At 37.4% G+C, this 144,179-nt stretch overlaps 6 protein-coding genes and 1 long non-coding RNA gene across 13 annotated transcripts; 6 read left to right on the forward strand and 1 right to left on the reverse strand.

Moving 5' to 3' along the window:
* Nucleotides 1–791: 791 nt before the first annotated feature.
* On the reverse strand, nt 792–5,359 carry LOC115626394 (plasminogen activator inhibitor 1 RNA-binding protein). 2 transcript variants are annotated; one of them, XM_030521755.1, is made up of 4 exons: nt 5,218–5,359; nt 4,121–4,835; nt 2,232–2,495; nt 792–1,665 (listed from the first exon to the last, which is right to left on the reverse strand). In XM_030521755.1, exons 2-4 carry the CDS (start codon nt 4,737–4,739, stop codon nt 1,193–1,195), a joined length of 1,356 nt encoding a protein of 451 aa, XP_030377615.1. In that variant the 5' UTR covers nt 4,740–4,835; nt 5,218–5,359; the 3' UTR covers nt 792–1,192. The 2 variants fall into 2 exon arrangements, with proteins under 2 accessions (XP_030377615.1, XP_030377617.1); XM_030521757.1 differs by lacking the exon at nt 5,218–5,359 and adding an exon at nt 5,031–5,165 and having other exon boundaries at nt 4,121–4,910.
* LOC115626393 (ATP-dependent RNA helicase vasa) lies at nt 2,597–13,908 on the forward strand. Of its 2 annotated transcripts, none has more exons than XM_030521754.1 (8): nt 2,597–2,643; nt 5,633–5,686; nt 5,761–6,127; nt 10,687–10,964; nt 11,495–12,238; nt 12,940–13,153; nt 13,226–13,494; nt 13,577–13,908. In XM_030521754.1, the coding sequence occupies exons 2-8, from the start codon at nt 5,666–5,668 to the stop codon at nt 13,619–13,621; spliced, it is 1,938 nt and encodes a 645-aa protein (XP_030377614.1). In that variant the 5' UTR covers nt 2,597–2,643; nt 5,633–5,665; the 3' UTR covers nt 13,622–13,908. The 2 variants fall into 2 exon arrangements, with proteins under 2 accessions (XP_030377614.1, XP_030377613.1); XM_030521753.1 differs by lacking the exon at nt 2,597–2,643 and adding an exon at nt 5,373–5,502.
* Nucleotides 13,909–17,133: 3,225 nt separating this feature from the next.
* LOC115626307 (anoctamin-8) lies at nt 17,134–69,763 on the forward strand. 4 transcript variants are annotated; one of them, XM_030521637.1, is made up of 17 exons: nt 17,134–17,509; nt 46,935–47,187; nt 48,834–49,204; nt 49,832–50,124; nt 50,286–50,441; nt 59,607–59,742; nt 59,801–59,931; nt 59,993–60,289; nt 60,355–60,684; nt 62,046–62,420; nt 63,581–63,672; nt 63,917–64,051; nt 64,468–64,738; nt 65,906–66,004; nt 66,571–67,009; nt 67,070–67,215; nt 68,541–69,763. In XM_030521637.1, exons 1-17 carry the CDS (start codon nt 17,272–17,274, stop codon nt 68,799–68,801), a joined length of 4,023 nt encoding a protein of 1,340 aa, XP_030377497.1. In that variant the 5' UTR covers nt 17,134–17,271; the 3' UTR covers nt 68,802–69,763. The 4 variants fall into 4 exon arrangements, with proteins under 4 accessions (XP_030377497.1, XP_030377499.1, XP_030377500.1 ...); XM_030521639.1 differs by lacking the exon at nt 65,906–66,004; XM_030521640.1 differs by lacking the exon at nt 63,917–64,051.
* LOC115626308 lies at nt 43,676–44,195 on the forward strand. The gene is made up of 2 exons (XR_003995585.1): nt 43,676–43,721; nt 43,779–44,195. It is a non-coding gene; the product is annotated as an uncharacterized LOC115626308 (long non-coding RNA).
* A 26,489-nt stretch (nt 69,764–96,252) lies between the features above and the next one.
* On the forward strand, nt 96,253–99,414 carry LOC115626576 (zinc finger protein 250). The gene is made up of 3 exons (XM_030521955.1): nt 96,253–96,484; nt 96,566–97,215; nt 98,509–99,414. Exons 1-3 carry the CDS (start codon nt 96,253–96,255, stop codon nt 99,346–99,348), a joined length of 1,722 nt encoding a protein of 573 aa, XP_030377815.1. The 3' UTR covers nt 99,349–99,414.
* A 545-nt stretch (nt 99,415–99,959) lies between these two features.
* LOC115626364 (V-type proton ATPase 16 kDa proteolipid subunit-like) lies at nt 99,960–100,508 on the forward strand. The gene has a single exon (XM_030521715.1). The coding sequence runs from the start codon at nt 99,970–99,972 to the stop codon at nt 100,456–100,458; it is 489 nt and encodes a 162-aa protein (XP_030377575.1). The 5' UTR covers nt 99,960–99,969; the 3' UTR covers nt 100,459–100,508.
* Nucleotides 100,509–101,685: 1,177 nt separating this feature from the next.
* LOC115626445 (protein shuttle craft) lies at nt 101,686–107,198 on the forward strand. Of its 2 annotated transcripts, XM_030521819.1 has the most exons (5): nt 101,686–101,768; nt 101,866–102,483; nt 103,356–105,949; nt 106,400–106,751; nt 106,814–107,198. In XM_030521819.1, exons 2-5 carry the CDS (start codon nt 102,067–102,069, stop codon nt 106,913–106,915), a joined length of 3,465 nt encoding a protein of 1,154 aa, XP_030377679.1. In that variant the 5' UTR covers nt 101,686–101,768; nt 101,866–102,066; the 3' UTR covers nt 106,916–107,198. The 2 variants fall into 2 exon arrangements, with proteins under 2 accessions (XP_030377679.1, XP_030377680.1); XM_030521820.1 differs by lacking the exon at nt 101,686–101,768 and having other exon boundaries at nt 101,849–102,483.
* Nucleotides 107,199–144,179: the final 36,981 nt, after the last annotated feature.

Genomic DNA, 144,179 nt, shown 5'->3' on the forward strand with positions numbered 1-144,179 from the left:
ATATATGTAAAGTTTTGTTTTATATATATATATGTATATATAAATTTATAGATTTTTGCTTTTTGCATCATAAGTGTATATATATATATATCGCTTTGTATATATATATATATATTTATATGTATTTTTTGTTTTGTTTAGAAACACAATTACAAGTTTTTATATTTAGTTTTTTCAACACTTACTATTTTTCCCACTACTAAATTGTTTCTTGTTTTGCAATTTTTGTTTGTTTTTTAATATTATATATTTTTTTGTTTTTAAATAATTTCACTTCAGTATATATAATATATAGGTTTTCCTCTTTTACTTTAACATAGTAATAAACATTAAAGAAAAGTGGCATGATATCAAAAAAACGTAAAACAATAAATGAGCAATGATTTAATGAAAAGTTTTATAAACTGCTTTCGTTTCTAAATGAGTTGTGGTTGGTTGGTAGGAGAGAAGTCAGAGCCGAAGCTGAGGCGTCTGTCTAGTCAGTCAGTCAGTCTGTCCGTCCGCCAGTCCTGTTTGTTGTTGTTGCTGTTAGCCGCCAGTTAGTGATGTTTTCGCACTGGGTGGTGACCTTTGGCGATTTATGTAAAATACAGTTGCTCTTATGTTGTTGTTTTCATTACGACGGTCCGCTTGTTGTTTCTTTTAATGTTTAATTTATCGTTTGATTTGTAAAAGACAAAAATAAATTTACATTACAATTTTGCAGTTATTGTAGTGCACATATGCATATATGTGCAGTAAATTTATGCTGCCATTGCGCGCCATCATTTGTTTAATCAATTTTGCATATATTTGTGATAATTTTATTTGCTTCCTTTTTATTCAATAAATGTTGTGCCAATAGTATTTCTTCAAATTGTTGTTCTTTGTTGAAAATTTGACTGCGCTGCTGCGACATTTGTAAATTTAGTGTTCTTGTTGTTGCGGTATTTGAGTGGGTTTCTGTGTGTGTGTGTGTTTTGTGTGTGAGTGTGAATGATATAAATTGCAATTGTGGGCTTGGCCACATCGAACTCTACTATCAATTAAAAAAAATGTAAGGCATGCTGCCGGAGCAGAAGTGGTAGCAGCAGCAGCAGCTTACAGTTCTATTCTCCCTTCTCCGCCCTTATTTGATTCGCACTTCGCGTTCCTCATGCCTCATTCCTCCTCCCAATCCTCCTTCCCTGACGAGTGCAATCGATGTTTGCGCTTAAGCCAGCGTCGGGAATTGACGCTCATCGTTGACTTTGGGTGCCGCATTCTGTTGCCGCTCACCACCGAAACGCTTGGTGCCGGAATGTCCGCCACCAATGCCACCGCCTGGACCACCACGACGCTCAATGGGCGGCCTGTTGCCACCGTCGGAACGTGCAGCGCCGCTGCCGCCCTCGATATTGGAGGCACCACCGGCGCCACCGGCAGCACCACCACCACCCGACACTGGTCCGCGATTGCCCTCGTTGCGCGGTCCACCACGTGGTCCGCCACGTCCGCGTCCACCGAAGCCACCACCACCGCGACGTCCGTCATTAAAATTGAATTGGATGTCCAGCACGCGCTGCTGACGGCCCACGCGTTGTGGATACATGGCAGGATCGTATTCAAGTTCCTCCTCACTTTCGTTCTCCTTCTTCTTGTTGTTGTTCAGCACAATCATTTTCTTCCATTGCGATGTGTCCTCACCTTAGTTTGGTCGAGAGAAGATAAAATAAAATGTAATTGAAGGCCCAACAATGATGAGTTTTTATTAAATTAAAATAGACTGGATACTAAATTTGTCATATGGATGGAACACGTTTCGCACACAACGCTAGAACTAAAGGGGAAACATAAAAAGCAATCCAGACCTATGACCTATAGATATGATGAGCTAAATGTGTGTTTCCATTTTGTAAAACAACTTGCAGTTAAATTAGAAGCTATTATATTCAATCGGACGATGCTTTTAGAAAATAGTTTGGATAACCCTTGATGGATTTTATATTGTATCTGAACATAATGTTTGTTCTTTTAAAAACTAACTATCCACAAAATAAATATTTTCTTAGTCATTCTAAGCATAAGACTTATTTACTTATTGGTTGTAGAGCTGATATAGGATTCTGGATTTTAGAGTGGCTTTTCCAATAATACTTTTCCTCTCTGGCTTTTCCACTATATCTTGTATATGTAAGGTCAGGCTAGGACAATTGACTTGCTTTTAAATCTGGTCTTTCCCTCCCCTAATATCAAATGAGTTCATCGCTTACCTTCACCGGCCTTGCGTATATTGAACTTGGGCTTAATGCGTTGCTGCTGCTGTGCCTTCCATTCATCCAATGTCAACTCTTTGGTCTCTTCCTCGACGGGTGCTTGTTCGTTTTGCTGTTCATTTCCGGACTCATCGGCCTTGCCTTCCGCATTGTTCACACTGGTCTCGCTCTCATTGTTTTTGTTCACATCATCGATGGCCTCCTTGACGGAGCCCCAATTGTGTGCGCCAGCGCCATCACGTTTGTCGACTGCCTTAACGCCTGCGAAGAAAATAAATATATATTTAAAATAAATATGATTTTCGAAACTCTTTTTATATACCACATTAAATATGTAATATGCTTTCTATTTATTTTAGATTTGCCCGATTTAAGGACGACCTCGCGGATAATTTGTATTGTGCTTCATGTAAGTTATTCTTTAACTCTGTACAAATCGTACATTTTTTGTAGTTTTCGGTTCTTTTAGTGATATTTTATGAATCCAAAAGGCTCGCATCATCGTTAGCTTCACAATTTTGTTTTAAATTGATTTGATTTCATTAAACAATTTCACAGCTTGTGCTCAAACATTTGCCGGTTTCTGCTCTTATCTATATACCCGCTGCCAACAAGCACCGCCAATTATGTTCTGAATATATATGTGTATATATATATATATATTATACATGACTTGCATGTATGTGTGTGTGTGCGTGTGTAAACTGGATCACTCTTTGTTGTTTGCACGTGGCTTTGGTCACTTGGAGATAAGCTGCCGCCTTCAAACGGCATGGGAAATGTGTATGTGTGTGTGCAATCGTTTCAGTAATCAGCAATCCTAATGCATGTATTTACATATGTATGTATGTATGTGTGCATGGATTTAGATGCAATAACTGTGCTCTTCTCCCAACTTGTATACCTACAAACAAATGGCATGTTATAGGGATTTACCAATGTGTGAAATGTTTTGCACCTCCTCCTGCTACCCACTCGACGACAACAACAACAACAACAACAGGGAGGAGACCAACTAAAAGTACAACATCATCGTCGTTGTCGTCGTCGCCGTCGATGTGGCGGCCATTGGCGCTATCGTTGTGGCCAGAAGAAGAAGCAAACTAAACTATTTTTAAACATTTCAAACTGTGAAACATTTTACGTTTCTATACAAATTTCTTTGAATGTGCGTGTGCCGTGGTGCGCTTGCCGCCTTCCTCTGTCTCTACTTTGATTTTCTTTGGCCGTTTGGTGCTGGTCGAGCAACTGTTGCCGTTGCCGGCAATGCCGCAGTTGTTCACGATATTAATTTTGGATAATATTCCACACGATCGCCGCCCCATCACTGCCGCGCCGCCGTCGTCGTCGCGCATAAAACGCATGGCGGTGGCGATTATGACGACGACGACGGTGATGATATTCTTCTGATGACTTGACTAGGTCGACCCATGAGTGCGCTTAAGTTCTTAAGAGCCACTATCTTTGTAAGGTTATGCTAAACTTAGAAAAGTATTTCCAATGCATTGAGGAAATTGAACTTTAAACCAAGTCGTTCATTGAACATTTAAAAAACCCACAATTTTTGGTTTTGGAATTGTTTATATTTTCAAAGTGTTCTGAGCCTATCCCATTCTTTCTTTTCAACAAGTCGTCGAAAAAAAACGCGATCGCGCCCTCACACACGTGAGCGGAAGGTAACAGCAAAGTAGAGAAGATTGAGAAATTTGTGCCGTTGTTATTTTTGTTTGTTGTTGCTAACTAGAGCTGCCCGCAGCTCTGCATGTTGAAACGCATGTTCTGTTGTGGGCGGTATGGTATTTATATTACATATAATTCACGCAGCATCCCCTCTTCCCTTCCCCCCTCTGCGAGACTTTTAATAATTATTCAGTTTTGAAACTCACCAGTTTTGTCAGATCCAGATTGACGATCAAATTCACGTTTGCGATTGTTTCCATCAAAGTTGCGATTACGTGGTGGACGATCGCCACCAGCGCCGCCGCGATAGGGGCGCTCACCAGGAGCGCTGCCACCGGGAGCGCCATTTTCGCGCACGTTGCGACGATTGTTGCGCTGTTCGCGCGTTTCGCCATTCTGTTGGCGAAAATTGACATTGCGCTGTTGTTGTTGTTGCTGCTGTTGCCCTTGACCACCTTCACGTGTTTGCTGCTGCTTGCCGCCGACAGAGCGCACAGCTCCAGCGCCAGCCCCACCTTGTTTAGTGTTGTTGTTGTTGAGCTTGTCACCAGCAGCGCCGCCAGCAGTCAAATTTTTTTTGCCATCATTTTTATTCAGTGCACCTGGTTTGTTTTCCTTTTCAGCCTGATTTGGTTTCTTAGCATTTTGTTGGTGTGATTTGGTTGTCGACTTTGCGTTCGCTGGCGTTGTTGCCGCCGTTTTTGACGACGACGTCGAAGCTGCGGCTGGCTGCTTCTTCTTGGCCGCCACCAGATTATCTAATGGATCGCTAACATCATCGTCCATGAACAAAAGTTCATAACGATTTTTCCCGGCGCTATCCATAATGGCTGCTATGTATGTTTTTTGCAATTGCTATTATAAATTTTACTCGATGTGCAATTGATTTTTCACACACGATTTATGCAAACACACCGATTTCTGTCAAAAAATGCAGAATGAAAACTCGTGTGTCGGTCGGTCTCGCTGCTGCTTTCCTCCTCTGCTTCTTCTCGCCTGTTTGTATGTATTTGACGTTCGTGTGTATGTGTATGAGTGGTGTCGAAAGAATAGAATAAAATATACGTTCTTCTTTTACTATTTCTTTTTCTTCACCGTCGTGTGCTGCACTCTAACCTTAATTTTTCTGCGTTCTGGCCTCTTCTGTGTATTTTCTCGTCCGTCTTGTGCTTAGTAATACCTACACAATCACACAAACGCGCACATGTGTGGATATAGTGTGGTTAGAACACATGCCAAACCAAGAGAAGAAGAAGCAGCAGCAGAAAGCATGGTGGTATACATAGAAAAACAGAGAACTCACGTTTTAGCGGTGACTCGCTGGTTTGGTTACTCGCTGTGCTTGTTTGTTGGCTACGGTGAGTGGCAACTTGCTGTGTTTAATATGCAAAATGGCCGCGTTGAAGGCAAAAGCAGCTGTTGTTTACCGTTACGTTTAATATTGGCGCTACGTTTGCAGCCAGCTGCAATTGCATAACTGTTTTTGCTCCCTGGATTTTAGACATTTATGTGTGTGACGGATGTTCTTAAATTATTTGTGGTCTCTGAAAGCTGTAAAGAAAAGACTTTGAATTAACATTTTTTACAAGTAATTTGATTTTTAAAATAATTTAGATGCAACAAAAGCTATAAAAAAATAAAAACCAATTAAGCTATTTTATTTTTTTTGTACATTAATTTTTTTATGTTTTTATTTATATGCTTTTTTCAAATTGCAGTTAAATAAACGCTGACGCAAACGCTGCTTTAAGATGTCTGACTGGGACGAAAAGGTAAGAAGCGTCAAAGAGTAAATGAAACGTACATTTAAACAGGGTTGCGTGGATTCTGTTTTGCCTTGTTGCAGTCAACTGATGATGGCTGGTGCAGTAAGCCAGCGGCCCCGGCTCCGGCCAAGGAAGTTTTGGGCTGGGATGATGAGGAGGACACCAACAAAGGTGGTGACGGTGATGGCGATCGGAATGGCAGGGGTCGCCGCGACGACAGAAGTCGCGGCAGTGGTTATCGCGGTGGACACGACAACCGTAGCGATGGCTTTCGCGGCGGACGCGACAACGAAGGCGGTGGTTACCGCGGAGGACGCGACAACGAAGGCGGTGGTTACCGCGGAGGACGCGACAACGTTGCTGGCGGTGCCGGCGGCGGCGGCTTTCGTAATCGTCGCGATAATGATGGCGGTGGCAATCGTGGCCGTCGCGACTACGACAATGACGGTAAGTAGCTAGCTTTTCGATTGCAGACTGTACTTTAGAGTTGTGGCGGCTTTATTTCAGAAGTTTGCACGTTTGTTTAAAATTGAACTTTATGTAAACTTGCAATGGGAGTGCCTTATCTTTACAAATTCAGATCTTTAAATCAAAAGAACTATAAGAATAATGACAGAAAAATCGGTCGCATAATTTTTATTTTATATTTTTAAACAATTTAGACCGAATATAATCAATTATTCAATTAATTACTTCTGCTCAACACATTTCAACCAATTTGTAAGAGATGCTCGCTTGCAATTGGGTTGAAAGCGAAAACACTTCCATAAACAGTTAATAAAAACTTTATGAAAGACACTCCTGCGCACCCAACTCTAATGCTTTTCAGCATAAGCCTGCATAGTACAAGTATATACCAACAATGTTGCTATTTATATGTATATTTTGTATGCATTTGTTTAGTCCTATTGTGCGTGAGTTAATATGCGTGTGCTTGTCAATTATGTAGCCTGTCTATTTGTTTTGAATTTCGTCCTGCAAACTGCTGTCAATAATTATCTAGTGGATGATGTGCAGCTGTTGTCGCCCAATTATTTGAAATTGCCCAGCAGTTATGATAAGGATACTGTGGAGGCGTTCATAGATCAGCTTAACATACGCGATTATAGCACAGTGCATAAATCTCGTGAGCTCCGTAAATATCTTCTAAGGGCCTATCAGCATCACGTCAATGCTGAATGGACAAAACTGCAGGAGACTGAGGAGAAGGATAAGAACAGGAAACGGGAACGTGCTCTGCGTACAGCAGCCATTAATGCAATGCCGACAGATCGCATACTGGTCGAGGTCAATCGGTTGCTTCAGGAGGATTATGTGGCTCCAGCTAATGAAGTGGTGGCTTTGGAAGAGCCAGAAGAAGATTCCATTCAGCCGTTGCCCTTGCCTGAGGACACGGGTGTTGCCAGTTCATTTGTGATCCCTAGGCCCCCACGCCGAACGCAAGATGGAACTACTGTGCGACGCAGTACTGCGCCACGAAGCATTGATAACGAATTGAGTGAAATTTTAGCTCTCTATTCGCGCAATTGTCAGCGTTATTCACATGGTTTGCCTGTCACGGAAGTCGAACAGCCTGATGCGACAATAACAGAAACTGCAACACCGATATTTCTGCCGGCAGCACGACAAAGACATCGGATTTTGAGCCAAGAATTTATGCATTTGCGTGAACCAAGGCCCCTACATTTCTACTCAATGGCAACTGAGATTCAAATGATGTCAAGGACAAGAATGCGTAGGCAGCAATTTCCTAAACTGTTGGCACAGCCGAATAGTTTGCCACTGCCATTTCTGGCCAGAATCACCATGGAGTGGAATGTAGGACGGGAGCAACTACAGTCGCAAAGACGCAGTCAGTCGAGCCATGCCACTACGAGCAATAGCAGTCTCATCCATGCTGCCCGTCATGCTGCACAGGATGCGGCATCCTGGAGCGGTTTAATGAACTATTCACGTGCTGGTGGTGGAGGAGTTAGCAGTGCTGGAGAGGATGTGATGATGACAACGCCTGGAGAAGTACGCTCGTTGCCAACTACTCCCCTAACACATACTAACGATGGGTATAATCTTATTAACAGTTAAATTCGCATGCACCTCTCCTCACTGATAATTCTTAAGTAATATCTAAACTATATTATATATATATCTCTCTAGCTGACTTGACTTACCTTCTATGCCTCCAAATCGCTTGACTTTAATTGCATGCGCGCATAACCATAACCGACTGAAGCAAAAAAAAAAAAAAAAGAAAGGATGTGTAACAAAAAAAGATGTGGAGAAAAACACATAAAATTAATTTTGGCACTTAATTTTGTCTCTTTTTTAACATCATATTTCTTATTTTTCAACTTACTCTCAATGCAAATGCTACTCTTCAGGACAACTTATACAATAATAGACAATCTTTTCAAAGTTAACAACAATTACTAAATTGGAACTAAATGAATGGAAAAGGCTTATAAGGTTTATTTCGAATGGTGCCTAAGTCCAGATGTTAGAAGTCTATTTGAAAAGCAAACGTTTCTTAATCGTTTTGAATAAAAATCTACAGGACACCAAGTTTCCAAAATATTTACAGACTAATGAGTTGTTTCGTTTTGTTGATCTGTATTTTTCCTATCTTTAAAAGAGCCAAAACTAATTTAATACGGTCATATAGTTTTTGTGTTTAGGTAAAGTTTTGACGATCTTGTTTTCAAGACCGGCGAATGTCAGTTTAACAATTAATATTGTTATCTAATGTTTGCTTAAAAAAGAGTTAAAATGTTGAACATGTTGAAGCGGTTAAAGCATATCTTTGTATGCTGATTGTAGCAGTAATTTAATTATTCTAGTAATTTAATTAGCCTTTTTTGAATTGTTAGGAAGCTTACACTCATTTATATGTATTCGAAGACCATTCTATTCATTTAGTTCCAGTTGCTATCAGTATTTTGCATTAAACAACTCACAGCCATCATAACTAACATTCGCAGCTTCATAAGGTCAACGTCGGCGACACATCTACACAGCAACGTAGAAGAAATGGCAATGGACAATCCAGTGCCATCGTTGGGAGCTGATTTGTCATTGGACACGCCGGAAGCTTCAACAGTGCTGATGCGCTCCCTTCCGGCGCTCGCGAACTCAACGCCCATGTTATCCTATCGTCCGAAATTGGCGGCCATACACGAGGAGCAAGCTGATCGTCATACCATAGGGCGAATGCTTGAAATGACCGAGGAAGAGTTACCAATGATTGAAGGTCAATTGCCAGAAATAGGCGGGGAAGCTGCTTCAAATGTTGTGGTAGAGATAACTGAAACACCTTCACTGCCGCTGCCACATTCTCTGCAGGTGGATATGCCACAAGAAGAGCCACAGCCAACACAGTCGCCACTTCGAACAGGCTTACCGAGCACTCCCCGCAATTGGGAAAGCATTTTTCGACCGCGTGACGAGCTGGCAAACTATCAAGGACAAGTTGCGCCGACTCAACAAAACCGTCGAAGACGCAGACCGCGAGCACGCAGCCAATTGCGAACGGAACTTGCTGCCCGGGAAGGCGAGCCGCAACAAAACGAACGTCATCAGACATTGGAGTTTCTCGCCAGCATATTACAAAGAGAAGGCGAGGCTTCAGCAGCGCCAGCACCAGCACCAGCCATGCCCATGGACATCGATCAGTACCTACCTGTCCCTACCTTGGAGGAGGGTGTTTCAACTTCAGCTGCAATACCCAATCTTAGCGAGCGTCCAGAGCGACCCATTGTAACATCCGTGGAGGTCATACGCGAGCCACCGGCTAACTACAGCGTAAATGATGCGCCACAGCCAAGTGCAGTTCCTCCAACAACAACACCCTTAGAAACAGCAATTCCACCAGTGGTGCCGCCAAGTGCGAGCATCTCCATATCCATGGGGGATATAATGGACCCATTATGTCTGCATCAAGCAGCAGCGCCCATGGATATATGCCCCTCTCCGACATCACTTTTGCGAACCACGGAAACAATCGCAGGAGCAATACAAGGCGACGGGGGCGATATGCCAAAGAATCTTTTCAACAACGATCATTTCTATCGCGAGAATATCGAGGATTTGAGCTTTATAACGCAAAACGTGGATATGTTGCGTGTGATGTTAGACCAGGAGGCCAATTACAACGAGCGACAGGTTTATATGCAGCCGAGCAGCTCGTCGGATGCCAAGCCTACAAATTACTGCAGCTTGCCTTCTATTCCCAGCTATGATCCAGAATTACTGATTCACATGGATACGCAAAAGTTGTGTGTAATGCACGCCCTTATTGGCGCCATAATTCGTTGCCCATCGGTAGACTTGCGTCGGGTCGACTTCATAAAGAGCCGTACCGATGCGATCGCAGCCAACCAACTGATTTGCGAACTTAAGTCAGCTGGCTTGGTTACAACTGGCAGCGATGGGCGTGTCTCGATGGTTTTATAATTTCATTCCAAAACGAGCGCTTAACCATTTTCCGATCTTTATAATTTCATTTAATAGAGCATAAGTTTCTATCGTGCTTGATTCATGATTCGTGAAATGAATAGGTTTTATTGTGAAATATGTTTGAATTCAGTCCTATTTTTTAACATTTTATTGTATACATTTAAATTGTTTAAAGCCAAGCTAGTATAATACTCTTTAAGAATCTGTGCCTTTCTGAAGACTCTCAGATAAAATGAGATCATACATCTCTTTGTATTCTTTGGCTTGGAACCTTACTGCCTATAAAACATTCCAAATTGCTGTAGACTAAGAATGTCAAGTTTATAAATCAGTTTTTATAACGCATAATGTTTTATACAGGTATGGAAAAAGTTCTGCCTGGCATTTAGAAATGCTTTTAACTAAGAGTTTCTTTGCAAACCTCTCATTACCTTTTATTGCTATGTATTGTAATAAATTACTACTGTATCTAGTATTTGTGTGTATTTGTGTGTAGTACGTTAATGATATTTGTACTCTTTAAAAAGAAATAACGTAAGAAAATAATTAAAATCTAGGTGAAGAGCGTCGCGGTGGGTTTGGAGGCGGTGGCGGCGGCGGCTTCAATCGTGGAGATCGCGACGATCGTGATGGCGGCGGGGACCGCGAAGAACGCGGTGACGATCGTCGTCGTCGTCGTGATGGTGACAATGATTTGAATAATAACGAGGAGGATGGCGGCAAGGCACGCGAGTTCTACATTCCGCCGGATCCGTCTAATGAAGAGTCTGACGTCTTCAGTAGCGGTATTTCTTCGGGCATTAATTTTGGCAAATACGATAATATACCAGTCAAGGTGAGTGCGAGCTTTTAAAACCAATAAATAAGGGTTTCCTTTTATGAAACATTTTCGAAATAAGAAATGAAACTTATTGATAAAATGATTCTAGGAAAATCAATAGATATCTTTGGATTTAAATGATTTTTATGTATCTTTGATGAATACAGAATGTTTTTTCGTTTGTGCAGCAACATTTGATATCAATGTGTGTCTTCAATATAATATTATATAGTCAGATATCTACGATTTTCTTTGAAGATCATAAAAAACAACTTAACTTCACTGTTCACAAACATTTATTGAACACTCGATATAATTTTCCGGAATATATAGCTTTTTTCAAAGCGCTATAAACTAAATGCGCTTTTGACCAGCTTTTGTAAGATTTAGAATTCTATTGGTATTATAAAAAAGGTCTGTAAAATATAGCAATGTTTGGTTAAAAATATGTTAGGTTATTTGGTTATTATTCCCACCATTTATAGCCCTTAATAGTTCTCCGATTATATAGCTAATATACTTCATAATATTTTTGGATTTTCTAGGTTACTGGCGAAAATGTGCCAGCTCCTATTAAGGCTTTTAGCGAAGCCAATCTTCGCGGCATTATAAGCGAGAACGTGACCAAGTCTGGCTATAAGGTGCCAACACCTATACAGAAGGTGTCTATTCCCATCATTTCGGCTGGACGCGATATGATGGCTTGCGCCCAGACGGGCTCGGGCAAGACTGCTGCATTTTTGCTACCGATTCTAAGCTATATCTTAGAAGAAAATATCGGTATGGAAATTGGTAAACCGTTGGCTGTTATCATGTCGCCAACACGCGAACTAGCTATTCAAATATATAATGAGGCTAGGAAGTTCTCATTCACTTCATATTTGAAGATAGCTATTGTTTATGGAGGTACTTCTGTAAAGCACCAGAATGATTCGATCACCAAGGGGTGCCACGTCCTCATTGCTACTCCGGGACGTTTGCTTGACTTTGTTAATCGTACCTTTATAACATTCACGAATACACGTTTCGTTGTCCTCGATGAGGCGGATCGCATGCTGGACATGGGATTCGCTGATAGCATGCGCCAAATGATGACCCATATCACCATGCGCCCGGAGCATCAGACACTCATGTTCTCGGCCACGTTTCCCGAAGAGATTCAGCGCATGGCCGGTGAGTTCCTCAAGGATTACGTATTTGTGACCATTGGTGTCGTCGGTGGCGCCTGCTCCGATGTGGAGCAGACTTTGTACCAGGTGTCCAAGTTCAAGAAGCGTGCCAAGCTATTGGTGAGTAGGAAAGAGTGAATTACCATTAAACACTTGTGTTTAGATTTCCATTTTCGTATCCATTTCCTCATATTAATCGTAGAAATGCCCTTAGTTTGTTTCCCTAAAAGGATTAACCGTTTAAATAATTATAGATAATTGCATATGTGGCAAGAAAGGGGATGGAAATCAAAAATATAAAATAACTTGTGTTGCGTAGGGTGTAGTAGAATTTACTTACAAAGTTTGGTCAATGCGGATGAAGCCGTTTCTGAAACTCAGGCGTTCATATAGACAGACGTCGTGGCGACCGGACGAGGGGAAATATCCAGATCGATCCTGTCTTTGACTGTTACATGCTTTTCATATATTATTATATTGTTTGTTTCAGACTTAGGAATATGTGTACGAAGCTTGTTAATTCTACTTCATATACCTCTTGGGAATATCTTGTTCAAACAAATGAACCCTTTGGGGTGGTGGGTAAAATAAATAAAAAACTAAAATAAACGAGAGAATAACTTAGCATTTTCGAACGTAAACATTACAGAATCGCTTAAATAGACAAACAGCATTATTTATTGATTGGGTGTAGGCTTTAGGCAAGGGAAATAAATACATTTAAAAACTATTTAAAATTGTGGATAAATCCAAATATATTATCCAAAAATGATAATGCTTTTCCGCAGTATTTGTAATATTCCCCGTATCCTACTTTTCAGGAAATATTGCGTGATGGTGCTGATGGTACAATCGTTTTTGTGGAGACTAAACGCGGTGCGGACTTTCTGGCTTCATTTTTCTCGGAGACCGAGTTCCCTACAACTTCTATTCATGGCGATCGATTGCAGAGCCAACGGGAGCAGGCGTTGAGGGATTTTAAAATGGGGAAAATGAAAGTTCTCATCGCCACCTCAGTCGCCTCCCGTGGATTGGGTAAATAATTTGTGATTATCGATTAATTTGTTAGATTTTAATAATATCGCTCATCCCATCCACTTCTCGTAGACATCAAGAATGTCAAACATGTCATCAATTATGATTTACCTGCAAATATCGATGATTATGTTCATCGCATTGGCCGCACCGGACGCGTGGGCAACAATGGACGTGCCACTTCGTTCTTTGATCCTGATCATGATCGCGCTCTAGCCGGTCCGCTCATCAAGATACTTGAGGGCGCCAAGCAACCGGTGCCCGATTTCCTACGGGAAATTGGTAGCGGCTTTGACGGCGGCTGCGGCTCCGCTTTCGGTGGCCTCGACGTGCGCGGCAAGGTAATGGTTGTGAAGCCACAAAATTGTTTATATAGTTTCATATCGACCGAAAAATATATATATCCTCTTGTTTCCGTTACAGTCTGGCGGATGCGCGGTCAACTTGGAACTGGAAGAGGAGTGGTAGACGGAAACATGAGAGCGCCGCTTTGCCGCAAGAATAATTAGTTTATAAGCCTAGCATATCATAGAATGCTAATATTAACAAATAATGCAAAAGAATGCATTCTCTTACATTATTATTTTCAAACAACACTTTAAACACACCAAAATTGCTGTTGCGTACGTTTCAAACCCACAACGACTACCTTTTATAACCCGAAATATGCATAAGATATGCCACCTGATTCAATTTTAAAATACAACAAAATGTATTACAGACATTTAATAATAAAACATTAACGAAAACGGAAAGATGTTGTTTCATTTTTGATATTTAAAGGATGTTTGAAATCAATTTGGCAGGTGCCAGTTTGTAAATTTGCCTGCAAATGCCAGAGTTCAAAATCTGAAGTACCAGGCGAACAGAAATCAGCAGAAAGAGGGCGCTTTTTAAATTTTAAGCCAAGCTTCAAACCAATTTGGCAGCCGGGCTTCAAACCATTTCGCAGCCGGTCTTCAAACCAACGTGCCAAATGGTTTGCAACCTGGCTTACATTTATTTTTAAATTTTTAACAATAATCATCTTGTTGCTGCATTATGTTCGCCTGGTACGTAGCAAAGGTGCCAGTTTGCAAACGAAAGCGAAGGGCAGCTGCGGCTTTCGTAAAATTTATAAAATCGCCTGCAAATGACAATGTTCAAAATCTGAAGTACCAGGCGAACAGAAATCAGCAGCAAGAGGGCGCTTTTAAATTTTATGCCAAGCTTCAAACCAATTTGGCAGCCGGGCTTCAAACCATTCCGCAGCCGGTCTTTAAACCAATGTGCTAAATGGTTTGCAACCTTGCTGCATTTATTTTTGCGCCTGTATGGTATGCTACATTTTTTTAATTAAGGCGGGTTTGAAACCAATTATTAAATAAATGAATAGATAAATGGCTGAGGCTTCCTGTAGCAAATAAATAAGAAAAATAAAAGCGGTTGCTGTATTTTAAAATTTGTGGCTTTATTTGAAATAAAACGGTATAAAATATTTGCCTTAGTGTAAGGGACAATTTTAAGGATAAAGGTAAAGCTTAAATAACGGTGACTATAATTCAGCAAGCCAGTTCCTCATATAAAAAAAAGAAGAACAGGTGAGCCAAACGGTTCCTTGGATCGGCAACTAAGAGCAAATCTGTAAATATATTATATTTTAATTTGTTTATGTGTTCATTAAAATGTGTATTTTAGATTGTAAACCATTTGATTTGTATATAATGTTACACTTAATCTGCTTAAAATGCTATTTAAATATACATATATGGAGAGTATTTAGACTTCGTGGTATACATACGTGGTTATAGTAGGTTCTTGTTGCACTTTTTTCGCATCTCTCTTTGTGCTGCCGTTCTCTTACTTTGACTTTGGCTTTTTGAAGCCGGCTTTTTGCATGCTGTACGAGTTTGCTGCCCCATGGCCAAAGCCCCAGCAAACGTGTCCAACTGTCTGCCGCCGTATGACGGACTGTTGGGCTGTTTGGGGCCCAAAAGGGGCTCGCGTATATAAACACAAATCCAACAACAAGGAGTTACGAATTTGCTCTTTGCTGCTAATACTACTACTACGACGAATTATTGTATTTTGGGGGTGTGTTTGCGGCCACATGGCTACGCCTGTTGTTGTTGCCGTTGTTGTCTTTGCGTGCGTTTACAACAAGAACAAAATCGATAAGCCAGAGAAACTCACCACAGTGCACGTTGCTCTTTGAAATTGTTGGCCAGTCTCTGACGGCATCGCTGAACGTGCGGACGCACAAAACGCATTAAACGCAAAGAAACAAGAAATAACCAACGCAATTCGAACATTTGACATTTTAGTTTAGCAATTAATTAAGTTAAAGTTAGTGTGATTCTAAGAAAATAAGCAGTAAAGCAGTTATAAATTCAAGCAGTGGAACGATGGCAAAGTAATTTTAATGCGGCGCACAAAACCATACTACGTTTTTTCTTTGCCATAAAAATGCATTGCGTGTCCAAGCGAATGTTACGAGTATGTGTGTATGTGTGTGTGTGTGATTGTTTAACCTAAATAATGCAAGTGATTATGAAATAAGCAGCGAGACAGTTCAGCTCAGTTAGCCAAGTTAGTTGCTCAAATAGTAACGATCGTTAATAACATTTTTATTTACATATATATTTTTTACCGAGCTGTTCGTAAATTTGTTTGAATTTCAACCTTTGGCATAGGTTTTGTTGTTGTTGTTATTGTTGTTGTTCAAGTGTTTCTTTTTCCATCTTGATACCCACGCACATTGAACCCATTTGTAAGCTGCTGTTGTTGCAGCAACAACCCTCAGAGGACGCTTTTGGAGATATATTTTGGTGCTGAGGACGGAAATAGACGCAGCCGCTCTTTCCCCACCTATTACTCATTTCATTAGCCATATACATGTATAAGTATGTATGTATGTGAGCTGCTAGTTATTGTTGTTGTTATGTTACTGCTGCAGCCGGTAGCCATGCGTTGGCATTTCTCAGCCAACTTCACGTCATTCCTTCATTTGTTGTTCAAAGTTTAGACTCAAGTGTTTTCTTTAATTTGTTCATGTGCTTGCGTGTTGGCCTCAGCTTATTTTTTATGCTCTTTCCGAGCTTCTGCGTTTCTCACACGCACGTAGCTTCCATAATATTTTATTTACATAATTTTTTTCCTTTTACGTTTGCGGGCTTTTACTGCTCGATATTGAAATAAACTTGGCAGCTGAATGAGTTTCCTGCGTCATCTGTGGCTCTCCTTTTGTTATTAAAAAGTAGGCGGCATGATTGATTTACGCTGATAAGTGGGAATCTGCGGGTGTGTGTGCAATTTAATTAAATTTATGAACATACATAAACATACATATATTTGCAATATTGCTTAATTTCAGTGAGTGAGAACGAATACAATTTCGAATCCTTTTCAATTGTATGATTTCAAACAGGTTTTAATTAAGCAATTTAAGCATTCTTTTTGGATTAGTTTATCTCAGTAATTCTGCTAATATCTATGGGCACTTCATAAATTCAATTGTTTTTTAAGTTCACCTTCTTTGATAACAACAAATAATTCCCAAATATAGTTAATTAAACTCTTAATATTAGCTCTTTTGCTTGTAGCTGCTGATAGTTTCTAAAAACGATTATAGAAAGTATTCTCCGCTTTGCCAAAAAACGTATGTATGCCGACAAATTTGTGTGTGTAATTGAGAGTTAAATGGCTTTCGAATTTGCATTACATGCACGAACATTTAGGGGCCGGCAAAACTTGACTGTCTGCCAAAAAAAAAAGAAAAGAGGCGCACGGATGTGTTGGCATGTTTAAGCATAATTTGCGACTCTCTTAGTATTATATTGCGCGATCATAAAATTTGACTAATGATGGGCATAGGAAGGACACGCAATAGGTGTCTAGTCTGATAGTTGCAAAAACCAAAATGAATCAACAAAAAGAGAAAACTAATTAATAAAAATTTTAAAAGCCATTTGTCAAAACAAAACACAAACAACAACAACAACAACAGTAACAGTAACAGCAACGAAAAGTAATAATAAAAGTTGAGGCAAACAAAACGACAACAACAACAACAATCGAAAAAGAAGGAAAACGTAATAAAAAAAAGATTTGCCACAGCAAAAACAAAGCTGAAAAGGGAAATGAATATGAGGCAAAGTTTTGAAAGTTTAATTCACGGCGGTGAGGCCTCGTCGGAGCGTCAGTCGTCGGAGGAGGTGCCGGAGTCGACAACAACAGCTGGCGAGGATGCCGGTGCCTTGGATGGCGGCGCAGCGGCTGCTGGCGATGATGATTTCACCGATGACAACAATTTTGAGTCGAATCTGCGAAGACGCAAAGGCAAAATAATATCCTGTGCCAAGGAGACAATTGAGCATGGTAAGTGTGCCAGCCAAAACAAAATACCGCTTTTGTGAATGAAAATACATAAGTAAGTAGTTCTAGGCCGCATAATAATAATGCTTAAAATGTATTGTTTAGTAGCCGAGCTCTATTAATGAATAAATAGTCATATGGATTGTGGGTTAACCCATTAAACGCTCGTTAAAGCAATAATTTGATTTGTTGCCGAAACTATTTCGCCAAACTTTTTAATATGACTCAGCTATATTTCTACGCTTTATATACGCGTCAGCTATAAGTAATATAGAGAAACAAACGACTACACCTAGCAATTAAATTAAATTAAATTTAGTTTGAAGTGTTTGAAAAGGTTCTTAAACTGCTAAAAAGGTTAGTGACTTGGTTAGCTTTCCTGCGCGATAGTTTGGGGCTTTTGATTCAAGCCTTGGCAGCCCTTAAGAATGGATTTTTAACTCCTCCTTTATGTTCTACAAGTGTAGTTAAGGCAGGAGAAGGAATAATTTCCAAGAGTAAATTATTTTATTTTCAATAAATATTCAAAGCACACCGCCATTCATATTTGTTATTGACGCTAGTTTCAAAAGAAATCAATGAAATGCTAAAAAAGTTAGGACACAATTGTTCCAGTAATTTTAAATACATTTTAACAACGATAGGATACGGTCTAGAAAAGGCGGCTGAAATCTGATACCTCGTCTGAGAAGTAAATATAAGTCAAGGGGCGTCCATTTCAGTTTGGACAAAAGCAGGTGGGAAATTATTCTTTAGACTGTTTTTCATTTCTTTCTTTCTTTTCTGAGAATAAATGAATTAAACAAATTTTGATATAGAATCTCTTCCTGGATTTAGGCATGAGTCAACACAATGGACCACTAAAAAAGATTTAACCAAGGCTTTTCCAAAGTCCTTCCAAGAGTTGATTTTTCTACAGATAAATTAACTTAGTTTTTTATATAAATAAATTGGATGAGGACTTTTCAAACGCTTTTTTTACATTTTTAAAATCTGAAATGATCAATTATTTCATAAATTTTTTTGTATAATATCTAGACATTCTCAATAATTATGTTTAAGGAGCGGAATTTAAAGAAGGGAGGATAGAGGTCTAATGGGTGTCTTAGTCTTTTGATGATGCTGCTGTTGTCTAGAAGGGTTATGGCCAGGCTGTTTGTGTAATCAGAGAGCTGCTTCCTATATCTGGTGCTGCGTCTTTCGTCTATTTCGTCTGTGATGCATGTCCTGATTAGGAATGAGGGGATGAGCTTTGTTGATTGACCGCAGTACTTTATTTTGGAATTGTAAATGTTAAAAAAGGCAACAAAAGCCAACAGCTGTTAGGGACTTCTGTTAACTAACAGAGCGCTGTCCGCATTAACATACCGCTCTCCCCTGTTAGTCAATTCTACTCTCAGTGAATGCTTTCGAAAATGTTGAATTAAATTTAAGTATAACGTAAATTACAGCAGTCGAGCTTCAAGTAAACGAAAATTGGCCGCCATTTTAAGAAGTTTCTCCAACAGGAACGCCCCTCCACATTTACAGGAATTTTTGCAGGATTGCGTGTACTTTAAAAGCCTCGTTTTGCTTCTGAGGCATATAAGTTGGCGTTTTTCAGCCGATTTTGTCAATAGAGCTATACTATGTATAGCAAAATTATTGTCACCCAATATTATATCCTTTAATCATGCTTAAGGACTTACTCGCATCTCCCTCTACTGCTATTCATGTTCCTAAGTATTCGTCATTTCTTGTCGTTGATTTCACATTAAATTTGTTGTGCTCAGAGTTTTCTGAAGAAGCTCATAAAGCATTTCCTAAAACGAAGCATGTTTTGTGTCCTGCAGCAGCTCGAGGCCATCAAGCACGAACAACTATCAAATTACCCTAAAATGACTTTCAGATTGACGAACTTCCTTCTACCGGCAACTGCAGCCACTGTCATCCTTATTCTTGTTGTTTTTTTTTCTCTGGCGCTGTCGTCAACCTTAGACAAATGGAACTAACCTTTTTCTTCTTTTTTTCCTTTAGTCTGGAGCTTTTGTGGCGAGCCTTTTGTATTACTTGGCCATGAATGGCTAACGTATTTGAATTATTCGTTGAATTTCGTGAGTGTATGAAGACAGGGCACAAAGGCACAAAGAATTTATTGCACAACGCCTCTGGCACTGCAATATTGCTGGGCGTGCTGCTTAATTGATTAGACGTCAGCTCGAGTCGCTATGTGTTGCTCTCAGGCTCTAAAACTTTTCCAACAACGCTCGCAACTAAGTATCTTCGCTCAGCTGACAGGGACTTATTGATTGGCGTTCCAAGTGCCTCATTAACTTCAACTCTGAATGCACTTCATGGGTGTTTGCAAAGGGCTTAAGTTCTTGTTCAAATGTTTGCTGACCAGCCAGCAAGTCAACTTCCATACGACTCTCGCCATGCGTGTGTACTGGCCATATAGATATAGAAAGGTGGAAATTAGGAAGGAAGGAAGGAAGGAAGGAAGGCAGGCTATCGACTAATTAATATCATTAGCTGGCAGAATGGGTCAAGGTTGTTTTTTGTGGTGCGTGCGTGTCACGCAAGTTGTGACATAAATGACAACATATTGGATTTTAATACATGTTTACTTAGTTGCTCATTAACATGGCAATGGACACCACCATCGAGTAGAGCCTTGAAGTGGCTCCCTAATTGAAGTGTGAATTACGAGCATGCAGAGTACTTACAAGCGTTGTCAGAAGTGGGTAATAGCATCGATCGAAATTAATTTAATTATCGAATATCAAGGCTTACCAAATTAGGGAGCAGAGGTAGAGCTTCAGCTTCAGCAGAACTATTAGGGGGAAAGTAAAAATACAAGAAAATCGTGTTGAAAAAAGAACAACAAAAATATGAAAACAGCTTAGATACTCTAATCGAAACATGCTGAATATTTTTAATGATTATTGATTATTATTATTAATTATTATTATTAATTATTATTATTAATTATTATTATTAATTATTATTATTAATTATTATTATTAATTATTATTATTAATTATTATTATTAATTATTATTATTAATTATTATTATTAATTTTATATGCAAAACACACTGTTTCATCTATACAATCTATGATTGTTTAGATAAGTAACTATCTGAAATCTATTTTAAATGTTTTGTAAGCTCACTTCATAGTGAAAAGTTTTGCAGGCACATTCGACGTAAAAGCACTCGGCTCGGCTGCTATTCATTTCTTTCGGAATAAGAGAATTTAACAGTCTAGATTAGTTGTAATATATACACCTAATTCTGTATTTACACGGTAGATTGGTTTCAGAAAAAGTCGTGTAAAAAAGCCATTAATCATATGTTATTTTGAATCGTGCTAAATGGAATAAAGTAATGCAACTATATATAACATTTTTAATTTCAAATCGTGCTAAATCAAAACCGTTTAAAAACGGAATTGGCTGTATATTATTTTTGGCCAAGATCTTCATTTGACAGCATTGTACATCACGTGATTTGCTGTCATGATTAAATGAATTTAAATGCGCTTAGAATTGATAGCAAAACAAGAACACAAGAAACGCATGCTAGAGGCCAGTGAGCTCAACTTTTAAATATAGGGTATAGGTATAAAAAAAAAAATTGTTTATTAATTATTTCTTAAATTAATTTTTAAGATCCTTAAAGTAATTAATATAATAAATATATAACAAGTACATAGAGCTGCATAGTTTCAAAAGAATATATTTACTCTAATTCAATAATTTGTTTTCTTTCGAAATGACTGTTCTTTAGGAAAATGAACTATAGTTTCGTTTTAAATAAGTTTGTTGACTAATTTTGAAGCTAGATAGTGTTTAAAGGAAGGAGATTAGTAAGAAGGAGGCTGAAGAGGTCACACCCCGCTAAATCTCGCCAATAGATTTATATAAAGTATAAATAATTAAATAAGACTAAACACCTAGTTTAAGTTGTATTTTTCTTTAAGTTTAACTTAAGTTGTTGTAAATAATAACAGTATAATTAAAGTTTTACATTTATATACAAGTATACATATATTAAAAAAAAGTGTTTAGCAAGAGGAGGCATTTATTTTAAAAACAGCTTTACGTCCACTTCAAACGTGCAATTGAATTTCAGAACTGTACTGCTGTATTTTAAAGCGTTAAGTATATCCTTTTCCACAAATAGCAATTATAGCCTGCCTTGCAGCCTTGTGCCTATAAAAAGTTGAAAATTGCACAACTTTTTCAGTAATATTGTGCCTTTGTTGTGATGGCATGGCGGGTAGCGGTTGGGCAGCGGGTTGGGGCTTCGATGCACGCCCACTTATTGGAGGACGTGCACATGTGTGCAAGGATTTACGTGTGCCAGAGAACAGACATGACTTTTAAACTTTACCGGTTGCCTGACTGACTCACTGACTGACTGACTGACTGACTGACTGATGGAGTGACGGACTGACAAGCCTTGCCAATGACGACCGAAAAATCGCGTGAGTTGCGCGGCGCTTGAAAATTAGACGCTCGAGTAGATCCACGAATTGCTTAAATGTTCTATCGATTTTTGTTTCGCTTTATTTGTTTTTTCTTGGAGTGCGAGTAGTTTTTGCAGCCAGACTGCCTATGAGAGTAATGGAAGCATATAGCAAATATTTTCTATTACTTTGCCCTGTCATTGCCTTTGTTCGACTGTCTGTCCTCTGTCCACTGTCCTCTGCCGCTGCTGCTGATTGTTTGTTGTCATTTATGGGCGTGTCAATCACATCGACGACATTTGCCCGCCGCTTAGTTATGGGCTATGCATGCTATATATTCGAGATGGATAGATGTATTTACAGATTGGTCTTGGGCCTACCCCATATAAGTATATTGAAGATGTTGTGGCCTTTGTAAATGACAGCACACATTTGTGCCAATTTATTATAAGTGCGTGTTTTTTTGTCCAAAGCGAAAACTGTTTGCTTTCAGCCTCAGCTGCTCCTTCCAACATTGTTTGTAATGCGCGAACCCAATCTACATACATATATATTTATGGCTTAGCAACAGTCTCCAAAGTACATTCAACTCAATTTTTCAACAGTTTTTGCTTATATGCCATATACAAGTACATATGTACGAGTATGTACAACAAGCTCTTGCTCTATTCAGACGAAAGTGGCCTGATTTGATCTTGAGCCACATTCGACTTGGATGCTGAGCTCTAAACAAACAAAAAGTGCATACAACGTCTATTTGGGCATAAATACATACAAACATACTTATACTACACACATATGTATTATACTATATATGTGTATATAATGCCTTTATCTAAGCCTTTAGCTCAAGAAGACAGAAAAGGCTGCGTGCACACATAAAAAGTTGCTCGAATTTATAGCAATGTGCCACTTTTTTCTTCTCAGCACACACATATGTATACAATATACAATATATATACCAGATGATACATAAAAAATCGACTTATATAGTGGCACATATAAAGGCCCACTTCAGTGTTGAAGACATAAAAAGTCAGCTTTGAATGTTAATTTGACTTGAAGAGTCTTGAAGAAATGTCTTCTTTATGAAGCTTAGCAGTAAGTTGGATTTTCGATTTTATATCACGAGATTATCGACACGTCCTGCGGCTCTCAGCTCACGTAAATGTACTTCCCCTAAATGTCCTCGATAACAGCATCACAGACGTTTCAAAAGACTCCACCCGCTAGACCTTTCCTTCCCGGGCAACAAGAACTTCCAGATCACTTTTAATTTTAAATTAAATTATAAAAATGATTTAATCTTGTCTTTTGTAAGATGCCAGACAGATCTTAAATAAAGCAACCATATATATATATGTATCTATATATATATATATAGTAAATCTTAGGTGGTTTTGTATTTTCTAGTAATTCTTATTTAAATATTAATTTCATTTTCATTTAATTATTTGTAATCTCTATCCTAGCGTTACAAGTATTAAGCTACTTTTAAGTTAGTAAAAATATTTAGCTCGATATAAATTTTATCTAAATGCATTTCTAATTTAATCTTATTCTGATTTGTTCTATTTTAATTTATAACGCGATATTATTTAAAAGTTACATTTTTATTTATATATAAAATTAAATTTACATTTTTTGTTGACTATTTTTTATTATTGTGTATATGTGTTGCATATTTTTTTATTTGTTGATAATGAGGCCTTGTAAAATATGAATTGTATTTTTTCTACCAACCTCCATTACACTCCCATTATATAGTGCTTTAATTTTTAACTCTGAATTGTGACCTTGCTGGCAAAAATAATACTCTGCTTGGCTCTGCCTCTCCATTTTATGGTGCAGTTCGTCTTCAGTGGCTATTGAAAAATTGATACCGTTTTCGGTTTGAAACTTTATGTTCTATTGTCTATATGCTATGGACATTGAACATTTTGCGGGTCCATTGTAAAGTGCTATGTTTAATAAATCATAATATGTGTGTAGCCGTTTGCAACTGCTCTATTCTTTGGCCACTTCCGTTGTTGGCAGTCATTTTGCATTTTGGGATCCGTTTGGCTCATTGAAAGTAAATTTGATTTTGCACAACTGACACTTTAGTTGATAAATGTTATTCCGACGTGATAAAGGTCAAAGTTGAACGAGCTTAAGTGTCTGGCAACAGCAATTCGAGTTGGAGCAGCCGGGTGGGGCACAAAATTGCGGCGCATCTTTTTATTTCTCTCAAGGGACAGAAGAAATTGATGTTGATGATATTAGTATGAGATTTATACGCACTTATCATATTTTCCCACACTCGTTACTTAGCCAACGTTCCGAACCATTGCACAGTGTGTTATTCTTTGTGAAAGCATAATACATTTTCTTAGAGGAGCAACATTTTAGTGGTGAGAAATTATTTTTCGATAGCATTCTACAGAAGTGAAATGAAACCGGCAATAAAAAAAACGAGGTAGGTCTCCCAATACATCTTGAAGTGGAGGAAATGAATGTGATGTGGATTTTTGGTTTTAAAGATTATTTATGGCACTAGCTCCGCTAAAGATTAAAGCAGAATGATACAACTAAATCGAGGCATTAATTTTGTTTATATAATGATGATATTTAGATTTCAAAACCATTGTTTGCTGTAATGGCAAACATTTAATAAATTATTCATACTTAATTTTTAAAAACTCGTGATTTCTCGGACCTAGGATTTAAATTAAATAAAATAAAATTGTGACCGCCCTCCTCTGTGATTCACATACCAAGGCAAATCGGGATTTAAATTCTGAAATTTCTAATAAATTAAATAAAATAAAATAAAATTAAAAGCTCTGTTAAAATTTTTTGGTTCCCTGAAATTGAAACTAAATGGAGGCAAATGTAATACAAATATGTTGCGTATACCTTTATTGACAATATTTCTCGCTGTGTATTTATTGAATGCTTCAGTTACGCGCAGCTCACATTTTACCTTTATTTTTGCTCAGCCTGCTTCACGCATTCTTTGTATTTCTTATCAGAGCCAAACAGATACGAGTATTGTCTGCCCTTGGCGTTACGCTCATCTACTTCTTTATTTTCTTAACCTTTTCGATGTCAGTTATTTGCATTTAAATGCGAAAATGTGAACAAGCTAAATCCGATTTGCCTTGGGCTCTGCTGAAGTTGTTAGACAGGCAGACATTTATGTCTTTTCTTAACTTAACAATGCCTTGTCAAATGTGACCTACAATTGCGCATTGTCTAAACGCCTTAAAATGTTTTAACAATTTCAAAACATAAACGAAATCAATTTACTTACCAACATAAACACACAGGCCCACATCCATCCAAGCACATCTACGCACACCTACGCCCACGAAATCAGATACATTTTTGTCTCTGCAAATAAACCAAAGGGAGGCAGTGTAATACGCAAATTAATCGGGGCTTGTGCCAAAGTTACACATTTTCTGAGCAGAGACATAAAAATTCGATTTTTGTTTTTGTTAACAAAGCAACAAAGTTGGGGACACGTGCTGAGGGACTTGCCAGAGCACAGGTGTACAAAAAGGAAATTGAAATGGTGAACGCATGTAGTACTACCTACAGGTTTATTTATGGCTAAAATATTGCAGTCATGCTTTGGGTATCCGTAGCAGTAATTGAGAAAAAATGTCTCTCTGGCGGCTACTCATACTCATACAGAAACTTTTCTTTAAATAAAATACAGGAAAATGTGCAGAAAGTTCATTTGTTCAGCTATCAATATTCGATTACTACTTTTAATCCCAATTTGATTTTAAAAATACAAATTTATTAATATATTTTTCAACCAATCATTAATCTACATACACATTCATTAAAAAATTGCCCAAAATGTGTTCGCTTAAGTTAGACCATAAACAATATTACACAGAAGGGGTAATGTTTCAAAACATTGAAAAATTTGAAATACAGCAGAAAAATCATTGAGAGAACTCAAAACTTTTTAAGGTGTGAAGACTACATTAATCAAATTATATTTTATTTGAAGTTTTTAGTAGTGGTTGTGAGTTAATTTTTTTTTTTAAGATGATCATTTAGCAACAAAAAAGGCGAATTTTTCTAAATTTCTTCTTGCTATTTTATCGATATTTCGATGTCTGTGGAATGTTAGGAATAATGTGTGATGGAATAATTAATAAAAAAAATTTAAGCTACACTATTCTCTTGCAAATATGTACACATAATTCATATCTGTTGTATATATTTCATATTAATTATTAAGTAATTTTTCTACCTTTTTTCTATAGGAAAATAAGGAAAAAAAATACATAAATAGATTAAAAATTAATTAAGTCTCTCTGTCTGATTGCCTTAATTTTGATTGCCTTTGCTTTTGTTCAACTTGTGTTAAATCCTTTTTAACAGAATATGTTTCCACCTTCCACTCTATGAATTTTCGTTCATTGCTCTAATAGTTCCTCAAATAGTAAGCACTCTCCACATCCTTCATCAAACTGTAACTTTCCACAGAAAATGTGCATACTCCGACTAAAGCTGCTCTAATTTGTTAGCGCAATATGAACATCTTGATATGCAAATCCGAGCAAAATTCAACATAGACACACAGGCATACAAGATGGGGGAGAAAACAATGTATTGTTTGCACAAGACACCACGAACCAAAAATACAAAAGTTGTAGTTTGCAAATTCGACAAATGAGAGGGTGCTGCCACATGCAGGTGCATAAATACGTTACGTATAGTATGTAGTGTGTATATGTATGTGTGTGTGATTTGCGTACTCGAGTGTATTTGTATTTGTCAGGTAGTCATACATAGTTGCAGAATCGTATCTTGTATCGTTTGTCAGACAGACGCAGAGACATGTGGAAATGCTTGCGCAAGCACTGATTGACATTTTACGCGATGTGCCGCAGGATTTACTATGTAAGTCGTCGCCCCCAGTTCGACAGCCGACTAGTAGGTTTATACAAAAAGCTATTGGATGTGGTGGTGTATCAAAATGGTTAAAGCCGAGGCGACACCTCATCATTATCAACGTCAGTGCCACCAGTCATAACAGTCATGGCAGAAAGAACCTGTAGACAGCGGAAAACGCAAAAGGTGTCCTGATATTGAAGCAGCTTAATTTCCGTTAAAGCGGATGAAAAAGTGCATGATATATGTAGATATGTATGTGTGTGGAATTCTTGTCAATGCAATTTGATGGTTTGCGTTTAATTTCTTATTCCTAGAAACACTGATTAGTTGCTAGAGCAACGATAGCTGGCTGACATGTTATACGAGTATTTGCTCTAATTCGTTTATATCTTTATTTGATTCGATTTGAAGCGTGTAATTAGATTTGCAACGAAATGCCATGACTTTGCAGTATGTATTTCGATTGGATAGGTAGAAGTTGAAACGCCCCCCCCATTTAGCAATCGAATGGAAATTATTATGACCTTCTTCATCTATTCGTAACGTAACATAATCGTTTTTTATGTTGCGTGAAAAACTGGCTTCAACAAGCTAAGCGAGTAGTTATTAATTAAAGAACAAATTTCAGCTATCATTGTATATTTAATTCCATTTTGGTGCTGTTTTTTTTGCGGTTTTTACATATACATAGAGCCATGCGGAGCTTTCAATACCCAGTAGTCGGACAGGAGAGCGTATGAATGAATGGCATCACTACAACAACATAAGCAACAACATTAATAACATTGTTCGCCTTCTTGGTGGTGGTTTTTTTTGCGGCCGCTTATGCTCTTGGTTTCCCTCTCGTGAGAGTAGCTCTTGAAAAGATCACTGCTTTGTTGTTGTTTTCCAACATGCAAAGAGAATTTGTGACACTTTCAAGTATTTACATGCAAGCAGTTATGCGGAGCTTGCAATGCCCAATGGACGGACAAGAGACGGACATATGTATGTACGTATGAAAGGCTTCTCTTCAACAACAAACCAACAACACTATAAAAAAAAGAACAACAAATCACACACATGTGCGAAGCGATGTCAACAGCAGCAGCAACAACAAAATCTACACAGAGTTATTGCCATCTCGCGCTTGCATCTTAAGCAACAACAACAACACCAGCAACAGCAACTGCCTAACAAAACTCAATCGTGTGCACACACTCATAGCGACTACAAATAAACGAATGATGAATGAATAGCAAAGCCAGCATTTTACCAGCCACTTTGGCAGTGAATGTGAAAACTGAATGCAGTCGAGTTAATCCGGTTCAGCGTCCCCGGCAAATACGTTCGTTCCTCAGCCAAAGCGAGCGAGAAGAATATTTCGCTTTTCAAAAGGTTCTTATTAGTTTATAAACAAAAAAATACATAAGGAAATATTGCAATTAAATCAATTCGCTGACTAGCTAAGCTTTTACAACTACAATATGTTAGCGACGCCTTATTTCTCAATATTTGTAAAAATTAAAGAAAAACGCCCAATGATATACAGAGAAATATTTCAGTTACACTAAGTACATGAATAAGAATTTTACAATTAAAACGATTTATCCTCCAATAGTTATTAGTTATTTTTCTTGTTAGTTTTCCTGTTTTGTTTAAAAGAATTTAAACATATCTAAGGCCAAACTTAAAGTAAATGTTATTTTTTTCAAATATAGTTGATTTTAACTTTTAATATGCAGATTGAATATATTGTTAGTCTGCATATACACATATCTAAAGCGTCGATAGCCACGTCAGTTCAAACATGCCGTACGATTCCATTTTGTATATCTATGCTAACTACATGCGTCATTTTGCATTGCCCTTAAACTAGATTGTGGATGAGCTTCACAAGTTTAACATTTTGCCACATCGTAGCACACGAAAGGCAAGAAAGCTCTTTCACTTTTTGCCAATCTGCTTTTATACGCCTGCATTTTGGGCACAACATTGTATTTTTATGCCCATGTCCGGCCGAGTAACCGCACCCAGTTTCTCTTTTCTTTTTTCCCTTTTATTTTCTCGATGGGAAACAAAGGAAAGTGCACATGGAGGAGGAAGTTGATGGCATGCCATTGAGACAGTGCCCACGCCCACGACATTGCTGGTTCACTCAGTTTACCAAAATACAAACAGTCCAAAAAAGAGGAGGAAATATTGCCAAAAAATAGTAAAAGAAAATGAAGAAGAAATATCCAAATGGTTTTTTTTTGTTGAGCAGGGTATTTTTATATGTGAATACTAGGTATTGCCATTTTGCTTGGCAACAGTCCAAAATGCAAGTGCACTTCAAAACAAGCACAGTACCAGGCGCAAAGACGTCTACACACAAACTAATGGTCACAAAATCGATGCGGCAAGTCGCTGACGTCGCAGGACTGTGTGTTCTCGCATGTGTTGCGCTTTAAAACATTAATTTTCATTAGCATAACAATTTATTTATGCGTGCTTTAATGGCTTAAAGAGAAGCCACAATTCCTGGCCATAAATTCATGCATTCTTGATGTGACAATATAAAAATCGGAGCACACCAAACATTTCAAAACAATTGTCCTCTTTGTCAGGCAAAAAAGTAGGCTACGATTTTTTGCAACAGCTGCAGCGGCGTTTATTTTGAGATTTGCGCCAAAAATTGTTAACTGCCAACACACACACCCATATATATACATATATATGTATATGTATACTATATTGTCGCTTGCAACCATATGCTTTTTGTTATTTTCAAATTGCTTTGTGATTTGTGTATCAATCATACGCCCTGTTGCCACGCTCAACGTTAATTCAATTGAATTTTCGTTTGCTTCGCACAGTTAGGTCATATATTATTATTGGCGTGCACTTCGTTTTAGTGTCGCGTTATTGAATTGAACTGAATTCTATTGAACTTTTGCAGAAATATTACTGGCAATGACTCGAAAAATGCAGAGCTGCACGATTATAAATCTCAATTCAAAGTAGATTTTCTTTAAAGCTCTTTACTACAGAGATATTACATGCTTGTCGGCCTGTTTAAGAAGAAGGATTGTTGATGGTGTTTTGGGAATTTTTATTCTTAATTTCGAATATATAGTGGCGAGCAAAATGGAGTATATGTTTGACAGTTTGGTTGGTTGTTTTGTGATAGGAAAAAGACTCAAAAAAAAAAGAAAAATTATATCTACAGGAGGGCTTAAAATAAATAAAAGTTATGTACTCAATTATGCACGTTTTACCTAAAAATATTAAACATATTTATTAGTTCTTAGCTTGCAATGTTAGTAAATATGCTCTTAGGCTACTTTCCATCAGATTCCGTAAAAAGGGTGGTTGTTGCTGCACTCTTCTCCAAAAATTTATATTTAGTGTTAAAGTTTCCTATTCAGTATTAACCACAGATTTTTACCAGCTCTTCTAACAACTGAAATTCCTAATTTTGACAGCTAGTTCTCAGAAAGTCCCTTCGCTGCAGTTTTGGCTTTAAAAGTCATTTTTTTATACATGATAAAAATTGTCCAACATCTCAAAAGTCTCATTTTAATATATATATGTATGTAAAGGAAAATTAATAAAGTACAGAGCGTACTATCACGAGCTCGAAACATTGTTTTAAGAGTTATCTTTAACAGCTCTTTTTCAGCCTGTTCAGCATAAAAATTTTATTATTGTCCTTTGCCGTTTACCACAAAATAAATGTCTAACATAAGTATTTTCCTTTGATCTGAATTTCAACATAATCTACAGAAATTAAGCATCTTTATTGCTTTTTTAAAATCTGAAAACATAATTTGTTGCACCCTCACACGAAACTATTTAACTGAAGCCATCCATTACCCAACATTGATCACTTCATGTGAGATTTCGGAGTGACTTGGCATTAAATGCACCCTGTTTATCAACTCGATGATGCGTATTTTCATGTACGAGTATTTGATAAATTACTGCAAAAATGCTTTGGCATGTAAGCTCTTGGCCAGTTATGTAGATTGGCCATGTTAGCAACGCCTGTGTCCATGCAAAACATGATTGATTGCTGCTCTCATTGTCAAAGGCAAAAAGACAACAGCAACAAGCCCCAGCCCACAAAAATAGTTTCTCAAGGTTTCCCGCAAACCGACAAAGCAAAAATAGCCACAGAAATTGAGAGCAAGCCACAAAACTGTGAGCCGGAGCGACAAAGAAGCACAGGAAATCACATTTACGCTCATTAGTGAGGCACGTTCGACCCAACACGATACGACACGACATGACACGCCCACGCCCACGTCCACGTCCAAAAAAAAAGAATATTTTGGCTACGACAGACACACACACACACACAAAAACTTTTAGTTTCACTTCCACATCGACACTATGGGGTCTCATTTGGCTGCAAGAGTTAAGGTCTGAAGAGTGCACGCATAGCATTTGAATTTATTATGATTTGTGGTCGCTCTGGCGACCAATAATGATGATAAACGTGTTCTGCACAGCTACCAGGGCAGCGTACACCAAAAGAAATATCATCGTAGCAAAGAAAAATGTTCATTTCGACTTAGAAAGTATCATATTTGTATTTAAAAAATGCAAAAAGTAAAGCAATTAAAATTGGAAAAGAATGCATGCATCAAGTGTGTTTTAAAAATTAAGCGAGCTGATACTTGATGACGACAGAATTCTGCTTGAGTAGGGGGAAGGTTGGAATTCCAATTTATGCCACAAAGTGCAAAAAGAAGGAGAAGAGACTTAAATCAAACTTATCGAGCTTTACAGGCCGTACCATTCAACTTTACAGTAGTTTAGTGATATAGGGACAATTTAATATAAATATATTAAGTAAAACGAGTAAACAACTTTCCATTAAGGCAAAATATAGTTAACCCTAGAAGGACCACTTTTCGGGGACAAGCAAACGCCCTTAGCCTTGTTTAAGTTAGAAGAGAAGCGAAGATTGAAGCTTAATGTGGTCTTAAAAAGTACGCCAAGATCTTTGCAGGTTTTTTATCAATTGCATAAGCTACTAGTTGTACTAATACTAGTCTGATGATAAGTCATGAGCTTACGATAAGTGTTAAAAAAGCATTGATATGCAAGAGCTACAAACTTTTGGCTAAGCAGCTTCGTTTTTTTGAGTGTAAAAGGAGAGCAAAGCAGCCATTAAAGGTGTTTCATTCAGGTGGCTGAAACCATGGCACATAATTGAATTGCTGACATGTGATTCAGTGTGTCTGTCTATGTGTCTATGTGTGTGAGTGTGTGTGTGTGTTTGATGTCATGTTAAACAGCCAAGCAAACAAAGCTGGACCGAATAGTGGTGGAGGGGGTGCGGGTGGAGCTGGATCGAGAGCGAGTGTACACGCAATAACGAGCAAAACTTACAGCTTGGACAATGAAGCAAGCATCGCAAAACAAACGCCAGCTGGAATGGGCTTGTGTGGGGAGAGAGGGGGGGGGAGGGGAAAGTGTGGTGCACTTATAAACATATACCACATGTATCGGGCATTTGAAGTAGGTAGTATAGTTTGCCAATGCATCAAGCAAATGTTATGGCATGCTTGCTGTTTGCTCTTCACACAAAAACGGAAATTGATTTTACGTTGATGGAAATTGTTGAAAAAAAATTGAGCTGAAAATGAAAATGTTTGTCAAACTGCACAACAAAACCACACATGGGAAAATTTGCCATCAATATCCATTTAAAAAGTGTTAATGTAACTGTGAAGACTTAATGTTTGCGAATTTAATTAGTTTTGGTAGTGTAGGGAAGCGAAACATGTAGGACTCTATAACAGGTTTATCAAAGTCAGAATTTAATAAATTTATTTCGGGTTAAGAACAAAAACATATAACAATAATTTATTTATCAATATTCAATTTAAATTTCATAAAAAGAACATTAATAGCCATAAAAAAAGATTTTAAAAACGTTCTTTAAAATTAGAGAGATTTATTAAATGCTTTAGATTATTTATTTTATTTATTTATTTTTTTTTTTTAATAGAGTTTGCATGATTGCTCAGCTGCCATAACTCAATACATATTGCTGAATCAGCCAGACAATATTTTAAAAACAAATAATAGCAATATTTAATGAATAAAAATAACAAAGATATGTAAATATTACATCTTTAGTGGCACAATTATACGTTTCAGAAAAAATAAATATTTCTTTAAGTTATAGCTTGTTTTGCTGGCTAGCTAAAGCTAATCAAAGCAGTTAAGGAAATTTAAACATTTTAAATGACAACTTATAGGAAAAGCATTACCATTAAAAAATGATTTTCTTTAAATGCGCTAAAGTAAATATTTGTTTAATAAATCGATGTGTTTTCACATTTACCTCCAATAAGTAAATATTATCATAGACATGCCTACTTTATTCAAATCGCAATCAATACTAAATAGGCTCTTGCTTAGTTTACTTCTTAGAGCGCACTTCGCTCGAGAACCAATTACTTTTTTAAGTCAATTTTTTTGCCTCTTTTGGTTTAAGTCAACAAAGCATTTCATTTCTACTTTTTGCATTATGGATCATTATATTTGCTTTATGTCATTGTGGGATTTCTTCTTAAGCCATCTAATTTAATGCGGAGTGCGGTTTTAAGCTCCGCAAAGCCTGCTAACCTGCCTATTTGTATCTCTGTCATATAACTCACATACAGACATACCTATATGTAAGTATATCTGCATATAAGCTCGTATGTACACACATATATTTTGAATTGTTTACCTTTTTACATTGTGCACGAATCGTATGGCAAGTAAGCACTCACTCGGGAGTGACATTAAGCGTCGCTGTTGAGGCTTTCATTGTCACATTACGTATACGCACATTACGCATACGCCCCGTTGCTCACCTAAGTTAAGGTTTTGACTTTTATGTGTACGAGTAGACAGGCAGACGTGCGACATTAATGCTGTTAGAAACTTGAATCTGTAACCACTTAAATCGTAATTACTCGTCACTTTTTAAATCATAATTAATTTACAGCAATTAAAATGTTAAAGCTGAAGCACGGACACGCACTTTAAGCGACCGTACGTGAACGCATTTGTATGGCTGCTGCTGCTGCTAGTTCGCGTTATCCTGCTGGGCTGAAAAGCCATTAAAATGTTGAAGAGCGTCAGCCTAAAAGCCTGTCAGTCCGCCTGCATGTCTGCCTGTCTCTGCGCCTGCCAGCCTGCCAGCCTGCCTGTCTATATGCTTGTGTGGCTGTGTGAGTAAATTTCATGTTTCACGTGATATTAACATGCCAACACTAACAACTAAATAAAGTTCAACACACACACAAGTAAGGATGCATTGTGTGTGGTATAATTACACTGAAAGAAGAGTATTAGAAGCTCAAGAAAACGGTGAAGAATTTAGATTCGATTTGTGTGTAATTATTACTATAATATTGACAATACAATGCCGGCTTATATATACATATATCATAGCAGATTATGAGACTAATGTAAAGAAATTCAAGATCAGATTCTGTTCTCCATGCCTCTCATTTGTTTTCGCATCCTGCTTGTTGAGGACATCGTTTAGTAGGTCAAAAGGGAAAAAGGACTACCCCCAGTTGCATTTGTGAATTCGGATAAATAATGAAATTTCAGAAGTATTCTTAATTTGTAAAATATATTTGTTTCCATTTGTGTTTAAATTTCTACCAGTTTTCAGCAGCTTTATTTCTCTCAGTGTGCTTAGGTGCTTAGCATGTCCTTGAGTTTCTACGACAGTTTGTTTTCTCTGCCTGTCAGTTTGTTGTTATCGCGCCCTGTGCGTTCGTCCTCGCAATAAGTGGATTTTCATTATAAACATAAGCAAGATTTATTATTTAATTTGTGCACATAATTTGTAATTATGGCTAGGCATTGACTTTTATCGACAACTGTTGTGTTAAGCAGCAACGAACTGAGCACACACATTAAATGCTATTGGCAGGAGGGTCGTGCGTGTCACGGGGCAATGCGTGATAATGTTAGAACTTCCTGAACATGCCAAGTGAACTGTGTTTGGTATAAATATTTCATTTATTATAATAATACACTTGTTCGAATATACATGTTAATTTAATGCTGCCACAGCTACTGATTGGTAATGCAAATTTTCATTTGATTCATATCTTAATTTCGCCCGACTTGGGGTAGTCTAAGAGTTTAATCTTTAAAGTTAAACCACATTTATTTAGTCTATTGTTGTTATTTGCTGTTGGTTATATTTTAGATGAGATGATTTTCTTGCCTCTATAAGAAATGGCATACAAGAAAAAAATTAGAAAATGCTTTTGTTTATTTGTATATACTTTAAAGTTCGTAACATCCTGAAGGAAGAATGTTGGATGAAATGTAATAGGGAAATCTATGATTAGCGATGTCCGTTTTTCCTCCTCTTCTAATAGAATATTTCTTGCGTAGAGCATATACATAAGTAGTTTGACCATCTCTAGCCATCTACCTTTTGGGTGAACATTTACATGCGAGCCTCGCAATAATTTTTATTATTATTTGCTTGTGACTGTGTGCCTATTTCCTTTTTCTATCCACAACTTTCATTATAATAAGTTCAATCTGCATAAATTTGTTTTGTAATATGCTCGAAAATTCTGCAGAAGTTGTAAAAAAGTTAAGGAGTGAAATGTTGGTGCTTGTTGAAGTTTGTGTAGCACACTTTTATGCGTCGGGAGCTAAAAGCTATCTGCATCGCACATTGGTCCAGAATTGTAATGCTCGTGTGGCAGCTGCAGTTCTTGTTTATATTTTTGAGTGACTTTTTTTTGTTAAAAAATTAAATTAAATTAAATTAAATTAAATTAAATTAAATTAAATTATATACTTGCAAGCCATATGTACTTATAAGTACTGAGAATACAAAAAGATTTAGTGAAGCAGTGCATTAGGACACCAAATCAAATACATTAAAAAAAAAAAAAAAAAAATGAATTGAATGAATTCCTAAGTCCGAGCAGGTTTCAGCCCAAATTGTGGATGCCGCTTTATCTTGTAGATTTTATTTAATACCGCGTTTGCTTTCTGAGTGTATGTAATCGAGTCTAAATGTTTGAAATATGATTGTGATCTTATAGTCTTCGTTTATTTTAACTTTTTAAGTTCAATGTGTTTTGTACGTGGCGAGTTTTGTTTGTCGTTAATTAAATAAATCAGTAGAATGAAATGAATAGACTTGTTTTTGAAAGCTTTTCTTCATTTATCCACAACTAAAGTTCTTGTTGGCAATTGATTGTTGCTCTGCCTTTCGATTGCTTGCTTTAATTAACTTCTGCCCAGTGTGCGGGGCATGCCTTTCGCTGTTGTCTGCCAAAAGTCAGGGCCATATCTCTTTGAGCTTCACCTCACAGTTTGCCACTTGTAGACGTCTGTGCTCATTAACCCTTTCATAACCACACACACACACACACAAGCTGACACAAACAGACACACAAACAAGCAAACAGACAGACAGACAGACAAGTTTCTTCTTTTTTTTTTGGTTTAGCTGTCTATTTGTGTTTCACAGCCACTTGCTCTTCAGTTGGCCAGCAACTTGTGGAATATTTTATGAGTTGCAGAGAAAAATGAAAATTGTCTGCGGCAGATGGAAAAGAGTAATTAAAGCTGGCGATTGTTTACACATGTACGCTTTTAACTTGCGCAAATATTTTTAATGAAATATTTGCAGAGCTGATTTGCAGCTTTCGGTTGAAAGCCACAATTTCTATTTATGACACATTTCATGGGTCCGTCCATCAAATGACGGACAGAAACGTCGCAACCTTTTGAATTGTGCGCTTCAATTATATATGCAGATCCAATCAATAGACTCAGCGCTCGAGGGTACCAACCGAGCCCGTGTCCGCACCACTCAGCAGCGGCTCTGGTGGGCGTTTTGACACTTTGAGTGGTTTCAGCTGTCAGTGTAGGAGGAAAGAGCTTGGCTATGAAAATTCTTTGCATAAAATATCTATGCCATCGTTCTGATATATTAAGTGTTGGGGGCGTGCTTTGGGGTATCGGGCTCGGAATTGTGTGAGCTAACAAATATTGTGCCATCGTCCGATTGCAGGGGCGTGTGAAGCGTAGAGAATACCTATGCCACTGAATAAAAGATGTTATAGTTTGAGAACTCGTTTCAGCACTTCAGCCACTACTGAGAAAATGCTTTAAAAAAATGTAGGAGCGCCGTTTTTATTGTTTTAAATACCTTGCTTTTGGTTTTATTCATAATTGATTATAGTTCCTGCTATTCCTGTTAGCAATGTTTAAACGATTTTTAGTTATAATTTATTTGACTAATATATAAAAAATGGATATTCAGTTTCAAAAAATGTAATTTAATTTGCAAGTACAAGTAAACTAACATATATTAGTAATCAAGTGCTATAATTAAAATAATTGAACCGTTGATTAATATATTGAAATGTTTATTTTTATGGATTTTAAAGTTTCTTATCTACATATACCTTTTTAATGTGTTATAGAAAGGGAATGATTTTTATTGTTATTTTAATGTGGATTTTTACGAAAGAGTAAGGACAAGGAACAGCGATCTGATATGCTCTTTTGAGCCCCAAATTAATGTGCTCCCTACAGGGACCAAACGAGCTTTACCTCCAATTTAAAGGCGACCAGTTCTCATCGAGAAATGTATAATTTTTGCAAATTAAGACTGAAGATTAAAGATCCCTACACTCGTATAAAAGATGTGCTATGGTTTAATAGTCCGCCCGTACTTAAGCTAGTGAAGTATGCTACTAAGAGACTTGATGTGCTGTTAGCCCCTTATTTCTAGAATTACTCTGCTCTGACTTGGTTGATGACCAGCCAGAGTAGCAGTAGAGTTCTAGCCCTAGAAAGGCCTTCCCCTTTCAGCTTAACCGGGGATTTCAGAGCGACCTGAAACGCTGCAGAATTTCTGCTTGTTCGTGGACGCTGGCAGCTGCAGTTTTTGCCAACAGCTTACTAGCAACATAGATAATGATAACCAAGAAAATAGGCACTCAAGCTTCAGAATTTTTTTGAAGCAGACATCAACACAATTTTGCATATTTTGCTCATCACAATCGAGATTATGGTGTTGGATTTTGAGTTTATTGAAATAATTCCCTGCCACCTTCGCCTTAGATAAAGTCAAATTAAACACGACTTAAATAACTACTAACCTTTTACTAACTTGTAAGTGGGTCAGCCAAATTAATTGCGTGCCATTTTCTATATAGGCCACGTACCTCATATAACGTACTGCTTACAGTAACTGCCAACAGCAACAGTAACAGTAACATCAACAAAAACCATTCTCGCGCTCACACTCTTGTGCACAACACTCGACGGCGACTCCTCCACACACAAATGCAATTAATTTATGCTGACCAGACAACAAAGGTCTAGAGAGCGCACATAACAGTGTGGGCAGTCAGCCGGCACACACACACACTCACAAGCACACACAGACACACACACACAGTTAGTCTTCACATTAATCACGAGAAAAGTTCAGTGCATCTATAAAAATGTGCCACAATGCTATTAAAGGACAACTATGGTTAGGTGGCGCAAATGCTCAGAGGCTATTGTTGTAGACTGTCTCGTAGATATTGTTGTTGCTGTTCTTTTTTTTTATTGTTCCTGCCACTGTCAACGACGACGGGCATTAATTTGGTCAACGTCGACTTTATTGCACCCATGTGTAAAATTTACGGCATGTTGCATCGAAATAAAGAAAAGAAGATATAATATTAAAGGATTATGTGAAAAGTGCGGCATTTCATTTTGTGGGAGTGTCTGATAATGTCAAAGCATTTCTAACTCCATACAGCAGCGATATAAATTGAAGAATATAGGAAATGTATTTATTTATGAGATGATTAACAATTAATTATTAAACTAGTTAAAGTTTTGGAGCACTAGCTGCCATAGCTTTGGGTCGCCTATGTCCGATTTTAATCATATTTCTGGATATTTCTAATTGGTTGTAATTAAACAACTTTTTTTTATTAACTACGATAACTTATTTTTATATGTCTGTTAAGAGCTAACTGAGTTTACCCTTTTTAATACATGGTTTAAATATTTCGTTACATATTCGCGTTTGTATTGCGCTCTATTATTTGAAAGGAGGTTGAAAATTGGAAATCCCTATAAGTAAATAGATAATGCGCAACTAACACAAAAACAATTTTGAGTGAATAATTTTTTAATGAATTCTGCTGTTAGTTCTGACACGATGGAGGAAGAGTTGTTTGCCACAATTTACAGCCTTTTCGGGAGTTTTTTAAAAATTAAATTACCAATTTAATTAATTAAAATCTGTCTTCACTTTCTTAAAGCCTTTCTTTTTGGGCATTTCCGGAATCTCTGGCCACACACGTCATAGTTCGCCGGACTGGCTAATAAATCTTCCCCCATCGCCTTAGAAGATTACTTTTTTTTTCATTTATTTGTAGTTTTATTTCAGAAATAAGCTATTCATTAATTCAAGTTTCCTTTCTTTTAAAGTTTTATAATTTTAAATGTTTATTTAATTTTTTTTTTTTATTTTTGCAAATAAAATTCTCCCATCGCGTCGAAGGCGTTTATTAGACATATTTGTAATTTTATTATATTTTTTTCTAAGTATTTAGACTTTTTTAGCTTCTCAGGCGTCATTATAACGTTAGACAATGCCGACATATTAAATAAATAAATATAAATATCAGAAACGATCAGAAATGCAACTGGAAATGGCTCGAAACGTGTCTAAATAACGTCGTTAATGCTTTCATCTCTAATCGGAAATAATTGGTTTAATTATTGCAGGACCACTCCTTGTGGTACAACCGACTAACAAATTTCCAAATCAATTTGCCTGCTCTGCTTGACTTAAACAGCTTTCAACTCCACTACCCGGATCCAATTGGCCCATTTAAAATGTCATTTTCAGGCTGCAGCTCCAGGGGACAATTGTGTGTATTTTCTCATGCACACGCATGTCTGGACATGCGCCTGCATTCATATGGGCACGTGTTGCCCATATTAGTGGTCAGTCAAATGCCTGACTTGACTTGCTAACGAGTCCAGGGAGTGAGAGTAAGTAGTCAGGTGCTGGCTGAGAAGAGATGAGATGAGCTGCCATCACACGAAATTACATCATCAGATTTCAATTAGACGCTTTTGTAAGCGAGGCAATTAGATACAGTTGAGTTGCTAACGAGTTTCTCTTATTCTTCAGCTCTGTTCGTGACATTGGTCTGAACGCATTATAACTATATCGTCATCATTACATCATTATCATTCGCTGACATTAATGAAAGCTTAAACTGTTTTAAGTAAATGTGAAAATGGCGTCTAAGCTGCACCAATTACGAGTCCACACACAAGCTTAGGTTGAGCAGCGACTCTGCTGATTAAATTTGAGTGGTTTCGTGTGGTTCGGGGGTGGTGCAATGCTTATGCAATGCTTACAAATTACGAGTTTGTTTCCCAACCGATACCCAACCGAGTGGGAGGAATGCGCATTGAGGCGCTTTCGACACCCACAAGAAGCGCCTGTGGCGACAGGCAACGTCGTTGATTTCATTAATTATTCATGGCACAATGTGTGTGTGTGGGAGTGTGTGTGTGAGTGTGTGGGTCCTTCGGTTGTTTAGCACCGTTTCTGCCAACAATTTGACAGCCACAAGCGCAAGTTTACGGCACTCTTTCGATCTGACAAAGCAATAAATTCCTTCAAATGTTACTATTCATGTTATCTGACTGTCTTTTCATTTGAATGACGATTTCAACATCATTTCAAATGTGCACTGTATTTAATCATTTGTTTAACATATGTTAAATAAATAAATAAATTTAAATATAAAACTAAATTCGAAGAAATGTAATTAGCGAAATAATTTTATTTTATTATGTATATTTTTATTTATTATTAATTATTATACTCTCAAATTGCAGGGAGGGGTACGCCCTTGGACTTCTTCTTGTTGCTTCTGCTATGGGCGCCTAACACAGCAGCGTTCGTTTGTTTAGGTACAGGGTATTTCAATGTCGGGCTTGCCCTACTGTTCTTCATAGCCTCTTCTCATTTCCATAGGTATACATTTGCTTGAAATGGCCATCAAAGATTTCCTTCGATTTTTTGAGTTGGAAATTTTGTCCACTATACAGAGTTTCTTCCGTACAAAGCACTGCCAAAATGTTCCCTAAAATGCCAATCGTTAGCATTCAACAAGCTGCCTAAGCTGTCTCAACTATTTATTGCGCGTATGTGCGCTCCTTGGGGTCCAGAAAGCCTACTATTGTCACAATTTTATGACCAGAGCGGGCACATGTCAAATCTTTGTGATCCCAACCCGCCCAGGGGGCGTGTTCTATGCGCAGCATGTTTAAATATATGCATACAAATATGTATGCTATGTATATATATTTAACCGTGCGTATATATTACACATACTATATGTATATTTATTGGTTCTACTGACGATTTGCATTTATTTGCGCTGTTGAACAATTTGTTGGTTTCGGGAAAATTTACAGCTCATTTGTTATGTGAGCGGAAAGAAGGCGGGGGCCACAACGTTGCAATTATCTATGAGGGCGCACAGGTCTTAGTGTGTGGGGATTTATTTATGATATTAATTACCGCTTCGCCCATTATGTGATTTACATATTTAACAAATTTTGTGAAGCTGAGCGATTACTCACATTTCAGTGCACACATGTTTTGGATATCTTTATCGTACAATACCCAATTAGAGCTGTGTGCTTTGCCACAGTTTGTGGAACTAGATGTTTTATTTATTTTTTGGGAAACTAGTTTAGAGCATGTATTATTTTGAAGCCAATTTGTGGCCAAAGGTATTGTTTTGTTTGAAATTATTATAAAAATATGACTGTGTGGAAATTTTTGTGGATTTTTGTAATGTAAATAAGAATTGTAGTTACACCGTTTTTATCCAGTTTTAACAAATCAGCTGAATCATAAAATTCTTTCTGATTATAGATGATGTGGTTTGGTGAAGCTTTTCGATTCATTTGATATTGACAGTTATTTGCCAGATTTCAATAAATAAATATATAGTGCTGTGGCTTTTATTCTTGTACATTAGTTTTCCAGTTCATGTAGCGCTGAACTAATGGAAAATCATTTATATACGAGTGTGTGTGAATCTTTGTGTGGATAAGGGATTAGTTGCTTGCTGCCACGCAATTAGCGCTCTATAACTATCTCGACTTGTTGTGTGCATTCAGCTTAACTAATGCATTAATAGCTGAGTTGTGTGATTTATATAACTTTTGTTACGGCTACCAACTGATAAGATACTTAGCGTGTGACGTCAACCGTTCCAAGAACTTTTCACGTTTGCTAAGGGATAATGAAAAATCCTCAAAGACATGATGAAAGCTACGATTGTTGAAATGAAAATGTTGGAACGTCTAATTTTTCTAAATTATTATTATTTAATTAATATCTTTAATACGTTTTGAAGGGGCGATTTATTCTATGCCTGCCAAGTATTTGTCAATTAACAAATAGGAGATTGAAATAACTGTCTCCAATAACAATTAGCTTCTGCTGTTCAGAAGGAAGTAAAGTTTTCTCAAACTGGCGCTGATGGATTTAGTTACGCTTGAATTATTCTTTTACTCACTACATTGCAAAGCTTAAATGATTTCATTTTTAAAGTCATGAACATCTAGTATTGAAAATCAATATAAGCAGTTGCTGTCATAAATCGAGATACTATAGTATGCCTGCCTGGTAAATGTTGCCAATTGGTTTCACCTCAATAAACTGTGCTGCAAATTTCTCGTTTTGGCACAATTCGCTACACTATGACCCCAATATATTTGATGTTTTTGTTGCTTTTGCCACGTGCCATCGTAAGTTGTGTCCAATCATATAAAATCAAGGTTTTATAGTTATTTGTGAACAGCTTGGCGAGCAATCAATGGACGAAAATAGTACAACCGAAGGGCGAAAGAGTTACAAATGTGTTCTGCATTCTGTTGGTATCCTGTATCTGTTTGGAAAACTTGAAGCTGAATTGACTCGAATTGGAAAATGCTCCCGCATTAGTTATAAGCGGAAAGAGGGGCCTTCTGCACTTAATGAGGTGTCAGTCTATTTGCGGAAAGTGAAGAAAAAGAAAGCTGCTTGTGCTAAAAATGAAAGAAAGACACTCGGGAAAGTGGATGAAATAAGAAAAATGATAGATAATGGTTGTTGAATATATACAAGTATAGTTACTTGATTATTATAGAAGTAAGAAGCTAAGGGCAAGTTTTGCCTTGATTGTAGATAATGATTTAAGAATATTTGTTTTAGCTTTTTGTTTTAAATACCTATATTATCACAGTTTGACAAATTTATTTTCTACACAAAACGGCCTTAACAAAAATAATTTATACTTATTGAAGAAATATTCAGCGACCGTTATGGTTATATTTTGGGGTTTGTTTCTGCTATTTAGATTCTGTTTTGTAGATTATTCATATGAAAGAAATTGTTAACGGCATTTTTGTTGAGTTTAACTTGACAAGTTTAGAATTGACAGATGTTAATAAATTTGTTCAATTTAGCAATAAATCATTAGTCAACATACCTCAGCATATGGGAAAAGTAAGAGAATTAAAATGTGGATAGAATTTCAATACTTGTTAAAAAAATAAAGACGCTGCCGGCAAAAGCTGTAAGGCAACAAGTTAAAAGTTGTTTACTTTAAAATGACTTTCAAAACTAATCTAATTATTTATTTATTTATGTAGCATACGAATTTAATTTGAAATCAATTGGTTACATATAACTTTTTCTGCTCATGGTTTTTAAAACTGTATTTCGAAGCTGCTTTTCTTAGTAGAGAAATACACATAAAATGAGTTGGCTGGTCTGGGCACTTGCCATTCTTCTTCCCTATTCTATTGTAAGTTTCAGAAACATAAAACGTTCTTAGCCATACAGTTTTTTTTTTTATTATCAGTTTGGACGAAGGCCTTTGATGGACTATTCAGATGAGCGTGCAGAATATTTCATTTGTCTGCCACTGCTTTTGGAAGCGATAAGCGAATTGCAACGCAATGAATGGAGAGATGTTTTAAAATGTAACAAAATTTCACACGAGTCCCATAAGGTTAAGGAAGTTTCAATCAAAAATCTTTCACAATATCCCGAATTCTTTAGAAATATAAAAACACAAAATCCGTTCTGCATGAAAAAGCTAAAAGGATTGCAACATGAATATGAAAATATTATGAATAGAGTGGAAAAGGGATGTTAATAAATTATTGATTGGCATTACGAGTGTTGGATGAACAATTTAATAATGATGCGTGTAAATTGGAAAGTTTTATCATTGAAAATGATGAATAAATATATAACAATAATAATAAATAACAAATGATAAGACAAGAATAATTTTCTGGCATGGGCTACTTATATGTTTGAGAAGGGGAAATAAGATTGGATTGGACTATTTGAATAATAATAATAATAACAATAAAGAAGGAGCTGCCAATATGATAAAAAGGCACTTAAAGTATCTAAGCAAACAAGTTTGTTTCCAAAGTATAGATGCTATATTCTTGATCAGTATGATGAGTCATCTGTCTGCTCGGATCTCAGAAACTATTCGAGTTACTTATAAGAACCAAACACGATATCTAGATTTTTCTTCTTGGATACGGCAACCTTTCACGGAGCTCCAATATGCTAGCCATTCCATAGCCATTCGACGCTATCTGTTCCGGAACAGCAGTTGTGTTTATAGTTGCTCTGGGCCCCATTAATTATCTGCCTATCTGAAACCCTCAGTGTGTTGTCCAAGTGGAAGGCATATTTCAGCGGAACGTTGGCTTCTTGGGCCGCGTCGTTAGTTCGACTTTTCCACTGTCATTACCAAATTTTAGTGATTTTTCTTCAGCTCTTATCAGGCGCTTTCACATTTCCGCGCCTTCTGTAAAGGACAGCGGAGCAAAAATGAGAAAAAAGCAGCAGTCAACTTTTTAGTCCTTGCCGTTGCCGTTGCCCTTCCACCTTTTCCATCGTAATTAAAAGTTGTGGCAAATTTTGTGCGGTTGTTATTTGTGTTGTGTTGTGCTGGCAGGAACCCATTTGTTGTTGTTGCTGTTGCATGCAACATAAAGCTGCTTTTGAGCTGCCGGCTACGGGTTGGCATGTTTTTCATATTTGGCGCCAAAGAGAGCTATTTGGTAAGTTGATAGAGCTTGTTAGCTCTTTTGAGCTGCTAAAGTGTTTAGAAGTATTTGCGGATAAGCCAAACTGGCCGGTATGGATGTCGATTTATGGGGTAAGCTAATGGGAAATTTGGAAAGCTATCAATATTGAAAATTGACTTTGTAATTCTTTATACTGCGAGCAAGCACAAATTTCAAAAGAAAAAGGAGAAGCTTTGCTTAATTATGATTTCTGGTTTTTGTAAATATGCAGAATTCTTACTACAATTACTCAGCAGTTTAAGTTTAACTCTGAGCTCTTTACAAACAAATTAGAAGCTCTTTGGGACAAATTAGATGGGAGATAATGTTGTAGTTTCGCATGTTTTTATACCCTGTACCCGTAGGGTAAAAAGGGTATATTAGGTTTGTGCAAAGTATGTAACATACAGAAGGAAGCATCTCCGACCCCATAAAGTATATATATTCTTGATCAGCATGACGAGAGAAATCGATCTAGACATGTCCGTCCGTCTGTCCGTCCGTCTGTCCGTCCGTCTGGATGAACGCGAGGATCTCAGAAACTATAAAAGCTAGAATAACCAAAGTTGGCATCCAGATTCTCCTAGGTCCGAGTAAGGACGAGTTTATGTTTTTTTTTTTTAATTTTCCCCCCCTTCCCCCGCTACAGAATTTCGTCAATAGTGTCCACATTTCAAATGCTACCTAAACCAAGCACACATAATTAATATAAAATTGTCTACTGTTGTTTAAAATTTTATTCAATTCGGTCAATTCTAAGAAAAGTTATTAGCAAAACAAATTCTCGCCAGTACAACCCCACCAAACTGCAGCAACAAGCTCACTCTTCTTCTTCCTCTTTTTGCTGCTGCTATGGGCGCATATAACTCAGTGACGGAAGTTTACCTGGGTACAGGGTATTACACTGTCGGGCTTGCTCGACTGTAGCGTTCTCTCTTGTTAAAAAAGAGAATTGAATTCCATTATTCAACAGCAATGCATAATTGCAACATTTTTTAAATGCTTTCAAACGTTGTATTTATTAATTCCATTTATAGCGAACAACGCACTCAGCATTTATTTATTGCTCAGGCAGCCCTCGTTTTGGCCTGTGGATGCCACTCTTGATGCGCTTATCGCATTTTTCGTTTACTTTGAACATTTTTTCACGGGCGCTCAGGCAACTATTTATGTAGCCTATCTTGCTCCTGTCGCCAGCAGGGCATGAAAATGCAGGTTTGCAAAAAAAGGCACTTTTCAAAAGATATACTATATATACATATATACTATAAGCAATTAAAATATTATTTTATAGAATACAATTTTTTTTTAAAATAAACTACAAATAATAAATAAGTAAGATTTTTTTCTCATTGTTATTTGTGTGGAAAAAAAAAGGCTGTCGATGCATAGAAAAGCATTACAAAAGAATTAAGAAAGCGTGTAGAACGCTAAAGTCACTCAAGTACGACTATGTATACTCTGCATCAGCGCTTCAGCCAGTCACGGTTTTGCAATTGAAGTGCAATTTTGTTGTGCTAATTACTCCTTTGACAGTTTATGATATAGTGCAACGATTTCGAAGAAACTTAAGATAAATAATACCCATTTCGACGACAATCGGATGAGAGTTGCGACAATTGGTAGTGACATAATGTAGGATATAGTATATATAGTAATCCAGTCATGGCCCTCAATAAACAATGCAATTTGGGATACAGAATGAAAGTTTAAATGTTTACCTAAATATTCTTAATTAAAATTTTGTTGTTCATGTTTAATTTAATAACATTTGTCCGTTCATTAGTGTTTTTACTTGTCTGAATATTTATCTTATTAAAAAGGGTAGAAATGATGAACAAGATGTGTTAGTTAAGCTGTTATGAACGCATTTGTTTATGTCTAATACTAACTAAATCCTTAATTTATTTTGCTTTTTGCAGCTTCCCGCCAACTACGCCGCAAAGTGCCGTACGCCGGTCATTTGATGACGCCGCGACGTCTGTGGCTCAACAAAATACCCACCCAATGCGACGTGGTCATTGAATTTCCCGAGGATGCGCCAGATGAAGCACTTCGCTGGCTACTGGCACGAATACGATCTCCGCCCCCCGCCGGACTGGGTCTGGTTGTCCAAGTCAAGGCACACGAGAGCACGCGTCGCAATGCATTCTATGTGAGTGCGCCGGTGAATGTGTAAGTGGCAAATATTTTGAACTTCATAGTAATTGGATTTGAGAGAGGTGGATTTCATTAGTAGTTTCAACAAGTAACTATTTACAGTTTCTCTTTAAGAACAATATCAATTTACTAGTTTTTTGAAAATACAATATATTGCAAACCAGCAGGAATTTGCAGAGGGACTATCAATGTGGCTTAATAATCAGGATAGTAATGGGACTCTGAAATGAATCATGGGAGCAAGGCTTCCGGCAAGCATGAGGGAATACTTTTGCTTTTGTTCTTAGGTTGGTTAATGGTTAATGGCTTTTAGAAGAATTTATCTAAGCACTTGTCAGTTTAGGAAGTATGGGAGTGAGATATCCTCCTACACTCAAATTTTTCAAACAGTTAGGCAAATTCTTTAAACTGCGTTTTCTTCTTTCCTATTTTGTGTCTCTGTTATGTTATGGTAACATTTTGTCTGCTAATATCAACGCCAATTGAGAGAATTATGCGTATACATACATACATACATGAACTGTTATGTTTACATGTTTGTACATACATACATGCATACATATGCATATTAAATTACGCAGTAAAATAGTAAATTGAAAAGTGAAAATTATATATTATGCAGTAACCAAATATGAATCAGTGCGTACTTACATATTTATACTTGAACATTTCAAAATTGGAAAACTTTAACTTATTGAATCACAATTATAACCAATTAAAAAAACAAAACAAAAATTGAGGCACTGCGCAATTCATTTGATATTAGGCCAACACACATACCTAGATAAATATACGGAATTTTTGCATTAATAAACACATATTATGCACACTTCGCTCGCAACATAAAATGTATACATATACATACATATGCTTTCACATAGTTTTACTAATATTTAAACCATTAACTATAGGTTTTCTAAGAGCTGCCGGCAACTCCAATGACCGACGAGACCGAAAAACTAAGCTTTGCATTGCAGCTGTCAAGAGAATGCTCTCTGTAAGAATGCAAAAGTAAAGGCAAAGAATCAAAAATCATAACTGTAAATCAACTCTCGAGCCTGCCATACGTGTTAGGTGTAGCGATTTAGTTAGTTTACAGGGAGGGTATAAAATAAACCACAGCGCACTGTTAATATTTTGTTAATTAAAAAACTCTTTGAATTGTGTTAACGTGCCAGCGCGCTGTTAGCTACAGCTGTAAGCGACCGCTGTTAAGTAACAGCGCGCTGCCCGCGTTCGTAGCCTCGCTCCCTCTGTTAGCTAGTTATATGCTAATTACATTGAAATGTACAATTGGTATAGGAGGACTATATATCTACGAATCGCTCACATTTCTTTTATTTGAAACTATTTGAATGTTAACAAAAAATTTAATTTATGTGGGTTTTACACATCGTACTTCAATTAATCATTTTTTTAAGGTACTTTCATTATTTTATGATTAGTTTATAGAATGTATGTGCAGGGAACCCGCTCCTTTACGGACGTATCAGGACTCTTTCGGCAAGGTCAGGAAACCTAATATACTCTGGCGAATGAATGGAACGATTGCCATTCCTTCATTGCCTGGTACACTACAACTCTCACCTTCTATCTTTCCTACATTTAGTAACTAACTGAAGCAATAATTATACTTAAGAAGCACACGGTTTCTTTTGCAGACTTTTCAAAGCCGCCGAGGATGCACGCCTGCCAAAGCGCCTTCGTCCTGATTTGGGTGGCGCACTGCGTGAGTTCACAACACGGGAGAGCCACTGCTTCCAGCAGCTGCGCAGCGATGTGGGCAGCACGGCACTGTTCACATCACAGGAGCGACAGTGGCTGGTCCTTCAGGTGCTACAGGGTCTGCGCGCCGGCTGCAGTGACATCGACGCATTGCATGGACGCGCCGCAGTGGCCGAGGGTCAGAGCATTGTGGCTGCTTGGCAGGAGTCGGGCCTAATAACGCAAGTTTTTCCCCTGCATGAGACGCGATCGTTGTCACAACTCCAAACACATTGGGTTAAACAGATCTTTGCGCCACAACCGCTGGGTGAGTATCAATACTAAGAGGATAAGGGGTACAGCTAACAGCATCTAAAGAGTAACTTGTAAAGTTTGCCTTTTCCAAAACAAATTTATGGAATTTAAAAAAATTAAATATTCCATCTCTAAAACAATCTAATGTTTTATACAAAAATCAACTTTACCGCGTGAGAAAATTATAATTTTAAATATTTTTGTTTAAACTAGAAACGTTTAAATATTCAGAAATATCTTTTAAAATACAATAGTACAAGTATACCTACTAAAAGACTCTCAAGCGATATATGTATTAAGTATGATTAGGTCTTATTTTTAAGCCATTTCAGGGTACGAAAAATTTTGTTCTTGAGTCTTAAGTAAAATATATTTAAAACTTTAAATAATCATTAATTTTTCATGAAAAAAATGGATGCAAGATTTTCGTTTGTTTTCTTTGTGAATAATAAGTGGCTATAATTATTTTTCCATATTCAATCTAAGAAAGATAAGCCAATGATTAATTGTTTTTAAAATCAAAATTAAATTTTTCCTACTACTAACCAGAACTTCTCGCTGTACATTTCCTTATAGTCCTTTCTTAATTAAATAGTACTTATGCTTATTATATTTTTAAATTACAACTTTTATTCAACAGACGACATTGCTGCGTATTTTGGCGTGAAAGTTGCGCTCTATTTCGCCTGGCTGGGTCACTATACATGCGCTTTAGGCGTACCTGCTGTTTTTGGTACGATTTTGTATTTCATACTCTGGGGCAAAGGTCAGACAGCACAGGACATGGGTCATGTGCTATTCTCGCTATTCAATGTCGCCTGGGCCTCATTATATTTGGAGGCCTGGAAACGTTACTCTGTGGAACTGGCTTTTCGTTGGGGCACGCTCTCAACGCCGCCGGAGTTACTCGAGCCGCCTAGGCCGCTATATAAGGTGAGTGGGAGTCCGTAGAGTTAAGCTCTATTCGAAATTAAAACTTTCTGTGTTCTTTTCCGACGCCTATTTAATGAACATTTATGAAATTTTTCCTGAATATGGAATCCATGGATCAATTATTGCGCTCTTTCGTGTAACTTGTTCGCTTCTACTTTCAGGGTCCGCTGGAGGAGAATAATGTGACGGGCCGCCTGGAGCCAAAGGAAGCACCCGCTTGGCAGCGTCGCGCCTTTCGCTATTTGGTCAGCTTTCCCATCATTGGCCTTTGTTTGTGTCTCGTGTTTGCCGTCATGTTCCTCATGCTGCGCTTTCAGGTGAGTCAATGGCTGGCAATGGCTTTGCAATAGTTCCACCTTCCTGTCACACAGTGCGTATAATTGATATTGCTTTGCGGCCGCGGTATTTGCGCGTGTGTTTGTGGTGTGTGTCTGCTTATTAGATTTGATTTGATTTTGTCATTTATATTATCAAGTTGGCTGTTACAAGCACGCACGCACACACACACACACATACACACATTAACATTAACACACACGCACTCATAAGGACATAAACACATTACGTCCTGCCGCTGCGCTACTGCAATGAATTTTTATGCTTTCCGTTCGTTCCTTCGCTTTTTATTGTTTGGTTTTTCTGCCTTTTATTGCAACGCAAAACGAACATAAAAGCAAATGACAACATACTTATATACATACGTACTTGTATGTACATATATACATATGTATGTATACGAATTTATCATTCATCACGCCTCATTGAATTGTTTTTACATTTTGTGTTCCTCTTTTCGTTTCGTTGTGTTCTTGTTTTTCTTTTTCGCAGGATTGGCTGGATCACCATAAGATACCTGATAAAGGAATTGCTCAATGCATGTATAATTTGCACAAGGTTTTTATTCATTTACTTACTTTTATTATTACGACTATGTACGAGTACTCGTACCTGTATAAGTACAAATGTGTGCATGTATGTGGGTGTGTTCTCTCGTGCTACTAACTACTTAAATAAAATGCTTGTTCATTAAACAAACAAACGCACCATCAGCATCATTATCATCATCATCATCGCAAATTTAGGAGCTTAAGTATTAAAGCTAGGACTTATGTGAATGTAAGAATAATGGGAATGTCTTGCTGTTGCGATTATCTGGCCTGTTTATGGCTCTTCTAAAGTTCAAAATGAGAGAGAACGCTATAGTCGAGTAAGCCCGACAGTGAAATACCCTATACCCAGAGAAACTTCACAAGCAATCAGAAGAAGAGCGAACTTGATGCCGCAGCTTGTGGGTCGAATTGTTTCCAACAATTGACCGATTTAGCTGAAATTTGAAAGAAAAGTAGATAATTGTATAAAAATTACGTGTGCCAGTTTGTTTGAGGTAGGTTTTTTAAACCTACAGTATTGACGGACAGTATTGACGAAATTCTGTAGCGCGGGAAGGGGAAAAAATGCAAAAAAAAAAATAAATAAACTGGATACCAACTTTGCTTATTCCAGCTTTATAGTTATTCAACCAGACGGACGGACGGACTGTCTAGATCAATTTATCGTCAAGCTGATCAAGAATATTTATTCTTTATAGGGTCGGAGATGCTTCCTTCTGCATGTGACATTACTTTGCCTTGAAATTTCTGATAAATTAAATAAAATAAAAATATTGTGGCCGCCCTCCTCTGCGATTCTCATACCAAGTACCTAAGTGAAGGCAAATAGAGACTTAAATTGTGAAATTTCTGATAAATTAAATAAAATAAAAATATTGTGGCCGCCCTCCTCTGCGATTCTCATACCAAGTACCTAAGTGAAGGCAAACAGAGATTTAAATTGTGAAATTAAGAGTTTCAGGTGCCTTTGACAATTCTTAGCAAAGGTATGCCCGTTGGGTGGCCAAACAGGAGCTACAAAGAGTAATGTATTTCTTCTTTTTTTTTTTTGAAGCGCATTTATTTCTTTGCTGTGCTCCGAATAGCATTTTTCTCTTACATGCTAATTTTGTGTCGGTTTTAAATTTGCATTTATATGTAAATTTTCATTCGCCGTGCCCACAAACCAAGAAATTTTCAATTAAAACTTTGCTCACCAATACAAGCCCGACGCACGCATGTATGTATGTATGTATGGCCCGGCGGCCATTTTGCACACGCATTTTAAAAGCAAATACATACGTATGCACATAGTTGTTACATACTAGATACGCCCGCACAGCTGGCATTAATTAAAATGCTCAGCTTGCGAAAAAAAGGAAACCCAACTTGGGGCCATCATTTAAATTTTCCCTGCAACAGCAGAGACAGCAAATAAAAAGAAAAATAGAAAAAGAAAAGAAGCAGAGGACACAGGACAAGAAAATGTGAAGACCAAAGAGTAGCAAAAAAGGAAGCTGACAAAATGCCGAGACGCATAGTTGACGTTTGCAAATTTCACGCATAATTGAATGGCAAGAGCAACAGCAACAACAACAACAACAACAACCACTAGGATGTCAAGCAGGAGGAGAGACAGAGATAATGCCAGTAAGTGGCATCGCAATAATTTAGGCGCCAAGGCAGCGGCGAACAAGCTATATAGATGGACAGCCTCTGATAGTTTTCCATGCGATGATGGCCGAAGGATATTGAAACAATTAATGACGGCCTGAGCGATTGCTAGCATGAAAGGATGATGGCGAGCATGTCACAGCATAATGAAATATTCGCAGTTTTTCACAATGCTGCTGACCTTCACCAATAAAGACATTATTCTCACCCTACATAGCTAGCATATACTCGTATTTACTCGTACACAGCTCTTTATAGCTCTAACAGACCAAGGATGTGCGGAAGGAACAGCCAGCAAATGGAATATGAGCGCATATATATATATGTGTGTGTGTCAATGGCGGATATTAGTGTTTGCTGTCATAGCACAGCAGTCGCAGCAGATGTAAAGAAAAACTGAGTAAACCAAGAGATAAAAAGCCGCAGGCAAGCGCATAAAATGAACTCAACATAAATAATGGTAGGCTAATATATGACTAGCTGTTCAGCCAGCTTGCTGCCATTGCTGCGTGTGAAGAAACAGCAGAGCTCGCCACTGAATTAGAAATGTGCAATTTATTTCATGTAGATACGCAAATGGCAAAGGTTTAAAATCGCGCCAACACCAATAATAATAATAACAACTAATATAATGACATTTTCTCAAAGCTGATGATAAAATATAACTTAATGTTTATAGTTGAGCCAGCCAGGAATCACCAAACAAACTTTTCTGTTTTCTATAAATTTGTTTTGATAGTATTTAGGGTTTAAAAGCACTTTACAGAACACTTTCGTTCTAGAGAAAACATTAAAACACCCTTTCCAACAATTTCACATTAATTCTTCTACAATTCAAAACAAAAATTTGTACAAAACAAATATCATTCTTCTTGTTCGATAGTATGTTTAATAATTACAAGTTATATAAAAAGCAATTAATTTTTTTTCTGTTACACTTGTATGAATTTTCTGCCAGTTTACAAAAAATGATTAATTATGGAAAAGCTGTTGTTACATAGAAAATAACTGATAGATGTGTGGGGGATCGAAAAAACTGCATTAATGAGTATGAGTTGAATATAATTTTCGAATTGGCTCACAGAAATGCAGGCTATATAAAAAGTACTATATAAAGCAAGAGCTGTTGACTTGCGCTTTTTAGGAAGAAGGCACATCCTTTTTTGCCAATTATTTTACACATTAAATAGTTTGTAGAATTAATCTCAAATTAAAAATTTTGATACACATAAAAATATATATATGGCCAGAGCAACGAAGGCCTTAATAGAGCTTAATTTGCTGAAATATTACTGAGATGTTTTGTAATCGGAAATTGAGTTGTTTTTGAAAATTCAACAGCAACGTTTTAACATTTTTTATCTTGCGAATTAATCAGCAGCTTATGTTAAACTAGTTGGCAGCATCCCTTTTTATTATATCTCGGTACAGACGTAAATAATAGATCTGGAGAACATTTATGCTAGCTGTTTGACAAGCACCTTTTGAATAGCGATTTTATCTAGCTAAGGATTTATTTAATCTCAATACCTAAAGGTCTTAGGTTCGATTCGCATAAAGCAATAAACAATGGAAAATTCAAAACAATTAACTGATTTAATTCGATTAAAAAAATTTGAATTTTCAAGGTTCAAGCATCTTTTGAATAGCGATTTTATCTAGCTAAGAATTTATTTAAGCCCAATACCTAAGACAGATACGAATAAAGCAACAATGTAAAATTCCAAAAAATTAATTAATTAAATTCGATTTTAAAAAACAGAGCATTTTCAAGGTTTCTGCAATAATTAAATAATGGTAGAATTGGGACAAATTGTTTTAAAATAACAATTATGTGCAAATAATTTCAAAAATTAGTATAAAGTTGTAATAGATAAGGCAATTTTTTTAAATTACGGAAGTAAGTTTTAGAAATCCACCATCAAAAATAGAGCCTGTGGGGATCTGCTAATATATCAGTCTAAATTTAGACCGAACTTGAACTAACCACAATTGTAAGCTATACCTCAAAAGCCACAAAATATAGGAAAATTATCCTGCGGAAATGCTTACCTACAAAGTAATCGCAGTGCCGCACATTAACTCACACTTTTTACGGATTCCAGCTCATCAGTCTGAACTTTATAGTGCTCTGACAATTGGCGTGTCATGCTTGTTGTTTCTGCCACACTCTCGACATTGTTGTTGCCACTGAAGTGTGTGTGTGTGTTGGTGTGTGTGTGCGCCCTAGTAGCTACCTATAATGTAAATGGTGGACATATGATTTGGGTTTTTTACTGCTCACCCGAGCACTTAAACGTCCCAGTAATGAAGCGTACGGGGAATTAAATGTGCGTACGTTTGTCAAACACGAGCATGGACCATGGACCATGCCCAGTGCCAAGCACCGAGTACCGAGTACCGGGTGCCAAGTGGGAGCCAAAGGTGTGTGTGCCAAGTGGCAGTTAAATGGTTTTGTCGACTGCTCTAAGTGCTGGGCGCCTTTTTGATGTTTAAAGTGTTGCACGCTCAGTCGCTTGAAGGTTAAAGGGACAGTCCCGTTGTACGTGAGCAGAAAGAGTAAAAGGTATACGAATAGGGCTATTTGTCGTACTTTTTGCTTACTCATATGGTTGCAGAATACAAAGTGTTGGTTTGGCAAAACGAGACGAAATTGAAGCTGCTGTTTGTCTCGTTCTAATAGCTATTATATATCCTTGCTGAGCCATAAAGCATGAGCGTTGCAACTAAACTTGTTTGGCAAAACAAGAGACTTGTTTCTTTGTTTGTCCGAAAAATGTACGTATATGGTAGATTTAAATAAATAATAAAAAATATGTATAAACATAAAAAATAGATACACTAACAAATACAATAGACAATAAATAAAATATAGTAAAAAAAGACAAATAAAAACAACGCGGAGCAAGTTGAAAATCCTAACTCTCCGGAACGAGAGTATTCACAGATACCCCAAATTCGCTAGAGAAAAAGGATTACAGAACATCAAAAAATGCTCGCTTTGCATTCAAATCCTTTTGAAAGATCTCTAATATGACCAACCAGCCTGGCGACAAACTGAAGGAGAACTTCAGGCCACTAATATAATTCAATAATTAATTTTAAAATAAATAAGAGTAAGATATAATAAATTATTATTAGAAAGAAAATAGCTGGAGCTTTAATAAATAAATGAAAAAACCTATTTAATTTTTCGAAAGAGAAACTCATGTATTCTTAGAAAATGTTTATTTAACTTCTACTCTAGTTCGGGAAATATTTAATAAATAATTTTTAATAATTTGAATTTGACCAAACTAATTCCAAAAGATTTATTTTAAAAGTTGTCTAGAGCAGTACGATTAAGAAGATTCCTTAGTTGCTCGGACAATTGAAAACATTTCTTTTATATATAAATTATATTCATTAAATTAAAATGTATATTAGATATATGTTATACTTGTATTCATTAAAATGTAAATGCATTACAAATTCCTATTCACTTGCATTCGTTTCATAATTCTGTAGCTTCAAAAGGCATTTGACAATGAAACTAATTAACCTGCTCAAAACATATTGCACCTATTCATCGTGTGTATGTGTGTGTGTGTGTTTGTGGCCAGAACAAGCGAAAAGCTGTGTAATTTATGAAATTATGCTGCCAGCTGAACCAACTACTTATAATTACCCATCACGTGCCCCATCTTCATGCTCGCAGCTTGCCCAACGAGCTGCTAATTAAGTTGAAAATTGCACAACATTTTTGCGCAATTGTTGAGAGCAAAGCATCCACACAAAGGCTGAGCCAAGGGAGCAGGTAAAAAAGTACAAAACTTTTGTTAAAAGCGCAACAATGCGGCGGCGACTCGGGCATGCGGGCATGCAGTGTTTTTTGTACCCTTACACATCCTGAATGATAACAGCTTCAACGTTTCAATGGACTTTGTTGCATTGCACACAAAGAAATTAAAGCTTTTCTTTGTAAGGATGTTGGGATAATGAAAAGTATGGTGTTTTGTAATTGCTTCGAATTAAGATACAATACACTCAATTGATTTCAACGTTTAAACCTTTCGAATAATGGAAATATGAAGCATATGGCATTTGGCGAATCTGATTGCAATTTGTAGATGTTCAGTAATGAAGCAATATACATTTAAAAAGAAATCTTGTTGGATAGAGATTACAAAAATAAAATAAATAAATCAATGTTTGTCATCGATAGACCCCGAAACTATAAATAAATGAAAATAATAATATTTGAATAGACATTTAGACTCGTTGCTTACAGATCTCCTCATTAGCTACTGAATTTATATTTTTTAATAAGTGACTAATAGTGTCAACTAAATGAATTAAAAACTCTTTGTAAACTGCGCTAGTTTATTGTACTAATTATAAATACAGCAAAGGGTAGCTTAGTAATCCTCCGTTCCTAGTAATCCTCCTGCTAAGCGAAATCGTATGAAACGAGACATGGACTCAGGTTTTCAGATTTCCAGAAAGGCAAGGAAAGAATAATATTAGCCTTTGTAGTATTCCACATTTCTTATCTTCTGATTGCTCCTCTTTCTTGGGTAAAATTAATCAGTAATTTGGGATTGCTGTGGCATTTAAAGCTTCATATATTTTATTAACCATCTTTAAGTTCGCTTTCTTCATCTGATTTTGAATTGCTTGCTTTATTCACAGCAATGTGGAATAATAATAATAATTTAAAAGTAATACATATCTTACAAATCTGTCGAAAATAGGTTTGTCATATTTAAGTTTGTAAAACAACGAAACCAACATTTTTCTTTAAATTATTTAACTTTTATTCCGTGAATATAGAAAGAGAGTGAGATTATTTTCAACAGAAAAATCACATGCCTATATTAACTTGACAGCGACCACAGACTGTCCAATTCTTTTTACTTTTTGAGAAAAGTACCTAAATAAAAAAAAGAGCTCACTTGCCATTAATTAACTTTTTGTAAAGGAATTTTCAGACACATTTCTTCTCACCATCTGAAGATATTTTGTAATGTTCTGGGCTCATTGCTTTTAGCGCTAGATTGAGAAGCACGACCATCTGCTGCCCATTGCTCTGTGTTTCAAGAGAAGCCTTATCTAAATCGAATTACAAATAAGCTGTGAAAACATTTATACAACAACAAAAAAACCACCAAAGGGTATGCATAGTTTAGCATGACGGTTAGGCTTATTTTCCTGGGAGCCAGCATAATTAACATACCACTATTTGACGAGTTGTACTTTGCGGTTGACAGTTGCATGTTATAATTCGCTAGAAATATGCACGTCCCGTATGGGTAATTGCGAAAAAGAGCCGCACGCGCATGTAGACAGACTTCTGGTACAATCTAAATAACAAAGGACCAAGGGGGGCACATCACGCATACGCAATGTTAGCCCAATTGTGTAAGAGCGCTCGCGGCCCTTTTAGCGCATTGCTGAGCTTTCCCAGTGGCCACAATTGCGGATTTTATTTGCTGCGTGTGTGTGTGTGTGTGTGTGTGTGTGTTGGTATACCAACGGAAATATCGTAATGGAATCAAATTGGCCAGCCATAACGACAACAGAAGCAGAAACAACAGCTCAATGGAATTGGAATGAAGTGCGAACGCAAACTGAATAATTACGCACAAATTACGCGATGAGTTTCGGTTGATGATAATGGTTAATAGCGTGTGCAGACCAGTTTAATGCTTAATGCTGGCCAACAAGTTAAATACCGCGCTGTTCCTATTAATCTCTCCAGTAAGAGCTTTTCAATTAGCGTTTAATTTAACATTTCATAAAAGCGGTAATTTGATTCATTAACTTCTATTAAACAAACATATGCTGGATATATTTTTTTTTAATGTAAATACACATCCACTTTTAATAAAAGGTAATTTTGCTTTAAAAAGTTTACTACCAAAAAGATAATTAAAGGAATGTATATGTATACTTTGGCTATTCTGTATATTTAATCTGTGAGATCTCTTTGCAAATTGCTAATAGCTTCTAGAAAAATTAGTGGCACAAAGCATTAATTAATTATTAATTACAATTTGGAATGCTAATAATAAATAATTATAAAAATGGCGTCTTGATAAAGGCGAAAGAAAAACTGTCTTCCACAACCAAACGTTGGATTTTGAAGCAATTTAACAAGAATCGCCAAACAGTCGCAGTGAAAATAGCAATAAAAGTTGGTTTAGATTTCAATGTTGATGTCTGGACAAACAACAAGAAATTTAATAAATGAAGAACCTTTCCCACGTAAGAAACTGTACATCAGTGAGAAAACAAACTTATACTTCTGAAGTTCTGATTACTATCCAGCAAGCGGGTTCCTGGGTGTTTCAACGATGATTAAAAGACTATTGGCTTGAAAATAAGAAAAGTATGTCCAATAAATGGAAAATAAATATTAAATTTTGTTCATAAATATTTGATCACTGTATTAAAGAATATTTGTTGTATTCTCATTATGAATATAAAATTAGAATAAATGTTTTATTCATATTATTTAAAACGATTAAATACCATGTGAGTTATTTCCCACTGCACATAGATTTGGAAAATATCTGTAAATATCTGAATATTCGTTTTACGCAAATTTAAACAATTTCGGAAAAGGAACAAAGGTAGTAGTAACTGAATGATTTATTTATTTAAAGTGATATTTAAATTGCTGCTTGAATCAAGAAGCGATTTCCTAAAACTATATGTAAAAGAATCAATGTTCAAGGGATTTTACAGATAACACAATAATATGTACAAGTATCAATAGTATATATCAATAATAAATAAAAGGGATTTGTGTTTTAATCTTAATCTTTAAACAAACAAATACTAACCCAAAACAAATCATCCACAAGCACATTTCAACTTAAATATGTATATTATTGTCATTTAGGGTATTCTAAAACGGTTTTTAACGCTTTTCCTTTTTGTCTTTTGCCACCCTAGGATTGGTGGGACTCTAAACTGCCCGAGGAAAGTGTTCTTTGCGCTCTCAGTGTCATACCAAAAGTGTTACTCGCCGGCGCCATAACGCTTATGGATGAGGCCTATTTCAAGCTAGCAGTTTGGTTGAATGATCGCGGTAAGCAACTCTTCATTTATATATTACTTGTATATAGGGGTATATTTATATTCTACAGAAAACTACCGTCTGCAATCGAAATATGAGAATCATTTGATAGCGAAGGTGGCGCTCTTTCAATTCGTCAACTCGTTTCTGTCGCTCTTCTATATAGCCTTCTATTTACGTGACGAGGACAAGTTAAAGGAGGTTACTAAGTTCAGAGACTTATAATGATAATACAATTAATATTTTGTATTATTACTTATAGCAACTGGCCGGTCTGCTCATTTCGCGGCAAATTATAGGCAATCTGCGCGAATCCGCCATACCATATTTTATGGAGCAATGGAAGCTGGCGAAGCTGAGCTTCAACATGTGGGGCGCCTTGAGTCCCACACAGCACGCGAATCGCAGTCTGGCCGGGGATCTGGCGAATGCAGCCCAACTAGGTGCGGATTCAGACACGCCCTCCCCCGCTCAGTCACCGCCGCCGCCGCCGCAACAACAACAAGAATCCAGCAAACGCAATATCGGACAGGCGGAAATAGAAAGCTCTCTGTACAAGGTACACCTTCCTCTCGACTTACCGAGTAGTCTGACGACGGTTAATGCCATGTTTTTGGTTTACAGTACGACGGCACCTTTTCGGACCATTTGGAAATGCTCGTTCAAATGGGCTATGTGGTGCTCTTCTCGGCCGCCTTTCCCCTCGCCGGCGTCTGTGCGCTCATCAACAATCTGATGGAAATACGCTCGGATGCCTTCAAGCTGGCGCATGTGCATCAGCGGCCATTTGGACAGCGGGTGGCCAACATTGGAACCTGGCAGAACGCACTCAGCATTTTGTCACTGGCCGCTGTCATTGTCAACTGCGCCCTCATCGGGTTGTCGGGTCAGGTATCGCGTCTGTGGCCCGGACTCAGTACGGCGCAGACCATAATATTGATTGTTACATTGGAGGTAAGTGGAAGGACAGGCGACTGTGTGAGTTGTGGAAATATTTACTTAAAGGGCGCACTGCAAGGACTTGCAAGAAGAGTAAGAGCTTCTGTTTCAATGATTTCATTTGGCTAGAGGCCATTTAAAAGGAGCCATTTAAAAGGAGAACTGAGAGAAGAGTTATAGCCACAAAACAAAGTTTGATTTGATTTGATGCAGAATAATAAATCAATTAATGAATAAATCATTCAGTCAAAAGGCAATTAAAACTAGCAATTAAAAGATTTCTTTTCCAAGACGTTTGTTATGAAGCGTACGCATAATAAGTAATTTAAAACAAGTCGAACCATTACATTATAAAGTTAGCAAGGGAAAAATCGGTAGATTTTGCAGTAACCTGTTTATTTTTAAAGTTTTTCTCAATAACTCAATAAAGTTTCTACCATTTTTTGTCACCACCATGGCTAAGATTGGAGCTATATTGGAGCTCAGATTGCTAGAGCGAAATAGGTAGCTGCCGCATATTGGAGTCTTGCCATTGAATATAGAAGCGGCTAACCCTATAAGTGAACCTCCATTAAAATTTCTTGCTTTACGCGACTCCTTCGGCTGCCTAATGTTTCGATAATAGAAGTGGTTACCATATAGGCCAGCCAGTTTAAACTGCTCCGTCGCTAATTACAATATTTTGTAGGCATGTGTCTTGCTAGTAACTCAGATTATGACAGGCGTTTTCCATATTTAACAAATTCTGATGAGATTGAGTTAATGAAAATTTTGTACGAGACTTTGTTTTCCTTTAATGCTAAATTTTCTGAAACATTCTACCAAGGAGGAACGCGCATAAAATTTTGCATTTTATCATGTTATCCACCGTTATGAACGAAAAGAAAAACAATTTGCACTTTTGAACAAAAATATGTTTGAAAATTATTGCCAAATGTATTTATTTATCTATTTATTTAATTGAAGGTATCGCCACAAAAGTATTCTTTTAAAATTGTGCTTTATAGTATTTAAAATCAATATAACCATTTAAAGCATTTTGCAGATAAGCAGAAGTAGTTATTTCTTGTGCTCGTACATTAAAGTGCTTATCTCAGTGAAAAACTATTAAATAATATCGAAATTCTACTACTTGTTGCCTTTCTCTCAGCCCGAGTGTATTTTAAAACTAATTACTATGAAAAATGTGCATTGAATCAGATAGAACTATTTCGTAAAGAGTTTCTTTTTCTTTTTTAGAAATGTATATTTGACACAAATCTCTCTCACTCGACTCTGTTGTGCGGTTCTTAAATATTGCGCGACTCTGTGCACAGGACAGCAGAAATTTGAACATTTACATATAAATAAGTTTTGAATTGTTATTTTTGTTGCAGCACATCATGCTGGGATTGCGCCAAGCACTAACTTGGCTCTTGCCAGAGCTGCCTTCTTGGCTGGCAGCGGAAATTGCGCGTGCCGAGCATTGTCGTCGGGAAATGCAATGCAAGGGCACCTCGCCGCGTCCCACTCCACCGACCCCCCCATCGACGACATCCACACAGCCCGGAGATGAATGTGTTGGCTTGGGTGCCGCCCATATGGATAGTGGAGCGAACACCACACAGGATCAGTCGATGGAGAGCCAAGTGGCTGAGGATTTGTTATATGGCCAGGAGTTGGCCAACTATGGACTGCAGCATCGCAACATTGAGGCGGATGTGAATATATATGAGAATCGAGATTCCTCACCAGACTCGCCGCCATCGCAGGTGAGGAAATGTTTGAGATTGTTTGGCGATTTTGGCGATATTAATTAGTTTGATGGAACGCATAACCCCTCTTTTCTAGTTGTGTGTTTTAGTGTGAGACTACTTATTGGAATAATTAAGCTGAAATTTGTGTATTTGTGTTGTAAGCCTGTCAAATAAGAGCTTCATTGTATTTTTATATAGTTAGTGGACATTTGGAAAGTAGAATTCGCAGAAATGGAAATTGTACAGAAACAAGAGTGCTATACAGCTTTACGGTTGATGACGTTATTGTAATGCTATTATAACAAAATGTGTGTATTAATAATTGAAAAAGTATTTTAATTATTTAGTTCATGTCTGTTTAATGGAAGCAAAAAAAAATAAACAGACTCCTTAAAGAAGTCAAAATATATGGCGCAGGGGGAGAAAAGGAGAAAAGGTTTTAGAAATTGTTCTTATCTTTCTGATGAGAAAAAGGTTCCTATTTAAAAAAGCAGAAATTAAAATTTTGAACATTGATTTTTTTTTACATTATTCTGCAGCTTATAGGTACCTAATTCGAATAGCCAAAATATTAATAACATTTCAGCAGTATAAGATGTTTCATATTAAATATTTATCAAGTATACGTAAGATGAATTGCTTATTGCTAAATATAAATTGATCAGGAATATAATGAATAGAGCAGTTTGAAGAAGTGTTTCATAATATAAGTACAAATATAACTTAATAAAGTAAACAACGGATATTTAAATTAATGAAGGATCGCTGCTTCGGTAGTTGACAGAAAAGACTGACGGCTGCCATCTTGTTGCTATAGGAACCTTACATATACAGTAAAAACTCTCTTAAAGGACACGTCTTTTAAGCGGACACCCCTCTTAAGCGGACACTTATGTAGAACATTCTTTCAGTGTACTAAGTATTTAAGTATGCCCTTAAGCGGACAAAAGTTTACCGATATATCTTACATATATATCTTGTATATACATATGTGTTATATATTTTCGCTAATTCGCAGAAGAGTTACAATATCTAGTTTCGAATAATATTGAGAGTGTGAGAGTGTTTGAAAAGCAGACGAGTTCTAGCTTTGAACATTCCCTTTTAGAGTCCACAGTTTTTGAAAGAATAACCTTCAAATCCATTTACTAATCGTCTTGATTTTCCCCTTGCAGACCAGCACAATACTCATACGACCGTTGCACGAATCGACTCCACCACACAGTGGCGCCTCGCTGACCAGTTTGCATCAGGATGGCCATAATGGGTGTGTATGAATAAATTATCGTGGTATACGAGAATAGGGATTGAGGGTTTTAAGTACTCTACACACGCTATCGCAGCATAAAGCAGCACACTTTTTTTCACTCCCAAGTCCAAGCACACACTCACACCTTAACTAATTCTAGCTGTTTTTTTGGGGTAATCATGTAACATTTACTTAACTCCTGCTTTCTTTTAAAATAATAATATGTTTTTAATTAAATAATGCAATTTGTCATCCGCCTTAGCGCTTGTAAGAGTTGTAAGCGCAAGTCGCAAGTCTCCATACCGGAAATACCGCCATTTCTTGGATATTCGGTGCGCAATCTAAGCGCGCTGCCAACACACAGTAGTCAAAGAATAAAGCAACAGATCCTAAGCGGGTAAATGATTTGTGCTTATCTGTAGCTGGTATTATACTATAAGACTGTCTGTCTCTAATCTTTCGACAACAAAATACAACAAAATGTATACAAAATATTATATGTAGTTTGCTGTTCGTTATCCTTTCTCTGTGTGTTGTATCGCTTCGACGCTTCTGCAACAAAATTTCACAAAAATCTATCAAAGAATTGGCAAAACTGTATCTATTCAGCTATTCTTAGTGCGCAAATTGTTTTTAAATGTGGTAGCAGAGCAGAATATTCGAAAAACCTTAAACTAATAAATCGCTTGTCTTTTTTTCTATCTCTCCACAATTTTTCTATTCGCTTACTTTTTGTAATCTTTATACCCTTTGATCCCATCCCGCTGCACTTTCACCCAAAATCTTTCCCCTCATTTCTTTGGCTATTTCCAGCGCTTCTGCCAGCACGCTAGCTCTGAACTCTGCCGCCAGCTATGCCGCTCGATCGATGCATATCCAAGAAATACCGCCATTTCGTAAGAAATCCACTGACTCTGCCGATCACACAGGTAGCAGCAACAGCAGCAGTCCCCAACGCGCCTCCGCGCGTCTACAGCAACAGCAGCAGCAGCAACAACAACAGCAAGTCGGAAAAGTTCCAGAGATACCACCTTATAAGACACGAAAGATATCTGCGGAGAGTGCAACGCATTTGCATATAACCGTAAGCTTAAACGGAAACTTGATTCATCTCACAAACCAGCCCATGTACACAACTTCCTTTCTGTGGTAGATCACGTAATAGCTCTCTAGGTATTAGTTAAAAACTAATTTGTAGACCCTTGGAAACAATCACTCACGAAATACTAGCGGCTTTGTGAGAAGCAGCACTCCATTGTGGAGTTCTCTATAAATAGAAAATCTAGTCTGTGTAGTTCCTTCACAGTGTCTCACTTATTCCGCTGCCTTTCATAGTTAAGCCTCCACTTTAATAAACTAAATCGATCGATTGAAAGCATATAAATGATAGTGGCATTCCTACAAGTGATTCAAAAAAATCAATCGAATTAAATCAACTCGAAGACCTTTTCAAGTTGTATTATAAAGTCGTTTGGTTTCTTTCTGTAAGAAGTTTAATCACATTTTGTAGTATTTGATATAAATAACTGGATTAAATTTATTCGCCTTTAAAGTTTATTTCTTTGCTTATTGTCTGTTTACCCGGACATTCCATTATTATTATTATATGCTCGTAAATCAAATTTAAATCCGCACTTGGATACCACTACTATGGGATAAATAATAAACTATTACAGTCATTTTTAAAAACATCCTATTACTTAATTTAGCGTATTAATAGCCCCTCCAGTACTCTTTACAATGCTCACTAGAACTTATCAGTAGAGCTGTAACGATGCATAGATTTTGATACTTTATTGAATTACTTTTACATTCAAACTCTTTTTACTTTGAAGACTAGTAGTTGGTTTTCAATTTATTATCTGGTCTCCCACTTAAAACAATAGACAAGTATCAATACGCGTGTATCCAAATAGTTCTATTACCAGCACCCCATACAACTACAACTTTCTAGTGCATAATTTCTATTTAATTTGTATTGCTACTCATCAGTATTCGTTAGAAGTACTCACAAGTACATACAAAGTACGCTCAAGTACATAAAAAGTAGTCACAAGTACATCAAAAGTACTCATCCTTTAATAAAATGAGTATTCAAGTGAAAAGTTAACACAGAACGACAGAAAATTCTTAGGCGCGCACAGAGTAAGAATTTGTGGTGAAGAAACATGATTTTTTCCATAGCTTCATAATTCATGTACATCAATTCGAAATCATTGTAATCACATCTCCCTATGTCTGATGTTCGAAGGATAAACTGCATATTAAGCTCCATGCTCCCGAGTGGATGTCACGTTTGAAAGTCAACGACAATGCCAATCTACATAGAAGTATAGATTGTATTGCCAAGGTAGTGAGAATTACACAAAAATATCCAAAAACCTATAAATATGCATATTTTTAAAACATACTGTGTTGCTCTGCCATGGCTGCTCTGGCTGAAGTTTTGGCTGAGCGGGTGTCTTGTTATCATATAAACAGATATAAAGTATATATACTATATATATATTAATTGACTGCTTAAAAGCATTTACATATACATACATATCCAATATTCATAAACTATAATAACTATTGTTTGGTTTTTAAACAAAAATAATCACACATATTGCTGTTTGGTAATCCTTGTATTCTATATAGCCTTGCGATATATCTAATTGGTATGAGATGGGATTAAGCTAAGCGAGCTGATGGTTTTTAAGCTTTAAAGCTTTTGTCACCAATTTCCAAAAAATAAAAACCCACGCTGGCTTTTAAAAAATAACACAGATTGCATGACATTTATAGATCCTTGCCGTTTCTATGCCTAGCCCGTGCTTTGAATGTGTGTTGTTTGAACTGTTTACTCGCAGCAATTATATCAGAAGACACACTTAAATTAATTGTATTGTATTTGTTTACACGCGCTCTCTGAAGGAACTAACAAGCAATGCAGAAGCAGCGGATATTTTAAAGCCGGCACCGTCCTGGAGTAATGTGGCATTGAAGACGGGTCTGCCCAGCAGCAGCAACATTGCCACACCATCACAACCCACACATCCGCAACAGCAACAAATTGTGGCCTCATCATCGTCCTCGTCGGGCGGTGGCGGCAGTGTGTTTAGTCCCAGTGGCGCAGGACCTGCCCCGAGCAGCATTAGCAATTCACAGTCTCGGCCGAGTGTGGGCGCACTCTCGAATTCATCATCGAGCTCATCCCAAAAGCATCAGCAACAGCAACAACAACAACAACAGCAGCAACAACAGCAGTCGCAGAAACAGTCGAAGGAGGAGAAGCAGCAGGAGCAGGAACAGTCGCAGGCTCAAGCAGCCACTGCATCCACATCAGCGGGTAATACCGATGACGAAGCCAAGGGTGGGTTAACGAAAATATTAACTCTTGTGTGCATTATCCCTATAATGTGCCTCTTTGCAGCTGCCGAACTGGCCGCCAAGAAGTCGCGTCTCAAGCAGAAACTGGTCAAGAGTGCACGATCGGTGGCCATTTTCTCCTTGAAGCTGAAGGAGCGACGCCAACGGGAGGCTGAGAAGGCGGCTACCATAGCTGTGGAGCATGCCAAGGTAAGGACATAACATATAAGAACCTGCTTCTTAAGGCAAGATTGGATGCCTTGAAGCATATATTTCTCTCTTGACAGTTAACAAAAAATTAACAATTCAGAAGTGTTGTTCAATAACTTGAAGAGATTACACAACAATATGACTTTCTTAGTTTCTACATAAATTGCTTTAAATAATAGGGCTTGAAGCATATATTTCTCTCTGCCAGTTAACAAAAAATTAACAATTCAGAAGTGTTGTTAAATAATTTAAAGGGATTACACAACAATATGACTTTCTTAGTTTCTACATAAATTGCTTTAAATAATAGGTAGCCCACAACACCAACATGTCTCATTTAGTTTATATTTATTTGGGGATTATCTACTCAGGGAGAAGTATTCCTATTGATACTTCATGTATAAATTTGTTTTAAATTGATGGAATTATGAAGATGGCTTCTCAAAAGTGGCAAAAGATAATAAATTATAATTTATGCATGTGATCAACAGAAAAACAAATCCAACCCAGTTCCATTTCAAGCAGAAATAGTGCGCCATAATAATGATATTTCACATTTAAAAAAAGAAACTCCTGTTGCTTTAAAATGTGATCTGTGGACACTCTAAAATGTCGAATCTGAAATTTGTGATTTAGAGAAAACTAGAAACTATCACTAAAACAACTGATGGACTATTTATTAATTTACAATTAGATATACGTTAAATAAAACATGAAAATTTATTTAATTTAGGATTAACGCTTCGAAACGATCTCCATAAAATTTAGAAATGTAGAAACAATGCAACCCTATACAAAGAAAGATTTAAAGGGATTTTTTAATATCTGACCATCGATTACCAAACTTAGAAAAAACTGTATCAAATATCTGACTATCGATCAGCAAACTTAGAAAAATGTCTATCAAAATGTGAGGTAAAAATATTCAAGATGTACAGAAATAGCTTTTCCTCTTAGACAGTTTCAACGATCTTGAGCAATATCCAATAATAGCAACAGTTAGATAAAATAGAAAATAAAGATCAAACAGAGATTGTTAAATCGTGGAATTTATTTAACAGAGTGCAGAACGCTTTAAGTCCAATATTAAATATCGGATAGTCGTTTGGTAGCTTCATAAATTAAATAATTAATCGTCAAATTTAATGAACAAATTCAATGATAGTCCACGATGGACAGTTCTAAATAAAAACACTCTGCTGATACAAAAAATAAAATTTGGTAGCTTTAATAAGTATCTAGGAGTTTAAACAAAACACAAATATAAATACTTATGCAACGCATTATTTATTATGAAATTAAATATTGTTGCTTGTTCATTTTAGGCGCTCGCTAAGCTGCCGCCCATGCCCCAGCCTGTTGGCGGCGAGCTGTCATTAATACCCATCGAACAGTTAATACAGATTGACGATATAAAGCCTGCGATTAAGCCTGCAACGGCAGCAACAACAACGACGACGACGAGCTCGTACTCTGCAGCGACGTCGAGCGCGCATCATCATCATCAGCAGCAGCAGCAGCCGCAGCATCATTATCATCAGCAGCAGCAGCAACAACAACATCATACGCATTACACGGATAATTAAAGAATATATATATATATATATATATATATATATTATATACATATATTGCGAGTATATGCAGTTAATGCCGCTTAGCCTAGCGCACACACTGTAAATAATTTTCTATGCACCCCTCCACTTATACGACAGTTCTCTATATACTTAGTACATACTCTATCGATTTGATACCCATGATATACCCAGAACAATGATAACCCAACATATTGATGATATGAGCAATTTGCTGAATGTGTGTCTTGTCCAGAGAGTTGGAAGTAAATACTAGTACTAATCTCACTCTTAATGTTTAAATAACAATAAATACTATGTAACACCTATTTTTCAAATACTCGCGCAACTCGGCAAATCAAACAAATTAGCATAAAAGACAAAGTATAGTACGAGTATGTATGTACGAAACGAATTTTGTTTAGCATTTAGCAGTTGAAGTTATTTGTAGTTAATGTTGCAAAATGTTGTTGTATTTGTTTTTCTTTAGCCGCATTCGTTATTACAAGTATGTGTATTTGCCTTTAAGTTGCCTCAACAATCAACATCACTTGACAACGACAAACTGTGACGCGAGCTTGGCGCTAAACTGTCGTCCATTGTTCCTTCCATATACAAAACGAAGAAATACAAACTCAAATACGAATACAAATAAATATAAAAACGAATAATTATATAAAAAAAGAAGAAAAGAAGTAACATTGCTCTCGCTTTCAATCAATTAAATATTTACAAAAATAAAAGTGCAGCTTTTTATCAATTAAGATTTAAACGAATACTGTTCAAGTCTGCAACTATTTTTTGAGTTATGGCTTTAGCAGATTAGCGCTGTAAAGTGCAAATCAATTATATAGAACTAGATGATGAAAACGAAACACACTGTAACGAATGATATTTGTACATAATGTTTAGCATATAAGCGTAAAGAGAAATTTACAGAAATTTCAAGTAAAAAGTTTAGCAATTACTAAATTGTGCGTGGTCTTGTGTTATGGAAAAAGTAAAAAAAAGAAGAGAATTGAGTAAAACAATTTATTTGAAAACTTGAACTTGTCATTTTCCTTTATAAATGCAGCTAGTTCTTTGAATATCTGTGACATAATAAGTAAATAACTTATGATATAAATAGATAGATATTCTTTTTCTGCTATTGTTCATGTTAGTTAGCAGTTTTATTTTGCTTACATAGCTAATAATGATGGACTGTTTACCTCATTATGCATTTATATATAAATATAGACTGAAAACTAGACCTGAAGGAAAATTTTAAGTCTAGAAACAAGCGCAGTTGAGTAAAAACCACAACTTTTTTGTTGGTTTTTTTCTTCACTTGATTCACTAGGACATTCATTTAAAATACTTTGCCCAAAAGTATGCTACATTTTATTTGAGCTTGCGGCTGTGTTTGGGGAGACAATGAATAGCCAATAAATGCTAACAGTATAACAGTTTTGTATGTCTTCTGTAGCAAACTTTTCGGAGCTCACTTAAAATCGCAAATGTTGGCAGTGCAGTAAATAGTTAAAAAAAAGGGCATTAAAGTTAAGGATTAGGATAAGAGGTCAAGGTCTTTACAAATAATAATTGCGTTCATATTTATTATAATTGTTGGAAAATATTTTCTTTTTTCTTGCAAAGTTTTAATTATTTTTTGGATTTTTTCTCAGCTACATTTTGAAACTAGAAATTTGGAAACATAATCGTTTCTACTGGAAATATAATTGGTTTAAATTAAAACTAGTTAATTATTCTAAGAAATAAAGAACTTGGTAAGTTTGGGTTAAAGTTAAAGAAAAGGCAATTGGAAGAATTCCAGACAGATAACAAGGTTTGTAATAAGCTTGAACGTTTGATCTTGCAATAAAAAATCTGGATCGCTCGTTTGTTGTAAGTTATAGTTGAAAAACTTATATAAGTAGTAAGTTAATGATGCTTTTAAAAACAGGGCGTAATTTAAATTGAAAAAATTGAAGAATTTTGTTAAAATTTGAAGTTATCTTGTTTAGTTGAAGAACCCTCAAACAGAAAAAATGATGCTGAGCTGAATTACAACAAACGCGTTTGTGAAACGTTCGAGCCCATCTTATAAGCAAGTGCACGGATCGCAGCTTTCTTGGCTGAAAAACGGATCAGTGTGTAACGGTTTTTTATGTTCTTAAAGGAAAGAAATGTAAAAGTACTGAATTAATTTGGAAATCGTTTGTATGGCTATGCCCAAATTGTAAATTTGCGAGTGCATTCACACCACAGTGTGCTTTTTATTTTCTAGGTTCGGGTTCAATTGCCCGGAATGCCAGATAACAATGCACTTTTTTGTTAAGCATTTTGTTTAATTTTTGTTGTTTCTTTTCACTTAATAATTCGTTGGCTTCGGCCGCTCATGCCATAACACATGCCACTCACTCATGCCATAATGGCAACTCGTGCGCTCGTGTGCTTAAAACGCGCGCTAATTAGTCGTACGTGCGGAGTGCGTTTGTCAACCGGACAAAATGGGCTGTCCAGAGATCGCTGCGCATTCACTTATCACTAAATTTAAATCAACGACGCGACAAGCTCACCTGCAACAATGACATGTGTGTTGATGATGAGGCACACAGCAACCAAGTGTAGCAGTATGGCTTGCTGACCCGTCTCCATCTCCATCTCCATATCCATGGCCATTGTCATTCCCATTCCCGTTGCAGGGCGTTTTTGTTCCAGCTATAAAACAAAATGAAAAATGTTGTTAAGACAACAACAACAACAACAACAAATAGCAAACACTTGTACTTGGTAGTTTATTAGATTTAAACGTAATGATTAAACCATGCCTCGGGATCAACTGCAATCAATTTTGTGGCAGTTGGAAAAGTTTCAAGTGACCAATCATTATCCTTGACCCGCAGGTGTACTCGTATGTGAATGCGAACAGAGTGCAATGTGTCATTTTAATTGCCTGCAGTTTGTTGCCGCTATTGGAGTTACATGGTCAATGTTCTAGTAATTAAAATATTTCAGCTTTCCGTCTGGCTCATGCTTTGGAATTTTACAGCACGTTTTTGTTTTTTGATGAGTAAACCAAATATGATGAACAGCAAAACGCATACACGTCTTTAAATGTAAATCGTATATACCGCTTTCGTTCACGATAAGTATGATATTGAAGCTTATAAACAGTCTAATTAGCGAATTTGTCAGAGTCTTCTTGAAAAGTTCAAATATTTATTCATAAAGTTTGGAAAGCGATATTGTTGGACTTTTCCAAAATAAATTGTGAGGATTTTTAACAGAGATTGAAATAATTTTATTTATTATTAAATAAATAAAATATAATATATTTTAAATATATTTTTGAAATGAAACCCTTTAAATATAATTAGCATAATGTTAAATTACAGTGCTGAAGAGTCTTTATCTTACATGCTTTAAATGTGGCCCTGAATACATACAAGTATATTGTATATTCTTTTTAAAGTTATTTATGTGTAAGAATAGTAAGTATATTTTTACCAACAACAACAATGCAATAAACATCATATAAGACTTTTTCTTGCAGAGGGAGCTTGAAAACTACAAACAACAAAAACTAGTAAAAATTTGGGCATTGATTCAATAAATAATGCATAAAAGCAGTTAGAAAATATATATTTTTAGATTCGTCAGTGGAAAGCACTGATTTAAAAAAGAATAACATTGTCTTCTCGATACCGACACACGTCAATTATTCTACAAATATATCCTTTTCATATACTCTATATAGACAGATCTATTGTCTAATTTTATTTAAAGAAGTGTGCTATATTTCTAAAACCACAAACACTTCTATAAGTAGATTAAGATGGGAACATTGTATTATTATTATTTTTTAGTTAGGTTAGCTTGATATGGCTGGAGTGATGGTGCCTGCTCACACACTTGGCTTATTTTGATGTCAAATAATCATACTTGTATTATTGTTTTGCTTTCTTTTGTCTGCGAGAGTATCTGTGGGAACATTTTTCATATTTCTGCTTAGCTTAAGAGCTTCCGTAGAAATGATTGAATGGAATGCCAAGTCTGATAACAAACAGTGGAAATTATGATCGCCACTTATGAATTAGGAGTGTTTGTAGTTTGGAATTTTCAAAATCTAAGCTGCCCATTGGGTTCAACTGTTAAATTGAAGAAATACATTTTTAATTCCTCAACTCCATTTCCCTTCTAAACTATTCATTTGATCGAATGCATATTAGTGGGCACCAAGGTTCGCCCATATAATTGAAATGGTTAATAAAAACAAGCGGAGGAACACTCGCTGCACACCTCAAGACTACTTCCGCATTGCGTGACTACTGCAAAATGGCCGCATACCGACGTGTAACCTCGAGAAGGCGCCGGCTTCGGCACACAACCGGAAATTGCAGCAAAGGCCCCACATAAAAACACACAGCTGCAATAAAAACTATCCAATAAAATGCTGAAATCGTGTACGTAAATCTGCGCAAAAATGCAAACGACAGGAAACACCAAAGACCCCAAAAAATATTGCTAAGCAACCAGCAAAAATACACAAAAACTAAACAAAGCGACCGTGTACACACACATTAGTCGAAGCAAGTTAAAAAAAAAAACAGTGAAGGCAAGCTCTGGAGGAAACCATAACGAGCTGGCGTTGCTATATGGTACCTAGAGATCAGATGGGGCTGACACGGAGGCTGTAATGCTGATGCTGATGTTGGTGATGATGCTGAAGCTGATGATGACACACAGTCCACTCCGGGTGCAAACAAAAATTAAACATGGGGGCAACAACTGACAAACTACAAGCTTTATGAGTGATATTACCGTAAGATAATGAAAACTGTGGGGCGTTGGCAGGTCTGGAGAAATCGCGGTGACCGTTTTGTTAAATTGTGTTGTGTTTTCCTCAGAGCCGTAGCTACAAAATTGTTTAAAGGGGCGGTCTACGAAAGGGATAATATGGTTGTATGCTCGTTTAAATGATAAGCGAGAGAGGGCGATCTAATTAAAATGGAAACTATTGCTGAAGTGAAAACAGATGTGAACGAACCTTTAATAATACTACAATTTGGTTGTGAAGAAACAGTACCCAAAAGAGTAGACCATTAATAAATAAATAAATACAATTGGGTAATACTGACTGGAAGATAGAGTTAAAAAAACTTTATGACGGTTCAAAAATTCTTGTTGTTTACTTGTGTAAATGATAAGCTAGAAAAGGCGAACCCATTGGATTGTTGATCTCCTTAAAACTATTGCTGCAGGGAAAACCGATGTGAAGGAATCTTTTATAATATTACAATTTGGTTGTGAAGAAACAATATCTTTTGAGTATTGTATTGCAGACCATTAATTAATAAATAAATACAACTGGCTAATATTGACTGAAATATAGAGTTAAAAAACTCTATGACGGTTCAAATATGCTGAAAAATGTGAGCTGTTGAAGTTTTGACTTCTGCACAATTGTTGCTTCTCTACTGCTCACGCATTTGGCCTCTCTGTCATGAAAGCAGCCTAATTGCCACGCCCCGTTCTCTTACTATGATAACTGTAAATACTCTCCCGAATAATAATGCAAGCCTGTGCGCTGCAAGAGAGCGGCCTGCGAGCAGCGAGGAGTTAGTCTTAAGCATACGATGAAATAAAACAGAGGAGCGAGACGGCAGAGTAACGGAATTGTTTTATTTATGATGAATTTATTTTATGTCCTCTCTTGGAACAGCTTTGAGTTATTCTCGCTCTTCGCGGATTGAGTGGGGATGCCAAAATTTGCTTGTCAATGCATTCGAGCAGGGTTTCGCATTTTAATTTAATTTAATTTTAATCATTAGCCTTTTGTAGGTTCGCCCTAGATGTGGTTTTCCCCACACAAGGTAATAATTGGTAAATTTATTTGGTTTTCAAGTAAAATAATAAGCTTGGTTATTAATTTATATATTTTTCTTTATGACTGATAATAGATAAGTAGAAAAATAAACGATAATTAAATCAAGTAAAAAGTAGTCTCGCAAAGAAATAAATACAGAGAATGTGTTGTGTTGTGACAGATTCCTAGGTATCTCCGGGGAAATCTCTGACCACTTACTGCTGTGAGTCGGGGTAGAGCTTGCCGAACTGGCTTTCAAATTTTCCCCCACCGGGTTGGAGATTTCCCTTTTACTCCTTTTATTCTTTCTCTTTATGCTTAATTAGCTGTTAAGTAGAATTATTTTTCCTTACTATTTTTTTTTTAGCCTGTAAGGTCTATAATGTCTCTGGCCAAATGGCAAATAAAATTCCACCAACGGGTCGGAGGCATAAATAGACTTTTTTTCTTAGACTTTCTTATCTTTTAAAAAACATTATATTTTTTAAATTTTATTTTATAACATTATATTATAATATAAATCATAGTTTTTGTATATGTATCGACAGCACTATTTGTTGATTTACTAAATAAAATAAAATAAATATACAAATAAGAATTAACATTCACAGTAATTTGTTGCTATTTTGAAAGTGTAAGCCAACATTCATTTTTTAGAACTCACTCGCATTTTGGGGGGTGTTTCAGAGCTTAAAGACCCCCCTGAGTGGTAGCTACGTTTGTGTCTATTGCTGCACCTGACCCGCCAATGTTTCACATTGTAGTCCGCTTGTCTGTCCCTCCGTGCGCTTAAATTGTTGGTGAAGTTACAGTTAAACGCCATCTTTCCGTTGAATTTGTGGTCGTTAGGAGCGAGAGAGAGCGAGAAAGCGCTTTAAGCCAGAGCTTTAACTCGGGCGTCCAGTAGCAGTAGCAGTACGTTGTGCGACCCAGAAGGGGGCCAGGCCATTAATAAAAGGTGCCAAAAATGAAACAAGCGAACGACAACGAATGGGCAGCTTCCCCAGCTTCTCCACCCTTCCGAGAGGTGTGTGTGTAGCCCTCGAGGGCGCAACGGTAAAAAAAAATGAGTGTGTAAGCATTTTCGGAGCTGTGTAGTAGATCTGCGCTTTGAGATGAAGCGCGCTACTTGTTTTTGGAACCAAGTGGTTTATTCACCTGTTGGCAGTGGTTGCGCTTAATTCAAAGTAAAAATAAAGCACCGAAAACAAAAACAACAAATTTAAATTGCTTTGGCTTTTGTTGCTGCTCATAAGACGACTACAGCGACGCATAACATGCAGTTGTTGGTCTTTTTTTTTGTGGCGTTTATCTTAATGAAACTTTTAAAATCGCTTTTAGCACAGCTACAACAACAAGAACAGCAACAACAAATAAAGAAGCAATACAACGGATTTACATTTGAAGCGCTATTAAAAAAAACACACACACACACAGAATAAACATAAAGCTCACTCGCATTACTCGTATTTCTCTGATTTTAAATGCATTTAATTTTGAACATGTGAAAATTAATTACATTTAATTAGCTGAACAGCAAGCGCGATGCCGAGTTGCCTCTCGGGCGTGTTCAGAGCCATTCAGCGCCATAGTTGTTGCCGTTTTAGCCTGGCCAACTGACTGACTGACTGCTCGACTGCTTCACTGCTTGACTGACCAACTTTTTATTAGACGTGCTCTTTAATTGTTTCTATAACTTTTAGTCGGTTCTTTAGCCGCTTTATGGCCTCCCATTGCCTACCGTGTGTGTGCACGGACGGATTTTGGAAATCGTGCCTCAAAATTCTCGCTTCAAAAAGGTCTCTCGACCGCATTTAATTGAATTTCAAACGAAATGTACTTAGAGCAGTCACCACAAATTAAACGGAAGCTATGCTCTACTTACAGTTCGATTCATTATTTATTTATTTGCTTATAGCTGTGCTGTTAAGCACTGATCAGAGGTTCAGAAGATCGATCGATGATTTGGAATTTCGTTTGTACTCCAATTAGTGCAATTAGTGAGAGATAGATGATGGCTCGAATGCCACCTAAGTGTTTTAACTAACTGGCGGCTTCTGGGAAGGCTCGTGGGAAGCATTAAAGCTATTTAACATTTCCTTATAATTATTGGAGAAGCTATTTTTGTAAACAATCCTAAAATTTCGATGGAGGGACTTTTTGAAAACTGCGTGGGAATAGAAATGGGGTATTGTTTTTCTCATTAAATATGTACACACAATAATAATAACGTACAAAACGTATAAAAAGTATTCCGTTTTTCGAAAAATGAAGTTAAATAGATTGTGTTTCTTGTTATATGCAGACAGATGTTGACGAAGCTGAACAAAATGTATTTCACAAAACCAAAAACTTCAGCTTCTACACTTTCGAAGTCCATGCTAGGGTACAAGATTTCGTAAGGGATTTTATAAATTAAGTCATAAACTCAATTACAAAGCATTTTATTAAATGATAAATTGTTGAAAGTCCCAAAAAAGGCTTTGACAACACAGGAAAATCTACAGTTCTTGAGCAGTTATAAGAAATCTTTTTTGTAATGAGGGCTTTATCTCAAAAACATTGGTGTTCATCCAAACCACAGTCAGCTCAAGCGACGGAGAGGTCGCTGATTATAAAGCTGCGCTCCGTGGAAGAACCCGTAGGGTAAAAATTTCAGTTCAATTCAATTTTGCGTGGCAAGACACCAGTCTTTCCTTTGTATACTCCGAATCTTTCGCTTTTTGCTTATAAAGTTTCAAGACTGTAAATATGTAAATATTTACTAAATTCAAGGCACAAAATATACTAACAAAGTTTTAAAATTAAATAAATATGCACGTTCCTTTAAAAAAAATCCTTTTAAATAAATAGGACAAGTCGAATAGTTAGGCGGATCTAGGCAAAAGATTTTTGAATTTCACCCAAAATTATAAGTTTTCTAAGACAAGCTGCCTTAATTAATATTCGCAGCTTTCACTTTTACATTTTATCATGCTCCAATCATAAAAATATCGTTTGTTTCTCTTTTCTGGTTTGCCATTTTAAGAGTAAACTTTATGGACTCGCATGCATCGTAAACTTCGTTTAAGTTCGCTCAAAAAATCCCGCATTCACACATTTAATTAATTTAATTAACTAGAGGATTACACTCCGAACGACACCCAACTGCATGCCACTGTAAATTAAAGAGCACATAAATTTCCAAGGGATGCCTCAAAGCGCTGCCCCTTCCCCAGCCCACTGCGGTGGCACGCTAATCAAGCGGCATGCAATGGCAACGCTTTGCTATGCAGTCCCCGACCACGGCACGGCACCAGACCGAATCGGACCGAACCGAACCAGGCCGACCCATGGGGCATTCCAAAGTGCACTTTATAAAATAATGATCATGCGAGAGAGTGCCTCATGCCGCAGAGAGCGCGAGTGTGGAGACTCTGCAGCTTTGATTGCCCCCGTAAGTGCCATATTGTCACTTTTTGATCAATCAAATCGCCGCCGCCGCCGGCGACGCACGCGCAGGCGCAGCCGTCCATGTGAGAATGTGAAGATGAGGTTGTGGACGTCGCAGAAGTGGGAAACTACAGTGGATCTTGCCTTTAGGAATTATTCAGAATCTATGTTCCTTTGCTTCCAAATGGTTATTGAAAATAAACATATAAAACCGAACTTGAAACAACACAGGTTTTGTTCCAATGATTACACACATTTAATTCTATTGAGATTTCAACCAATGCAGGGATTTGGAAAACTCAGAAAAGAATACAGATTTGTTTTTCAAATCTTTCAACATTCGCTAAATTTTGGTGTTCGAATATTTGGAACTAATTTCCTAAGTTTCCTTTAGTTTAGACTTGGATGGAATGATTTCACATCAAGCCTGAATAAATCTTTTAAGACGGATTGTGTTTTCACACTTTCACGTCTGAGTTCTAATGGCGAAAGTGATTTCTTGCTAAAGTTGGTATTTGATAAAAAATATTGTAAGCTTAGGGGCGGTTCTAAGACTGATTCATACTTAAACAAAAATACAATTTAATAAATAAACATCATTTAAAATAAATACATTAAATAAACGTTATTTAAAATAAATAATAAGTTTATATATCAAATAACATTAATTCGATACAAACAAAAATTGTTATGATACAAAAACTCTCAGAAAAAGGAATCCTTGATGCATTACAATTCTTATATTTGAAAGCTTTCAATGTAAATAGTTTCTCAAAATATTGTGCCAAGAAAAAGAAGTTAAGCACAAAATATTCCATTGTGAACAATTCACAAGGAAACGAAGGCGTTTAGCACAAGAAATTGGGGATCAAACAACGGAGAATATAATATCAAGAATGACCCACAAAGAGGAAAGCTAGCCTTTGTTGGAAATATTCTACGCGCATGGGAAAAGGATCTGGACCAGAGGATGAGATGAGAAAGCAAAGCGCATAAGGCGCACTACTATATGATCATAAAAAATATATATTATGACTTGGAAGCAGAGCAGAAAGGAACTGGAAATATAGTAAGTTTCGATAAATCATTTAAAAGAGTTATATCTTATTTCCTGATATTTGTTAAATAATTAAATATATATAAGCAGGCATAAAACTGGCCAAACCAATCGCATTTCTTGAGAGTCTTTTAACGAAAATCGTTTCAGGTATTGCTAAAAACAGAAAAAGTCGAAAGCGATTATAAAACGATAATTTGTTCTGCAGATTAAATAGGCTAGAACTTCATGAGATATAGGAACAAAAATGATGGCACGCGTTCTTTTTAACTTATTTAAAAACAATAATTGCCCAATTATATAATAATTGGAGTGATCTTCAAGAGATGAATAGTTATGTTTAATTTAATCAAAAAATGTGTACAAGAATATATGTGCATATATATTAAAAAAAACCCTGTTAAACAAACAACATTTAATTTATTTTTTATATAAACAGAGAAGATTAGCACAAGCAGAAAAGCGTCCTTAGCCAGTGCGCCCTGTTTCTGTTGACAAGGATGCTTCTGTTTGTTGTGTGCTACAAGACTGTAGCTGTCAAGCTCATAAATGTAACTCAATCCCATTGATGAGTCGTCACAGATCGATTGTTGCGTAACTTGTTTTAGAGGAGGCAGCCAGAGGGCCCGAAACCTGGCTGATGCTGATGCTGCACCGAACGCTGTCATTCTTGCTGCGCACGCGCACAATTTGTAGGACTTGGGTTCGGGTTGGACTTGGACTCGGACCTGGGTCTGGGGCCAGTCTTTGAAGCATCTGCGCCTGCGTCTGCTTCTGCGGCGTTTGGAGCCCCGTTTCGCAATTAGCCCTGCCATTTGTAACTGTTTGGCTTTGTTGGGTCTGGGTCTGCTGATGTTATGGTTTGTTGTTGTTGTTGCTGTTGTTATTGTTGTTGCGCAGCGCGCTAATTGACAATATTTATGAACACGTACGCATTTTGTCGACGCCGGTTTAATTGGCTCGCAATTCTGACGCCTGTCGCCCACAGTTGGCCAATTATTTTCATCAAAATTGTTGACAATTTTCAGCGTACGCGTTTCAAATGAAGATATTACCGGCCACCACTACGTTTTGGTTATACAAAGCGAAAAAATTTCGCCATAAATTGTCATTAGATGTGAACGCTTGACGTTAGACTCAGGCGAAACGATTCTATTACCGGCGCGCGGGGCGGACTGAGGCAGTTTAATTAAATTTACTTTAATTACACATTAAAGCATTCTTTGCCGTCTGTCGCTGGCTTTTTGCTTACGCAGAGCAAGTCAAACAAGTTCCATTTTGGCCAAAGCGCACGAAAGTAGTTTCAATTATTTGTTAGTCGCAGTCTCAGTCGCAGTTGTTGTTGTCATCAACACGGCTCTGCCGTTTAAACATCCCGCTATATTAATTATACAAGTATTGTTGTTCCTCTCCATTATTAATTATAATAGATGTCAGGCGTTATAATTGCCATTAACCTTTAATGTACAATACAATGCATTGGCCGTTGTTTTTACAGCGCAGTACACAGTTTATTATAAAATATGATTAGTCAGTTATTAAGTTATTTTTTAAGCACGTAGAATAACTTTTAGGTGAGTCATATATATTTTCATTATCTCACCCAGTTTTGGACTATTATTTACTCTATTCATGTTTCCTATTCATGTTTCCTAAGGCTAATATTTTCAAAATTTTTTAGGAAAGAGGAATACTAGTTCCCGTATTAAATGGATTTTTTAGCCAATCCCTAAGGTACATATTTCATACGGAATGTGAACATGTTTCTTTAATGATTTCGATAGTGCTGGCAATTTATTTGATAAAGTTATTTCATTTTCACTTCGGAGTCCTTTTGTCGTAGTCTTTTTTTATAGGAATTGCGCTTTAATTATACTGTTACTTTTTACAATAATTTAATTTCAGCTTAACAAAAATTACAATTATTACTTAAACTAAGAGTATTTGTATTTATCCTAATGCTGCTATTTATGCAATTTTGTAGAAAAGAGGAATATTAGTTTCCAGTCGAAAATACTATAAATAATAATGAGTTCAGAATTCGACTCCTAAGTAATGAAAAAACGTAAAGTCTAGTGGAGTTTAGTGAAAATCTGATTTCTTTCTCACTGTTGTAGACTTTCTTAAGTATTTAAATCAAAATGGAAATTCTTAGGTTTCTTTTAAGTAGTATTTTTTCTTAAGACACGATTTTTGCTATTTTTCTACGTTTTTCAATGAGTTTAATTTAAACAAATTTCGAGTCGATTTTGTGGTTATATTTTAAGTACGATTAGAGAGAAACTTCAATTGACAGTCTGCAATTTTTCTCCAAGTTATAAACTCTCTTGAATCGTTAAATGCACATTAAAATTATTAATATTGATATTTAAGAATTCTTTTAAGCAGATTTTTCCCTTCAAATAAAATATATGCTACTTTTTTGTGTATTTTTTTTTCAATTTGATAGAAAACATGAAAATTCTTATATTCATATTTTATAAATGTTTTAAGAAGTTTTTTTTTTCTTCAAATAACATTTTTATGTGCCTCTTTCTTAGCCTTTATCAATGGCTTTCATTTAAGTAAGCTCATGTTGGGTTTTACCCATCCTCTGGATCTCCCTAGGGACTAGCCGGATACTACAACAAATAATTAATCGTTAAGTTTATTTAACAAATTTAATGATTGTCCACGATGGACAGTTTTAAACAAAAAACACTCTGCTGATACAAAAAAAATGTTGGGTTTTAAGAACGATTAGAGAGTAAATTGAGAATATTGGGCCTAAACTTCAGGCTGCAATTTTTCTCCAATTGGTGGACTTAGTTAAATAGTTAAATCAACATTATTTTAGAATTCTTTTAAGCAGTATTTTCCCTATTTTTGTTTGCCATTTTTTTTCTTCTTTTTTCAAAGGGTTCGATTTAAGTTAGCTCATATCTAGTTTCAAGTAGAATTTGGGAGGAAGTTAAGAACATTTGGCCTGAGCGGCAGACGGCAATTGTTCTGCCAATAAATATGCGTCTTTAACACGAGTGCCTGATGTACGGGCCTCGTTACTTTCCAGTTTTACACTGCATGGCAAGCAAAAACTCGAACTGTTACAACGTCGTGGTGTTCACAGCTCTCAAAATGTGAGTAAAAAACAAACCGAACGTCACACACAACACTACACGCAAGCCATGCGAATACTAGGTAGGCATGTATCGGATCGGATCTCATTGCTGATTGTCATTTGTCAGAAGGCGAGAGCAAAAAGCAAAAAGCGCCCAATTAGCGACACAGTTAAACGTCAACATCCTCACGACACACACATCCGGACTCTGTGTCTGTCTGTCTGTCTGTCTGTCTGTCTGCCCGTCCGTCTGTCACACCGTGCCTGGGCCGACTCGGAAAGCTGACGACATGTAACCAGTGACGGTTTACATTTTCGCCATCAATCAGAGTGCCGAGGAGGCACAGAGATCGGCGGGTGTTTGACACAAATTGTCGGCGCAGCAATGCGGAACAGACTCTAAAAGCCTCCGCTGGCTCTGCTGCACAATCCTGGGCCATCGCCACCTCATGATGCAATTACCCGGCAATTATCACATGCCGCCAATTGAGACTGCCTGCCGTGAAATTGAGTTTATTGATTTGCTAATTGTTTGATCTCCGTACCTATGTGTGTACTTGTATTTACCTACTACCTAGTAGCGTCTAAAACATTTTACAAATGTCACGAGTCTCAAATTTATTTATTTATGTTTTACAGCCTGCCGGCGACAGTCGCCGCTTTCTGTCAACAGAGGGCGCAAGTGGCGGGTGCTTTCAAGCCACTCTTTCATTAGCATGGCCATAAAATCATATTGTGTAGCAATATTTCGTTTGATTGGACTCCCCCAAGCGCCTGAACAGGCATCTGGCATCTGGCACAGCTACCGTTTGTCTCCGAAGACATTGGCACGCACTGTTTAGAAACAAATGCGGCCCATTGTGCAGGTTTTGTGACGTACTACTGATTGATTAGCACGCTTTACCACCGCACCGACGCTTTTATTGTCTATTTGGCTTAGTTATTTAATCTGTGCAGCAGGGTAGGCGTATGAGTAGCCGGAACTAAGTCGAACGGTTTTTGTTTTTCACTTTGGACATTACTATTTGCACATTTCGTGTAAATATTTTTACATTTCTAGAAACTCCCAAAAAATTCTAATCATTTCTCTTCTTTAGAGCTAATAATCAAGTTGACTTGCCTTAGTTATTTAATCTGTGCAGCAGGGTAGGCGTATGAGTAGCCGGAACTAAGTCGAACGGTGTCTGTTTTTCCCTTCAGACATTTCTATTTGCACATTTCGTGTAAATATTTTTACATATCTAGAAATTATAAAAAAATTCTAAATCCATCCGTATGAGTAGCCGGAACTAACTTTCTTTTTAGTGATTTTTTGATGTATTTTTAAATTTCGAGAAACTTACAAAGGTTTTTAAATATTTCACTTCTACAGATTCTTTAGTTGTAAAACTTAGTTTAGTTAGGTATAAAATTTATTTGGCTTAGCAGGATATGAGTAGCCGGAACTAAGTTGCTTTTTTTACATTTTTATTTGCATTTAGGGCATTTTTACATTTCTAGATCCTCGCAAAAGTTTCTTAATATTTCCCTTCATTAGATTCTCTGGAGTTAACAGTATTTTAAAACCAATAGCTTAGACTTAATCAAGTCCATTATGTAACTAAACTATATGCACTTCTCTTGTAAGTACGTCTTAGGTTTGCAGTTCACAGTTTTTATTTTCCATTGATCTAGTCTAATGTAGATATACAACTGACTAAGCTTTTCGCAATGTTTTTCGGATGTTGTGCTAAAATTATAAGGATTTTTCATACCATTAACCATCTCTGGGGATCTCTTCTACTGCTACATATAGCTGTGAATCGGGGAATAGCTCGCATTGCTGAACTGTGCTTATTTTTCGGGCCTTCCTTTATTTGCTTTGTAATTATAGAGTGTTGTGTATTTTAAACTATGTCGATGTATTACTGCCCATTTTTGTTGATATTAATATTGCGTATATTGATCTCATTTGTGAAGTTTGTAATCATACAATATCAATATATAGACTCATGTTTACATAGGCAGTTCAAGCCTGTTTTTCTGTTCCCTATTTGACGAACTCCAGTTAACACGCTCTCCACAGCAACCTACTGCTCAACCTGCTCAGAAACAGACACACATACAGATAAATGTACACACAGAATGCCGCCCATGATTGACATAAAAATGTTAAAAGTTTACCTTAAGACAATGCTAGAAATGTTGCTGCAGCAGCAGAGCGGCACATACTTGCCACAATGCTACCTTAAAGTGTGGTTCCACAACCCACTGCTAGGCAACACCTGTCATTTCTATCATTCGGCGACTGCGGCTATCCGCGGTTTGTTCATTAAAAACGCTTCTCTGTAAAACATTTTTTCATAAATTTTACACATATAAAGTATATAGTACATAAGCGAGTAAAACAAAACAAAAAAACAAAAATCGTTTACAAGAAACAATTAAACTATGCGAAACAGAAAAAAGCCGCAGCACCAGCAACAACAAACATCAACAAAAGCTGCAGCGGTAACTCAGTTAAAGACCTTAAAAAATGTCAACTGCTTGTTGGAAGCTGGGACTGTGATTTCATTTTTATTTTATTTTATTTTTTTTTGTTCCAAGCTGTCGTCAACTATCTGCGGGCCGCCTTGTGTGTGCCTGGGCGCTCCACGTTCAACGGCATGAGGTCTCAGCCTCATAGGCTACACAGACTTACACACATTGCCGGACCAAGCAACAGTGGGCAAAATAGGATTTTAATCAACTAAAATTATTTGTATTGAAATGGCATTGGAACTGAATTTTTTTCTTCACATTTGGAAAAGTATAATTGCCCAATGTTTATAAGGGCCAGAAAGTGGCTTGGCAAGCCGCATGTAATAGGCAAATATATGTATATACCAGTATATATATGATCAGAATGACGAATCAAATTAATATATATATAATATATAAATAATTGTATAAACACTTCTTAGCCATAACAGCTATGGATACCAAATCTGGTAAATCTGGAAATGGTAGAGCAAGTTTATTTCAAACCAAACTGAAGAAGCGGTGGAAAAACACCCCCTGTTGGGATAACTTACGAAGATATTTTTAATAAATTTTGGTTTTATGATAAAGGGAATGATTCGTCAAACAACATTGTAGATTGAAAACTATGGCTAGAGCGTACAAGGTTTACAAAAGTCGGGTTGGTGCATCTTTAAAAATGTACTTATTTCCCTTGACCGCTAAGAACTAGATCGAATTATTTAACAACATTTACAAAAAATAAGAGTTCCATCAAAGAATGTTTATTTGACTTAAATAACGGGTTTTAGATGGAAATTTTTAAAATCTATAAAAATATCTATATCTATATATATAATAAAGTCATATACCAATATTATATAAATAGCCAAAATTGTTCCCAAAATTGAACGTTGTTTTAAAATGAGAACACAGATAAAAACACGTTAGAGCTGTTTAAATAAAATATAAAAAGAAAGAAACTGCTATTTATTTATTTGTAACTAATAATATTCTGTGATTTTTGTTGATTCTTTTAAAATTTAATTATTGTCTAACTGATTTGTAATTAATTTCTTTTTGAATAAAATATTGTTATTTTTATTTATTAAATAGCTATAAATAATATTGCAGACATCATATTCCAATATATAAACTATATAAAAAACAAAAAAAAGTACGAGTATCTCTGTTTAATGTGAATTGAATACACATTTTCATTTCTCAAATTTTATCCACAGTGCTGCCCAGCGGCTGTCCAGTCAGGCAGGCGAGCAGGCACTCAGACCTGCCTCAGTCAGGCTGGCAGTCGGGCCATTGTTGTCGGTTGTCATAAAACAATTAAGTTTAATTTTGTCACTGGGCCTCGGCTGTGGCCGCTCTTTGGGTGCTGTGCGTAATTAACGCATGTTTCGAGGTAGTAGTTGCTCTTGTTTTTGCTCTTAAGTAATTGGCCACCTGTTGCCGTCTTTTGTGCGTAAGTCAACAAATTACATGCCATTGATGCTGACGTTTCAACGTTTGCAACATTAGCTGGAGCTGTGATCTATTAAATCGAAGGTGCCTAAGAACTAGCTTGATTGTCTGAACCCAATTACCACAAAAGCCGGTGAATTGAAAAGGCTTGGACGCTGATCGCGAGGCGACTTAGAAGGATAATTTACGTGTTAGCCACGGAAACCACCTTAGATCACTCCACAAATTTTAAATTTTATACCAGCAAGCCAAAGAGAAGTACAGTGTACAGTATATAGAATTGGTTCTGGTTTGGTATCTTTACAGATATTTTGTTGTTTAAATTGAAAAATTATGTTATTTATTTATGCAATATACTTATCAATTTAAATCGAAATCAAGCTTATTTTTCGTATAAATCTTATTACAATCCTGTAGTTTGTGGGCGTAGTACTGTTTTTCTAATAACTTTTCATAGAATCGAAAGATTTGGATGAAATTTTAAATAAAAGTAGAGAATTATATATAAACTTCATTTGAAAAGTTTAGTCAATGTACGCTTAGCCTTTTCCGAAATCGTGGCGTTCATCCAGACAGACGGACAAACAGGTGAGCGGACATGTCTAGATCGAGTTGTCTCGTCTTATTGCTTAAGATTATATATTCGTTATGGCGTCGGAGATGCTACCTTCTGCCTTCGGGTAAAAGCTATACAAATATAAGCTTAAGCTGAATTGAAATTCAGGAAATTTGATTTCGACATAAAAGGTATTCCAGTCTTTAATTTAATTTCGAACAATTTTCTTTTAATATAAAATCAGGTTGTTTTTTAAATTCGATTCTAGTACCAATTTGCGAGCATATTGATATAGAAATTAAAGATTCGACCTAAGTTCGGACCATGGCATTCAGATTTATTTTTCTTTCGAAGCGAATTTGCAATCAGTTAGAGGTCTGGCAATAAACTCACATTTCGTAGGTCTGTTCTTCATTTTCGTAAGTATATACATATCTACCTTATACATAAAAGGCAGATACTGTGCCCGATATGGCCCTCTATTACACACACAAAATTCTTTCACAGCACTCTTTCTAATAATCCATTCACACACCGGCACTCACGTTTCCAACTATTTTGTGGTTTGTGCTGTCATTTAACATAGTGGCAAGTTTTTTCCATTATATGACCACTTCCTGGGCATCTCAAATGCTGGGCTGTTGCTGCTCATTAAAGCCATGAAACGGACATATACGAGTAGGCCAGCGGCAGTTGGGTTTTTATGATCCTTCTGTGGGTCCGCTTCTGTTTTTATCATTTGTTGATAATAATTATGGTCATTTGTGATAATTGTGGCTATTGTGTCATGTCTTGCAGAGCATTGTTTTTATTTTTAACCCGCCTTTGTCGCTTTACTTTAATAATAATTGTCATTAAGATAATTAGAGTCGCCTGGTATGTCGCTGGCTGACGGTCGTTGAGTTTATTAAATGAAAAGTTATGAAAAACAATTTTCCAGCTAACACACACACACACACGCACACACACAACGATGCATACGAGTGGGCCATAAAGATTTATGGCACAGATAAGTTGCTGAATTCAACAGCGTTTATAGGTCGGTAGTTTATTGGAAGGAGGAAAGTGAAAATCCTTTTTCCCATTTTTATGATCAGCCCTACCGCTTTCCATCGTTAAATTGCGCAGCTGATTTTTGTGAATGAAACAAAATTTCAAATTTGATTTTAATTGTGTGAGAATTGTGTGTGCGCTATCAGGCTGAGAAGATCGGCCGATGTTGTGCAATTGAAACCACATTACTCGCCTCAATTGTCAAGTTACTCAGAACTGGTGCTTTGCATCATTTCCTCATTGAGGAGGATTCACGCTCGATGCTCGCTCGGCCCATTCGAAAGCCATCAAAGTGCGGCCTAAAAGCCACCCGCTTATCGCGATTGACGCGAGCAAGCCACCCAGATAGTTTCCCAACAACAAACCTCAATCTGACAAAGAAGTCATAATTAAATTATGCAAATATCGCGCTCGAGTCGGCGGCATCAAAACGACACGCACCGACAATAAAGTTGCCCCTCGCGCCTTACCAACAGGCAGGGCATTTGTGGAGGAGCCCCATAAAGTGTTGGCTAATGTGTAGCTTTTTTGGAGTAAAGCCCAGCAGAGCTCACACCCCAGATGAGGCCAAAGCAACGGCCAACCAGCGCGCAGAGACATGCTAACCTGTCACATCGTTAAATTTTTGATTGATTTTGGTCAGCAGCCAGGAAGCCAAGTCGCACTGGCCAGTCACTATAGCCATCACACCACACCACACCAATAATGAGAATGTAGCGCATTTAAATGTGGAATCATAAAATCTGTGTGTGACAGGCAAAAAGTTGGGTAGAGCTTCTTCTGGCTCGCTTTTGGTCAATCACCCGATACACAGAGAAAAAGTACAGAATGGAAAAAGAAACAACGAATGTTTCTAAGCTCTTTACACAAAGGGGTTATTCGATTCGTGCGACTGTTTGTGAAAGACAGAAGAAAGAATTTCTAAATACATATTCCAAAAATTGTTGGGAACTACTTTCTTGTTAAGCTCAGAGACGCAGATTTGTCGCAGTTCGCAGCGAAAATTTCAACAATGTTTTGAAAAATTATTAGTTTTTGTAATAAGTAGCTTCTAAATTTTTTTTTTTTTGTTTTGTAAATCATTTAAAAAATTATTTAAGAAAAATGCAATTAGCCTCAGTCGGCTTTCTCACGAAACCAAAGACTGATAAAAGGAAACTTTCTCGATCCAGCCATTTAGAAGAGGCCAGCAGATATTGTAAGTACCAAGTTATAATTTCTTTAAATGTTTTCTTTGAAAACAAAGTTTTCATTGCGAAAACATAATTTAAAATCTTTGATGATTTTGCTTATTGTTATTTTTCTTTTTCTATTTGAATGCATATTTATTATTATTATTTTAGTTTTTTAAAATGGTCAGTTCTTAGTCAGAAATAAATAAAGAAAAAAAAATTAGAAATTAATCCCAGAAAAAATTGCTTTTAAGACTGCACATCCCCGTACTTCTACATGTGTATCGCTCTCATTTCTTCGAGTGTATTTTAATCTATTCACAAATTTGTAGTTAATCGCTCATTTTCTGGAACACACACACACACACATACATATATGGTGCTACAGCCGAGTGAGTATATTTGAGAAGAGTCCGGACTAGCTTGTCTCCGACATAAAGATTTATTACGCGCTTCACACAACTCGCTCCACATTAACAAGCTATTTGCTCTCTCACTCACGCACACACACACACACACACACACACACACGCTCGTCTGCTGGCGTGTAAAACGCTCGCGATTCCAATGAAATGTGTTTTTCGATAAAAATGGTCCATGCGATGCGATCGAATTTAAATTGAAAAATTAGATTTTAATGCTGGCTTTTGAAATCTGTTTTCATTTGCATAATTAACGTAAAATCAAATTTAGGTATATTTGTTTTGTTTTCCACTCCATCTTCGTTGTAGTACTTGTTCTCGTTGTTGTTGTTGTTCTTAGTGTTCGTCTGAATTGTAAACAAATGCAATAAAAGGGGGAAAAATAGCTGCATTTACATTGAGGAAAGTTACCCATACGCCACGTTGTACGGCGTGAGACAGCGTTTGACAGCCATTCGTCAGTCGTAAAATAGAATTTTAGGGCTTACGGGTACATTAAAAAAAGAAGGAATATCTGTGACGAGCTCTTTCACCTGCTTTTATGCGTCTTTTTCTACACTTTCGTTGGGGTGCCTTTTGTGGCCTGTCTTAATTGATTTATGTTTTGTGGCTCATTTATATTGAAATGTGATATATTTGAGCGTGGCGAGCGGTTTATTTTGCAAAGCCGCCTGTTCGCTTTTATTTAACGCTTTTTATATTGAAATTAATTGAAATGATTGTGATCTACAACATCGCTAAGGCGGCATATGCATATTTATGTGTAAAAGTAGGAATTCCCTGCAGTTCAACAGACAAGTCACACCACATCTACAACTTAAGTGATTTACTAGTGGCGGGGGCTACCTTTTTTGAGAGGCTAACAGATAAGTCACCGCTTGCTAGTGCCTGAACATTAGCATGAAAGTACGGCGATAGGTCTCAACAAAAAAAAAGAAAAGAGATTCATCCTGATTGACCCTTCGTATTCATACTTTGTATAATTTATCGCCAGCAATAGAACAAATACGAATTAATTAATTGTTTACTAAATTAATAGAATACATTTAAGTATATTTGTTTAAATAAACATTTCCAGGTAAAACTTTCTTGGCCGGACACTCACGGTCGACCGATTTTTGTCCCTCCCAAGAGGAGGGGATACTTAAATACTTTATACTACACCGATCGAATGTTTTAGAAAAAGTGTCCGCCGAAGAGAGTGTCCGGATAAAAGAGGTGTCCATTAAGTTTTCACTGTATTTTAGTCTTTGCTTTACTTTTCCTTTCGTTCTCCCTTATTTTTTCCCTTCAGGTGAACCAATGAACTTAATATAAAGGACCCCTCTTAGCACTCGAACTTCAGGGTAAATGTACATATTTATGTATTAACGTGCATGTTTAATTTATGTATTTCGTATTGTGCCGGCATGTTAATGCTTTTTGTTTCGTCGGGCGTTCTTTTTGGCGATTTATATGTGTATAAATTACAAGGCACACAATAGTAACACCTTTAAAGTGGTTCCACAATATAATTTCTGTTGATGTTGTGCCGGACCCGAATCCAGACCCACACCCAGAGCAGGCGGTACTTTTGTTTGGCACACGCCAAGTCCGAGCGATTTGTTGGGGCATTTTTAATGTGGCCTATTGTTTGTGTCAACAAAGACATTAATGTTGTGGGGCGTTCGACTCTCAAATAGGCTGCGTGGGCGTCAAAATTTGCATGGGCTTTAGGAAATTTTACTGTCTATCTTTGGTGACATTATTTACGTTTCCATTCACATCTTTTGAGCTATAGAAAATGGAAGTTGCAGTTTTTAAGAGCATTCCACGTTTGGAATTTTCAATTGATTTTGACAATGGACTTGAAAATGTTATGCTGGCTCTTCTAGAGCTGCTATCATTAGAATAAGCGGAACAATTAGTTAACCAATTGTTAAATATGATCAGCTTATCCAATATTTGTAAATTCTGTAGATGGTTTTTTTTCATTTTAAACTTATAACTAGAAGCCTATAAGATAAGGTAGAAGATTTTGGAAAATCAATTGGAGCAGTATGTATTTGTTTAATAAATTAAAGTTAATGTGATATAAAAACTGATGCTCAGCGATTGCTAAAAGTAATAATCTGGCTTCAACAGACACAGAATGCTGTCAATACGACTATGATAAAAAAAGCTGATCAGAAAGTAAAGTTTTTTCAGATTAGTATTATTGGTTGCAATTTCAATCTGTTTATTGACTTAATAAAAATATCTGAATCTGATTTCTGTATTTCTATTACAATACAATTTAGGTATTGGATACCTTTACTTATCGTACCGACTTGGATTGTGATTAATTTTATTCATAATTTTTGAAATCAACTGATTACCAGCCGTCCCATAAAAAAGTGATATAAGCAAATTTTTAAGAGAACCGGCTTGTTGAATTATCATTTACTTTTCTGCAATTATTTTGAAAGAGTGCACATATAAAGACAATCGTATTTTTAATTGAAGTGCTGTAAAATATACATGAAATTAAAAATACTCCGAAGTAGTGTTTCATTTGTTTTCATAACCTTTACTGAAAATGTTTAGGGCATATTATTTTTGGTGTGTATGTTTTTAATACCCAAAACGAAGAATATACACATAATTAAATGGAGGAGACAAATCCCAATCTTGATATCCATCCGTCTCTTTCAATAACTACTTCTCCTAATTTGAAAATATATTTTTGCATAAACAATCTCTATTTTTATTGGAACTAGTATGTAATTAGATGATCCTGAAGGAGTAAAGTATTTGTAGGGTATATAACTTCGGCACAAATGAAAATAAATTCTTACATCGTTTCGGTTAGATTTTGGAAATGCAAAAGGCATAAATATTATTAGGGACTCTTGTCCAGGAGAACTCGGCATTCGCAAATCAACATATTAGTCAAGCTACACAAACAACACGACACACGCAATCCCAAATTCGAAAGGGCAACGGCAATTAAACAGAGTCGAGGAGAGTGGGGAGAGCCGAAGAGTCGAAGAAGAGCGAACACCCGCTGACAGAAAATCACTTGGCAACGACTGATCATTATCCGATAACACATGACATTAAAGGTTCAACAAAGTGAAAGAGTTAAGCGCACACAAAATGTGATAAATACCGACCACCCCATGGATGGACGAAGACACAGAAGACGACGACGACAAAAACAATAACAAAGACAATAACAGAAACAGAAACAGCAACAACAGGTGGGGCGAAAAACGAGCGGAAAATTAATAGTGTGAACGATGTACCATACAAATACGCTGAAAAAGAGACTGTGGCGAACGAGAGAGCAGGAGAGAGAGAGAGAGAGAGGCTGCAAGACAGACAGGCAGTAAAGCACCATAGGCAGATAGGTATCAGCTTACATTGGAGCCCATGGTGGAGCCGAGCCACATGGACGGTAGTATGTGAAAATTTGTCAAAATGTCAACGGGTGAAACAGTTTGTTGCGATGTCTCTGCCTCTGCCGCAGCCGCAGCCTCTACCTCTGGCTGGCTCTTGCTTTTGTAAAACAAACCATTAGCAGTTCATAAACATTAGTCATGCGACAAAGACAGACCCAGAGCTGCTGCGCTCTCTCGGACGCTGACCGGAGCATAGAGGTAGAGGTACGGGCCGAGTCGATGATTTAGTGAGTGTAATTAAAATTTAAAGTTTCTTCTGCGCTCTGAATTTCTGTGTGCGTGTGAGAGTATGTTTGTATATGTATATGATCGTGCGGAATTCCACGAATCAATGCTGCGAGAAAGAAACAAAATTAAAGGCAGGAAAGCAGGGTTCAAGAAGTTTTGTGTTTTTTTTTTTTGGGGGCTTTAGATAATTATAATTAATCGTCTGTATAATTGAAATTTATGCAGTTTAGGGTGCATAGGCAGCAGCGCGTGTTGACAGTGGGACGGACCATCATCGATCATGGCTAGCATTAGCTGTCTATCTATTACCACTGTAGTGCCACCGTAGTTAGTGATAAGCATCGCGTTGTGTAAGTGATAGCAAACAAATGGTTAACAAGATACGAGAATAGCACTTAATGTATGTCTGATGATGCCTTCTAATTGGCTGTGCAATTGGAGCAAAGTTCCACAACTGGTTCGTGTGCGGTCGCAGCAGCTTAGCACATAAAAAATGCACCTAAAATGGATACCACTTCATCTTTTGCAATCACCTCGCATTTCCTTGAAATTTGTTGTGTCAACGTTGTGCTCCTTCTTGTTTCTTGTAGCTCCTCTTTCTGGATCCTGTCTGCAGCAGTTATTTATGTGCCCAGCTTGGATTTCAGCCAATACAGTTTTGTTTTGCACATTTTTATGGAGGCTACTGGTGCTATGCAGCCTAACTTTACAGAACTTTAGTTCAGACTTCTGACTGGCAGGTTCTTTAAATTATGGTTGAATTCTCTATACATATGTATGAGGGGAACTCTGTGCTTATAATAATATGCAATTCCAGAATTTTATAACATTAGCTTGTACATCATTTCCAATAATAATTACTCATAGCCGTCATAAATTGCCAGGCACTAAATGTGTTCCCATATTTCCAATATAATTTTAAGTCTAAACGCCTTATTTCTCATAAATATTGTGAAGCAGAGATATTTGATTGGCCATCATCCCCACATGAATATCTTTCTAAAGAAAAGGCATATGTTTGTTACTATGAAATCTGTTTTGAATGTTGAAAGCTAAAGCTACATCTCGCATAAAAGTCATCTGGAAAATTCAAAAAATTATAATAAACCCATGTTAACTAGAGACTAGGTGAGTCTCCAAAGCAAGTTTGGCTAATTTGGGTTGAACCGTTTTCGAAATGCAGCGGTTCATCCAGACAGACACCCCGATATGTCATCCTAATTAAGAATATATACTTTAAGGATGTTTCCCTCTGTATCTCACATTCTTTACAACATAATATATTCTTTATAATTTGAGGGTGGCTATGCTAATATTTTAGAAAAATTCTCGTAAACTAATTCGCTTTTATATTAAAAGGATGAATTAAATACGAACTAGTATAGACTTATCACTAAACATAAGTGAAACAAGGGCTTAAAAATAAATATAAATAGATCTTCCGATGTGGTTCTGCAAACCTATCACAGATAGGTTAATGAGCAGGTTAAACATAATTTAGAGTGCGTTTTAGAAGCTAATTAAGAATGGGCTATGGGAAATCGAACTCCTAGAAAAACCTACATTAAAATTTTCCAAATATATTTTTTATATAATAAATGTTGTTTGCCTTCCGTCCCCAATTCACAGCCAAATGTAGCAAGATAAGTTAATTGACCAAGAAAACTAAAAAAAAGTAAATAGTAGAGTAAAACTTAATTCTAGTTATATTGCTAGTTAGATTATTTAAAAAAGCTAAATCTTTAAGTAAAAGTATTACTAACTTTGCTAGGCTTAAGTTATATTCTAGAGGCGATTATTTATATGATAGAATGGATTTCTTTTTGAGTAAATCACCCCGTGAAGGTGTTCCTTGCCTTTTACAGAATTAAGAATTTTGGTTTCTACAAATCAAATTCTTATAAATGACTTCAACGGCTTAAGCAATATAGATTTTTATTATCTAGCTGACTTATCCCTTTTAAATTTCTATTCAATGCTCGTACCCTGCCTATTTTAATCACAAAACCTGCAAATAGGCTTACAAGTTTGTTTGTGCACTTGACAATATTTATTTGAATTCATGTTAAATACAAGTATATTAATAGATAATTCAATTGAGAGTGAAATCCAGGCCAGAGTCCAGTACGAGTTTTTAGTAAACTGTATCCAGAAGTGGCAGAAAATTGCGGTCAATAAATGCATATAACTTCTAATGAACCATTTTTTTAAGATCAAGAATTTCCTACAAATGTATTTAATTTACGCTTTTTACCCAAACACTCCCTAAATAAGATCTACTTGTATATGTATGTTTCCCGAAACATCTCATTTCTCAAGCTACATTATTTAATTATGCCTGCGCCTTTTTCGTTGTCTGTCCTTTGTGATTTGATTATGTCATAGGAAGTTGCATGCTCGTCTCTCTCCGCTCTCTACCTTCAGGCCGTCCGCCAAAGCACCACACATGCTCGTGACCAGAACGAGCGCAACTCGCAGAGCTAAAAAGGTGCCCAGGTGTATAAACCGTAAGATTCACACATACTCGTACTAAGGCAGAGCCCGAAGACACAGACCAGGCAACGAAAACAAGAGAAATACATTTTGAAAATTTAACGATGCGCACATTTTATTACCGCAATTAATTACAACAAAAACGCGGAGAAAGAAATCTTAGTCACTTATCTGCGATCTCCCAGAGAGAATGAGAGGCAAAGGATGATGCTCAGCCACGAACAGACACGACGACGAGTGGCGGCGGCGGCGGCGGCGATGTTCTCGTTGATAAACGTTATGATAGATGTGACTAGTAAAATGCTACTACCAAATGGCTCGCGAGCGGCTCTGGGCGCAGAGAGCGAAGCGTAATTGGAGGCGAGACAGTTTGTCTACGAAGTGGCAGGCAATCGGAGTTAATTGGCAGAGAGCGCCACAGAATGGACCGGACCGGTTGCTCGACCAATTAAATTTAGTCGACAAAAGAGCATGTGGAAGAGTGAACGAGTGAAAGGGAGAGAGAGAGCGAGTGTGTGCGTGTGTATATGTTGTGAGTGCTCTCGACTTAATCTCGGCTTCAGGCTAAGACGTAGTGGGCTTCTCGTAAGCCCCACAGCGTCACATTTCGAGTTTTGACGCGCAACGTGACAGTTTGGCGCGCTCGATCGCTCGCAATATTCCAGCTCGATAGCTCGCGTTCCGTATTCCCAAACGAAATAATTTCAGTCTATGAACGATCCCAATATGGGCTTTAAACATGCCTTGCTGCAGCGTAGCTACGAAGTGGCGCCGTCGCCAGCTCGCACCACGCCCAACAGCCTTGAGGGGGCGGCCGCCGGTGTAGGGGCAGCGGCGCCAGCGCAGGCGCATGTCACGGACTTCAGCATTAGCCGCATTTTGGGCGGAGAAAAGGATGTTGTGGCAGCTCCAAAAACTTTGGCCACATCCGACATCTTGGATCTTTCAAAAACGCGCAGTCTACAACAACAACAACAGCAGCAACAACAACAACAACAGCAGCAACAACAACAACAGCAGGAGCGACAACAACCACCAGCCACAGCTTTAACCTACTCGGCCATTACACCCACACTTGCGTATCCAAATCCCATGCTGACCCACGATTTTCTGGCCATGGCCAATGCCACCAAATTCTATGCGCAGTTTTTTCCTCATCTACTGCCTGCCTATGCGGCTGCAGCGGCCGCCGCAGGACTCAGCACCCCGCCCACGTCGCCGTATCAGCAGAAACGCTACTTCGCGCCCTACATCATCAATAATCAGCGCACCAAGTCAGGCCCACCCACCAATCTTGCCTCCAGCGTTGCCTGCACCCGCCCCGATTGCATCGAATGCCTGGAATATTACAAACAGTATGGGGTTGGCTATAAGGCCACGCCTATGATATCGCCCGCCGCCTCCTCAGTCAGCTCGAATAGCTCTCGACCAGGCAGGGATCTGATGCTGAGCGCTGCCGCCGCCACCAACATCTCGCTAACCACCGTGACAAATCTGAGCCTCAGCTCCAATCATGGCTTGGTGGCACAGCCGACGGCTGCCGCCATGGCCAAGGCAGTCGGTGGTGTGACGAGTTCCGTCGGCTTTGGGATCAGCAGCAGTGGCGTCAGAGCCGCCGTCGCCGCCGAGGAGATCAGCTACAAGTGCCGTATTTGCGACAAGGTTTTCGGCTGCTCTGAAACTTTGCAGGTGAGTTGAAAAAGTCTATAATAGTAGGAACTTAACGCTTTTTTTAGACGAAATGTTAGAAAAGCTACGTTATTTGAAGTTCCAAAAATATGAAAAAACAATCTAAAATCTTTGATATTTCAAAAATTGCTTCAATTAATTTTCATTCCGACTTGAGAAAACATATTAAAGACAGATTCGCTTGGTAGGGAAAATATGATGTACAATGCGTTCTTAAGGACATTGCAAACTCCCACTGAAGAGTATAAAATATAGAGCAACAACAATTTTAAAGAACCTTATTTTAACCCCGAAACGATTAGCTTTTTTGATAGTCTTAATTTTTGTTTGTTTGATAAATTATTTAGATAATGTGAGTGCTGGTATCATTCCAGATGATCTGTATTACTGCTACATAGATGATAAAATAGAAAGATTTCAATATTGAATTAGTATTAATTAAGGTATTATATTAAAGTTCAAATATCCGATAATATAAACAGATTCATGGTTAAAATTAGTTTATACCTATTGCTAACGCAAATGGGTTATAAATTAAAAGGATAAATCAAGAACTTGTTGCGGATCAGTAAAGTAATACAATTGAGATTTAGAAAAGTAGAAATATAGATCCTTAGCTTTCTCGGCCACATTGTAGGAATTCGAAAAACAAAAAATTTCTTAAGAGCTTCGTTCGAAAAGAAGATGCGTTCAAAGCAAAGTATTAAGATCAAAATGTTTTTCTTGATTTCATGAAGTATCATTCTTAATTAAATACATCTGAAATATTTTTACATTTTTTAATCAATAATAGAAAGGCTTAGATCTTACATATCTTTCATTGTTTTTTATAACTTAGAGTTGTTCATGTAGTACTCTATGCTTTTGTGCCTGTACTACCAAATCTTTTTTAATTTTTTAGAATAAATTTAAAATAAATAGCTCATCCCTATATCTAAGACCCCACTCCTTAAGCTTCCGCAATATTTTCTGCCACTAAAGCTAAAGAGCAGGTTTCCAAATATGGGGTGGAGCATCGTCTTAGAGTTAGGCGGAGCGATAGTGAGGGAGAGTAGGGCGAGAGTAAGGAGAGCGCTGTTTATGCAAATTGAGAGTCGAGGCAGATAGTGAGCAGGCATCGGATCATAAAAATGGAGGCGCAGCGAACTGGTTTTACGCATGGGTGCGTCTAAAGACATTTGTTAGAAAGAGGCAGCGAGAGAGTGTAGGCAGAAAACGAAACAAAATGGCTGCCCACGACCAATGAACGATCTTTCATTAATTTCCGCTCTCTTTCTCGCTTTTTTAATGCAGGCGCACGAGAAGACGCACAAATCACCACGCTACGAGTGCACGGACTGCGGCAAAGGGTTTTCCCAGCTGCGCAACTACAAGTATCATCTGTCCGTGCATCGCGGCACCAAGGAGTTTGCTGCAGAGTGTCCCGAATGCGGCAAGACCTTCAACGACAAGGGCTATCTGAGCAGTCACATGAAGATCCATCGCAATCGCAAGGAATATGAGTGCCCCTATTGCCCCAAGTCCTTCAACCAGCGCGTTGCCTTCAACATGCACGTGCGCATACATACGGGCGTTAAGCCGCACAAGTGTGCGGAATGTGGCAAGCGTTTCTCCCGCAAGATGCTGCTCAAACAGCACATGCGCACCCACAGCGGCGAGAAACCGTATCAGTGCTCTGTGTGTGGCAAGTCCTTTGCCGATCGCAGCAACATGACATTGCATCATCGCCTGCACTCGGGCATTAAGCCCTTCAGCTGCCCCCTCTGTCCGAAGGCCTTTACCAAGAAGCATCACCTGAAGACACATCTTAATTACCACACTGGCTGCAAACCGTATGTCTGTCCACATCCGAATTGCAATCAGGCCTTCACGCAATCCAGCAACATGCGCACACATGCCAAGAAATGTCAGTACAGACCGTTAGACGGAGCGCCAGCATTTCCGGCAACAGTCACAGCCACAGCTGCAGCAACGGCAACGGCAACTACAACAGCATCAACAACGATGGCAGCCAAACCACAGCCACTGGCATTGGCCATGGCCACAACGACCCCGTCTCCATATGGGATGCCAGCGGCCGCAGCATTTCCGCCGGCCCAGCAAACGTTGCTGAGCAACTTGCGACCGTTCTAAGCCAAATTCCGTTCACAGTGAACCCTCAATATTGTCCCACGCCTTAACGCATTAAGAATTTTGAGTTGGATAAGGTTTTCAAATCTAATCATAATCGAAAATTTGATCTAAAGTTTGAACAACAGTGCAACATTTTCCATAAATTGGAATATTGACAGTAAACTGGAACGGCAATTAGTTCTTCCGACTTTATGGCAAGCATTTATTAATCATTTCTGTATCTCATTGTTCGTTAATCAAATAAGATTTGTACAGGCATTTTACTTTTCAAGTTGAACTGAACAATCATTTGTAAATATATGTACTATCTTTTAAAAAGTATATACTATTCATATTTACTTTATATATTTTCAAATAATGTGTTGAATTAATGTCCGATTTCTTCTTTTAGAAACAAGCTTTATTACACTTATTCCCCTTCTTTTATATTTATTTCATAAGTAATTTCCGTTTACAGCACTACTTAGCTTGTAGTTTATTATTTAAGTAGCATTTGCTTTTGCTGTTTTGTGATTTAAATTAAAATAAAACTAAAGATATCCGAACGACTTTGTCGATTTTGTTAAGTAAAGATTGAACGAGCACTTACCCGCAAAGATGGATGACACAGAGCGTTTCAGGATGGAAGTCGCCCAACTGATCTACCACCCCCCATATGGGCCGTTCTATGGCATCATGGGCGCAGTTACATCCATTGTCTTCACAGCGATGGGCGCCTCCTATGGAACGGCCGTAGCGGGTTCTGGAATTGCAGCGACGGCGGTCATGCGACCCGAGTTAATCATGAAATCCATGATTCCTGTCGTTATGGCTGGCATCGTTGCGATTTACGGTCTCGTCGTCTCCATATTAATTGCTGGCTCGCTAAACACTTCCGAGACTTACCCCTTGGTCAAGGGCTACGTACAGTTCTGGGCCGGCATGTCGGTCGGATTCTGTGGTCTGTCGGCTGGCTACACAATTGGAGTTGTGGGCGAGGCAGGTGTGCGAAATACGGCTCTCCAGCCGCGCTTGTTCATTGGCATGATATTGGTTCTGATCTTTGGCGAAGTTTTGGGTCTGTACGGACTCATTGTAGCCATTTATATGTACACCAAAGATGTACAATAAGCGCGAAACTTTTCAGTTTCGTCAATAAATGTGCATTTTTTAAACACTAACAGTAAACGTAAATTTATTTGTAAACGTATACTTTTCTTGCCGCCATTATAATTTCTTGTACAAGTGCTTGGAGTCTGTGCGGACTTATTGTATATTTATTTATATGTACACCAACGATGTACAATAAGCGCGAAACGTTTTCAATTGTTCAATAAGTATCCATTTTTTAAACACTCACAGTAAACAAAACTTATTTTATAAACGTATTGGACTGTACGCGAGGCAGGTGTCCGAAATACGGCTCTCCAGCCGCGCTTGTTTATTGGCATTATATTGGTTTTGATCTTTGGCGAAGTTTTGCGTCTGTGCGGACTCATTGTAGCCATTTATATGTGCACTAAAGATGTACAATAAGCGCGAAACGTTTTCAATTGTTCAATAAGTATCCACTTTTTAAACACTCACAGTAAACAAAAATTATTTTACAAACGTATATTTCTCTTCCCGCCATTACAATTTCTTTTACAGAAGCTTAGCATGCATCGATACTATTATCGATAACTCAACATTGAATATCGACAAAACTCGAATAACTTTATTAGAATATGGCTTTATTAGCTTAAAATAAACCACAATTGAAATATTTCTTTTAGATCTACTTGTTGCATTTATTAAGTGATAGGCTGAAAGTCAGTTAAATAAGTTTGGTGGCCGAGCACGATAATTCACGAAGGTGAATAAGGTGAAATGTGGTGAATGAAAACAGTCTAACCGTCTAACAGTGCTGCCGTACTTTTGTAAATGTTTGCCAACCATGTAATGCGCGCCACGCTAGTGTTAGAGATGTGCAATGTTCGAATTCGCATAGAGACTGCAGTAAATAAAATACTTGTGAACAAATGTGTGTTTTGTGGAAAATGTGCTGATAGAAGCTGATAATATTCCATTATTTGACTTGGCACTTTGATAAAACAAAAAAATGGTGCGGTTTAAACACAAATACAAAAAAATTAAGGAACAAATTAAAATAATGTGTTTGGCAACAGTAGCATAATTAAGAAATAAAATATGTTTTGTATTTGAAGTTGTGTAAAATACTATTTCCACAAAGCACATCTAAGACTTTTAAATAATTTCTGCTATGAAATATTGTCACAGTTGTTACGCGTGGCAATATAGTGCTCGTGACAAAGTCACAAGCACGCAACATCGTTCACAAATTGTATACTGTGCCAATCTCTAGTGCATTGAGAATGGCTGGCCACACTAAGGCGTGTGAAAAATCTTAATAACCAAGTAAAAAGCTGCAACAAATTTGTGTAAGTGTTGCAATTAGTTGTGAAATGTGACAAGTCTAAAGACACTTAAACTATTGCCAACACTTGTTAAATCTCAGTTTTTATATTTGCTTCGCAGCAACGTGTTTCGTTCTTTTGATTTCTCTTCGGTCATTTTCGCCAGCGTGGGCTGCAAAAAAAACGCAAAGCACAAGAGCTGAGCACACTAACGGCTGCGGAACACTTGGTGGCCAGTTGGCTGTACGTGGCACCATCGTCGCCGAAAGCAGCGTCTGCACCGGCGACTGCGTGCGCGGCAACGGCAACGGCGTCTGCCGAAATGGCCGATTATTGGCCGCAGTGGACAAATGGTTCTGCAGCTGCCTCAGCAGCTGAATCATACGACGCAGCAGAAGCAGCAGCAACAACAACAACAACAACCACAAATGCAACAGCAAATGCGGTTGGCAGTCACAACAACAACAACAACTATGTGAACTTCAATCAGTTCATCATGCAGCATAATTTGGGAGGTAATGGTGGCGGAGGGGGAAACGGTGGTGTAGGAAGCGGCAGTGGAAATGGCTCCTCATCGGCAGCTGGAACTGCAAACGCTTTAACAAACATAATGCAACATCCTCTGGGCAGCAGCGGGAGCAACGCCAGCAACAACTACAGCGTTGGCGGCGGTGGCGGAGCGTTTGGCCTGACGCCCAGCACAGTACAATCGATGGCGACATCCAGCGGTTTTGAAAATGTAAGTACTGGTTGAGGGTTTAATTAAAACAAAACAGAACGAACTTCATTCAAACAGTTGTTGTTTAAAAATGTAAACCATATATGTATGTGCATTCATTAGTTTATGAGTTCGTATCTTTCTTAAGTCAGGGTATACGGTGCAAGCTTATATTGATTATATATTGATGTCGCACCAAGCTGAGTTTTCTTACAAAAACGGACTGTTCTCAAGATCTGAAAGGGTATACTGTTTGGTGAGACAAATCGATATAGCCATGTTTGTCTAGGGAAGAAAGACTTAAATGTCTTTTCAGAATATATTTATAAGAGTTCGGCATACACCACTTTGTTATTCAGGCTTTTCTGGCGGTTGCTAAGGCAAAATCGATTGATTCCATTTAAAATTGATTGGCCCTCTAGGTGTTAGTTTAGGATGCAAATAGAGAATACATCCGCACTTTAGTAAAATGAATAAAAGGCCTTATACTATAACATTCTTAGCTGTGGCTGCCATAGAAACCTTGCCAAGCTATACGATTTCAACAATATTTCGAAATTTGTGAGTGAAATTCAAACCAAATTAAAAATAGACGCGAAGCTTTATATTAAGACCTTAAATGTTTAACATTTTTAAGTTATTTACACATTTTTTCTTTAAAAATCACATCTTTAAATCAATCTTTATTGCAAAGTTTTTGCTTACATCGTTAGTTTCTTTTCTAATCTGAATTATAGTCATAAAATAGCAGACAATTCGGGCTTAAATTCTAATCTGTAACACATACTTGATTTAGTTCTAGCAATATAGAAATTAAATATATTTTTTAATAAGTATGTATTCTTTTATTACTGCTAGATTATATTTATATTTGTTTTTCCTTTTCTTTTTAGTTCTATGCCAGCTTTCCGCCGCAGTTATTTACGCCTTATCAGAATGGCGATCTTGGCAATTCAAACTACAATAATGGCGCTGCAACATATTCCGATTTGTATACACCGTTTGGTCACAATCCCTTTGCCGCCGGCTTTGAGTTAAGCGCTTCCAAGCTGCAACCAAATGCTCCAGAATTTGTGCCTAACTTTGCTAAACTGAGTCTGGAGACGCCGGCAACATCCACAGCAATTACACGCAACAGTTTGGTCAACGGCAACAGTAATAACAACAACAGCATCAACAACAACAACAGCAACACTGCCGGTAGTCAAGAGACGGCCAATGTAAATGTTATCGAAACTGCCAATAATGCCAATCAGTTACCACAGCAGCAACAACAACAGCAACAACAACAGCAACATCATCATCAACAACAACGTGCGGGCGCTACAAGCAAGTTGCAATATCGCGACGCCCACAATTATACCCCCACCGATAGGGAAAGGGATAGGGACAGGGAGAGGGAAAGGGAGCGGGATCGTGACCGAGAGCGCGACTCGAAACCCGGCGGTAGCCGTCAGCGTCGTGCCTTTGTCGACTACCGTGAGGAGCGTGACGAGCGATACGAGCGGAAGAAACCGCAGAAGCAACAGCGTTACGATAATCATCGCAGCAATAAGCGGCGCGATGACTGGAATCGCAATCGCGATCGCATTAACGGCTATCGCGTGGACGAGCTGCTGGACACCAGCAACGAGAGTCCCCTCAACTCGCCAGAGAAGCAGCGCGACCAGCAACAACAGCAACTGTCGCCGAAACGTCAGGCGGACAATGAGAAACTGTCGCAGCGTGAGAAGCTCGTGCGTGACATCGAACAGCGTCGTCTGGAGTGTCTCGTCTGTGTGGAGCCGATCAAGGCGCACCATGCCGTGTGGTCCTGTCAGAATTGCTACCACGTGCTCCATCTGAAGTGCACAACGACCTGGGCGTCCAGCTCGAAGGCGGAGAACGGTTGGCGTTGTCCCGCCTGCCAGAATGTCCTGCAGGATGTGCCACGCGAATATTATTGCTTCTGCGGCAAGCTGAAGAATCCACCGTTGACACGCACCGAGCTGCCACATTCCTGTGGGGAGCTCTGCTGTCGCATTGAAGGCTGTGCTCATGCCTGCACCTTGCTGTGTCATCCGGGTCCCTGTCCGCCCTGCCAGGCAAACGTGCAACGCAGCTGCGGCTGCGGCAAGACCTCCAAGACGATGCAGTGCGCCATGAAGGAGGAGATCGCCTGCGGCGAGGAGTGCGGCAAGCTGCTGAACTGCGAGCAGCACACCTGCAAGGAGAAATGCCATGCCGGCAAGTGCGCCAGCTGCGAGCATAAGCTGGAGCAGCGCTGCCACTGCGGCAAGCAGCAGCGTGAGGTGCTGTGCACGCGAGAGACGCACGACCGTCGCCACTATTCGTGCAGCAAGCCCTGCGGCAAGGATCTGGCCTGCGGCAATCACAAATGCAAGGACTCTTGCCATGCCGGCAACTGCCGCCCCTGCAAGCTGAGTCCCGAGCAGGTCAGCAGCTGTCCCTGCGGCAAGGTGGAGGTGCCACCAAAACAGCGCACCTCCTGCCTCGATGCCGTGCCCACCTGCGAGGGCGTGTGCGGCAAAACACTGCGCTGCGGCAAGCCCGCGCATCCCCACCAATGCGCCAGCAAATGCCATCTGGGACAGTGCCCGCCCTGCAACAAGCAGACAGCGGTGCGCTGCCGCTGCGGCCACATGGATCAGATGATCAAGTGCCGGCAGCTGTCCACGCGCGCCGACGACGCGCGCTGCAAGAAGCGCTGCACAAAGAAGCGCTCGTGCGGGAAACACAAATGCAATCAGGAGTGTTGCATCGACATCGACCACGCCTGCCCGCTGCCTTGCAATCGCACCCTTAGCTGTGGCAAGCACAAATGCGACCAGCCCTGTCATCGTGGCAACTGCCCGCCCTGCTACCGCTCCTCCTTCGATGAGCTGTACTGTGAGTGTGGCGCCGAGGTCATTTATCCGCCTGTGCCGTGTGGCACGAAGAAACCGGCCTGCAAGCGGCCCTGCTCTCGCTCGCATCCATGCGAGCATGCCCCACAGCACAATTGCCATGCGGCTGCCACATGTCCGCCCTGCATGATGTTCACAACCAAGTGGTGCCACGGACAGCATGAACAGCGCAAAACCATTCCCTGTTCGCAGGCCAACTTCAGCTGCGGCCTGGCCTGTGGAAAGGCCTTGCCCTGCGGCAGGCACAAGTGCATCAAGCCCTGCCACGAGGGTCCCTGCCAGCCGGCAGCGGGAGAAATCTGCCGCCAGAGTTGCACCACAGTGCGTTCCCATTGTGGCCACAAGTGTGCGGCGCCCTGTCACGATGGTGCCTGTCCGGAAACGCCCTGCAAGGAGCTCGTCGAGGTGCAGTGCGAGTGTGGCAATCGCAAGCAGAATCGCAGCTGCCACGAGCTGGCCCGAGAGTACAGTCGCATCGCCACCGCACAGCTGGCCTCGTCCATGGCCGAAATGTCGCGTGGAAACTACATGGAGCTGAGCGAAATACTAGCGCCGGTCAAAATTAACAAGACCAATAGAACGTGAGTAGAAATTATATTATATTATAAATATTATTAGAACAGGGAATAATAGGAAAATTCCTCTCAATAGGAACATGCATAAACTTGAATATTACAGCCATCAGGGAATGTTTTAGAAAAACAAATAGAGATGGTTTCACAAGATTTTGAATTACATTTTTCAAAACTTAGTCCTCAACACCTCAATAAATTTGTGTCCAATCAATAATAAATCAAATTAATATTCCAATAACTTAGTCCAGAGACAGACCACAAAGAAGCGTTATTAAAAGTGTCAATAATTTAATCAGCTTCTCCAAAGCATTCAGATCAGGTTAACAAAAATGTAAGCCTTCTTGAGAACATAAATTTCGCAATTTCGTGAATCTGACTGTTTATAGGAGCTCTTCACAAACTTTCTATCAGAAATGGTTCTTCACTAATACTATAATCAATTTATATTTCTTTCAGTCTCGATTGTAGCGATGAATGCCGCGTGCTGGAGCGCAATCGACGCCTTGCCATTGGGCTGCAAATTCGCAATCCGGACGTACAACAGAAGCTGCTGACCAAGTATTCGGATTTCGTGCGCAGTTTTGCCAAACGTAACCCGGTGCTGGTCAAGTCCGTATATGAGACGCTCACCGATCTGGTTAAATTGGCTAAGGAGAGCAAACAAAAGTCGCGCTCCCACTCCTTCCCGACAATGAATCGGGAGAAGCGGCAATTGGTGCACGAGCTCTGCGAAATGTTTGGCATCGAATCCGTTTCGTATGACAAGGAGCCTAATCGCAATGTGGTGGCAACTGCCTTTAAGGATCGCGTAAGTAGAATTTCTGTACGCTGTGAATATAATGTTCTTTAATTTCTGAATTGGCCTTGCAGTCCTGGATGCCCGCCACCAGCATCATGGAGGTTTTGGCTCGTGAGTCTGGACAGCGACGTGTTCCTGTGCCTAGCAACAATGCTTGGAGCTTGAAGAAGTAATCATAAGATCGATGGCTGGTTTTTTTTATACAAATATTCATTAAAGGAATAATGTTATTATGGATAGGGTCGCTACGCAGACAATATATGGATCACTTTTCATTTTTTTGTAACATAAAAGAAATTTGAGTAACTATAGTTAAACAATAGAAGCTGTTGAAATGGATAAACCAAAATGTAAACTAGAGTGTTAAACAGATGTAAATGATGAATTTGAATGTAAAGAGTATAACAATTGACTATGTTGCATTATGAAACTAAATGAAGAGAGCAAAAAGAGCAATACGTTTTATTATTAAATTAAAATGCAATATATGCTGGTTCTTTTGGCCGAACTTGCCGTTTCGATACGAATCTGCGCGCCCAAAAGCTATTTCGAATTTTGGCAGGCCTGCCAGACCTTTAAATGCAAATGACATATCAACGAGCTTTCGATACGCTGCGCGACAGCTTTTGGCCGTTAAGCGTAGCTTTTGAAAATAAAATTAAACTGTTTATTAATAGCCTCCCCGCTGCCATTTGCGGTTGGAGTTGATTGCAACATAATTGGCCTACATGTGTGTAATATATTTTTTTGATTGACGCAGAGCTTTAAAATCTGTCATCTCTGTAAACTGACAGCGCACATTCTTTCACACATACGCACAAGTACGAAGTGCGAAGCTTAACGGCATAATTTAAGCCCGAATTTAAGCAGCCATTAGTTAATTAAAAAATATGCTTTTCGGGCATTCAGAAGAAAATGCGAATCGTCAAGGCTGCTGCTGCTGTTGGACCCTTTTGTCTAGAGCCTAGCTAGAGAAATTTGCCGCACAGTGGCACCAACTGTTGCACGAATGGCAATTATTTGTACATAGTTTTATGCGGTTTTATACTTAATGGGGAAACAAGAATTCAGATAGAGAAGGATTGAGCGAGAGATGAAAAGGTTGAAAAGTATGAAAACAATTACGTTTGGGGCACTTAATCGCCTCATATCGGCAGTAATATTTTGCCATATTCTATGAATGCTACAAAGTTAGCTGCGCCATCTATATTTTTTTACTCCCTCCTCTCCCACGCAATTAGCTATTTTCCACAACTCCCGCAAGCGGATTTACAGTTATGATTTTTGATTCTTTGCCTTTACATTTGCATTCTTGCAGAGAGCATTCTGCTTGCAGCTGCAATGCAACGCTTAGTTTATCTCGACCTGTTGAACGCGTCGCGCTTTTTTTTGGAGTTGCCGGAAACTCTGACAAAATGTTTAATTAATAGTTTAAATATTAGAAATATTATGCAAAAGCATGTGTACATGTTAAGTTGTGTGTGAAGTGTGCAAAATGTGTGTTTATTATTGCGAAAGTACAGCGCGATTAATGTGCTGCGTACATAAATACATACATACTTTCATATGTATGTATGTGTGCATCAATTTTTGTTTTTATTTTTTAAGTGTTTATAAATATGATCTAAATAAGTAAAGGTGTTCAATTTGAAAATAATTTTTAATTAAAGCGATCGCAATTAATCTGTATGTAAATGTAAGTACGCAGCGATTTATATTAATGATTTTTTCATATATGTATGTATGTATGCAAACGTATGAGCAGGTTTCCCTCACAGTGGCCTTAACATTAGCAGCCAAAATATAACCATAACATAACAGAAAGAAAAAACTCAATTTACAGAGCTTGCCGAATATGTTGTATAACAGATTGCTAATTTGCCTACATGTGTGTTGATTCTGTTGTTGCAAAGGACCAAGAGAGCGCAGTTAGATCAATCAGAAAAGCAAGAGAGCGTACGAGTTCTCTTAAAAAATGTAAGGTAATGAAGTATGGAGCATTGTAGGCGTGGCAGTCCCAAAAAAGTATATACATACATACACATATATTTGAATTAGAGTTTAGACGCATATTGCTGGTCTCTGTTGATCTTTGGGTTTTTGAGGAAAAATTACAGATTATTTTAATGCAATTTTATGCAGGTTAAAATATATAATATCAACTTAATTACTGAAACCGCATTGAAAATGAAAGAAGTATATAAAATTTACTTAGAGTTAGAGTTATGTTAGCTGCCTTTTTAGGATAGCTGCCTCAAAAGTCTGTGCAAAGTATTGGAGGCAATTATACTGTGTAACTAAAATTTATGCCAACAATGTATAGATATGTAAGCTTTTAATGGTCCAATGTTTCTTTTAAAGTTAATTAGTTAATTAGTACAGAAATTAATTCAATAACTCTTTATCTAATTTCTCTGCCCATTAAGGCTATCGACTTCTCGTTTTTGGTAAAAAATTATGTTATTTATGCCTTTTCTTTTTCGAGCCAAAGTCCTATTACTTTTAGCTTCTCCGGCATTATATCTAAAATGTATTCATTTAATTTAATAGCGATCTGGCTTCCTTAAACCCTTATTTTTACCCTTTAAGACAGCGATATGGAGACATATTTTTGGGAAAAAGTTGAGTGAGTACAGCTCTAAATTTGGTAGCACTGTGCGACTATGTTGCCAGCATTCATTTTCCCGTGTCGTTCGAGGTGCTGCACACGCTTCTAATTGGTTGCCACTGCCATTTCCACAAAAACAATAAGCGGCGCCATGGGAATAATGCCAAAATAAAGATGAAATGTTACGACAAGCCAAGTTAGAAGAAGCTAGCGATGGCGTTGCCAGCACTGTCGAGGCCTTTGCCTGCAAAGGTGTGAGTGCGTGTGTGTGTGTGTGTGTGTGTAGGTTAAAGGAACTCGAACGCACTCACGCATACAACGATGGCAGACATGCATGCAAGGAGTGTATATGAATATATAGACTGACATAATGAGCCGCTATAAGCGAAAATGGGCGCCTGCTGGCCTATGTCGCGTCTCTGCCCCAACCTCTGTCTCCGCCTCTGCCTCTGCCTCAGTCTCTGTTTCTGTTTCTGCCACTGTCGGCGTCAACGTCGACGTCAACACTCGCGCTTACTTTGGCACTCTTAAGATGTGTGCGTAATTTGAATTTAGTCTGCCAGCGACTTTATTAACAAATACAAAACCGAAGCGTGGGTGCCTATCAAAGAGAAACAGCATGTTGAAAAGCAGCGATGCACAGTGGGGCAGAATATGGCGAAAAATGTGGACTAAGTTTAATTTACAAGAGGGGAGGATATATCGACAACTTAATTGACAAATGTGAAATTTTGGCGAAGAAAAGAAAATTCGCATAATCTAATTACTTATTTGAGAGACCTTAAGTACGTAGAGTTGGTTCACCGCGATTAATTATTAATAATACATATTCCGCCTAAATATGAAAACTGCATTAAATTTTTTGATAGAAATGTGTATTCTTCTAAAGTATTAATGTGATGTAAGCAGCAGAAATAATATTACAAATCCATGACCAATTCAAACCGCACTAAAATATTATGCATACGTAAATATAACTAATTCGAATAGTAAGATATTCTTATTGAGATGTCTGTTGGTGCAACAGTCCAATTAGTCTTATTACCAACCACTAATAAATGTAGTTGAATGAATGCATTGTACTACTAGAGTGTTCGAGTGTTTTCGAACGTATTCTGCCCCTTTATAATTTGATTTTTTTGGATCATCTACATCTTTCCACTTGATCTACAATGTTACATCTGTTGGTTCGTTTGAATGCTTAAATGCAAAGATTTTGGAAAGAATATAAGCTCAATGCATAAGATTTACGAAACCTGGTATTTACGTAAACCTATTATGCGACTTAAATCTCGGGATGTTTTAAAAACTACTATTTACTCTCTTACTACTATAATTTCCTAATAACTTTTGAAATGCTCGCGCTGAAGCTTTGAAATATCGGTTTATCTGTGAACATTTTATAGAAACATTTTATAGAAGTTACAACTATTACTGGATCTGTCCTTGAAGTAATGTCCAGTCACAGGCATATGTGTGCAATTTGTAAAATAAATAAAAAGGTTTCTCAAAGCGGAAATGAAGGTGTTTTATAGAATTCCTTTTGTCTCCCTTTTAGATAAGCGGAAAATAAATGAAATTAAATAAATGAATACTCGACACATTTATGAGCAAATGGTTTCTCTGCCCATGAATATTAACATATTTGCATTCAAAATGCTACAAAATATGCCGATGTAATGGAAACCACTGTGGCTGGTGTCTCATCCCTTTGTTTGTGTGGTGTGGGTGGTTCATAATGCCTCAGAGATTAAATTGTGGTCGTGCTTGTGGCATGAGCTCAGGCATTATTATAAGGAAGCTGCAAAAAGAGTTCGAGATTATTTCTGTGTGACGATGTGTGTGTGTGTATCTCTCTCTCTGTGTATGTGTGTGTATGATAATGTTTGTGTGTGGGGTCAGTTATAAAAAGAAAATTGAAATTGAAATAATGAAAATGAGCAGCGTTGACTTTTGACGCAGTTGCTTGCCATTTACAGGTAAAATATTCATTCACATATATATATGCATGCATGTATATATTTGTGTGTGTGTGTGTGGAGATATCAGCGCTTTGTCAGCGCCTTGAAATATGCATTAGCTTTTGAGTGCAATACACAAACAAAGGTGAGGAAGGGAAGGGAAGGCAGACAGCCAGGCAGGCAGGCAGGACACATTCGCCCAACTGTCAACTGACAGTTGCAGACGAAGAAGCCACAGCCACGTGCTTTCAATTTGCGCATTTGCTTTTTAAAAATGCATTAAAGGCGTGCCTGAGTAAAAGGAAAAAAAACACAAGATGCGAAGAAAGACAGCGAGCGCGAAAATTACTTCCTAAATAGCCGCCTGACTGGCTGCCAAGCAGCGCATCTTTATGAACTCTCAATAAAGGCGCCACATTGAACGACACCGAGCATGGTGACGAGGATGAGGATGAGGGCGAGGACGGGGCGTGGCTATGGCTGTGGCGAGGTGAGGCGATGCTGAGGACACGCAGCGAGCGCGTGGCTGAGGCAGACAGTTGCAGCCACAGTCATGGCTATAGCTACAGTCAAATTCAAATTGCAAATTCGCCGCAGATTTTTTATGCACTTTTTGGCCTCGCCTCCCAAAATTAAGGCAAAAGAAACGCGCCCCGCAACACCCAATGCCCGACGCCAGACTCGGGGACTCGGTGATGAGATGGGACGAGACGAGACGAGACGAGCAGGACATGCCGCTGACGTTGACGGCAAAATAAGAAGGTAGACTATTTTTGCGGAGCTACGAAGCAGGGAAACGAACAGGCGCTGGATGGGACGCAACTGCATGCAAATATTATCAGCATATCTGTGTGACTATCATTGCTCCACGAAGGGCACAGTGGAGCAGAAGGTCAGAGGCTTTATTTTGAGAGAGAAAATGCGGTCCGCAGAAAATAACAAACACTTCTATTAAAATTTCAGTGGTTTTTTTTATTGATTTATTCTTAAGTCAATAAATAAATTAGGAAATTGTACAAATGCAACATAAGAATAATACAAATAAATTAATTTTAACTATTATTCAAATAATAGGCAGAACTAGGACAATCAATGAATCCATCCCAGAAGTGGTTTCTGAATTATGTATTTTCTTTAAGAATAATTTATTGTATTAGTTGCTAATGCCTTAGTGGACAAATTAAATTTGTAGCGCTTTTAACTTGCTTAGAAATATGAAAAAAAATTAAAAATTTTCTAGTCTATTTATTTAAAGATTCAAGAGCTTCTAAAATGCAGCTAAAACATTCATCAGAATCTGCAACGAGTCGACAAATGTAACAGGAAACACATAAATTAGAGTGTTACGTGAATTATCTAAACAGACTACCCGCTTCAATTTAAGGATAATACCAATCATTACTCGTCCTGCCTACTTCAAAGTCAGTCAGTCTTGTGGGTAAATAATTAAATTTCGCTCAAATTTAACAAAATGTGTGTGTAGAAAGTTTTGTGTTTTTTCTGAACCACACGGCGTATACGCAACGCCGAAATCAAATCAGTCAAACCAACCATGTTGCAAATGGCAAAAGTGACAGCCATGTTGCAGGCTTTATGGCTGACAAATAATACGTAGCATTATTATGCTGAAGCCAGACTGATTATTTGCGGAATTCCAGAAAAAAAGCAGGGAAAAATCTAATATAAAATGTTCCTTAAAAATTACGTTTTTGTAAAGGTAGAGGGAGGCATAATAAACCCCATATTATAGGTACAAGCTTAAAGAGTCGAATCGAATCCATCTGTTTATTCAAGAGAGCTTTTGAAATATAAAATCTAGGGAAAGCAGCCTAAGTTTCCTAACAGTTTTTATTTGTTTTGCTAACACCTGATAGGCTTTGATTATGCCTCGAAAGCAAGGCTTAAATTAAAAGTTAAGTTTAATTAAATGTTCCCCCCAAAATATCTTGACCGGCTACTTAACTCTCGTCCACTGAGAGGCTTAGTTTAAAGGTTATGATTAGTTTTCAATTATCACCAAAAATGAAGAAGTTAAGATGAGTGTTGAAATAATTAATTCGTATATGAATCTTTCTTTAATTCGTTAATTCATTTATTCTTGTTTGAAAATTTGATATTCTTTATTGAATCGTTGTTTTATCAATATTGTGGAAGCAGAGGAAGGCAACAAATAATAACACAATAAGGCTTGCACACAAGCAGCTCTCTCGCAGCTCACAGGCTTGTAATATCATTTGAGAGAGGATGTACCGTTAGCTTAGTAAGAGGTGCTCAGTTGCCTATCAAGCAAGGAGAGAGATGAAATAATTGAAACTTTGTTGTGTCAATATGAAGGAGGCAGAAAAAGGGAGACAAATAACATACAAAAAATATTTGCACTTCCCTTTCACACGTCCACATCGCTCGATCGTATGCTGAAGACTAACTTTCGCTGCTCGCAGTCAGCTCTCCTGCAGCTCAGAGGCTCGCAATATTTTTCGAGCGAGCGAATGTACCGAAAGCTTAGAAAGAGAACAGGGCGTGTGAGAGGCAATCAGTCTGCTATAAAAGCAAGAGAGCTCACTGGCCTGCAACAACAAAACTGCAACACACTCTATGTACATATTTATAATCTACAAATGCTAAAGTGCCGTTGAATAACAAAGATGTTTAATTGAAAAATGGCGTCTGCTGGTTTGACATCTGCTTCATAAATCTTTGCATACAACCCGTATTAGAGACGACATAAATTTTAGAACTTGTTAAATAATGTATGTATGGCGAGAACAGCAGGGAATAGTACTAGAGATAAACAATATTTATATGCCTTCATCATGAGGATAAATGAAGAGAATGATCCACTGTAAAATGTTGCGGCTGTTGGCCCATCCAATACCTGGCAGACCGACCTTTTTGTTTTTTTCTTGGCATTTTTTAGCATAAAACGAAAAGGTGACAAACTGCTGCTGCCGCTGCCGCTGTTGCTGCTGTCGGAATAGTGACAGTAACGGCAACAACAACAACAACAACAACAAAAACAGTAATAGCAACAACTACAACTACAACACCAAAGGCTGTGGTGTCGTCTTCGCCATCGTCATCGTCATCGTCATCGTGGGCTCTTCTACAACAAACTAAATGCATTTCGGTTTTTATTCATATTTTATTCAAATGTGGCAAACAAAATGGCAAACACTGCACACAGTTATTTGGTTCTCTTCGCTTTTTTCCAAATTTTCTTCTTTTTTTTTTGCCTTTCAGCTCGCTTTTGGCTGCACTAAAATTTTAGAATTCTCATTGCTTTAATTTGGCGTGCCAGCGCCGCGCCGCTCCGAGGTGCACAAATAAAGCCCTGACAGCAGCTTGTCATGAATTGCATTTTCCTTTGCTGCGCTCAGTCATATTCTTTTTTTATTTTTTGCCTTCGCCGTTGCCTTTTTGCCATAAACTTGTCATCATTTTAATATTGGCAGCTTATAAGCCGCGTTAGACACGTTGCCGACGTTGGGGCTTGGGGCCCTCATTCGCCTGCTCGCCTGCTCGTCTGCTCGCTCGCTGGTACATCGACCCAAAGCCAATGTCAGGCCAAGTCAAGACAAGCCAACTCAGCAACGGATTATCTGCGACAGTAGCACGAATGCGCTGACGTGCGCCAATGTGGATGCGGAAAAGATGGCTCCAGGTTCGCTGGCAGTGTTGCCAAGCACTCTAAACTCGAACTCTAAACGCTAGAACGAAACACAATGTAGAGGCTTAATAAGTAAAGCAATCGATCGAATCAATATGGGTTCTCACAAATATCTTTCAATTTATTTATACTCGTAGCAAATAAAACGGATGCCTTTGAAAATGGGAATTTAATTGAATTAAATTGTGAATTTTCTAAAAAATTAAATAATTAATTTGGGGAATTAAATTGTGCAATTTTTGGTAAATTAAATAAAAATATTGTGGACGCCCTCCTCTGCGATTCTCATACGAAGTACCTAAACGCAGGCAAATGGAGATTTAAATTGTGAATTTTCTAAAAAATTAAATAATTAATTTGTGGAACTAAATTGTGCAATTTTTGGTAAATTAAATAAAAATATTGTGGACGCCCTCCTCTGCGATTCTCATACGAAGTACCTAAGCGCTGGCAAATGGACATTTAAATTGTGAAATTCCATAATAATATTGTGGAATTAAATTGTGAAAGAAAAGAAAGCAGATATTGACCGGTTATTGAGTTCAAATATGTCATTTTAGAAGAAGAAGAAGTTCTTAGTGTCGGTTATTTGCAGGAACTCGTTAACTCATTAATAATGCGATGAATAATGACCGCAAAATGGCTGAGTTGGCAACACTGATTGAGGATGTTAGGCTTGGGGGGCGGGTCGGGGGGGTCCTGTAGTTTGTGTGCTGCGAAAATTTACTGTAAAATACAATTTCCCGTTTTTATAGCTCATTTCCAACAACATTTGCTTAGCCTCGTCATCGCCATCGTCATCGCCATCGCCATCGACGCCATTCTCGGGCTCGTAAGCGTCGCCGACTCTATGGGAAAACAATTTTTATTGCATTTCGCTGGCAATGAGCAGAATGAGCGGTAAGAGTGTTGAAGCGTGCCGGGTGGAGGGGATAGAGTAAGTAAATATTACATCCTGTTTTTTTTTAAACACTTTGTATTAAGTGCAACAGCTGGGCGGGGTGAGGGTAGTGGAGGGTCGACAGGAGCAGGAGGTGGAGCTGGAGTTGTGGCTGGAGCTGGTGCTGGAGTAGCAGCAACAGCTTGGCAGAGAGGCAGTCAGGCAACGTTTGCTGCGTTAGTTGTGCGCTTCAAGATTCAATTATAATGCAATAAAGCGCGAATCAGAGCTACAATAAAAATAAAGGGGCATACAGAAACACACAGACACACTCATACAGATACTCCTCCTAGACAGACAGACAAACAGACAGATAGAGAGGCTGCAGAGGCAACAGTAGCAGCAGCGGCAATACACACACCAGTACACGCATACACGCTGACATATATACATACATATCTATATATATGTAAGTGTGCTCCTAGAGCAAAAGCTATAATGGCGTACGTCTGTGCATGGGCTTGCCAAAGGATCCTGAGGGTGGGGCAAATGCATGGCAGCCTGCAGAGGTAGTCGTCTAAGTGCTTAAGAGTCTAACGTTCCTCTAACATTTCACACTCTGAGAAAAATTCTAAGCTTAAAATGTAAGCCTATAACTAGAAATGTTTTTTTGTGAATCAATTTGAAAATGTAGTCAAATTTCCACTTATCTTTAATATTTCTAAAAAGAATTCATTAATTATTAATATATATGATAGAAATGTATTTTGCAATGTTCATGCAGTTTTAATTCAATTTGAAAATTAATTAAATGAATTAACGGAAAATTGGTTGTTCCCAAAAATGAACATAAGTGCTTCTTAAAAGATATAGCATAAAATATTCAGTGCAAAACGATTTCCCGAAAAGCTTACTAGCAAGTGCAGCAGCACAAATAAAATCCAAAATAAAATTGGAAATCTTGAGATCGATCTACATACATACATTATAACATTTAATACATTAATAACATTTAATAAGTATTTCTTAAAATTATTCCGTAAGACTTTAAACTAGTTTTAAACGACCACTGTTTTTTTTAGAAAAAAGGTAGCTAATTTTTTTATAATTCAATCAAACCCCAATTTAAAGTTTATTTTGTATATTAAGCAGTTTTTCGCTTCGCAGTTTCTTGCTGGGTTTTAATTCAAATTTTCATAGAATACAATACAATACATCTAAGAAACAACTTTATATCCGACATATAGCAATATTGCTACTAACATTTAAAGAAACTGTAAGTACAGTTCAAGTTTTTTACGTCCAATGGAAGTGCTACTCACCCCCCCTAATTTCTTCAGTGCAACGTCATCGTTACTCCTTGTGTCTTCCCACTTCAGAATCACTTTGCGTTTTGCCAACTAAGTTGCAATTTGTATGTTTGTCGTTTGAAGGGGGGCGGGAGTAAGGATGAAGGAACAAGTCCTTGCTCATTCCCATCCGCATTTCCATTTAAATGCATTTGTTGTCAGACCGCGCATTTATTATGAAAATTATTATGTGTAAACATGTGTATGACAAGCAGAAGAAGCTAAAGCTAAAGCAGCTTAAGCTTTGAGCACGCAACGTAATCAGTCAAAGCTACAAGAAGCGAATGACAGCGCCTGAAAGCGTGCTACAATTTTTTTTCGTTCATTTCATTTGCAAATTTTGGTACCCGGCGGCCGCTATTTAATTATCTGCTGACTAAAAAATAAGCAATAAAATAAACGCAAAAATGCAAAACAGGCAGCTGGAATAACAGCAGCAACAACAACAACAACAGCAACAATAACTGTGACGACAAGAGCTACATCATGAACAACAACAACAACAACAACAAGAGAGATGGCAATAATGCCAAAAAATTCAATTAAAAAGGAATCCCCAGAAATTCCTTGTAATCCCAAACTCAAAAGTAATACACATATATTTGTATGTACATACGCCTACATGTGTATATAGAACAGGTCTACATACAAACATAGGTAATACAGTGAAGCTCAGCTGTAAAGAATTCAATTGGACTGAAGACAAATGGCTAAACAGGTGTTGCCATGGACATCTAATAAAGTATTTAGATAAATAAAAATATTAAACAATCGAATAAACGATTAATTAGGCAAATAAATATAATTAAAAATGTATGAAATAGATAAATTACTAGTAAAAATATATAAGTATAGTACAAATTCTACAAATTTTAGTAGTTGAGCTACCAATAAGAGAAAGTGAATAAAAGTGAATATAGAAAAATATAACAATATAAAAAAGAAAAAATAAATAAATGCATAGTTGAATGATGAAACAAAGGATCAAAAAATTAAATATATTGTAAATATTTACAAATATTTAATAATATTTATATTTAATATTTATTAACAAAGTAATTGTCAGACTTTATATGTGATTATTTCGTGAATAAATTAAAACAATGAATAATACTTTCTTTAAAATTTATTTAGTTTTGAAATATTGTTGACTTAATGAAACAAAGGACCAAAAAAAATTAAAAACATAGTTGTTAATATACTATATTAATTAACAAAGTAGTTGTCGGTCTTTGTTTGGTATTATTTTGAAAATGAATTAAAATAATGATTAATATTTGCGTTAACATTTATTTAGTTATTAAATATTGTAGACCTCTTTTTCTTGTGGTTATTGAAGTTTGCGGTTATATTTTCTTCATGGATTGTTAAAGGATTTGGCAAATTTCAGATTTACAACTAAACTCTCCTCTTTTTTTTTTTGCAATTTCTTGCAACTTGTCGATATAGAAGCTCGACTGTATGTGCATGTGTTGGTGTATGTATTGTCAAAAGGCAAATTGTAGAAAATGTATTTCGGCGCTATTGTTGTTGTTATTGGTGTTAGCTGTGCTGTTGTTGGCACGAAGGTAGCCCAAAACATGTGGCCAATAAATTCGTAGCAGCCGGAAATGTTGAGGCAAAGCCCCGGGCAGGTGGAAGTACCTCTGCCTCTGCCTCTGCCTCTGTCCCTGTTCTGTCCCGGCATCTGAAACAACTTAAGTATGTAAATTGCCGCACGTTCATTTTTTGATTTTCCAGCATGAAATCAGTATAATCTGTTTTGCTTGCCGCCCAGCGCCCATCATTGACATCAGCAAGACAAAAAAACAAAAAAAAAAAAAAAAAAAAAAAAAAAGAAAAGGCAGCAAACATAACACAAAAAAGTCAACGCTGAAAAGTTCAAGTTGATTTAAAACGCGCCGGGTGGCGTCCACATCATCGTCCTCGGCCACGTCCTTCGCATCTGCCGTCGCATTGCCTGGAAGCGCTGATTAACGCACTCGAGCGCAATCTGCCTCACTTCACTTTTATGTAAACACAAAACAGGAATATAAAGGCATGAAAATAAAATAGAGCGTCGTCGGCTCGTCGCTGTCGGACGGTGCGGGATGGGAGGGTAGGGGCTGTAATGGGATGGGAAGTCGTCTCTCACCTGCCCAGCATCCATCCACATCCACATACAGATCCCGCACCGCTTTTTCTGCCTATCTGTCTGCCTATCTAGATGTGGCAAGCAAAACGAAACCAAACGAAACGAAACGAAATGTCTGCTGCCTTTTCATATTAAAGGTAATTTTCATATTTTTGCAAATGGCTGCCTACTCTACTCCACTCCGGGCCAGAGCTGGTCTGGTCTTCAACTGGTCTACCCACTACAACCTGGCGGCGCGCACAAGGCAATTCAATCATTTAAATTCAAAAATACACATAAATATATAGTATGTGGCCCAAAAATATATGCGAGTACATACATACATAGACAAAGTAAAAACAAGAAAGAATGCAAACGTCGACGCGTCGAAGATAACATGCCCTAGGAAGCTCCCTGAATAGTGATTTATTACGCATTCTAAATAAACTTTAGCATTACACGAACTAGTAAGTAAGTGGCGGCCCATGTAGGATAAACGAAAATGCTCAGGTAGTAGTTGATTTAAAGTCGTTTACAAACACACTCTAATATCCTATTGAAAAGGAACTAAGTGACAGTGGACGCTCTATTTTATTTTATTTTAATAAATCACAAAGTGTGCTGTGTCGATACAACACAAATACTAAGTATAAAGCATAGTTGTGTATTTATAAATCTTTATAAATCAGTTAATGTTGATTGTTTTATCTTTATTTATGCCTCACAATTTAATGCACAAATCATAGTAGTTTTTTTTTTTATAAATTTAGAAAATGCAAAATGCTTGTATTTAAATAAGTTAATTAGCTGCATAATGGCCATAATGTGGTCGAATTTGAATTTGAATTAAAAGCAATAACAAAAAGTAGTTGAGAGAAACTATAGAAATGGAGAACTAGAAATTTACCAATAGGTTTAATTTTATTTAATGATGCAGAAATGTCCTTTGTGGGACCATTTTTTTTCAAGAAGAGCTCGCCTTTAAATTCAATTATAAATTGCTTAATGATATTCGATGCGTTGCGTGTGTCGCAAGCAAATAAGGATGCCCTGTTGAGAGGTTATGAAAATATGAAAAATGTGAGAAAAAGGCAATGCGCGTTGCGCACAACGACGCCGACGATGAAAAAGCGAAAAATCTGAGCAGAACGCTGCGGGTTGCGAAATGTTTTAAGCTGCAGTGAATAAAGCCAGAGCATGCCAGATGCCAGATGAGAGATGCGAGATGCGAGATGAGCGTCCAAGGGTATGAGGCGCCCAGTTTCAAGCGTCAGTAGAAGCCAGTCTACTGAAGCACCACTGCAAAAAATATTTATTACTCGAGCGTTGTGGCCCTCGCCCGTACGTGAGTGTATGAGGTGTGTGTGTGTGTGTGTCTAGTGGGAGATTGTTTGCCCTCAAGGTGAAAATATGCTAAGTAACAAATAAAAGGAAGATCTCTATCAGAGCTGCGTTGGGTGCGGCAAAGCATGCTACAAATGTAGCAAGCGACGTTGAATCTCCTGCTTTTTTTCCTCATTTTTTCCTTCTTCTGCTTCTTCATATTTTTGAGGTTTTCAGAAGTGCGGCAAAACTAGCACACAGCTACGGCCACCGTCAGTGAGCGAGACAGCCAGACAGACACAAGGACAACAGGCAGGACGTCGGGCATTGAGGCAGGAAAGCCGGCAAGCCAAAGCAAAGCTTGTAAACAAATTAAGAGATTGCTTTTGGGCAGACGCCAGTCAAAGCGGCCTGCGTTTTCGGTTTCGGTTTCAGTTTCAGTGTCGAATGAGCCACTCCTAAAGTGCACCACCACCGAGGTGGTCTAAGGTGGTCTGAGGTGGTCCAACAGCCCCCACAGCGTTCTGGCTTGCAGCACGAGTTGCTGAACTAGCAGCGCTTGTCCTATCTAATCAAATCAGTTGATGGCGGCAATAAATTGCAAGTGTTTCACTTTCCAGCGGCCTCGGCCACTTAAATAGTTGAAGCTTCAGCCAGCGGGGTCATAAAATAGTTGAAATAAAGAGCTGCTGTCACTACCGATGCATATATACATATATATGTATTTCATTAGATAGTCGTTGATCCCCGAGGCTGTCTAATATTTATAGTCCAATAAAGAAAGTCCACTGTTTAAGCTTTTTATAAAATATGAAAACCAATCTAAAATCAGCAAATCAGTCCATTTTGTATGCAGGCAATCATCTGGAAGTGTGGGTTTATAGTTAGTTTAACAAGAAACTTGTTACCAATTGTGTTTAAATATAAAGCATGCTAATTAATGCTTTTAAATGGAAACCTTTCTGGCGTTAAAGTCACACAATTGTTTTATATTTAGAGCTCAACTTAAAGAGCAACTCTTTAATACAACACGGAATGAAATCAAAATTCTTTACTTGTGCGGGAAATCATTTAGAATTTAGAATAATTAAAAATTTGCGAAATAATTCTTATTTAAACTGATTTTTATTTAAACTGTGGAGTATCAATTGTGATTAAATTGTGTAATTATTAATTTATAAAAAATAATCGAATTAAGCAGCTTTGAGCAGCTTTGAAGTAGCGTAGGATTTTATTTTATTATTTTTATTAGCATGCTAAGTGCATTAAAGAAAAGAAAAGCGAATCTAAAAATATTCAAAATTAGATCATTATGTTTAGATATAAGTAAAGGAAGTTCAAATATATACTTATTCATTCGAAAGAAGACTTGAAGAAGAATTGTCGAAACTTTTCAATATTTTATTGTCGCAATAAATGCAAACAATTTAAGACTGAGATCAAAACTCATTTTCAACCAACATATTTGAAATCTGTATGTAAAGAATGCTCAACTCTTATGCAACACAAGTTAAAATAGTATCATAACTGAATATGAAACACTAATTGAAATGCAATCATGCAGATTATATGCAGGTATATACTATATAGTATACGTTCAGTTCTGCTACAAGTTTTAACCCATATTTTGCAGCGTCGATGAACTTTCTCCATCATTACCGCACGCACAACTCTCATGAGAATCGCCGAGGAGAGTGCGCGCTAGAAACCCCTTCGAAAGTACAAAAAAAGGAAATTATAATTAAACGTAGAAGCGAGCCAAGCTATGTAGTACGAGAACAAAGTTGAAAACTTGCGCACGGAATAGTTTTCTAATTAACTGTGAACTATGCGAGACTCTGCAAAGATGCGCACACAAGTCACAATTCGCAGCTCACAAGTCGCTGGGCCGTCTCCAGTTGGGGGGCTATGGGGGCTATGGTAGACGAGGTGGCGAGATAAACCGGGAAATCTCATGAACTGGCGACAATAACTTTCGGAGACACACGAAACTATTTGGGCGAAAGAAAGACAATTGCAGCAGTCTACAAATGATTTAGTTGCGGCGGAAACCGAAATGTCGCCAACAAACAAGTCGAGTGCCGTCGACGTCGACGTCGTCAGCCATTGTGCCGTCGCCATTGTACCGGAAATGCCACACAAATGAGAAGTGGAAGGAAGTTGACAAGCAGTGGGGGGTGCTGTGTTGAGGCTAAGAATGGGAATGGTGCTGGCTCTTGTGCTGGTGTTGGTGACGGTTACGGTGACGACGACGACGACGATGACGATGACGTCGACAGCAACGTGCAAAAGCGTCAGGACATCACGGCGTCATGTGACAGGCCGCGGCGCTTGTTGGAGTCGCTGGGGTCGCTCGCCGGGTCGCACTCTCTAATTAGCTGCCGTAATGGCGTGTCAACAGGCGGGAGTCCGTTGCAGCGTGGAAGTGGCAAAAACGAGAACAGTCGCGCAGGTGGAAACGGTTGCTATTACGGTTGCTGTTGCTGCTGCTGCTGTGGCATCATCAAATTGCAACTGCAAGTGTTTGCAGGCGTCCAAGACGTTGACGACGACGACGACGACGACGAGAAACTCTAACTAAGCAGATAGTTGCTGCAACATGAGACTGCATATTAGATACGACAGCGTGACCACAAATTGGGATTAGTTTCCAGCAAATCACGAGAATAGAATTATGCACTAAACGTTTCAAAACTATTCCCTTTCTTAGAATTTCTAACAGCGTTTATTTTAAAACAGACTTAACTCGAAACGAAATATCGATTTCTGCAGTTGCTGCACTGTTGTGTTTTTATCTTTAAAAAAACAACACTATCAAATATTTGTTTATTGATCCTATCTGATACTTATTCGATACATAGATGGCTTATTTACAGCTGACATCACAGTATTTCTTGATTAACAATAATCCCGTTGAGCTGTTTTCGAATTCCAGGTGTACATGTAAGGGGACAAACGAATATGATTTGGAGTTACTTACCTCTGTCTATTTACATACTCTGCAGAAACATAATACACTCTTTTTACCCTTTGGGTACACAGTATAGCTACAGATCAATTTTCTTCAATCTCTTCTCACTCTTCTAACTTGAAATGCGCAATTATTTATAAACATTTATCTACAAATGTATGTTGTTATTGTGAGCGTGCAAGCCAGAACATTATTCGACTCTCAGGATTCAAATGGTTTTCAAAATTTTATTGAACAAATAAAATAAAATAAAAGAAAAAAAGAAAAAAAAAGACACGATTTACTATAATAACCTTCTCCTTTTTTGAAGTCGGTCATAAACCAGGTTCTTCATTCTTCTTAATTCTAAAACCGAAACTAGAACATTTTCAAAAATCTCATGGGTGCCCATTAATGCTTTTGAGATTATCCCGGTTACTGTTTTATGAACTTATTGATTCGATAAATATTTTATAATATATATTTATATATTATTTATTTTTATAAATAAATACAAAATATTTCATTGTCAAATAAATATCATTTAAAAGCTTGCAAGAAAGTACTTATCCTTTATATTTATAAAGAAGTTAAACAAACTTTTGATCCAAAAGCATAAAATAACTCTTCTAACTAGTTACCGGAAAATATTTTAGAATCAAATAAAAGTATTTTGTAAAATTTAATTTAAATCTGAAATTGTAGCGCTCTCTTTAGTAACCCTTTTTGAGGGGCATTCATATATGTAAATAAGTTTAATTAAAGTAGCTCATGAAATATTTCGGCATTAAAGAATTGCAGCGCTTCTCACGCGTTCGCACACATCATTCAGCCAACCCGAGACTCCTGGGAGCATCACAGACCGTACGAGGTGGAGCTAGGGTGGCGGGGACGGGGGGGAAGGGGGGTTGTATGTTGCTAGATGACGAAGAACACCATTGCTGCTTAAATATTTCAGCAGCCAGTCAAGCGGCGTCAAGCGGTGAGCCACTCAGTTGCAAAATCTGTGCCACTCTCTCTGTGTCTCTGTCTCTCTTTCTGTTGTCTCTTAGTCTCAGTGTCTCTACCTGGGCGGGGGGTCTGTTCGCGACGATTGTTATTGTTGCTGTTGGTGTTGCGGTTGCAGTCGCGACTTGTGATTTAAAAGTCAGGCGACAGGTAAAAGCTATGCGTTGGCATTTTGCGTATACGCCAGGTGGGCTGGCAAAGGAAACAAAGTAAAATTTGGCAGGGGTTCCAAATTGTGTTTTTTTTTCGTTGCGTTTTTGCATTCCATTTTGGCTGTAATTTGGCATAAATAATTGGCGCATAATGAGCATAACTTAAAGCGTAAATTGTAGAGAGCGCGTGTGTTCCGAACACTAAACAGAAGCAGCAACAGCAACGGCAACAGCGCTAGTGACAGTGTCGTCGCTGCCAGCCAGCCAGATAGCCAGACAGTCAGCCAGCCAGCCAGCTAAAGGAGCAGAAGAAGCTACAGAAGACGTGGTCTTCTAGGATGCCCTGTTTTATCCTACGGAAATTATGGGCCGCAGCCAAAACGACGCCAAAAGGCATTAGACGCCGACGCTGATGAGCAGCAGGAAGGGGGCGGGGAGCAAAAGGACGATGCCGTCGCACAGCAACTTGAAAATGTGTCGAGCTTGGCCCAAATGCCGCCCACTTGCCTTCCACCGTGTATTTTTCTTTGCTCTGCTTCTTGTTAAGCTTTGGCAACGTTTTTCTTTAATTATTCAAAAGATAATTACACTAAAATTTTTTGTCATTTGCAAAAATAAGGCAACGAACGAAAAATAGTACGTGGAGGAGCAGAGAAAATCTATAGACATTTTCTGGGGAGTTGCTGCAAAGTTTCGCGGCAACGAGCTGCGAGCTGCGAACTGCGGCATAAAAAACTTCCAGCTCAGCTAAAAATGTTATTTTTATTTCGCTTTTCATAATTGCCGCAAACTGGGCGAGCTCTTGGTGTGAGCTGCAAAAAGTAGTACAGACTACTGCCGACTATAGTCTACACACAGAGATACACTCCCACACACATACTTATATACCAATCCATATACTATACATATATGTATGTACATACATATTATGTGGTACATGTGGTGCATATGTTCGTGCGGGTTTTCTATAGAGACAGATACATATGTTGGCCGCATATGCTGCAAAAAATGAGGCACTAAAATGCAAATGCCAAAATGGGAATGTTGGCAGCTTGTGGGCACCACTGTAATGTGTGTGTGTGTGCGTGTGTGTGTGTTCGTTGTATGGCTGAGTCGGTCATTCCATGATAAATCAGATGATATTTGGACTAACATTGATTGGTGGTGCAACATCTAATGATTTCATGATCAAAATGTAGTTTATGGTTGCATTGAAAAGCAACTTTGAAAAAACAAGCTCTCGCTATGTTTTTCAACAGACGCGTATATTTTTTCGCCCAGGGCCAATAATGTTTCATCAGAAACCAAATACAAACACCAAACAAGAGGCCGGCAACTAGTTATTTGATTTCAACGAAAGAGTACAACAACTAAACTCAACTAAATTCACTAGCAGCTGCACCGCTGATGGTCGCTGATGTGGCTGCGAAAGGGACAACAAGGTGGAATGTGCAAAGAGAGCCATTAGAAAAAGCATTGAGCGCGATCAAAGCTAACATATTGAGAGTTACGAGTTATTGAGAGCTTCTTGCTTCGCAGAGCAAGGTACAATTTATGTGTATGCATATACGTATGTAATTATGTGAAATAACAGAATTTTTTGAAAGGTTATGTCAGCTGCACCGGTTGTCAATGCGGCTAGAGAAAGGGATAACAAGTAGGAATGTAGAAAGAGAGAAAGCTTTGAAAGCTTCTTGCAAGAGCAAGTTACAGTATATGTATGTGTATGTATGTATGTAATTGTGTGTTTACTGTTGAAAACTGCGCTGCCTGCGCCTGCTGCTTGAGCAAACAGAATTTTTTGAAAGGTTATGTCGCTGCTTAAATAACACCTACATATGTATGTATGTATGTATGTAGCTATTTAATATTTAAGCTTTTCAACTTGTTCTTTCAGAATAATCGTTTATTTTTGCTTTAAACAAGACATGAGCGAATCGAGCATATAGGTCAATAAATTCTATGGTGGAAAGGAATGTTGGTAAGCTAATCTAAATCTTTTTGACATTTTCCTCCTCCTTTATTTTGCATTTAAATTTAAATCACCAAAGTTGTAGTAAGAAGAGAACGCATTCGACAGCTCTATCAGCTGTTTGTCTGATCTCGTCCTAGCTAGTGACTTAAGCAACTTGCTTGCGACTTGCAGTCTCCTTATAGCAAGAAAGTAAAGAAGATTTGCCTTTATTTAATTTTCTTGGTATCTCGGAGTTTTCCCAGACAGACGGACATGGCTATATCGATTCGTTTAATCAGGTTGATTAAGAATATACGTATATACTTTACGGGGCATAGAGTATATTTGAGTATTTTAATTAATAACAATTATTTTCGCCGTAGACAACCACATACTCTGTACATAGAACAACTCCACAACTCTACAACAATAAACATTTAACATACTTATATACCGAGAACAGCCGACTCATTACTGTAAAATAAAGGCGACCCCCCTTATTTTTTTTATACAGCAAGCATCCATCCACAAACACAAAAGAAAAGAAAGAAACAGCTTGTAAAAATGTATGGAATTTTCGTATTTCGTAGTCTTATTAAGCAAAGTAATTAAAGTTAGACGAAGGCTATATTTATCCTTTAAAATTGAATGGAAGTTGGAAAATGCATTTAATTTGTTTAATAACTTTAGCGACAATATACAGATAATCAGCTTAACATAGATAATTTAATTATGAATTGTAATAAAGAACTCGCTAATAATGCGCATATGAATATCACAAATAATGAATAATAATTATGTGTTCACTTTAATGTTAAATATGTATTTTTTTGCAAATAATAGAAAAGGCTATTAATACAATTCCATATTTGTTTAATAATTAAAATCGTAGCTATTATAGTTATTACTCTTCAAATATTTATTGTGCGCGTGTGATGTTTAGGACATCATTCGGATTAGTAGCAGAAATTTGTTAAAATTGTTAAAATGTGACACTTGTCAGCTTAACTTAACCTGTTATTCACATGACGAGCAATCATAAAATATGCATAATGTTTAATTTAGCTTTAAAGGTAATTAATTTTCAAAAGTAAAGTACAAATGATGATAGCTACTTATGTATATACAGGCTTGTATGTTTATAGATTTTGTATTCATTGCACTCTCAATATTTTCATTTGTTTATTGAGATTATTTTAATTGATTTGAAAACTAAACAAACCCCAAAGCTTGATGCCTGTTTAAATGGCATTGTAAAGCGTGTGTATGAATATAATATTGCCTTTACTTTAAAATGCCTTTAATTTTTTATGTAATTAATTATATCTCATATGATTGCTTCACCCACACGAATGTGTACGTGTGTGTGTGTGTGCAAGTACTTACTTATTTGAATAAATCTGTACAGTTGGCAGCGCGATATTACTCTTACGAAGAGTATATTGACTGGCCAAGTGCAGTTTGTAACCTTAAGGCATAAGTCTTGCATAAAAATATTTCATTATTTCATCAGAAAAGTGGCCGATACAAAAACTGTTTTTATTGGCCAAGCAAAACTGTGATAAGAGATATTAGAAGAGTCGTCATTCGATTTCAGATCCTTTTTGAATAATCAGATTATATTTAGAGAGCATTCGAAAATTATTAACTAAATACGAGGAGAAAGTTAAGCTTATTTGTAGAAAAAAAGGAAACTTAGAAGAGGTATTGATTTAAAAAAAATTAATTGAAAAAGTTTTGAAAAAGTTGGAGAAAAATACGAGCCTAGTGGCCATAGGTTTGGGATTGTTTATAAAGCCATGCATAGAATTTTATAATTAGACTAATAATGAAAACAGTTTCTACCCTTAAATTTCTAACATTTTTCGGACAAAATATAAAAGTGCTTTAATATGTTCTTATACAAGTAGCTTTATTATTATACGACTAAATAATATTTAATGACATTAATTAAACTTGTTTAAGGTCTGTCTACCAGTTGATATAATTTACTCAAGAAACTCCATTTGGAGAGGGTGTACTAGCTTCGGTGCTTGATATTATTATTATTATTATTTTTATTTGTGATTGCCAGTTGTGGCGCATCTGCATTATATTTGTGTGTATAAATATTTTGGTTGGCAACATCTGCTCTGCACAGCTTGAAAGTCCAAAAACAACAAAAACAACAGCAGACAGGAGCAGCGACAGTCGCTGGGACTATTGAAAAGAGTTCAATAATTATCGAGACATATTTAATAATAATAACAAATGCGCTCACATGTCTGTGTGTGTGTGTGTTTATCTGTGTGTGTGTGTGTATGTAATAATAATAGCCTTTAGCCGGCAAATGGAAAATGCGAGGCGAGCATAAAACGCCGCATAATTGCGAGAAATTAACGTGACCGTACAATCAATATTTATCGCCTATATATGTATACTACTATATATATATATATATATATATATATATATATATATATATATACATATATTTACAGCCTATTTGCGTATGTACATGTGTTTGTGCGACCATGTGAAAGTGTTGGCTGTAATTTGCACGGCTGCGTTTGCATTTTAATTTAAATTCAAGTTGAAACTGCATTTTTTGTTGATTTTGGTCCATCAACATAAAAATGCCATGCAAATTATGAACCGCAAATGTGCGTGCGGCTGTGTGGGATGTAGCGGGTTTGAAGGATGTATGTACAGATGGACGGATGGACGTTTGGCTAGTTGGGGGCGTCGTCGGAATGGTATGCACAGAATGTTTTGCAAAGTGTTTACATGTGCGACCCGCATGGCCACACATCTATTTTTAATGCACATTTTCTTTTATACAAAATGGCATTTCATTTTATTTTATTTTACTTTATCCATCCATTTTTTTATTTTTGTTGCCGCAAAGTGAAAATATTTTGCACAAACATGTGTTTATCTGACGCGGGGGAGGACATGGGTGGATGAGTGGTATCTGTGGCTCAGGTGTAGCATAAATAAGCTTAATGTAAAGTCAAATGTTGAGCTTATCGAATATATTCATTTATTTATCATAACGCCGCGTATATCAGAACCATCGAAACAATGCACTCAGTCCCCGGACTGCACAGCAAGAAAGATCTTAGAGTTCTTAATTATAAAACAGTACGTCTGTATGAAACAAAACATAATAAGGGAAAGTATTGTTTGAAAGTACAATTCTGCGTGCTTTTATTTTTATCTATTTTTATTTTAACTGAGTCATAAATTCGCCATATTTTATATGTACTTGTATTTGCAAATTGAATTATGGCTATAACTGTTTTTCAAAACTGATGATGACATGAACAAAATAAATTATTGTACAATTATCTTTGAGGCTTTCTTATCTCTTAAATTAATATTAAGTGTATATTTTTATTGAAATCTTTCCTCAACAACCTTGAATTGTTCATTAAATAATAAATTAAAATGATGGCACATTAATATTTTTCTTCCAGTCTGCCAATAAAGCTACAATTTTTCATTTTTGTTCATTGATGATTGCTTGATTTGTCCTACAATTGCATAATTTATAAATAAATAAAGTAGCTTTTACTAAATAAAATATTTAAATGCTTAAAATACAAGTAAATAAATAAATTCATAAATCTATAAAAATTAATAAATAAGCTGTTCCATTACTGTTGTCGATTGCTGCTGCAATTGCAGAATGTTGTTGTAATATAAATATAATATAAATATTTAAATAAATGCGCACTTAGAACTAAAAAAAGTTTAATTATAATAAGCCAATTAGTTAATTGGTTGCGAGCATATTAAGCGCATTAAGTCGATGGGAATAAAAAATATAAAATTTTTGAAAAAAATGCATTTGGCTAATCTTTTAAACGAATGCAGATTTTTTGATGGTTTCACATATTTTAATTAAAATATTATAAAATATGTTATACAAAATGCTTGAAAACTGTGAATCATATATTTGTTCTTTAGCCGCTCAAATATATATAGTATATTTATTTATGAGTCTTTCTAGCACTTAAGTCATAAGGGATTAATATATATTGTAGAACTTATTCATATACATATGTACTATACTCGAATAATTTGAGATGTTGCTGATGTTGTTGAAATTGAATTTGCAATTGTTCATTTAGTTGGAACTATAGCACATAAAAAATAGTTTACCAAAACTCTGTTTTGAAGAATATGGAATTTCTGGCAATATTTAATACCCATTAGCGTAAAGTATTGCCATAAAGCTATTAAGATTTGTCCAAAGTGATGTTGCAACAAGTAGCACTTGCGTGCACTTTGCACTTCTAAGTGTTGATAGTAGCACGATTGAATATTAAATAAAACAAATTGAAGTGCAACCTGCCAGGGTCGCCACCACATTTGGCTGCGATTGGGCCTAAAAGTGCAACAAAGTTTTCATGCTGATGTTGCCATTTCCAATTTATGTCTGTGTGTGTGAGTGTTGGTTTGTGTGTGTGTGTGTGTGTGTTCATATCATAAACATGCCTCACATGCCACACATGAACTGCAAGCTTCGAGTTTCAAACAGTTTATCGATGATGTGCAAATTAAATTTGGAGTGCGACTGAAGTGAAAAACGGTCTGGGGGCCCAAGAGAGGAAGCCAGCTTGATGGATGCACAGCGCACGTGTCACGACCACAGTGAACCAAACAAATATATAAATGCAAAGCGCAAACAACAACAAAACGCTTTTTTTACACTTGAAATTATGGCGAACAAACAAAAGCGTGTGTGAGTGTGTGTGTGTGTGTGGGGGAGAGCGAGAGAGAGAGAGGGGGGCGAGCGCAAAATGAAACGAGCCTTTGCTGCGTCTGACATACGACGAGCAAAAACCCAAATGAGAAATTTATAAACAGTAGTGGAATAACAGCAATGGAAACAGCGGCACCACCTGGCGTCGGTTTTGTTCTGTGGGCTGTTGGGCGTGGTTAGCTTTATGAAATAAATACAAAGCCAGGCGGTTGGAGGCGCGGCTCTGCTAACCGAATATAAAACTAAAATGCAACTAATTTGCACGGCCGCATTGTGTGTTTCTAAATGTGTGCGTGTGTGTGTGTGTGTGAGAGTGTGAGAGTGTGTGCATCATGTGTTTGCCGGCCAGTGAGCATGCAAAAGCAGTTGCTCTTGTTCTAGTCGTTGCCGTTGTTGTTGTTGATATTGCTCTTCACTTTTTCATGCGTAAGTTTTGTTTGCATAAGCTACGCTTGGCAAGCGTTGGCATGTGTGTTCACACAAACAAACATACATACTTATGTGTGAATGTACATATGTGTGTATAGACACTATGACACAAAGCAATACTTTTTTGTTACTAAAAAAAAGTAAATAATAGCAGCAAACTTAAAAAATATATTGGAAATAAAACCCATGCTCAAAGATTTTCCTTGGAAAGAGCAGAGCTTCCCATTTAAATGCTCTTTAAGTTTAATCTTTAGAAGAGCTCGTGTTAAACGAGACAGGGACTTCATACAAAATTTCAACAAAGGTTTTTAAGGTCTCAACATTTTCTAAATTAGCACAAAGTAACTCCAAGTGTTTAACAATAACAAGTGCCTTACAATAACAATAACAGATTGGGTTTATAAACAGACAATTCTTTTTTATATCCATTTGGTGTCATTTTTCATTTTTGCCGTGTTCTTTATTTTTTTTGGCTGTGCATTTTTTCTTGGAAAAAGGGCTTTGCTTTCGTTTAGTCGCTTTTAAAGCTACTTGGCATTAACCTCTCTCTTAACCTTTAATGATATTTCGATAAGCGTATTAGAATTTACAATTCTGCTGCAAAGTTTTTCTTTTCTTTAATTATTTAAATATTTTTCAGCCTAAATCGAATTGGGGGCAGGGTTCCCCCTGCTAATAGAATAATTTGAATGCAATGTTTACCACAATATCCGCCTGTGTGCGTTGAAGAACTAGAATTGCCAAAATTGGTTTACAGGTTCTGATAAACTTGAAAAATAACAACCTAATGTTTATTTTTTTTATAGAACTTGCAGTTACTTATTTTTTCCAAGTTTTCTTTCAAATATTTTCAATTACATTTTGTATGACTGGGTCTATGATTATATTTTTATTTTGCTGACTAGTGTTGTGTGTGCGTGTGCATGCATGTGCGTGTGTGTGGATGTTTGTTACAGTGTTTGTGTGTGTGTGTGTGTGTGTGTGTGTGTGTGTGTGTGTGTGTGTTGGTGCGCTTGTTTGTGGCTCGCTTAATCCTTTCATTTTCATAACTCGTCATAGAATGTAAACAAGATTAAGTTAGTTTTCTGTGCTGCTCAAGTGGCTTTCGACCAGACCAACTCTCTGGTACTTTGGATACTCTCCGGCACTAACAGTAGTACAGACGTAAGGACATGCAATATGTTGTTGACTGTCCTGCCGCCTTCTGTGGCTTTGGCTTCTGTGGCTGCTGCCGCTGCTGCTGTCGTCGTCGTCGTCGTCGTCATCTCGATGCTCCATAGAGCAACAAAAACTACAACAAGTGACTGTTGCAATTGTTTTTGTTGTTGTCGCTGCTGCTGCTGCCGCCTTTATGCCAAACTCTGGAAAAGTTTTCGTATTAAAAAGTTGGACGTAAGGATTTCACAAAAGCTTCCGCCGCATTATATTGAGAGCTGATTTGGAAAACCAAGCGCGCCCAACATTTCGCATGATTGGCCCAAGTGACATGCTATAGCATTATATTGCTCTTGTTGTTGTTGTTGTTGTGCATGTTTTGTTTGTTGCTGTTGTTGTTCTTGCATATAGCTGCCAGTGCTAATAGTAATTAAAGTTATTACAAATGAAATTTATATGCATATCAAGTATTTGTTTATTTGTGTGTGTGGGTGTGTGTGTGTGTGCGATTGTAGTGTAAGCCACATAATCAATAAACTAAATACAGAGTACTGAGCACTCTCTGACATTTACAGACAAAGCTTAGGCAAGTCCACTGTCTGTCAGAATACTACTTAGGTGGCCAAACAGTGATTCAAAATGAATGCATGAAGATACAAAATAATTAGAAGGAAGGGTTATATCCTCAATAAAGGAAATTGTTAATTGGCTAAGATTGCTTCCAAACGGGTTTTCAAACTAGTGTCATTGTCCAAGGACCGATATGTGTATTGCTTTGGATTAGACTTTTTTACTAAAGAGCTTATGTTCTTCTCTACAGAGGTCGGTTATTGTAATTTCCTTTACGCTCACAATTTTTGGAATAAACTTGGGAGTAGATAGATATAAGATATATCATTTATCTATTTCTGTATTACTTATCTTTTACCGAGCGTTGATTCAAATTCAAAGGGCTTACCATATAGATACATATAAATAGTACGAGTTTTTAAATGAGAAGCCAAATACGCTAACTTTTAAAGCGCTTTTCGAATATCTAAAGAGACCTATTTGTCAAGTACCTTGATAGATATGGCTTAGATGTTAAGAATAATAATTAATTGTTTTGTAATGGCCACAATTGTAAGCCGAATAGTATATTAAATTGTATATATAAAAATAAAATAAAAGAGAATAAAATAAATAAAACAAAAAGTGAATGTAATTTGGCGCATTTATTCACCTATTTATAGTAAATAGTTTGTTTAGTTTCTGAGTTGTTCAATAATTTAATTAAATTAAGTATGCAATTTTGTTGTTGCACTTTGTTAAATATATTTCATGAAAATGATTTACATACATAGGAGGCAATAAAATCCAAATGAAACGCTAGACAAGAAAAGCACATTTGATTTAATTAAGCGATAAAAAACAGAATTTGAGCGAGCAGGGGTTGTCACAGCTCCATGAAAATATTATCATCTAATCGGACTTAATTTATTATGACTTTCAATTAAACTATATGTGCATGACTAGCTTTTTTTGGAGTTACTGGACTTTTCCACAGAGACATTGGGAATGTGTCCACTGTGTTTGGGCTTTTGCTTTCATGTTTGTTTGTTCTATATGGTTGCATAATTTCAGGCGTCATATTTGTTAAGTGTGGCATTTGGACAATATATTTAATGCAAAGCCGTTGGTAACCAAAAACCAGGCATCTAGTCAGGCAGCCAGCCAGCCAGCCAACCGAAGTAAACCGACAACCGCACAAAATAATCAAGTTTTGTTTTGCTGCTCGATTGGGATTTACCACCAGACTATTGGTCATAGTCCAGCTACAGCTATAGCTTCAGCTCCAGCTCCAGTTCCAGTTCCCCACTAACAGCAATTTGTGCGCCTGCTGCGGTTTGTACAAGGCGCCGGCATAAAAGAGGGTGGGGAGTGGGGTTAGGAGTGGAGGTCATAAGAGCCATCACACTTGGGCGTTTGCGTACATATGTGAATTTCCTGTAATAGATCTTGCGGCAAACATAAACTGCATGTTAAATGCTTTGCCTACGGCACACGCTGATGAGTTTGTATGAGTGCTTGTGTCTGTGTGTGTGTGTGTGTGTGTGTGTGTTGTGCGTGTGCATTGCGTGCGTCATGCTCAAATGATAAATTGTTACAGCCACGACCTGCTGACCGACGGCATTAGGTGGCAGTAGTTGTTGTAGTTGGTTATAGCTATAGCTATAGTTCTACTGATATCATAGATAACGCACACAATGCATAGTTGATGCCACACAATTTACACATATTAAGTAATGTGTTCGCCTGCTTAAGTGTGTACATATGTGTGTGTGTGTGTGTGAGTGCGTGTGGTTGCCTTAACAAGACAAATTGCAACTTACACAGTGCATCAAGCGAAGAGCGACAGGGCTTTAACTCCCCCATGACTCTAAGCGAACAAAAAGTGTTAATACAATAAATATATTCTCGTACTTACAAATTTAATTTCAATTAAATGTGCCGATATTTTCAGTAATTTAATATTCCTATGCAATTCCTCAATAAGAGTGAAAAACACTGCCATTTCAAATGTATTTGGTTTTATTCGTTTATTTATTAATTTGGCCTCCCAGCACTGCACAAGTGGTATAATGCATAGCTTTTGTGGCTGTCACTATTTCATTGCTTGTAACTAGGCATATAAGAACATAGAAAATGCAATATTTAACAAAATTAAATTGAAAATTGTTAAATCAGACTGAGTATTGCTGCCCATTGGAAACGAGTTTGTTACACAAAACTAAATCATCGATAAAGGGGGCCGTTTTATTTTTATTTTATTTATTAAATCAACAAATTATTTATTAACTACAAATTATTAACATTATATTATGTAAATGTAATTTATGATGGAACTGAAACATTTAGATTCCATGAGGAAGATACTGTGGCTAAATATTTATGATGATGCAAATATTGGCTATCTATTAATTGATAGATTAATATAACTGAGTCATTGTTCTTAATAGTAGTTGAATTTCCTTTTTGTTCCCAATCAAAATAACATTTGTGCGCTTGGAACATTTGTGTCCACAGGTCACCAAGGAGTTAAGGGTCAGTGCTTTTATATCGCCTATAAATTGTAGCATACTTGCAGGCGCTGGCGGAAATGTATTTTGATTTAAAATGCGTAAAGCGCGCACGTAATGTGCTCTAAGGGGGCGCGCCGCTTAATGCGAAAAGGAACAGGGGTGAGAAACACGGGAGAGAAAAAGGGATAGGGTGGGGGGTACACTGTGAAAATAGATGGAGGAAACGGCTGCTCGCTATTGCTGCATGTCAAGTGGAAAATTAAGATTGATTACGGCAGATAAGCCGTTGAATTTACAACGAATTTAATTGATTGCATGCTCATATATGCAGCAAGTGTGTGTGTGTGTGTATGTATGTGTGTGTGCCTCTGCGTACATGTGTGATGTGTCAGCTCTCAAGTGGTAACTTTGACAGCGCATTTCGGACAACTTGTCAATTGCTTAGACACTGTAATAGTGTTGCTTTCGCCATAAGTGGAGAGCCCGGAAAACGCATATCGATTACGTTACCCATGATTGGCATTTTCAAATAGTAACCGGTTTCGAGTTTTGCAATTTAAGAAGGTTCAAAGCTTAAGAGACGGAAAAATGTTGCAACACTTCAAGCATGAAATCGTCTAAGCGGTGGTATTGAAATATATTCACAAATCGTTTACGTATGAAGAAATGTTGTCGCATGAGCAATACATATGTATATATATATTTGCCATTTGCAGGTGGTAATCGCTAGCTTCAAATCAAATATGTATAGTATCGTCATTATAAAATGACGAACATGGCTAATTCTTTCCAAAAGGGATCTGGAGTAGCGCTAGTTTTTGATGAGACTCGAAGGTTAGCCTTCGAAGGACATGAGACTTTATATAATTGGGTTTAGATTTTTACAAATTTTTTTATTTTTAAACGTATCCTAATATTACAATTATCAGATTACAGTTAAATTATTACGCTAGTCATTATATTTATTTCTAATTTAATCAGTTTAATTTAATTCAATTACAAGTTTTTAAGTTTCATTTGACTTTTTTTTTCTATTTTTCTCTTTTATATTTTTCTTGACTTTAATTATGATTATTATCAGTTTTTCTTAACTCATATTATTAATTTTATTTTATTTATTTAGTTATTTAGTGCGTTTCGCTGGTAATTGTCTTTAGGATGTGAACAAATGCCTTTCCAAGTTTCCTAATTTTTATCTCATGCAGGCTAAATTATTTATTCTTCTTGATGTACAGAAAGTGATTCCTTCGTACAAATAATTTTATTATTTAAATAAATTTAAATATTTAAATTTAAATAAGTGATCAAAATTACACAATTCGGTGTGACACAGACAAAGGTATTCCTCTTTAACGGATAACTGATGAACACCAAAGTTTGGCAGGCCTGGCAGTTGCAAATCCTCATTGAAAAAAATAATTTGCTTTTATATAAAATTTTCAAAAAATTAACCCTACAACAATGCGACTTATTTCCGCAATGGCATTAAGTTCTATATGCGCTTAAATCCAATTTATGGCAAAATGCTTTTCACATTTCTCTTCGAAGATTTTTACAGAAATACTATTTAAATGATCTTTTTATAAAACGCCATTTAAGAATAACAAATGGAACACCGTTTTGTTAAATGAAGTTAGAGTTGGAAAATGTTCAAGTCTTTTATTAAATTGGTATTTTCAAGTTTAAGCTCAAGTATAGACTTAATTATAAGCTAATTGAAACGGCTTAATTTTCACAAAAAGCAATTTCTATGACATTTGAAATATGTGACTAAAGCGAATACCTTCATAATCCAAGCAAAATGAAAGCTTAGCATAGAGATATAAATATATTTATGCATCGGTTGATCAATATTTGTGTGTTTCTCTTTTGTTTTCTCTTTATTCAATAAATATGCCCGTTGGATAGAAAAATGGAAGAAATTAAACAACAACAACAACAAGAACAACTGAATAAAGAGAATAAAAAGCAGATGTTGCAATTAAATCGCACACGCACATGATTTATCTGGAATGCATTCAAATTGTTGTTGCTGCCACAATTTTTGTGTGCAGCTCACCTGAACAGCGCTATGATGCCGCACGCAACAGTGCGTTAAACAGCATACAAGTGCCACCAACAAAGGCAACGAAGGCAACAACAACAACAACAACAACAACAACAGAGCAGCAGCAATTTTGTGCAATAATAAAAAAAAAAAAACACAGAGGAAAATGGCGCTAATAAGGCGTAGATGATGTTGAAGCATGTAGTGGTGGGGAGGGGGCGTGGAGGGGGTTGGGGCAAGAAGGCGTAAAAGTGGCATCTTGGATGCGAGTTGTTGTTGTTGTTGGAACTCTTATTGTTGCCCGAGTTGTTGTTGTTGTTGCTGCTGCTGGTGCTGGTGCTGGTGATGCTATTGCCATTGTGCCGCTTGTTATGCCATTTTATACTTGGCGCATATTTGTGCCATCGTGTTGAAGCAAATGTTTATGTTTGTTTACTTATGCATGCGTGTTCACTGAAGATGCGATGTCTATGTATGTACAAGTATGTATGTAGATTTAGATACACACACACATACCCTATACTATATGCATGTCCTTAGCTGTAACTGCGCTGCGTGCATGTCGCTCATTTCAATAACAAAACAAGTTCAAGTCACTTGTTACCACAACTGACGCACCAAACTGAAAATATATTATGCACCAAAGAGTGTGAGAGATGCTGGCCAGCTAGCTGCTAGCTGCAGGGGATAGAGGGTGGCAGCAGAAAGACAATACAGTATATAAAAGGAAATTGCTGTGCAATTGAATTGAATGCTAAGACCAAAATCCAGCAGCTAATCAAGCACAAATTATGTCACTCCACAATTGACAGCTTAAGCAAGGCAAAATGTTTTGCACTCACCCAATCAGCTGTGCGGCATTAAAATTTACACAATGTGACAATAACGACTTAAAGCATGTACACACACATACACATAATCGAGTACATAGTATGTTCATATAGTATGCATATTGGCAATTATTGTATATACTTGTACATGTAGAGTTGATTGACGCATCTCACAATTTGTAGGCATTAATTCGAACTAAAAAACTTTGCAGTGGAGAAAACTAAACGTATCTTAATTATCGATAAAAAAAACTATGTATTATTTATATATAGTGTAGTTTATATATTTGTTCAGAAAAGAACTAGCAGGCAAAAAGGAAAATCTCCTCCGAACATGGCTATAACGGATACTTATAATGAAAAGAGCAACCTGAAACAACCTGAACAACTAGCATGTTGAAATCTGAACTGATCTAAATAGATCATTTACAATAAATAATCTGGACATTAAATCAGTTCAGCAAAGAATTAGCAGACCAACAAGAAAAATCTGTTCTGAACAGGGCTCTCATGTATAGTATACTTATAATGAACATTTTTTCCCAATAAGTGAAATCTAAAAATATAAGTCCAAAGTTCATAAGTATTGATGTCGAAATATATTAAATAACGTATTAATTAGGATTGCAATAAAATAACGATGTATACGGCGAGCTCGTATTAGACTTAAGGTTAAATACTGCTGACTTCTGTTTCTATAACATACGGCTGACCGCTTTATTCCACGTGTTTTTCAACTGACTGACAACTGAATAAATGGTTAACGAATACTGACCACGATGCTGCTTCTGGGTAAATCTCACTGACTTGTCTTCCTATTTTACATATTTTCTGACGAATTTACAAACGTTTTAGACCAAGTTAAAGTTATTAAGACCAATTACACAAAACGTTTCATTTAATTATGGCGCGGATTCATACGCCAACACTAACTTGGCTAAACTAAATAATCAAAACTCAAAACTTATACCAATAGAGCTTTTTAACAGAGATTTTTTGTTATATGTATTAATGTATATGTATATATGTATATGTATTAATTTCTATTATTAAGCTCATCCAAAGAAGACATTAAAAAGAGGCTAACAAGTTCCATATAACACAAATTTCAATACATATTTATATTTAAGGAAAGACAAAAAAAGTACACATTGTTATTATTTTATAGTTTCTCCTAAATTCTCAAGCAACAGGTACTAGTTTGTAATATATGCCAGTGCTATATACTCGTATTCTAAATGAGCTGAGTGGTTTCTCTATTGCTCATTTGTTTATAAGTAAAAAAAAAGTAAATGAATAAATAAATAAACCGTTTATTCAAATTCATTATTTTTTTTCAGAACATTTTCTTTAATTATTTAGTGAAGCTATGAAGCCTATTTTTAATTGTTATATAAATAAATATTTTGAACACATTACTGTATTGTTACATTTTCTTAATTTGATAAAAAAAAACCAAGAACTAACACTAATGGCTTTTTTAGAATAAATCCCGCGTTTTATTTTAAAACTGCTGCTGCTTCCCCCAGACGCGATTGATTTCCAACATGTCCAGGTTTGTAAGAACACATCACGTTATCCTTTCATAATTAAGGGGTCTGCTACGCATGTATTGGTCTGCAGTTGTAACTACAGAGTCTTATCACAGTTCACAAAAGTTTCCATTTCCCTAGGGCCAGAGAAGTAGAACAGTCCGACGACCATTTTGTACCTGCATTTGTCACAGAATTTATTATGTGTGTGTGTGTGTGTGTGAGTGCGAGTGTGTGTGGGTGGGTGCTTAGGGGGAATGCGCGGGTTGAGTGGCTTGAAAAGATTGTCTGGGCAATGCATATATAGTATATGGCGTAGTCAACGTTCAAACTGCGGCAGCAGAATTCGTTTCGTTTGCTGCTCACTGGGCTTTATCTAATAAAATCTAAAGTGTTTAATCCTTCGCACTCGACTGCAGTTGCTGGCACCCTCCATCCTCCACCATTCCACTTACAGCTCAGTTGTTGCCTCTATGCATGGCAATGTTCGTGCACCGTTTGCTTTCCTTTCCTCTTCCCTTACAGTTGTTCCTTCTAAAAATTCATTTCGTTGCCAGTGTGAGAGCGAGACTAAAACGAAGTAGAACACAATGCAATCGCTGAGTGCTGGACTGCCTGGATGACGGCAGCAGGGAGTGCTGGGAGTGGTGGGAGTGGGGAGTGGGGAGCGGGAAGCGGGGACAATGACAGCACACTGCGTTTCGCTCCACTCGCCACTCGATCAAATTACTTATTGTACCCTCGCCGCAGGAAGCGCAAGTGCCATTAATACAAATAAAGTGACACAAATACATTGCACCAGGTAGCCGCAGCATAGATCTGGGCAGTGTGACGTCAGCGTGAGCGTGAGTTTCGTCAAGGAAATCGAAACTAGTCGCCAAAATAGAAAGAAAGGGGAACAAGACCAGAGGGGGCTTACAAACAGGGTTAGCGTTCAAGGGAGCCCGAATGCGGAATATAGTACCACAATAAACTGATGGAGAGTGTAGATGATAAGCTATAGATATCAGGCCGAGCACCCGTCTAATGATGTTTTAAGACTACCTTTATAACTAAACATGAGTCGCACAAGTTATATTAATCGGCAAATTTATTTATTTTATATATACTAATTTCTTCCAAAATGTGCCTTAAGTTAAAAAAGTATTAAGTATTTAATTTCTGGAAAATATACGAGAGTGTTACGAATCAAAGCCTTAACTTATATTGAAAATAACGATTTCAAAATAGATGCAGATAAGACTTTAATTCAGCTTGAAATGCCATTAAAATTCACAATGAATTGTCATATCATAGTCGTATTAACTAATTGTTTTGAACAGCTTCAAATTTAACTAAATTAAGAATGAATTAGAACTGGGTTATTATAAAATATAATATATTTGTATAAAAAAACCACATAGTTCTTAATATATAAACAAATGTTTTATAATGCAACATTTTACATTTAAGAAAATATTTATAAAAGCAATCATTATTTGAATAATTTTTAAATGCAAAAGATTAGTTTTTTTTCATACAGTTCAAGTTATATGACAAACAAAAAAATAATTTGGGGGCATTTAGAATTAATTAAACGTCTAGCTATAAATATTATTAAAGAATAGTTTGTTAAATGTTTACAAACATAAATTAGTTATCAAGTCGGGCCTATTATTTAATAACTACACTTATATATACTTGTAGTATTTCTTATTGCTACTAACATTTTTTCTGTACTCATTAAAATATTTTATATATTAGAAAAATGCCAGCTGCCAAGCTCTTAGCTTTTTGGCTGTTCATGTATTTTTGTTCTCCAATTTTTTCTGGGGAAAACTGCTATAGTTCAGGCCCTAAAAAAAAATTAAAACAACAATATTTGAAGTAGATTGATTTCAGATTTTTCAAACAGTCTTTGGAGCCCATTTTCCCTCCTTTGGTGCTCGAAATTTTATTATACTTTATTATACTTCAATTCTGATTCCAGGTATCTAGCTTTAATCGTGTAGGCTGTGCGTTGATCACTAATCAGTCGTTTGTGTTTTATATATAGATAACGACTATAATTAAATTGAATGCATTATCTTTGATTCACAATTTCCGTTCAATTTCGTTGTTGAAATTGAAAGATTGAGTAAACTTTTTTCCTTGCCACAAACGTGATCAGAGCATTGTGGTTTTCACTGTTGCTTCTCACGTTTTCATCACTAGCGCCTGGAGCTGTCTGGGAACTGGTTGGCTCGCTTTGTTCGACTACTTCCTGTTCTTTGGCCATAACTGAGCAGTGCACGGCGCCATAGCTTCTGCCCACTGGCCGTGCGTTTCGTTGCTCCTGATTTAGCCAAGTGGAAGACTAATCTCTGAATTCACCCTAGCTGCGCGCTGCGAGCTGTGAGCTCCAAGGCGCTCCCCAGTCATCGCCCAGTCAGTCGTCCCAGTCGCGCGCTGAAACTTTGAACAATGGGCAAGAAAAGTTTAGGAACTAGTCGGTGAGCATGTCAACTGTGCGCAAGAACAACGGCATTTTGCTTGCCGCTCGCTGTGGGGCATAGAGGGCGGCGGGGGAATGCGAATGTAGAGCGTAGAATGGGAATGAGCTATGGCGTGGCAGGGAGGCTATGGATGCCATGGAGGCTATGGAGGGGGCGCCATTGGCGATGTCGACGGCGTCATGCAACGAGGCGTGAAAACAGCAGCAACAGCAACAGCAACAGTCGAGACGACAACAAATGCCGCGAGTGTTGGACTGTGTAAGCTTATGTCTTTGCATGTATGTGTGTGTGTGTGTGTGTGTGTTAGCATGTTCGTTTGTTTGCTGGTGTGTGTGTGTGTGGATGCTTTCACAGAGATATTTCAATTTGCATCTGCAGATAACAAGTTGAAGCGCAAAAGGCTTAGATTTGTTGCCGATTTCAGACTTGAGTTGAGAGCCAACAACTTTGCAAACAACACCATTAACAACAACAACAACAACAACTATAAGAACAGCAACAGCAGCTTTGCCTTCAATTTGAAACTGGATTGTAGATAACACATAACAGCTAAAGAACGACTTAGGCTGTTATTTGAAAAGGTCAGCTGGAGGTGCAGGCATCAGATTTCACAAAAAAAGACGAGAATAAAACTGCGCCTACAAGTAGGCAACGATTTTCTGCCCCACCCCCACCCCCACCATTTCAATAGCCATTTTGAAAATGTTCCGGTTGATAAATTGTGAAAATGGCAGGCGCCCTACTTCAAGCATGAAAGTTGAAAGGTCATTCGCGTAATTATGTTCTATTTACATCGAATAAATAAATATGTATGACGACTGGCAGCATAACACAATTGAAAAATCAAATAAATAATAATAGACAAAAGGTCAAAAGGTATTCACGTACGAGCATCACATTTTCTTGGGCCGCCAATGAGGGAGGACATAAGCATCTACTACTGTATTGGCTTTTGTTTATGTTTTTCTAAGCCACCTATTGCTTATTCACCACCTTCGCCAGGCAATTTGCATAATTTAAGCAATAATAATACCAAGGAAAATATAGAGGCCGATATGTAAATTAAAAGAGCCTTGCACATGCCCTTTTATGATTTTATTTTTTTAATCTGCCCATTTTTGTATACTCTGCTCTTTACACACACACACACACACACACACACATACGCGCGTATTGAGCTTAACAATATGTAT

The sequence above is a fragment of the Scaptodrosophila lebanonensis genome, unplaced genomic scaffold (genome assembly GCF_003285725.1).
Source record: "Scaptodrosophila lebanonensis strain 11010-0011.00,11010-0021.00 unplaced genomic scaffold, SlebRS2 tig00000085-arrow-pilon, whole genome shotgun sequence".
NCBI classification, from domain to species: Eukaryota; Metazoa; Arthropoda; class Insecta; order Diptera; family Drosophilidae; genus Scaptodrosophila; species Scaptodrosophila lebanonensis.

Coding starts and splice junctions, on each gene's coding strand:
- LOC115626394 (XM_030521755.1), bottom strand. CDS start 4,739: ATGGATAGCGCCGGGAAAAATCGTTATGAACTTTTGTTCATGGACGAT. Junction 2,496..4,120: donor ATCTGGATCTGACAAAACTG/GTGAGTTTCAAA, acceptor TTTTCTTCGCAG/GCGTTAAGGCAGTCGACAAA. Junction 1,666..2,231: donor TATACGCAAGGCCGGTGAAG/GTAAGCGATGAA, acceptor GACCAAACTAAG/GTGAGGACACATCGCAATGG.
- LOC115626393 (XM_030521754.1), top strand. CDS start 5,666: ATGTCTGACTGGGACGAAAAG. Junction 12,239..12,939: donor AGAAGCGTGCCAAGCTATTG/GTGAGTAGGAAA, acceptor CCTACTTTTCAG/GAAATATTGCGTGATGGTGC. Junction 13,495..13,576: donor GCCTCGACGTGCGCGGCAAG/GTAATGGTTGTG, acceptor TTTCCGTTACAG/TCTGGCGGATGCGCGGTCAA.
- LOC115626307 (XM_030521637.1), top strand. CDS start 17,272: ATGAATATGAGGCAAAGTTTTGAAAGTTTAATTCACGGCGGTGAGGCC. Junction 17,510..46,934: donor CAAGGAGACAATTGAGCATG/GTAAGTGTGCCA, acceptor TGCTTTTTGCAG/CTTCCCGCCAACTACGCCGC. Junction 66,005..66,570: donor GTATAGATTGTATTGCCAAG/GTAGTGAGAATT, acceptor CGCTCTCTGAAG/GAACTAACAAGCAATGCAGA.
- LOC115626576 (XM_030521955.1), top strand. CDS start 96,253: ATGGGCTTTAAACATGCCTTGCTGCAGCGTAGCTACGAAGTGGCGCCG. Junction 96,485..96,565: donor GGATCTTTCAAAAACGCGCA/GTCTACAACAAC, acceptor AACAACCACCAG/CCACAGCTTTAACCTACTCG. Junction 97,216..98,508: donor GCTGCTCTGAAACTTTGCAG/GTGAGTTGAAAA, acceptor TTTTTAATGCAG/GCGCACGAGAAGACGCACAA.
- LOC115626364 (XM_030521715.1), top strand. CDS start 99,970: ATGGAAGTCGCCCAACTGATCTACCACCCCCCATATGGGCCGTTCTAT.
- LOC115626445 (XM_030521819.1), top strand. CDS start 102,067: ATGGCCGATTATTGGCCGCAGTGGACAAATGGTTCTGCAGCTGCCTCA. Junction 105,950..106,399: donor ATTAACAAGACCAATAGAAC/GTGAGTAGAAAT, acceptor TATTTCTTTCAG/TCTCGATTGTAGCGATGAAT. Junction 106,752..106,813: donor CAACTGCCTTTAAGGATCGC/GTAAGTAGAATT, acceptor TTGGCCTTGCAG/TCCTGGATGCCCGCCACCAG.